At 39.0% G+C, this 144,179-nt stretch overlaps 3 protein-coding genes across 6 annotated transcripts; 1 reads left to right on the top strand and 2 right to left on the bottom strand.

Annotated features, from left to right (window-relative positions):
- Positions 1-9,705: 9,705 nt before the first annotated feature.
- On the bottom strand, positions 9,706-37,823 carry FGF7 (fibroblast growth factor 7). 2 transcript variants are annotated; one of them, XM_071568456.1, is made up of 4 exons: positions 37,600-37,823; positions 36,503-36,697; positions 11,090-11,193; positions 9,706-10,784 (listed from the first exon to the last, which is right to left on the bottom strand). In XM_071568456.1, exons 1-4 carry the CDS (start codon positions 37,637-37,639, stop codon positions 10,590-10,592), a joined length of 534 nt encoding a protein of 177 aa, XP_071424557.1. In that variant the 5' UTR covers positions 37,640-37,823; the 3' UTR covers positions 9,706-10,589. The 2 variants fall into 2 exon arrangements, with proteins under 2 accessions (XP_071424557.1, XP_071424556.1); XM_071568455.1 differs by lacking the exon at positions 37,600-37,823 and having other exon boundaries at positions 36,503-37,037.
- Positions 37,824-71,375: 33,552 nt separating this feature from the next.
- Positions 71,376-119,254, bottom strand: GALK2 (galactokinase 2). 2 transcript variants are annotated; one of them, XM_071568634.1, is made up of 10 exons: positions 119,154-119,254; positions 116,501-116,589; positions 115,176-115,299; positions 110,131-110,221; positions 107,159-107,305; positions 94,470-94,568; positions 91,637-91,789; positions 86,518-86,728; positions 78,679-78,880; positions 71,376-71,853 (listed from the first exon to the last, which is right to left on the bottom strand). In XM_071568634.1, the coding sequence occupies exons 2-10, from the start codon at positions 116,568-116,570 to the stop codon at positions 71,646-71,648; spliced, it is 1,305 nt and encodes a 434-aa protein (XP_071424735.1). In that variant the 5' UTR covers positions 116,571-116,589; positions 119,154-119,254; the 3' UTR covers positions 71,376-71,645. The 2 variants fall into 2 exon arrangements, with proteins under 2 accessions (XP_071424735.1, XP_071424734.1); XM_071568633.1 differs by lacking the exon at positions 119,154-119,254 and adding an exon at positions 118,631-118,838.
- A 1,205-nt stretch (positions 119,255-120,459) lies between these two features.
- Positions 120,460-143,626, top strand: COPS2 (COP9 signalosome subunit 2). Of its 2 annotated transcripts, none has more exons than XM_071568402.1 (13): positions 120,460-120,557; positions 129,128-129,241; positions 130,292-130,369; positions 130,970-131,095; positions 132,373-132,483; positions 132,591-132,668; positions 133,498-133,672; positions 134,675-134,853; positions 134,995-135,047; positions 137,147-137,244; positions 138,965-139,047; positions 140,126-140,184; positions 140,962-143,626. In XM_071568402.1, exons 1-13 carry the CDS (start codon positions 120,504-120,506, stop codon positions 141,104-141,106), a joined length of 1,353 nt encoding a protein of 450 aa, XP_071424503.1. In that variant the 5' UTR covers positions 120,460-120,503; the 3' UTR covers positions 141,107-143,626. The 2 variants fall into 2 exon arrangements, with proteins under 2 accessions (XP_071424503.1, XP_071424504.1); XM_071568403.1 differs by having other exon boundaries at positions 132,394-132,483; positions 140,962-143,625.
- The last annotated feature ends 553 nt before the right edge of the window (positions 143,627-144,179 follow it).

Here is a 144,179-nt window from a genome sequence, read left to right as displayed (position 1 = left end):
TGAATAGTAAATAAAATTATCATATTAAATTAGGTTATTTTTAAAAAATTACTTGCTTTTCATTAAATGTAATAATTAGCTAAATATTAACAAATATTACTTATTCTGCATCCTAATTTTAACTCTAAGGACTTGTTAAAACTATGTAATTTGTTGAAATCAGTATCTTCCTGTTCAGGCTTATGTGGAAACTCTGCCTTATACATTAAGTAAGTTTTCAAGAAGTGAATTCCCCTGTTGTTCATACAGTTGGCCAATGTTTCACACAAATAACAAAAGATTACACCTTTTTTCTTTAACAGAATGTCTTTGTAACTGCTACAAGTCACCTGAATATTTTTACATTAAGTAAAAAATTGTAATATGAAATCTCTTTTGTAGACTTTTTATATACAGTGTTATTATTGTCAGGTATATCTCCTGATTGTTGGTCACAAGTCATTTATATTGCTTTCTGTGAAGTATTTCCTTAATCTATTAAATATTTTGATGATGATTTTAAGAGGATTTTAGTTTTTCAGTGGATATCAAGGACTGGTAGATTTTTTTCCTTCTACTCCTTCTACCAGGTCTTCATTTCAGTGGGAATCTATTGCTTTTCCCCCTAGTAATTATGTGTGTGTGTATATATATATATATGTATATATATATATACAGGGAAAATCGGTACTAGCCATACTATTGTCAAAGCTGGCTTTCTCTGCTCAGTAATAATAATGTCCTAGTAACTGGTGTTAGGATAAAAATATGGATAAGTATTTTAAAACAGTACTGTGAGAAGGTGTCTGAGCTGATTATCCACAGCATTATCAACCATCTCAAAATGTTTGTGGCGAAAGCAGCAGGGTGCAGGTGGCCCTGAAGGTTCCTCTCTGTAAAAAATGGCCACTGTTTATAAATATCCTTCCAGGATTCAGACTGTACCTGTCCTAGAAATGTCTATTGGAAGTATATTATATTACTCTTAAAGGAAGTAGTATTATATTACCATTAAATATCTGCATGTTTTGACAGTAAAAGTTTATGATTTTTAGAATGCATATGTCATTTGATATCCATTCCAAAACTTAGATTTGGAGCAGATTTCTATCTTTACTGCTAATTTATTTAGATTGCATGACAATGTGGATTTCATTATCTTGTATGTTGAAGCTGATTGACAAATGCAAGAGAAATATGTTTTTGAAGTAGATATAAAATACAGAAATATTCTTCTCAAAACCTTTCTCTCTGTCAGTCACTGTTTGTTGGGCAGACTTTTCCTTTTGGTTGCAGACAGAGAAGATTGTATGTAGAAAAAGATCACCCTGAAAATTGAATTTAGAGAAGGTTTACATACATCAGAGTTATATATGCTCCAAGCTCTAATGGGTCTTTAATTTGGAAGAGCTGGGTAAGCCCACAGTATTCTCTGTACTGTAACCACTATAAATAGATAATGGGTAGATTTAACTGAAATTTAGTCAGACCAGGAAAAATCCCAAGACTCTGGGAGGCCACTGCTGTGGCACAGATTCTGTGTCTGCATGAAAGCTCCGGTGTGGGAGCTGAGTAAAATTCTAGTGGAATAAATACTGAAAACCACAGAATAAAGTAAATTAAGTATTGCTGTGAGAATAACTCACAACCTCAACAAAACATATGCAAATGTATTAAATTACCAGAATTGGAACAACCGCAAAGTAAGGATATTCACCCATGTGCAAAACCAAGCAGAAGCAGAAGGGAGATAGCAAAACTGTTCTGGTTCACTTTAAGTATATAACAGGCTTGGATCCCATGCCTAAAGTTGACCATGGGCATAAAAATTTGCCCATTGGAGACAGGAAAGAAAGCAATTTTAATTTCATTTGGGAATATTCACAGGGTGATTTTCAAAATCAACATAATCGTTTTTCTAAATTAGGTTTTTTATTTTCAGGTCTAAAACCAAGGAAATGTGTGTGGAAGAAATGGAATCTCAAAAGCTTTAAGGCTGTCACAGTAAATCTTACTACCAAAGATGCTACTGCTGACATAAAAGCTGCTGCATCTGCCAGTTCTGCAGCAGCCAGTAAGTCTCATAAATATTTTCAAACACATAATGCACGTGAGTATAGATTTTGGAATAAAACTTACAGTACATTGCAAAATTGTAATTGTCAACACAAATTATTAGACATATTTTCAGTTTGTTTTGCACAAAATCAAAATGTTAAAGCAATTAAAAGTGCATAGTGAATTTTGATCAAGTCTAAACTTATATCCTGCCAATATACTGATACTTGCATTTGATTAGGCTATAAACAATATTATGAAGTATTTAAAGAAGCTGCCCATATTCCACCTAGTAAAATCTGTTTTGATTTGTCAGTTTTCTAATACTAATGACAACTACTCTTCTTTCTACTCCTTTCTCTGCTATCTGGCTCCCATTTTCAGTATGTCTTGCATTCCAGCTTCCAACATTTACTCTTTTGTCTTCACTGTGCTGATGAATCAGACCTTGACTTTTATTGTTTCATACTAGCCTGCTGTTCTTTCTCATGGCCACTATTTTAAATTCTTTTTTCAAGCTTCTTGTGCTGATTTTGCTTCTAACTTACTCCCTTTTTGAATGTTATCCAGCATTTTGTTTCTTCAGGATAGCCAGTTTCTTCTCTCTTCCTCCTGCCTGAAATTACTGTTTTCCTTTAATCATCTACAGTCATAATTTTATGCTACCAATCTTCTCTTCCTCTTTTTTGTCCTTCTGCGCTAACCCAAATAATAACTTTTCCCATCCTTGTCTCCCCCCTTAACCCCCCCATTTTTTTTCATGTGTTATGTGCTTTTTCTAGATTTAGATAATTCCCCAGTTGTCACAGTAGGGAAACCTTATTTTTGTTGCAAAATAATTTAGAGGAGAACATCTGAGTGAAAACTCATAAAGTTGCATTCCCTCTCCCCAGCCCCTGCCATTTTCAGTGATATCACTCAGACTTTCTCTACTATTCTGTTAAATGTTTAGGAAAAGATAGAGGGTTGTCTCTTGAGTCTGTTACTGTTAAGGAGAGAAGCTGTGGAACAATTTCCTGTACTCAGGAAATCCTGAATTAATGAAGTACTGCAGACATGTCAGAGGAAGGGAAGTGTTCTGTCACGTGCCATGGTTCCTACAAAGCTTTCCCTTATCATATGGAAGTAAGAGAACTGTGGGGCTATCTGAGCAAAGAGGAGAGTTCCCTTTGAGACCAGGCTGAAGGATTCAGTCTCTACAAATCCATTTGGCTTTGTAGAACCTTTGTATGGGTTGGCTGTGCACAGCTGTGCCTTAATGAAGTGAACTATCTTATTGTCATTATGTATTGCCTGTTAGCTTTCCAGGGTAATTTTCCTTTTTACTTTAGTGTTTCTTTACAAGTCCAATTAATGTGGTTTCTTTAATTCAAAGTCAGTGTTGCTCTCATCAAGTTACAGTCTTGAAAGGAAATTCCTGTTTACAGAATCCATTTTATGTATGTTGCTCAGTTTGCAGTAGAGTTTTTTAGAAATAAATCTATCTGGTTTTGAACAGGGGAACATTTGGGTATCTTTTTAAACCCCCAAACCTAAACCCAGTGGAAACATTTTCGTGATTTTTACAAATTCCAATGGTTTTGTTCTGGTATAATCATATTTGCATTTAGATCTTTATCAAGATATTACTTTACTAGTATATGAAAACAAGAATATGAAACTGAGTACAAAGTGATATTTGTGAAGCAGGTTCAACAAATGGCCTCAGCTGTTGATTACAGTAACACTTCTGACTTTAGGGAGTCTCTATAATGACAGTAATTTTGAAGTCACTGAAGCTGTTGTTATCTTGATATTTTTTGCCAAGATATAATGACTTGTTTTTTTCCTGTGAAAATAAAGTAAAAGGGAGAAGCCTCACTATTTCCCCCCTTCCTGTTAATATCCTGTTCAGTGATCTGCCTTATTGCTTTAGGCTTTCACAGCACTCACAGTTTTGTTCAATAATCACTTGTTCTCTTTTATGACCACTGAGAAGTTATTTACTTGTCCAGATCCACTTTGATGTCTAGTTTTTTGTGAAATCAATAGGAATAGGGTGTATAGGCACGTTGGCTGTCATATGAATGTGTCTTACAGAAGAGTTGAGTGTCCATGGTTTCAAATGTTCCCTTTCTTCTAAAGGTTCTCATCTGGTTTTCCTGTGCTGTGCAGTAATATCACAGCAGTTCATGCAGACATAAAGAAGCTCCCAACCCTGTTGACTAGAGAGAACAACCTAACTGGGACAGTGTGGTATCCTGTGTAACAACAGAAGACACGGTGAGTGTGGGAAGAAACAGCTACAGCTCCTTTGCTGCCCTGGTGGGATCAGTCAGGTAATTTAAAGCCAGTGAGGGTGTCTGTTTGATGTTTTAGCAGCATCTAAGCATCTAAGACTGAAACTTGTTCTTCTTACTTACCAAATAGGACATTGAAAATGACTTGTTTAGAGTTATATAAGAAATCTGTAGCAGAGCCAGGTTTCAAAGGCCATGAGATGAGCCCTGAAAACTCAGCAGTGAGTAGTCAATGACGATTCTTGTCCATCCAAACTGGTGCTGTCCAAGGTGACAGAGGATTATATTTATGCTTACACAGCCAGTTGTAATTGTAAAGAGAGTCAGTCCTGAATTATCCAACACAACTTAATGAGAAATGTTTCTAGTTGTATTAAAGATATTAGTTGGAAGAACAGGGAAGTGATTCTTCTGCTCTGCTCAGTACTGGTGACACCACACCTGCTGTGCTGTGTTCAGTTCTGGGCTCCTTAGCACAGGAGAGACATGTAAATACTGGAGAGAGTCCAGTGAAGGGCCACAAAGATGACTGAGGGACTGGTGCATCTCCCCATGAGGAAAGTCTGGGAGTGCTGGGACTGTTTAGTCTGGAGAAGAAAAGGCTTGAGGGGTAACTTATCAATGTAATAAATACCTGAAGGAGGGTGCAAAGGAGAACTGACCCAGGATCTTCCCAGTGTTTCCCAGTGACAGGACAAGAGGCAATGGGCACCAACTGAAAGACGAGTGGTTCCATTTGAAAGTCTTTTTTCCTGTGAGGGTGACTGAGCACTGGCACAGGTTTTGCAAAGAGTTTGTAGGGTATCTCTCTTTGGGCATACTAAAGAAATGTCTGGATGTGGCCCTGCTTGAGCAGAGGGGTTGGACCAGGTCCCTTCTAGCATCTACCAGTCTGTGATTGTATGAATAAAATGAGACAGAGATTCCTTCAAATAAAGGTGGGACAAAGAAACAGCTGTGGTTGGGGTTCTTCCCTTCAGGAAGAGGGTTATAGGCTGGAAGTAAAGCCTTTGCTTCTGTATAAAAACAACAACATGTAAATCAGACCTTACATAAGGACTTGCACGAGTTGTTCATGTTCGCTCCATACCTGTGCAGTCTGTAGATGGCACATGGTCAGAGAAAAGGGTTGCAAACCAATGGAGACTGCTCGGAGCTGCTTTCAGTGTTTGCTTTGCAAAGCTAGCAAAATGTATTTTTGTGGTTTAGTCTTACAAAATTCTGAACATCCATGTGACACAAATATTTCCTAATTTCACAGACTTTGTTAGCTCCAGCAAGCTTACTCTGCAGAGGACTGAGCCCTTAAAATTGACCAAATTAACAACTCAAAGATGGGGAAGCTGTTGATACATGTAAAGTGACCTCATAATGAGTTTCACAAAGCTATCTGGGTATCAGGAAAAGCAGATACTACTTTCCTCCTATAGCTGAGTGCATTAGACATTTACTTGCTATTGAAATATATTGAATTTTGGTAGCCTTCTTAACGTGACACCTTCAAATTCTCCCTGGGTACCAACAGCCAAGCCTGAGATCTGGACTGCACTGAAGAATGCTCAGTGTTCAGGTCTTTACCCATCTTCACTAAAACACTGTTTGAGAAAGGCTCTTAAAAGTGAAGATTCTTATTTGATATTGGACTTCAGCTTGAATATACTGTAACCGTCATGTGACAAGTTTATGCATCCTCATTCTAATTCCTCTGCTTTTCTGCTTAGCACTGAAGGTAAACATTTATTCTCATGAGGAAGTAATTTCAGCTGAAGTGAGTGGGTTTTTTTCTCCTCTGTGTCAAAAGTCAATCTTTTCAAGTGCCAGGCCTCTAAATAAAAGAGTTTTCTTAATGAAACAACCTATCTTGGTAAGCAAGGATCTGCCTTCCAAACAGAATTGAAGGAAATCTCCCTTTTTAAGTCTGGAATGTAAGCAGTTATGGCATTTCAGTGTCTGGAATGCTTGAGATTTACAAGCCAGCTTTCCTCAGCCAGGTATTTATTGTGGTTATTTACAGACCTCAGGGCTTAACACTTTGTAGCTTTAATACTGTGTTAGCCCCCCACTCCTCAAATATTTATAATTAAATCCTGCAGTTTTATTTTATGTAAGACTATGAATTTCAGTGTATGGTGTTAAAAAGCTTTTTTTTTAGAAATTTTGCTGTGGGAATATTATTAAATTTAATATAAATGTCATGTTAAAAACCTCGTGCAACTCCTTGAATATTTTCCCCATCTGAGTGTCTGCTTTAAATGCAATCCTAATCTTCAGAATTATTCTACTAACAGCAGAGAGAATTCACCTTTTTTTCTGCTAATACATTCACCTTCTCCACTGTTAAGGTAACCATATGATTTAAATTACTATTACCTTTTAAAACTCATCTGTTACCTTTTAAAAATCATTCAGTGATGTAACGAATTGAATTTCTGCTTTTTAAAAAATAAATATTAGTTTTAAAATAGTATATTATTATTTCTAAATATAGATCTCAACTCTGATGATGACTGTTTTCCTAATGTGGGGAAAATAATCAAACCTGTCATTCTTATTTTCTACATGTTGTATGTCTTGAAATTATGGTGGTTTTTGCAAAGTTAGCAGTCATGAGGTAGATCTCATAGGCTTGTGAATTGTTTAGAGTACTCAGATACTGGTCATTGAGTGCAATGAAATACTGCAGGTCTCATTACTTTATTGATTTAATGTTGACTTACATTTTGCTTCAGCTTATTCAAAGAGAATATACATGTTTTCTTCAAAAAGTGATTTAAAACACAGACAAGTGTATTTTAATAATTAATGGATCAATCATGTAGCAGTCTGATTATTACAGGTGCTATGCAGAGCAGTGTTTTAAAGTACTTGCAACAGAACTAAAAGTGAGACCATATTGTACCGTATCAAGTGGTTTAAAGGTCATGGAAATTGTCCAATTGTCATTTTTATTGGGTCACTCAATATAATTACACCATTTTGTATACCTTTATTGACACACAAGTTGTGAGACAAATGTGTAATCACCCTCTTGACATGGAAAATGTGTTTTGTGTATTTGTTCAGAAAGCAGTTGTTTCAAGCACAGTAACTTTCACATACAATTTAGACCCATTTGCAGAGTGCTGCAGGTCTCTTGTCCAACCCCCTGCTCAGGGCAGGGCCCAGGCTGCTTGTACAGAGCTTGGTCCAGTCAGGTCTTGAAAACCTCCAAGGATGGATATTCTGCAGTTTCCTGTGAGATTCCCCAGGTGAGATTGGCTCCCTTCTGTGTCCCAGAGTGTGTATCAGCACTAATACAAGAGTTAAGTGATTAAGTTGAACCTTGCTAATTAAATTTGAAGAGCCTGTGTAGTGGAGCAGTGTCTGTGAATGGCTATTGCAGGTGCTACTGAACCCCCAGAGCTTGTGTTTCACTTCTGAACCCTGTCTGTGCACACTGTGTACAACTATGGGTAAACAAAAATAAAAGCTACATGATAAAAGCCAATGCCCTTGAAGGAGAAGCAGAGAAATGACAATTGAGATTGGCCTTTATAACCATTTTGTTTGGGTTTTCTTGAACCTTTAGGTTTATAAAGGTTAGTAATGAGCCATATCCAGACAGGTGTATCTGTTTCTTTTCATACAAACATGTTTTCTTCCCACATGGTATATTGTTATTGTATGTTGGTCTTGACACAGGATTGTGATGTAATTGATGTAATATGCTTTTGTGAGGATGCCTGGCATCTATTTCAATACTGTTAAATCCTAATAGATTCTTTTTATTATACTTGTCTTTTAATAGTGTGCTACTGTAGATCATCCCTTTAAATTTTCTGAATATTATTCTCTGATTTTTTTGAGTTAAAAAGAAGAGATTTTCTAGGATTAAGCTATGTCGAAAATTGTTTAATTGTGAGGCCATATGAGTGTGGGACTGAAGAACTGCAGCCCTGGCAGTCAGGTGTCTTTCTGTGAACAGTTCCCTCACAGGCCACAGTTCAGTTATGACAGCTGTGAAACATAAAGCAGCCTTGGCTTACCTGATAATGACAGTGATTCATTACAGAAAGCACACAGCAGTGAGGGCTAATTACAGCTGGAGCTCAGGAATTGTATGACCGTATTTCTGTATTCTTGAATTACATAATCAAAAGATCTTTTAAAAGAGCTTGCCTGCACCTGGTTTTGATTTTAAGATTTTTTACATATATATTCATATATATTAACGTAAATACTTATATTTTAATTCAAACTTCAGTAGAGATTTTAAGCACAGTGTCAATGAGATGTTATTTTCATTTTTATTTCAAAGCATCAACTAACCTAGTTTAGATGTAGAAACTTCTGTTAGTGTGTTAATGTTGCTCATGGATGTGAACTTGGTTTCACTGTTTATATTCACAGAAGGCAGTGCAGACAGGTACCAGCAAAAGCTTCTTTCAGAGTACAGACTGTTGTGTTCATGGAACACGTAACAGATAAACCAGCAAGGGCACAGGGAAAGTTTACTGGTACAGCTCTATTGACACCTTTTCCTGCCTGGGTCTGTGTGTAACTTCTTTGCTTTTTGACTTGCTAATATCATAATTGATTTTCAAATTACGCCATTTGGTAAACAAGTATTTTTTTAGAAAAAGGAATACTTGTTAAAGAGAATTTTTGCCATTTTCTGTGAGTGCTTTTAAAAAGAAAGTGTTTCCCATAGGAAAAAATGGTTGACTCCAGACACTTGTAATGCAGTGTAGAACATTTAAGGCCATTATTAATTAAGACGACTCTATCCCAGTCATCTGGCAGCTGCTTTAGCTAATTTTTTAGTAATCTTTATCTAAGTGCAATTATCACACTCCCAAGAAAACGTGTAGGGGAAACTGAACAGAATGAAATTATATAATGCATTAGTATGGAGGGCTTAGTTGAACACTTTAATAGCTGGAAAATTAAGATGCCTTTTCTTCAGCAGGTCACACTGATTTTAGCTGAAGTTTCAGACTACCATAGAGGCTCGTACTTATTTCTGTGTCTGGGGGTGTTGGTTCTCCATCTGAGGGTAATTTCCATCACCTGTTGGGGCCGGAACCTTTTTTACCTGCCATAACTCTGACTGTGCCAGTAATTCAATCAGCAGGATATGTGGCAAGGATTGTTAAGAGTTTTGCATTGTTCCTTTTGAGATGGCCATTGTGCGATTTGCTGCAGGCTGTCATTTTTGTCTGCCATCCAATGTATGTTGGCAGGAGGGTTGTGTACTGGTCTTTGTGTCTGGTCACAGAAAAAAATTCATGCATCTCAGCCAGACCTTTTCGTTATTCCTTTAGAATTAAAAGCATATGAAACAGATGAAGCTTAATAAGTATCATTTTTATAAATAACATTTAAATAACTTAAAACAATAAAGTTCAAATACAACTTAAAATAAAGTTTAATGCTGTAACAACAGAAAAAGCATGTATAAGGATGGAAAAATAATATTGAAAGCTGTATGCCCTAACAGGAATTATACAAAAGATAGGATATGTTACATAAAAAACCTTAATATGTCTGAATTTTTGCTTCATCGTTATATAAAATGTTAATTTGTGAAAAGTGAGATGAAGTACATTATTTATTCCTATTTTTATTTTACATACACTATTTGAAACATCTTTTAGAGCAGCATTAGGTATTTGTTTCATTAATAGATAGGAACATTTTGTGTTAGAGTAAACTTAATTTTTCCAAACTAACTCTTTTATCTGAATACAACAATAAACATTTACAAGATTATATTTTTTTTCTGATCATATAGTTTATGTATAGGATACCAGCTTCTTGGGGGAAGTATTTAAAATACTGCTCAGCCTCCACATTTTCTATTGACTTGATAATCTGACAACTCATTCCAGCAGCCTTAAAGTCTGACATATTTTACACAACATTATCATCTGCTTATTATTATTATAGCAGCCATATTTAAGAAGCAGATAGTTTTTTTAAATAAAATATTATCAGATAATCAAGTAATGACTTATTCTTCAGGGTAAATTAATTTAAGAAACTACCCAGTTACAAAGACTAAGGTAATGATTGTACAACTCTTTAGAATTTTTTACAACTTTTAGTTACTAAATCTGGTTTTGTGTATATTTTCAAATCTTTTTCATGTAGTCTCTTAAAAATAAACATAAATGCGCAAGTCCAGCTTGTTCAGTTTCTCAGTAGTATTCCAGCCTCTCTTGATACCTTGTCAAATAGTCTTCTTAAAATTAAGCTTCCTGCTGGAACTAGTTCCTTATAGATCATTTGGGATTAGGATATTGCCAGAGGAAGAAAGTGGGATGCTCTGTGTTCTTTCTTTGTTTTTTTACCTTTCATTGGAACCCCTTTGTGGTTTAGGGTAACAAACATCTCCTTTCCTTTGTGTGTCCATTTTGCAGAAGCGTAAGTGTTGTAGTGGTTTTCTTCAATCAGTTCTATGAAGTTGCAGTCCTCGTTGCAGACTTTCTGTTGAGAGTAAATAATAACACGGAGTAAGAGAAGTACAAGTGTCTTTTTAAATACTTAAATTAGGGAAGATGAGAGAAAAATATGCATTGTAAACCCTGCATATTATCAATGCTTTAATAAATAAATGTGACTTCTGACGGCTGAGTGTTGAATATTTTGAGGGAGTATATAAGCTCTAATAATTGAATTTATTAAATGGACATAAGTCTGGTATGGGATGTATGGGATAAGTACAGGATACATTTTACTTTGTTAGAAATGTCGTTTTTAAAAACCAGCATAAGAGAAGTTTGCACCCATACCTTTCCATAGAGTCTTCCTGACTTGTTCATTGCCAGAAAATATTCACTTTCCACACCTTTGATTGCCACTATTCCAACTGCCACTGTTCGGATTTCTAGAATACCTGCAAAGGCACATAGGAAGGTCTGTAAAATGCTTGGTCATTCTGCAGCCAACTCAGAAGGTTTAGCTGAACTAATATTCTGTAATATTTCCATGTTTATTGAAAATCTGCAGCAATTCTTCTTGAAAAACCAAATAATTATGTGTATTCATGTGAAATGCTAGACTTTAAAAAATCCCTGTATGTGACTGTGTCTGCAGAAAACCACTTCAAAATTTGCATAGTGATAATTTTTAAGTGTATTCTGAGGTTGTGATGTCAGTATAAAGTTTTTCTAGTTTCAGAGAATCAGTGTATCTTAGAATTTATCAGGCTCATGGTTTTATTTGGAATATATGCTCAGCTGTCAAGGTTCACAGAATTTGTGTAAAGCCTTTATTTTGAAGTCTTGTGGAGCAGCATCATCTCCTTGAGAGAGTGTAAACCTTAGAACTTGTGGGTGATAGAAAACAGACCACAGTGTCTTAAATAAGATAAAGTATTTGCTTGACCTTTGTATGTTTTTATGACTGATTGGAGCTGTAAAGATACGTGTATTTGAAAATCATTAAAGGCTGCTCTGAGAACTTGTTTATTCAAAACCAGAAAACATTTAGTGTTGTTTTCTGTAAACTTCTTTATTTTCATCTCACTGATATATGTCTGCAATACTTTCTGTGGTTGTTATGATAAATTTAACTTGCCTGCAACATAAAAAATATTCTTATGTTAGTAAAAAAGAAAAGATTTAGCAAAGGCAGGAGGATGGTGCAAGTTATTAAGGAACACCAGGTTGTTTTCAGGCTTAGATATTATTGATGTTGTCTTAAGCAATAGTTTAGAGTTATAAATCTGAGTTTGAGCTGTTTCCTTCCATACTGAGTCACTGACAGAACTCTGGGCTGTAGCAGCTGCCTGGGACTCGTTCTCCAACGTGGGGACTTCCAAAGGCAGCCAACTCCAGGCAGATTCCACCAGCTCAGTGTGGGGAGACCAGGGAGCGACAGGGAGGCAGAGCCGTGTGTTAGACTGTCACCGGAAAGGTGACTTTCCTCCTTAACAAAACAGTCCATTTTTTTTCCTTCCAAGTTTGCATTGACTTTTCACAGCCACCACACGTGATAATAATTTTTCAATAATTAGGGATTTTTTGAAAGGCACTGAGTATCTGTGATATTTCTGCTTCTCTATACGTTTTTATCCTAGCCTGTATTGTGGGTTTTCCCCTCCTATTTTCCCTGCCAGATCAGTTACCTCTCCTCATGGTGTGTGCACTGCTGGGCGTTCTTCCTGGAGCACTCACACTGCTGTACTTCTCTAGAGTGCTAAGCCAGCTTTAAGTAAAGCTTTTAGAATTCTCTGACAAGCTCACTCTGCTGCAGGCCCAGTAACAGTTCCTACAAAGGGCAATTTGTAACTGAAACTAACAAAAATTATATTAACTTTAATTTACATTTCATTTTAGAAAACCACAGTGAGGCTGAAAAGCAGCTGAACATCTGCATTTAGCCAAACAAAGAGCATAATAGTGGAAGGGATCTCTGGGTCATCAAGTCCAGTGTTCTGCTAGCCTGGGAATTGCATCAGATAATTCTCTTTTCATAAACTTTGCCAATACTAAATTGGAGTTGTTATTTCTTTGCCCCCAGTGTTTCTGCCGACGGTTGTTCCAGAGCTTGATTTATTTTAATGGCTACAGACTTCGTAGTAATTTGCAATCTGCATTTTTTCAGTAACAGTTTATATCCATGTGCTCTCTTGCCTGTGCTGACCATTAACTTAAGGAGAGTTTTTAAAAAAATCTATGTTTGAGTTTTCTATTTATGCAGAATTTTTAAAAAATGAAAGATTCAAAATGACTTTTTAAAACAAATCATGGCCATAGAATGGAGATTTCCTTGAGGAAGTGGATGTTGACTGAAGTTACAATAGTAAGAAATCCTACTACTTCTAAAAAGAAAATGCCAAAAGGTTTTGTCCAAGGCAATTGTTACAATTTTTACTTTTTTTTTTAGATTTTTTTTTCTGAAGTAGATGATGAGATTCGTACTCACGTGTTGGATTTATTTTGGTTTGGTTTGGGATACTTGGTTTTCTACTTTATTCGCATTTCTTCCTTTATGTGCATAAACTATGGAAAGAGACTAGTAAGGTTGAGAAGTCATACACTGCAAGTTTATTAATTTGTCAGTGCCATCATTGCAGTTGTATCACATGCTTAAATTTAGTATCCATTATCAGAGATCTCTCAGAGACAAGAATGAATAATTTTTGAGTAATAGTCAATATAATATGGACAGAGCTTTGAGTACTTTAACAGTTTCACAAGCTGCTTCTCAATATACAAGATTTATAAGATATCCAGCTTTTCCCTGCATGCCTGTTATTCTCAGCACAATTCTCAAGCTCAGGCTCTTTGATGAACTACCTAGTGGAATATTTAACACTTAGAAACAACATAATCTCTCTATGAAAACAGTTAAATTACTTTTCTATTTTTTCAATTCTCAGCTTGATATATAAATACTTAACACAAACTTTGATGTTAAAGAGATGTGGATAATGGAAATCACTGTCTCTTCCAATTATAATTTTATCAATTATATTTAAATATGAAAATGCTCTTTTGTATTATATTCTAATTACAGCACCAAAGCAGGAAATTACCAAAGAATATACCAAAGAATAAATCCACAAAATAGAGAAGGCAAGTTGTATTTTTTTAATCTTTGTTTCATTTCCTTTCAGTATTTCTATTAACTCAAGATTTCACATTATATTCACTATATGACACTGTCATCATATTGGCCTGTGTTTACTTTGTATGTTCTTGGTACTCAGTCACTGTAATAGAAATTGAATAACTCTTGGATAGGTGGTTGCAGGTAGGAACCTAATCCATCAGTAGCTGTCAAGGGGATAAAACTGTTCAACCACAGTTTTGGCCAACTGCAGATATTTCCTTTTCTTCTGTACTTTCTGCAGTCTTCTGCTACTGGTGGTTCTTGCCAACAGGATGTTGGGCTGAATTAAATTTGGACCTGAGCAGATATGGGTATCCTTATGCTCCTTGTGTATATGGTTATGTAGTCGAGCCTGTAAGATCTGCCAAGTCTGTGAATGTGATCTCTTTAGTTAGTTTTATTTTTTTGAAAAAAACTCTTCTTTTGTTCTTCTCTTTTATTATGAAATTATACATCACTGAATGTCTTTGAGACTGGGCAGGAACAGCCTCTGTGTACTGGAAACTAATCCAATAATGTCATTTTTCTTGCAGGGAGCCCCAGTGTAGCTGACCTGCAGTGTTCATGCTGGTTCTTGTGGGATGATTCATTGGAAGGCGGTAAACACCTTAATCAGTACAAAAATGGTGATGGAAGTAAACCCTCTATGCTATGTTATGTTTGTAGCCATTTAATACATAAAGAATAACATTTATACAAGAGATTTGTAAGATTTCAGCTGACTCAGTGGAGCCAGGGTTTTATCCCTGAGGTAGTTGCTTCAGAGCATCAAGAGAGGTATAGTAAGTTGAAATCTTTTCAGAAAAAAACCTCACACAAAAATGGAAAAAATGAACCAGGCACTTGTGTGAGATTTGTCTGTGCCAATTTCTAAGTGTTTATGTACATATATACACATATATACTATTATTTCTCTGAAGCCCCAGATGCTTCAGAGAAATGATAAAGAGCTACAATCTACAGTCAGAAATTGTACTAGGGAAAGCCTCTCTCCTCAATCTTTATACCATTCCTTGTCCTACATTAGCAAGTCCATTCTTATGTGTTTCCTTTTAAACTAAAGACTTTTAATCCTTCCAGTCTCTATTCATGAAAAGGAAAAAGTCACCAAGCTAGGATGGGAAAGAGAAAATTCTTATATGTAGATTGTTTAGTTGAAATACTGTTGAAATACTCTTTTCATACTCTAATAACCAAAATTAATTTAAAGGCATACTTAAATTGATAAGAAGTTCATGAGAAATTCAGAGGGCCTAACTTGAACAAGGTCTTAAATATCCCTGATTTAAAAATTAAAATGTAAACTGTGTTTTTCGGTAACTTTATCTAAAGCCTCCCCATAGAAGCTCGGAAGAGGTTTAAGAGAAGACTTGAATATACCACAAAGTAACTGGGAAAGAATCAGATTAAAGCCAGAAAGAAAAAAAACCAACCTAGAGATGGGCATACAAAATTGAAAACAACTGTAATTTCTGTAAAATCAGCATGAAATTCCAAACAATTTTATATGGTTGCATGGTCAGTGTATCAAATGTAGCTCAAAATGCCTGTAGTGAATGAAGTTTCCTGTGGAGCTGAAATTCTGTCTGGTGTACGTAAAACACACTCAGCTGGGATGGGCCATGGTTTGTCTTTAGAAGAGATGACTGTGGATGATGGCAGCATTCTTTGTAACCACTTGTGCAAATGAAATAACAGACAACTGATATACAGTAGGGATAAAAAAAGACACAAACCAACCCTTTAGGCTGAGACAACAGTTTTAGTGGGTGAAAAATATCTCAGGTTTTGAAGGAAATTTGCATCACAAATGAGATGAGTTTCCTGGCATTCTGGTCCAGAATTGCAGTTGCTCAGTACTTTACAAGCAGACACTTTTATGTTTGGACTTATTCCATAACCATGGCCTGAAAGACAGGAGAGCACCTCAGGGTGGAAATTTATGTGATACAAAACTGAGCATTCTCATATGAGGTAATTATTTCTTGGTATTTGATAATTTTGTTTTTAATCACCTGATATTAAGTGTTTTTTCTGATTTAGTTAATATATTCACACTAACATTTTCCTCTTCCTTCTATTTGTTAAACTTTTTTTTTATTTTATAACACACCATGCCTTTTTTGTGTTTTAACAATCTTTGCTTTTATTATGACACAATCCATTTACAGATTATATTAATTTTTATCAGCCATAGCTGAATAGGCAGAGTCTCTCTGTGTTTACCCATAATATCCTCAAATAACAGCATCTTATCTATAACAAAGTAGTGAGCGCCTTGTGATTTAACAACATCAGGGCATTTGTCTTTAATCATTTTGCAGCCAAGAGGCTGAAAGAACAATTGCAATTCTTGCTTCTGAGAGCTGTGAGGAAACCACAAAGTGCTGCTCATGCCTGAGGATCCAGCAGGCAGCTCCAACCTGTCTGCAGGGGTTTGGGAAGAGGGGAGGGAGCAGAACCACTGAGCCAGGTATCTTTTCTTGTGCTGGGGAACTGCCCCAGTGGGCCAGGTGGGAACATTGCTCAGGAAGATCTGAAGTGCACACTATGCTCAGTCCTTCAGCAGAAGGCTCTTTCTCCAGACATTTCATATGTTGCAGGTTTGCCCTCAGTGTCTCTCACAGGAGGTTTCTGGTCACTGCTCCTCCATTTGTTAGACCTTCATACAAAGGGAAATTCTGGCATCCATTACGTTTTTTGGCAAGGCCAACAGCAGCTCATCCCAGTGCTTTTGTGTTCTGTCAGGCACAAGTGTTATGAGAGAATGTTTGAGGGTAAGATGGAAACTGCTAAGAAGACTTCTGCAGTCTTCTAAATGCTGGAAAGAAGGAAAAAGAAGGAAAGGAAAAGTATGTTTTTTAAGGACAGAAAAGCAAAAGCTAGCCCAGAAACTAGTTGTTATTTTAAATTCTTATTATTTCCTTTTAAAAAATAGGTAACATATCTAATGCTCACTTTCAGTATATTCTAAATTCTTTACAGTACCAATTTTTGTGTCATAGGTACAACACTTTATTTCTTGTGGCCTCTGTCTGCAGTGAAGTTGAAAAAAACAGCCTGTTGCTGATTTTTAGGAGCAGAGAGGCTGACATTAGTTTGGGCACTGACAGTTCAGCACTCGTGAGGAATGTGTTTGTGAAACACCCTTTGCTAGGCAGGATTGTCTTAAGATAAAGCATGTGGTATTTCCAATAGTGAAAGAGGGGGCAGAAAAGACTTGGATGGAGAATAAGTCAAAACAAAATGAAACTTCTAAATTTCACTGACTTGTGTTTCTAATTAATTGAATTTAGTGCACATATTTATGAATTCAAGTGACCTTTGCATATGATTCAAGGCCAAGAAAAACGATCTCGTCATTGCTGACACTGTTTAATGGTATTTAATGTAATTTGTTCTTTTGCTCTGGGATTTAATAAGTTAATGTCTGTGCCTCTTACAGCAAGAAAATGCAAATCCTGATGGTCAATCATAAAGTACCTTGGAAAACTTCCACGGTGTTGGTGTGTGTGTTGTGTGCGTTTGGTGGCCCAGCACGGTAAATGCATTCATTAGCTGGCTTATGACACCTCAGTGGTCTCCCAGAAGAGTCTATCAGTGAAGTGAATGCTTTCATTGGATAATTTTCTAAGTCACTGGTTGCAGAAACATTACCCCTTTCTATCTCTTTTTTTAAAAATAGTGAAGTATTTGTATGTGTTTAAGTTATTTTGATTCTTAATAATATTTTTCAATGGATGCATCTTTAGGTACAACAGTTTGTGTGCTCATTCTCTCTCAAATATAAAATCTAATGGTTAAAAATTTACTGCAAATAAAGGTATTCATTTAAGATATTTTGTAATACAACTTGATTTTTACCCTTCCCTTTTATTAAATTGCACTTAATAGAAAGTAGAATTTGCATTTTTGTTGTGTACTTTCCTTAGTAAGAGAGTGAATGAGTTTCCGAGATGGTACCTTACAGAACTTATGTTCACAAGCTTTATAAGTAGAAATAGATATAAAAGTATATGTTATAATCATTTTCTAAGCAGACATGAGATTTTCTCTACCTCAGGAACTTTCTGTCTATGGATATGATTTTAATCAACTGTTAATTATGGTCACAGAGAACAAATTGGTACATATATTCACTGTCACTTTCTGCTTTTAACTTCTCATTGTGATACTCAGAATTTTGATTTGTGATTCAAACACATCTAGGTTGTTATTTACAGCACAGACCAACATGGAAGGCTCAGAAAGCTTTTATTTTGTGTGTCTGTGCTGTGTCCATGTGTGCATCTGCCATGCGTGTGGAGCCTCTCTGAGGCGCTCCTGATATGAGTGTGGCTGGAAAACAACCCGCACATAAACAATGGGGCTGTCAAGGATTGTCAGGAGAACTGAAGCTACTGCTTCAGGGAAGAGCCAGACATCTGGATATCATGGACAAATATTCAAAGCACTCAAAACTCCTGGGTTTGTCCCGTGTGTAATTTCCAAGCAGGCGAAATTGTAGTTGTCTGAGGAAAGATGATTAACGATAGAGAGAAATTCCTGCAGGACTCAGTGCAGTGAATTGTTCAACATCCTCCAGTAGCAGAATTTCCTTATAAGATTTAGTCTGTGTGCAAAAAATGTTTGATTAGGCACAATTAGCTGATGTTGAGTTACCTTTTTGCAATTCCCTGGGCACAAAAGCAGTGGGCATACTGTATTAAAAAGAAAATGAACTAATTGCTAAACAGAAATCCATCAAAGTACTTTTTGTACTCCACTGGATTCTCTTCTATTGATCATTTTAAACATTCCCTATTTGATGTTACATTATCCATAAATATCTGTGTCCCAATCCTGCAAACTGATTAATACATGCATTGCTAGATAGAACAACTTTATGGCAAACTTTATGGAATTTGAGCCATGTCAAGGTTTCTGAAAGGAACTGCTAACTTGATATCTCTGTGGAGATAGTATAAAAAATGCAACAGAAGAACCAAACATAAGAGGGAAGACACAACAGGGAACTGAAATGACTGTTCAGAAATGCTGTTATTTTACTTACAAGATCTGTTCTTTGCATGTGTACTTGGACTTGTGCGTGTTTACCTTTATGACAGAAAAGGAGGGGGTAAGCCAAGTTCCACTCTTATGTCTGCATTGCCCGAAGTATTTACAGTTGCTCATGTATCATCAAATGTATAATCTGCCCTTCCAACCACATGTTGCTGCCACCACAGAGACAAGTGAAGAGTCTGATTTGAACTTCCAGGCTGATGTCTGGAAATACACCTTCCTTTTCACTTAAAACTTAATTTGATCTGCAGTGGGCAATATTAAGAGCCTTTGTATCTTTTTTTTCTAGTTATTTTTCAAATTGAATAAATGGAAAGCAGTGCTCATCAGGATTACCTCCCCTAATTACTGTAGTGAGGATTTCAGTGACTGTATTGTAATTAATAATTGCTGAAGGTAAATGGCTTCGAACTTCCAAGTATTTTTCCTTATTGGACAACCTGTTTGGCCTCAGTTTTCTGTAAACTCTCTGCTAATGTCTGTGGGTTAGGTGGGTTTATGAATCAAATGCTTCATTCCTCTTTGGAAGAACTGGTCTAGGACATTCTGACTCTGACTTGCCTTCTCCTGGATGTGTCTCACTCAAACATTAGCAGATTAGACCTCTGTCTTTCTATATTCCTCTTGATTTAATCTTCAAAACCAAAGGCTGTGACATTTTTCACTACCGTAAATTGCAAAACTATGGAACTTTTCAGTTTAGAGGTGTGACTTGTGAATAGCACAGTGTATAGCAACAACTGAATAACATGCTGCCCCAGGCATTCATTCTCTCTCATTAAACTTATTAGAACCCTTCACTTTACTGATCTCCACTGTGCTTTATATAAATATTTTCTTGATCACCCTCTTATACAGCATGTAGTCATTTCTCATTTTTGCAGGAAACTACATTTCCCTCCAATAAAAACTGCCTTGAAGCTAAACATATGGTTATAATGGAGAATAATATTATTTTTAAGAATTAATACTGTCATGTAAAATCCAAGTCTTAATCCTCAGTCTGAAGAAGTGCTCTCTTATTACAGCATTAATAATTTACTGATATGAAAAATGGGGGAAAAAAGAGTTGAATGACTGTTTACAAAATGTAATTTTTTCCAAGCAGTAAGAAAATTAATGATTTAATAGTTTAGAGCTGAACTTGTACAACAAATACTTTCCCTACAGCTCAGAGGAAGGATATTTCTAGTATTTAAATCTTTTGTGCCAATTTCTCTGAATTACGCGATCTTTTCAAGCTTTGCAAACTTTCAGAATGTAGCTTCAAAATAGCAAAAGTAAATGTAAAATGTTGCTTCTTAACCCTTCCACAGCAAAATACAGTGCATCCATTTAGAGGTGCAAAACTTGCCATATTCAGTTTCGGTGCCTACAGCTACTTTGATGTCTGACCTTGGAAAATTCCACACAGGACCACAGCCTCCTGTCTCTTCAAATTCTTCCATTAATGCAAAAGTTTTTAAACAGAGTAATTTGTCTTTTTTGGTTTGTGTGGGTTTTTTTGTTTTGTTTTGGTTGTTTGGGTTTTTTTTGTTATTTTGTTTTGTTTTGTTATTATAGCATTTTGTGTTTTCATCTAGTAAAGGGCTGGTGTTTTCCTTTTCCCTTTCCTGGATAGAATTAGTGATGTTTAGTCAAGCCATTTCCGTGGAAGACCTTTTCTAACAAAAACAGGACTGGGTATTCACATACCTTATCTGTGTGTAAGAAAACAAATTATTAATTATCTGAATTGTCTTCAGAAAAACTTTAATTCCAGGTGCATTTCTCGTGTTGTTATTGCTTATTATCACATGTATAAAGTGGCTGCAGCAGTCACAAAAATGTCCTAAATATAACATGGCCCTGGGTGCTGGACTTATTCAGTTAAAGGGGGCAAAAATAAATCCAGACAGAATCTGCTCTTTTTTATATGAAATATTCCCTGACCTCAAAGTTTAGCTGTTTTGTTTGCATATTGTGCTGTCTCCAGCTGTTCCTGTGGCAGGTTTTCTGGTTCCTGAAACACTGAAAAAGGCTTGACAGGAGGAATAGGAGAGCCATATTTTGGGGACAAACTGGACCTGAAAACTGCCTTCCTGTGTTCTTTAGGGATAATTTAAAATTATACATTTTTCAGGGAAATGACCGAAAGTGATTATTAAATGCTTGTAGAATGATCATATTGACATTCTACAATGTGTTATCAATTTAAATATGCAGTACAATGCATTTTTATTAGTCAAAATGCTCCCAGATGTAGCTAATAACTGATATAATTTAAAATAAGTAAAATTCAGAAAGTGGATGCTTAAGAACAAAAGTGGCTGCATTATTGCAGAGCTCAGTGTATATTTAGGGGCACAGGGCATAAAAGCAAATAGTTTTTAATGGTTTGAAGTTTTGGACAGTAAACCTTTGTTTCACATAGTTAAGAGATCGTTCCACTCATAAACCCTGCAATCCCCATTGCAAGAGATGGACATCTTTTCCCACTCTGAGCAGTTCTGTGACATGCAGGGCAAGCACTGCCCCAGTGAGGACATTTCAGTTCCATTTCCCACCGGATCTGCCGCTCGGGGCAGGCACAGCTGAAGCTGGATGTATAAATGGATCAGTTACAGCACCCAGGACACAAACAGGCACCACCCCATTCCTGTCAAGGTGCAAAATGCAAGAAGCTGCTGAGAAAATCTCACTAACCCCTTTGTGCATCCCAGAGTGGGACTGATAGAAACCACCTGGCTCACTCCTGCCTTCAAAACACCACTGGACATACATTTACGTGGTATGTCTCTCAAATTGTTCTGGTTTGCTGCTGACCAATTATTTAGATTTAGATGAATTTCAAAATGTGTATTAGACCAAAGGCTAAAATATATAGAAGGCAAAAACTGAAAACCTCTCAAAATCAAAACCAATCTAGTAATTTAATCCAATCCCGATAAATAAATTAGAGGGTTTGTACCAGATGTTTTTTATGTCTTGCTCCATATATGGATCAAAATGTGTGTCAAATATCCAACAATATTTTTTCAAATAGCTTAAGATTCCTGGTCCTAATTTTGCATAGTTTAATAATTTCCTTGTAATTACACACTGTTTTGCTAGTCTAAAATTTTAAGCCTGACTGGAAGCCTGACTTTAGGGAAATCAGGAGAATATTTGCCATTACACACAGGCAGCACTTTGAAAATTCTCTCTTTGTTTACATGACCAGATATTTATAAATGCGTTACTGTCATCCAGCTGTTATCTTTAGCTGTTATCGAGATTTACAATCCCATATCAAACCAGGAAAATAGCAGCATCAGCACCAGTGGAGACAATTGTTCCTGGCTACAGGACCAGTTGCCATTACCAGAGCAAAGATACTGTGGGAGCTACAGCCAAATTTCTCTTTTGTTCTGTATTTATTTGTGTGATTTTTAATCTGCCTTTTTAAATTTAGCTGAAATGACCAGCTCAAAAATCTAGGGATTTTTTCAGCATTGACTGCAAATGCCAGAGTAGAGGAGATCAAGTGTTAACCACCTTGGGTGTGTGATGGAAGTGTCAGTGCACACTCGCAGTTTGTCCATGTGCATAATATCAGGAAGTCAGTGAGAAAACTATTGCAACCAGAGTAATGTAAATATTTTCTAGAGTCCACAGCCTTTCTGTGCTTTGCTTTTTGTGAGTATTACATAGAAACAGTGACCCAATTTTTCTGTGAAAGTTACTTCTACCCTAAAGGTAGAAATCAGGGCTCTAGACCTAAGGGCTGCACAGATTCCAGTGTGCTGTAATAGAATAGTGTGATGTTATCTTATGAAAAGATGTTATCAGTCATAGCTAAAATGCAAAAAAGTCATGAAATAAGTAATCAGTACTGAACAGTTAATACAGCATAGAATTAGCCAAATTATATGATATTTCTTTAATCTTTTTTAATCAACTTTATAATATTTTACTATTGGTTTGGTTGTACACAAACCAGTTTCCCATTGCTTTTGTTCTAATTATTATTGCTTATCTCAAACCAAGACAGTTAATCTCAAACCAAGACATATTCCTATTTGTGAATTGGTGCAGTTACATTTATTTCAGTTTATATTAAGATATATGTTTCAATTTATATTAAATTATTAGTTTATATCAGGTATAAGATACATAAAGGGGACATATAAAAGGGCAACTATGAAGTCAGAATTGTGTTGTTATCCACTGTTTCTCTGCATTGTCACCAAGAACCCCCACTACAGCATTCTCTCAGCTAGCCAGAGGAAAGTACATAAAATGTGATAGAAACCAGTTCACTTTCTTTCCCGACTGAGGGAAGTTTCTCCTGGCCCTGAACTGCCTCGGGAGGGTGAGAGCTCTGCTGTGCTGCAAACTGCAGTGCTGACATTGCCTGGCTCTCAGAGCACGCAGGTGCTGCTGTATCACCATAGGGTGACTGTTTGTAATAACAGTATCTGTGACCAGTCTGGTAAAGGATCTAATACCTGAACTTCAGATCCATCCCAGCAGCCATATTATTGTACTTGTAGAGTTCCAGATTTCCATCTCTGACAATAATCAAACAACCCGTTTGATAGACGGCAGTGCAGTGCATTGGCATAAGCCTAAAGACATACTTTTGATCTTGAGACAAATGGGAGATTTCATACCACTCAATCATTTGATAACAGCTTCAGTCTTTTAGCCTTTGGGAATGTTCCACTTTTCAATTTTTCTGCTACACTTTGCTTTTATATGTATTGCTGTCATGAAATTTTGATGAGTTCCACAGAAGTAATACATAAGCAATCTGTAGCAGAGTATATGGACCCCTTTAAAATCTGGAAAACAGCTGCTCTATGAATTGTAGATGTTTGAAAACATGCATTTCAGCTTAAACAAGGACCTTGTTCAAGCAGAGGAGAGTAAAATGTTCTCCTTAAGGAACATTTAGAGATTTCTTTCATAGGTTTATAGGGACAGAGGACTCAGGTGAGGATTAGTGGGTTTTGAATGTTAGACTCTGTACTAGGTAGCAGAAGCTGTGTGTGCAAGTAAAAGATTTGCAGCTCTGCTGTTTTTTTCTTTTTTCTTTTTTTTTTTTGTGGAGGATTTGCATTACACTTGTATAATTTTGTGATTGGCAGACTCAGTTTGACAGCCTGTTTTGATTCTGCACTGTATTTATGATCATTTCTGCTCTTTATGGTGCTGTTCTCTCCTAGTGTTTGTAACATAAAAGTGACTATGTCACACTGAACTTAGCAGGAGATTCTTAAACTGCCTTGAAGATCGTGTGGTTAAAGCAGGACAGGGCCTGGCTGTACCCAGAGTGGTAGGATCTAAAATGCACACAGAAAACCTGTTCTTGCTGAAGGATTTGCTATGCTTTTTGCTCTGATTGAAACAGTTACGGCTACTCCAAGCACTCAGGGTGGTGAAGAAACCTTTTCTTTCTTTGCATAAAATATCTGTGACTTCAGCTTTTCTGCAGCGAGGAGCTGGAGAAACATACCTGTTAACTGAGGATGATTTTTTTACCACAAAAAAGGAAACAAAGTGATTCTGCTACTGTTAATTAGGTCTTTGTGGGACACCTTAATTCTCCGATGACTATCAAGATATTCTTGTAAGTGCAAATGTTATATTGTAGGAAAAAATTACAAAATGAGATTATACTTTCCTTATTAAGTAGATATTCCCTGTAAATGATGCTGTCAGTTTTCAGTCAGTATACAAATGTGGGTCTGTGTGTTTAATATAGGTCAGAAAAACTTAGAATAAACTTCTGTTTTTGTCTTTCAGACAGAACTATAAATTTGTACATATATTTAAAAAGTGATAACCAACTTTATTTCTAGTTGAATATCCTAAATTTGGTAGTTTCTGGTGTATGCACTCTCCAGCCCATATCTTGAGTAGAATCAATAGGAATAGAGACCTTATTCGTACATAGATATTGTTCAGATAAGTAAGTCATTCTGACTTGAAAGTCAGGAAGAGATTAATAGTGGAAAAGGAATTTCATTTTTCTTTATGTCCAGTATTTATTACCAATGTTATGAAATTGTATCTAAAATTGAAAGCACATGGATTTGCAGAAGCAGTAGTTATTTGGCATTTTTTAAAATAAACTCCTCAAGCCATGGGTAGGCATCAGTAACAAAACTTTTACTGATTTCGGTAGAGCCAGACGTTTACAAATGGCATGTATTTGTTTCTTTCCTAATATGGGTCTTTCAACTCTTGAGCAAACTTTTCCTAATGAATCACAGGGTTAGATAGCTTTTCCACTAGTCAGTAACTTAACTCCTCCACAGCTGTGTGGTGTTTTTTACTTTCAACAGCAACTATTTAGACTATTGATGGCAGTTGTCTGTAGTCCACCCCGGAGTCAGTATCAATAGAAATGCCGTATATTGACTGTATGTTGAAAAGAGCTAATGCTGTACTTCTCAATGATTACTTTCTCATGCTGATTACATGTCTGTGTTTGTGAGGATGTATTGCAATCAAATACCATGCACACAGAGAGGGCATTACTTTTTTCATGTAGAAGTCTATGTTAATGAAACAAACATGGCACAGTCTGAGAGGGCTCACATCGGACTTTTTTGTGCAATACCACCTGTAGATCACAGCATATGTGATTCCATTAGATGATGTATATATAATTATTTGGTAATCTAATAGGATGCTTTGGGGTGCCAGGTGGCTCTTAAGAAGAAAACAAACAAAGAAACCATCCAAAAGAGTAACGTGTGCTATAACTGGCAGTTCTACTTGCTAAGCTCAGTTCAGCTCAAAACACCCATTGCTGATTTGTTGAACTGTGGACAAGAAGACAATATAATAAATTGTGATCCAAAATCTTCAATATTTACCATGCTGTATAGAGACAGAAATACTCTGCATTTCCCTGCATCACCTGAAAAGTGGTGATCACTTACATTTTAATTTTGGAATCTAAGTACCTTATTGGGGACATTATTTATTCAAAACTCATGTTTGTAAAATATTGTCATATGTGGATAAGGATGCCCCAAGCAAAATTGTATCACAGAAAGAAGTGAACAGCTGATGTGAAGAGGAAGAAAGGGGGAAAGTATTTTTGTAATGACAGTCCTACATTTTAACTGGGCCCTAGCAGGAGAAAAATGTCAGTATCTTATGCATACAAGACCATCAGAGTGATGAGGACAAAGGCAGGACATGGGTTCTGTTATTTTTGTCTCACAGTTGCCTGACAATGGCTACGTGCACATTTTTGCATCCCCTGTAGTTATGTAGAAGTGTAAGTACCAAACATATGCTGTGAGGCTTAGGCTGAAGTATTGCCCTTTTTTAAGGTAACTTGAAACATCCCTTGAGCACTTGTCAACACTCTTAGAAAATTGTCTCTGGGAAGGACAATGTACAGATACCTACTTGTGTTTATGACATATTTTGTTATGTAAGAAGAAAAGTCTTCTTTTCACAAAGATAAGTATTTATCACATTTCAGATGTTGAACAGTTCTGAATAATTTCCCCAATAATTTCTGATGATAATTGTGATAGATGCATCTTCTATCACTTCTATCATTTTCTGCTACATGATACAGCCATTGGAACTCATCATGTTCTCTTAAATCATCTGCTTGGATCAGAGCTAGTACCAAACTACTGGTATTTGCCTTACATGTTATGAATTATCTGAAAAATTCTGCTTTTGGTCTACTTTGGTCTAATGATAGCTTTATGATTTTGGTATTCACAAGTTTTGCTTCTAGTGTTCCTTCTGGATTAAAGTGCCTTTTCATAAGTTCTCATCTGAGCATGTCCTTGAAGAATATTATTAAAATAGAGGAATTCAAGTTCAAAACACTGGATTACTTAGCTAAAAAATCAACAGAGCATGAATTCCGTGAAATATGTGGTAATAGTTTCCTAGAAAGATGTGGTAAATTTTTTTTTGCTTTAATTTAGTTGCATGACAGTTTTCTTCAGTAATATAGACTGAAATTCCCAAGTCACGTAAATATCCAGTCAGAAATGAAGGCACATGAAATAATTTTAGTTTGCTATTTATATCAAGTAGCCTGAGCACCAGTTTGCTAATATGAACATTCTGATTGAAATTGGTCTATAATAATCTAAAAGTTTGTTTTTAATAATAGCTGTATTACATTTATTGCCCAACTTAAAAGGCATTTAAAGGGACAAGTATAAGTGGCCTAGGACTTTTGCCATTTACTTTTCAATTTGAGCAGACTCTCCTAAGGCTACTCTCAAAATCAGTGCAACATTTGGTTTCCTTTGAACTAATCAATATTTACTACAAAGTCCAATACCAGTTCCCCTAAATATATGGCTGTTACACTTAGTAAGGTAGGAGAACATGCCAGACTGTCTGTCTTTTATATCCTTAATAAGAAAGCTTCCTTCCTGGCTGCTGAAACAGATGCTCAGACAGAGCACTCAGCCCTCTGAAACACAGTCCTGGAGGGGGGTGGCAGGATGGAAAATAGAGCAGGAGACACAAAACACCTGTGTACCTGATTACATTATTGACTGAGAGGAGGAAGGGCACAGTCAGTCCCTTGTAGCTGATCAGCAGTGTGAAAGGAGGATCCCTTATGTGGAAGAGCCTTTCCATGTGTTTGCTGTTGTGGCTTTCTCCACAGTTCTTATGTTGTCCTTTACCTCATGAGGTAGGTGGTAGTATTTTTTTTCTGAGTGCAAGAGTGATCTTTTTGGAATAATAATTTGGACATAAGAAAGTTTCTTTTTTTTTTCTGACTTGTATGCAGTGTTTTGGAGTGGTCTAGAGAACTTTCTTGCCCTGGAAATTATATACCCTTTTGTTTGGATTGGTTTCTCAGTCTTTGTTGGAAATACTGACCAGAATCTCCCTGCTCAGTGAAAGCTGTAAAAGGTTTGGTTAGAAGAGCAGAGCTTACTTAAATTGGATGAATGGCTTTTTGTCACCAGTTAGTCTGAAAGTACTTGTAGTTGTATGCAGTTTATGTTTTGATGAGGAGCAGTGTTTGTAGGCAGAGCACTGCTTGAATTTTGTCACACTTGCGGTTTGTGTGTAGTCAGTGATGTGCTTAGTATGTGGCCGAGGTTTCTCTTTGTGCTGTGCTATAGCAAGGGGTGGGTAGGATGATGCTAAACTAATGCAGGCAATGGTGCTGAATGGGAAGTTCAGCTGGGGTGAGTCTCACTTTGAGCTCAGGTGTTTGTGACTGTTCTTCTGGAAAGGAGTATCACAATGTTCTGTGATGGCATTGCAAAGTGACTTGGCTGTGATGACTTCAAGGCCTCGCAGGTGCAGCTTCTCCCCAAGCAAACATCAAGGAATGCTGTTGAGGAAGATCTGCTGGCCTTTCCCACAGTGTAAATCTGTTCCCCTCTGCAAGGCAGCCCTAACCAGCAAGCCTTGTTGTTTGAATCATTATGAGCTGTATTTACAGAGCTGGTTCCCTAAATCCTTGTAAAATTTCACCAATAAGCACTCAAGGACTGCTTGGATTTCTGTCTATCATCTTGCACATTATGTGCAGTCCCCAAGCTGCCCAGGCTATTCCAAAGGAAATAAATTAGCATGGTGGAGTTAAAGCTGCTTTTGAAAGCTGGTGAAAGTTGCACTCTCCAGTCGTGTCAGTACTGGCTGAGCTCTCAGGATTGAGTTATCCTTTCTATTTTACTTCAGAATTTCTGTCAGGGAGAAGAACTCTTGTTTTCACACAAAGCTACACAAGCACTGGATGGAATCGGCCTGTTCTCCCCTCTGTGCTGCCTTCTTCCCTTGGCTAGATCTCCATTTTCTCCCAAATCCATCTGCTTGGTGGGCAGCTGGAGAGCCTGAGCATTACCACCCTTAGCTTTGCCCTCTGAGTGGTGTCCCCATCTATCCTCACAATGCAGTGTTGTGAACTGTGATAAAAGAAACCAGAAAGCTCTTGTGAGTGTTTCCACACACCTGGCATGTGTAACTCCCTGCTGGCCACTCCACTGCTGACAGCTGTGCACACAAACAGCTCCCCAAGGAGGGCACTGGTTTCCCTGAGCCACTCTGGGGCTGCAGCACAGGGTCACCAATGACCTTTTCCAAACTGGATGTTGGTTGTGATTATTTTTTCCCACTAATAATTTTCAACTGTAAATAATATACAAGTTCATTTATAATTTCTCTGTTTAAGAGTCATAAAGTTCTCTGTTTACTTTTCTTTGCTGTGAACATTTACTTTTGATTGAAACATCAAATTCCACATGAAATTTAAAGGTTGTAATAAAAGACATAAAATTAGCACAGGTTATTAATGAAAATACGCTTCTTGTTACAGGTGGGGGTATTTTTTCTGTTTTGAAACACATGACCTCCTAGTAAGATAAATATCAAAATTCCAAGGTATCAAAATTGCCAAGAACAGGTCTGATCACCACCTTTTTATAGCCTGCAGCACCTCCTGGTGCCTTTTGGCACGTTCTGAAAGAAGCAAACTGGTGCTAAAGGTGATAGTCCTGATGCTGGGAGACTCCTTCAAGGAAATCCCACAGGTAATGGGGCGATTCAGGAAGTGTTATTATTGGAGTGATGGAGACAACTGGTGTTTATTGATCCCTGTTGATGTTATTGTGGTTAAAAATGCCATGAAATGGTCATTTTTGCTGTTTCTGTGTTTGGTCTCGAGTTGATCGATCAGTGTCCCAACTGGGCTTGGTTTTGGGAGTCTAGATGCTGAAGGAAGATTTTAGTGTTTTTAACAGAATATCTTTCCTTTTAATAGAAAAAGACATTTTAATAACTTCGTCCTGGTTTTGTTCTTTGTTTTAAAAGCGTAAGAGTCAAGAGAGCATATTGATTGCCTTGGTGTTTTTATTGCTTTTTTGGTGTGTTTTCATGAAGTTATGGGCCATATCTGTGAATATCCACTTCTAACTTTTCGACACGACTTGTTGCAAAGAACTTTTTCCATTTGTATAAATGATGTCATGTGTTATGAAAGTTTTAGTCTGACAATTCAGTGCTACGATTCTTAACCTCTATAATGTTACTGCTATAAGAATTTTCGCTATTAACATTTTATTAATAATGTTTCTAAATTACATACACCAGAAGGCTAACTTGACCTTTCTGTAAGCTCATATCCAGAATTAAAAATTAAAAATAAAGTCAAAGGTCAAAAAAGACAATTGAAATACAGTTGCCAAATATAGTCATAGACAGTCAATTATGCAATGACAGCATTGTGCCACCCACGAAGAGCAACAGCCTTCATTTGCCTAAAGCTGTTCTGTTTTGGTGAGAAAAGTGTTCCAAAATATACTACTAGTTGATAGATCATGTAGTGTGGAACAGTATAATTATGTGCTTTAGGATGTCTTGGTCTTCCTGAGCTTTAAGGAAGATGGGAGGGAAACCAGCCTTGTTCTGTACTGCAGGATCCTAGAAATCTGAAACAATCACTTTCAGATACTCAAACAATGCAGAAAGCTGGAAGCTGGGAATGGGGATTGTCTGGATTTAGGCTTTGTCTTGTGAGATTGACAGTATAAGGAATTAAATTTCCTACCAAATTCTATTTGCCTGTTTAGAAATCGCTTCTTTAAGATTCATCTGAGCTCAGTGTTTTCCTGTCTAGTTACTGCCTTCAGTTATTTTAGTTCATTTTCTATTAGTCAATTAGTATTCTATAACAAAATTATTTAGTATTATAACAGCAACACATAATTCTTTGGAGGTTTGGATGTTTTTTCACTAATACTTTTTAAAGCTCTTTACAGAGAGCTGAATAATTGTTTTCATAGAGGCACAGAGAGTTTGAAGAATTTTCCCAAAGTTTGTAGGCAAATTGCTTAAAAGTTTGGATTAGCCTCAAGTCTCTTGGGTCTCAGGTCAGGGCCACTTCAGCACATTTTCTTCAGGATGGAGCAATAACATGCTTGATGATACAACACTGAAATTTGTGAACATTCAGAAATTGTAAACAACTGGGGGGGCGGAACTGAGGGGAAGGGGCTGCAATTCATCTTTTAAATGTATCCTGTAACTGCTTCCACAGTTGGCTGCTACATTTGAGTGATGGTTCCATAAAAATGCACCATTTCTCATTTCTGATAAGTCTCAGTATTGAGAGATTCAGTAAAGCTTCCAAGCCACGCCTGAGTTACGGGGCTGTATCAAGGTCGAATGGATCAGTTTAAGGACAATGTGTTTGGACTCAGGTTAGATGTTTTTCCCTGGTCGTGGTGGTTTCAGCCCAGTTTTCGAGCTGTGCAGCAGACATTGCCCTGGTGCAGTATCTCAGCTGCTGCCTGGGCCTGAGCCCAGAGGTTTGATTCTGCCCCCACAGAGCTTGTGCAATCATTCTTGTTCAGAGAGAGAGGAAAGTGAGTGTAAACTGCTACTGTCTGGCTTTCCACATACTTTTCTGTGGTAAATGCCTCAGAATGAACAAGGTGAGAAGATTCAGGAGGTAAATTCAGAAGTAATAAACAGTTTTAATTGTGTTTTGTGGCACCCCTGTCACCCTGTGTCAGGTGAGCACCTATCTGGGCATGGACACGTGGGGTCTGAAGAATCTTGCTGTGATGGTTCAAGACTATTCCCTGCTTTTTTCTCCTCACTTTCCCTAAGGGTATACTTACTGAAAAAGCCAATGGAATCTGAAAGACAGTTGTAATTCAGGTGCTTTCGATATCTGCACCTTTGCTAAAACCCATCTTCATCCCCAGCTGAGGAGGGAAACCTGATTTGTGATAAGGTACAGACTGAGGAATAGGCAAAGAGTGTCTCTGCTGGTTGAAACCTGGGGGGTGGTTTGTGCCACCAATGCTGGACAAAGAACTGGAGAGGGAGCAGGGAAATCTGTGATATTTAGATCTGATTAGTCACTGTTGGAGAGAAAGTTATCCTTGGCACTGTGGGCTAAGTTTTAAGAGGATACACATATATTTTATTGGAATTAAATCTCTTTCTGTTCTAATTGAAAAGATTAGCAGGGTACTAATATGAGGCAAAAGCATTTTCATGTTAGTGAAGGTTTGCCTTCTCCTGACACCAAAGTATTGGTTGAACAAGCAACTTGAAAAATGAAGAATGCAGTTGCGAAGCAGACTTTGTTTGTTTAAACACACATAACCCTGAACTTAATCTGCTACATCAACACCTGCCTTGAAATATGTGATTTTCAGAAACAGAAATAAAACTTATACAGTGGCATGGCATACATAGTCCAGCATTTGTGTTACATTAAGAAGTGTATATAAAATGCTATTGAATTTATAAGGGGGTTTGAGGATTTAACCATGAAGATGCATATAAAGTGTATTTTGTCATCAGTTAGGATTTAGGTTTGAACAAAACTGAGTTGAGTTCATTTAATATTGCTGAAAACTGTGACTTGCTGGATTTGGGTCAAAATAGAAGTAGTTTTCCAAGACAAGAACTTTAATCTAGATTTCAGCTATTTCATGTCAAGATCTCACTAGACTATTTTTTCTACCTTTTATTGTTGTTGTTGTTGTTGGTTTTAACACTCAAAAGAAGAGGAAATTGGCACTTTCTGAGTTTATAGCCCACATGGAATATGATAGGATCAGATGTCTTGGGATTCAAGTTTTGGGAAGGCTTTTCTAGTAACTAAGGGACCCTTTGAAGTCTTTAAAATGAGATTCCAAAGGCAACAGAGCATGGAAAGACCTAAAGCATCATCCAGTTGTAGTTGTAAATCCTTTTGGATAGAGTCAAACTGATTTTTTTTCCTTTTTTTTCCTGAACAAAATCAACTAAAATATAGCAAAATGAATAAACACAAACTGAAGTAGGGAGTAAACAGTGATAAGGAGAGACTTCTTTTTTTCTACCGAAAATGAAGAGTTAACAAATTGCCATGTTATCTTTAAGATTTGTTCAATCTAACATTTTGCAATCAAGAAGTCAAAAAGTCCATTTCGTGTGCCCACTTAGATTCTTTTCCATGAACAAGATACCAAATTTATTTTTTAATAAAAACCATATGGTTTAGGCTTGGACAAGGTATGATAAGTGTTTGTCAAAGTGAAATTTTTTATGAGTAATGACAGATTTTTCTGGGTGACCTAATCTCTTGGCTGCCTCCTAATTCTTGCTTTAGTTTTTCAGTATGTGACTCTCAGTCCTCACTCTGCCTTTTAGTTTTCAGATTAAAAGCAAAGCTGTCAGGTGCAAAGTGATTTCCTCTGCTTAGTGGAGATCACTGTCCTCTGATGGGATTAGTTCACTCTTGAGTTATCACCGTTGTGTCCACCAGAAGGCTCTGCAGCTCTCTGGGATGTGCTCAGGGCCGTGTGTGGGTCCCGCACAGGGCAGCGCTGCTGGGGCAGAACTCGCCTCCCTGGGGCAGAGCACTCGCATTGCTGAGCTGAGCACTTCACTTCTCACGTGTTTCCAAGCAAGTGAGTGAGAAATGCAGATTATTACAGCTGGGGAATGAGAATTTGGTTCAGCATTTAGTTATGTCATGAAATTTGCATCCACATACATTTGATACAGAGGCTGTTAACTTCAAACCTTAGGAAATTTTAACACTTTCATCATTTTTGCTATTGATTTCGTAGTATTTGTGTATATATGTTTTTATTCTGCTACTAGAGAAGTGTGAAGTGCAAGGACCCCAATTCCTCACCATCTTGGCATTCTGATATTTATAGTCCCAATTGGTGAGGGAACCTCTGTGATTTTTGGTACTTGCCAAAGTGGTGATGAAGTTATAATTCTACAGACATTTCTCAATGTGAAGATTGTTCTTCACAGTATTCCTGCTTCACAGTTCATGGACTGAAAACAAATATTGGTTCTCTCTATAAAACTGTCAGGGCAGCTTCCTTTATGAAGCTAAGTTATGATAGGTAAATATGTGATTTTGATTTTTTTTATTATTTTTATTTTAGTGGCACGTGTTAGTGAATTCAAAAGGGAAAATTATTTATTTTGTTTATTATGTAAGTGGAAAATGAGGATAAAATAAGAAGAAACCTCTCAGAGCAACACTTTTCATATGCATTGATTAGTTTGACTGCAGCTGTTCTGGGATTGCATCCTAAGCAACAGGTTGGATTTACCTTTTACTAACTTTCAGAACTGGAAATCATGAAACAAAAGTATTGAACACACATTAATACGTCTTGGTCATGAGTACGATATGAAAACTGCTTTCCAGAGGCCCTGGATAAAAATAGCCCATTTAGTCTTCTAATGTTAAAAATTTTGCTGAGGGAATGTGTAATAGTTCAGGTGGGGACTTCTTTTTCCTGTTTTTTTTTCCTTTAAATTTGATTGGTTTTGGTTTATTTGTTTGTTTCCCCCTCATATAATATTTTTTTCTGGGTATTTTAGTAGAGAGCCATAAGCACATCTCCAAAAAGACTGATTGCATCTTTTGTTGAACAGAGGGTATGAAAAAGTGTTTCTTTAATAATACTACAATACTAATTTTTTTTAGTTTCTCAGAAAGTCCAAGTTATCAGTGTTCACATTTTTTCAGTCCTCTTTGTCAGTATGGGCCTATTCTACTTTCCAACAAAAGCATTTGGATGTTATTCCCTGGGATACAAGAGATAAATTACAGCAAGAGACCTAAACTTAAGATGGTGGGAGGCTTCCTACACACTTCAGTCCAGTGTGGTGGAGGCAGTTCATCAAAGCACACAGTTACCAGGTAACCATTCAATTATTGGTTGGGCTTTCTCCTGATACTTGTTTCATTTACCAGGAAAAAGGATTCAGTTTTTTTCCACTAGAATACAAATTTAAGGGTTTAGTGACAGTTTGCCTTTCATTAATGCGCAATAATTAGTTGCCATCACTAAATAATAATGACGTGTTCAGAGAACTGCAAGAGACATCATTAGCACAGCATGGCCTGATATTCTCTGCTGGTCTCCCTGCAGGATGTTTCAAGGTGTCACTAATGTGCTTCAGCAGCTTGGGATCCTGCAGTGAACTGACAGCCTCGACTTGAATTTGAAATAATGCTTAATTGCTCATGCAACTAAAAAAAGAGGCAATTGTATATAAATATTCAGCTCTATATGCTGTCATTTCCTTAAGGTGTTTGTAAATAGTAACAGACAAAACTGGGGACTGTGGATATTCACTTATGTGCATTAATTTAGAAAAATCTGTTTCAATGCTCAGTAACGCTTTTTCCACTGATTTTTTTGGGAACAACTTTTCACTTCAGAACTATCCCTATGGACCCCTATTGTGGCAATGTCCTCCTGGAACTCAAAGGGAGTCTTCTTGAACATGGCCCAAATAACTCAGTTGGCTGCGGGCCACGTGTTGCCGTTCAGAGCAATATGATTATTCACTATGTAACAGTGCAGAAAGAAAGGAGACATATGGAAACAAATTTTAAAAGAAACAGTCACATTAGTCAATGTACTTTTAGCCACACAAGTTGCCAAGCGTTTAATATAGTCATGAAGTAAAGAAATAAATGGTGCAGCCCTCGAGGCAGCACTGAGCATGGAAAGTGCTGTTCCTACAGATCACAGGCAGGCTCAGCTGAAAGCTGAATCACACTAACAGCTCTGGAGGGTTGATTTACTGATTTCTTCTGCTGCTGCTGTTATAAACAGCACAATAATACACACAACCTACATTAAAGCTGTTTTTAACAGCATTCTTAGAAATGTATTTGTCATTTTACTTGTCTCTGGCCCCTTCTCCTTATAATTTTGGTTTGAAATATGCAATATAATCCTATGCATTTCCCGTTGTATCTTAATAATGTCCTTGCAAGTAGATGTCATGTTTCTCTAAATAAACAATATATTTGTAACAACACGAAATAAAAAGTGGCAAAAATGGTGACGAAAAATTTGATGCCTTCAAGTGCAAATCAAAGATATATAGATACTTATGTGAAACACACAGATTAGTATAGCAATTCTTTTTCCAGTTCAGAAATTGTATTTTGTAGAGCTTTGTAAAATATTGTATGTCCATTCTCTCTAGATGAGTCATAGTTTTGGAAGAAGGGGGGGAGAATATTTTTTCAGCATCATGATCATTGTAATAATGAACTGCAGAAACTATAATAGATTTTGTTCCTGGCTTGGCAAACTATCTGAAAGATTTTGCAAGAGAGTTTACATAATTCTTTCCATTGAACTTTCTAGTATTGCATATATTTTAATTGTTAACTCAAACACACCAAACTTTTAGGTAGTTGTGGACTATAGAAATGTGCCTTAATGTTTCAGAAGTATTTTATGAGCAAAGTTGGTGGGTCTATATTTTCATACTTCCAACCTTAGTTCACTTGTTAAAATAGGCTCTCTGTTTGCTAATAGTTCCCAGCTGTAACTAATACATTAGCAGATCTACAATGTAGTATTTAAAATGACGCATTTCAAAATCAATAACAAATGTCCTGCTCTATTATTAATTGGCAAACTTGTTTTACACAATGGTCAGTCCACTATACAAAATTCTTTTGAAATTACGATAAATCAAGGAGTAGGAAACAATGAAGTGTAGATTTCAAAAAACTTAGAAATAGGAAAAGCCAAAACGTTACTTACTGTAGTTGTTGTTTGCTTCTCTTGTCCCTTTTACTTTGCCTCGCTTATCAATCCTCATATACCACTGAGTTCGACAGAAAAGTCTTCTCACTCTCACATCCCCCCCTTCCATATAATCATAGCTCCTGGTATGTCGCTCAGGGCTGGAACAGTTCACATTTGTAGCCATTTGCTCTGGAGTCATGTCATTGCAAGCTAAAGATACAGTGCCCATTAGAAAGATAATGTAAAAGTATGATCTGTAGAGCAAAATTGGCAGGATCCATGTCAGTATCCATTTGTGCATTATAGTGCAGTGTTCTGGGTGTTCATGAACAACATAATGAAAATTAAATCTCAAGTAGACTGTTGCTGTTAGGTCACCGACCTGCCTTCTGTCTTTATGAGTTACAGATTCATTTAAATGAGAGAGCTCCCTCTTCTAGAATTCTGATCGTTATTCCTTAATAGTTAATGGCGAAATAGAAGAGCTTCTGAAATATCTCTTCAGTCAGAATATCCTTTAAAGACACAAGTTATAAAAACCTTTGTTGTTGTGACCTTCTTTACTACTTGAATTTGCTGCTTGCACTGAAAATAAAAGATCTGTGAGAAAAGGTGCATGTGTAAGTCTTTATGCTCAGTTGTTACAAATGTGCAAGGTACAATATGCTACCCGAAAGTGCTACACATAAACATATGACATGCTGAGCTGAGTTTTAAAAATATGCAAATGTATATACAAAAGTTATCTCTCATACGAATTTTTTCACAAACACACATTTCCACTGATTGTAAACAGAGCTGTCTTCAATTTTAAGTCCTTCCAAAAATCTCCTATTGATTCAATTCAAGTACTTTCTTATGCATGATAAAATTCTCCTTATTACTTCATACCTATATAGTCACTATTAGCACAGTCTATCATATAACTTTTTTCTAGTTCAAGTTTCAAAACAGACCTCATAGCTTTAGCCCTCTGTTTTCATTCCTACCCTTTTCAGATTATTAGTAGAAATAGTTTTAATTTTTTTTAGCATCTAGCATATACAAATGAAGATAAAAGTTAATAGCTGTTAGACACTGCTGAATATTCTCGTAAAGGACAGATAACTTACTTGTTGCTGTTGATAAGAGCTGGACGCCCAAGTACTCCATTTCTGTTGTCTGCTTTTTGCAACATGAGACACTCTACTGTAGCTACAAACTTTCTCAGCTCAGAAAGACTCCACCAGAATTATAATTGTTTCCATAAATCAGCACACTAGAGCGATGGTGTGTATGTGCTTATGCTGCGCGTGCATGTGTGTGTTGAGCCTGTTGTTCAGTCCTTTTCGATAAATACCTTTGCTGACCTCACTTGGAAGCAATTAGAATTTAACCAGTCAGCTGTCAGTTGAGTGCACGAACAAAAGTAAAAGGAGACTTGCATTGTATCGTGTCCAATGGTCATCAGAGGGAGCTATGTACATAGTTTATGCTTTAAATCTCCAAGAATCTACTTTCTAAAAACATATATTTTGTGGTGTGTGGATACAATTGCTTCACATGCTAGCTAGTGTTTCTGTGCCTTGGTTTGGGTTGGTACTTTTCTGTCCTTAAGAAATTCCTCCTCTCTTTCATACTCACATGCTTATATCGGTTTGCTTTTAAATCTCATGTGTAGTTTGGTGGATTCATACTGTGCTTAGTGCCTTTCTAAAGGGTGTATGAAACATGGATCTGTTATGTGCTGTGACCATTATCAATCATAGAGTGTATTTTCATACAATGAATCTGAAAAGAGGGACTGCTACACTGAGACTTCTATTTCATCAGCCTCTAGGTGAAAATGAGAATGTATATTTGGGTGTTTCAAAGTGTGACTTTCAAACATTCAAACACAGCCTGTATCAGCATGAAGGAAGAATTGCTAGTAGGGAACAGCCTTCCTTAGCAAATGTAGCTGATTCTTGGAATTCACAATGCGGGAACAAAAAGTGGCAGCAAAGTAAGAAAACCCCTAATGCTGCAAACCAGCCAACAGCGACGAGCAGGCTTAAAATCTGGTGAATCAGAAGAATGGGTAGATGCACCTGGATTTCTGCTCCTGTGTGCCTGTTCCCATCTCTGGCACCAGTCTGTCCAGCTTCCATTTCATCCATAAATTCTGTGGAGTTTCTGGTGAATGTTTCTGCAAAACATACTGAAGCAAAGCTTTCAATAGCTCCTGTTCTGTTTAGTTTCCACAGTGTTGATGTGAGAACAGGTCAGTCCCTTTGGTAAATAGTAGTAACAAGGAAAATTTGGAATTAATCCACTTATTAAGAATAGTTTACTTGCGTTCAGTTGTTTATTCTTGATAATATATCATGGTTTATCATTCCCTGCTTTTATGCCACCCTTTCCCCTCTGTAGAGTCGGATAACAGGTACTTCTTAAAAACAATGGACCTGTAGAGGCAGTTAAAAATCCCAGGGAGTGCATCTGTGCCACCTTGTGGTGAGTGGGGGCGTAAGTAAATTGGGGTGTTTCCCTGGAGGGACCCAAAAGGAGCATACAAAGGTGTATGGCACGGGGCAACCTTGCAGGACTCAGCCTTTCCTGTACACAAAGAGTGAGCAATTTCCTTCCTTGGCATTGTCAGCTTCCTTCTCAGTGCTCACGTGGATTAATTCCATTTGTCACTCGCTTTACCTTATTTTTTTAACCATTTTCACTTTAAGTCCAAACTTGATAAATTTTTCTTGTCGTTATTTCAACGTGTTGGGCTGTTTCCCACATTCTGTAGCTCAGCCTGATTTTCCTGGTTCAGCAAAGGTTTCAGTATATGCACCTTTCGTGTATGAAAGGTTTGGTGCTGAGGGCTTTCCAAGGCTGGATATCTGCACTGACACACAAAGCCATGGCTTTCATTAGGTTAGCTCTTGTAAACTGTGATTACAGCTATTTCCAGTGTGACTTGTGTCTTGCCAACCCATGACCACCGTTCTGACAAGAAGTGGGGACTGAAGTGATTTATCCCAGTTGTGGTTTTTGCCCGTACATTTGCTGGATTTATATCAGTATGTTCCCTGATCCATTCCAGTCTGAATTCAGAATGATAGCAATGAAAACAATTTGTGGTATTCAAAAGGCTTATCTGTTGTGTATTATAAAGAAATCAGTCAAGGATAAAAGGTAATCTGTGTTTTACTCAGCAAAATAGAATGCTTGTAGAAATGTTTTTGTAAATATTCTGGGTCTTTTATGTGCAATAACAACTTGCACTTTCAGATCCATACTGGTTTTAATTTTTCTTTGTCCTTGTTAACTCATCATTTCTGACAGTGAGTAACAGGAGAAAAAATACATACCTGAGGTTTCAGTTCCAGAAAGCTGGAGCTATTCATGGTCCAGGCATAGGCATGTATTTCTCTTGGCTCTGAAAAAATAAATCACTTACTCTAAGTGTGTTTTTTAAGTGGTGCCTCAGTTCAGATCTCCATAAAGTTTTGTATTTATGAATAAATGCAAAGCGGCTTAAATAAGGCACGAGCTCTGAGTTCAGTTGGTGAACAATGCAGTTATTCTTTATTCTTGGTTACATTCATATCCTTGCATTCTATAATTACAGAATAATGTCTTTCCACCATGGCTTAACTGCAGTTTTCCTTAATCACACAGGTTTCCATCTTGCTATAGAACACGTACAACTGCCCCTTTCTGAGGCAGGGGCCAAACTGGTGTGTGTGTGCACAAGCACCTGAGGCTTCTCTGCACAAGTCTGATCCTTTGAATGACCCACCGTGCACCTGTTTAAGCCCAGCAAAGCTGTGCCTCTCTCAAATTGAACTGGTTTAGTTTGTAGAAGATGTAGCTTGATTGGCACTTGATCCTCTATCTGCTTACATGTGTGACCAGGGCTTTGCAAATAGCGTCCCAAGAAAATCCTTAATGATGTGTAGAAATTGTCCACTTAAAATGCTTGTGATTTTCTGTTTCTTTGGCAATACTGTATTTGAATAAATGTGTTGAGGTATCAGAACCCCAGGAGACATGAAAATGTGCAAAAGACATCTGCTGTAAGCGACCTTCTAACACTTAAAGCTGCACCCTTTACCTTAGCTCATGCACTGGTTCCTGCTTCCTGATTGATAAGACAGTTTTCCATAGCATTGCTCCAGTGCACATGAAAAGAAAGGTGGAAATGAATTGCAAGCACTTTGTTTGCAATTATGAAGATTGTGCATGGGCCTCCTGTTCAAATAGAAACAGCTCAATAAAGTTTATTCCCTTTTTCCTTATATAGGAAATGGCTTTTTGTCCTTTCAGATGAAAACATGGCAAGGCATCCCTGCTTTCCTCATCTGCAGGCTGGCCCAGTTCAGCATGTCCTGCCTGGGTTTGGCAACACTTACCTGCTGAGAAACTATTACACTGTTCCTCCTTGTTCTCTGATCCATTTACAATTTACTTTAGAACATCTTCCAGAACTTTCAGAGTTTAAGACAGTGGAAAGATAAAAATCTCTGTATCAGACTTTCAACTCAACATGTTGGGCTTTGATGCCCCACGGCAAGAGCTAAAACAGGATTGGAAGGGCCTGTGGAAAAAGCTCTGTAGATGTGAAGGTGCTAAATCTTCTTCTGGTTAAATCCTTATCCGTAGTTTCCAGATCTCAGAAATCAAGATTAGTTCAAGGCTGACTTTTGCTACATGCAAAAGATACAAGAAAAGTGCAAATCTTTGGTCAGAATTTCAGTGTCTAAAAACCACTGCAGTGTGCATGGAGAGTAAATGTGTAACAAGGCAGTGAAAACAAGGGAGATGAGGAATATCTCACCTCAGTTTGGATTTATCTTTTCAGGTTGTAAACCTAAGATTAAAAACCCTAATTATGAAACCTTTATCTCCCTGACTTTAAGAATGTCAGTTTGCTAACTGGTATAGGTTATTAACATCATATTGAAAAGACAATTATAATTTTTCCCTAGCAATTTTCAAAACAGATCTCTTCAACAGCATTCATTTCTTTCTTTGCTCCTATTCATTGAGATCATATTGAGCTGATATAGATCCACAGCAAAATTTGAATGGGATGCAGTAGAAACGTTAAAAAAATGCCTAAAACTATCAAATAGTTGACACCTGCGTAACTACTTCCTTTTTTTTTTTTTTAATTAACTACAGCAGATGTGTTTTATGTAGCTTATTTTAGAAGAAACAAAAGCTGGGAATCCCTTAGTTCAGTCAGTAGTAAACATAAAAGATAAACCCATCCAGGCTTTTTTCACTAGGACAGTGGAGTATCATGATATTGACTTCTGAAGGAGATAGAATCAAAAAATAATGCAGGGGCCATCAGCTGAATCCTCCCTTTCTGAATGGAGTTTGCACTGCATATGCTTAGATAGATTTCCTTGTTTTAAATAATACATAGCTCGATACCTGTCAGGTTCAGGGGCCCCTCCTGTGATGAGATCAGGGTGCTCAGGCTGTGTTGTCATAATCTCAGATGGTGCAGAGCTGTAACAGCACCTTTTTGGTGGAGATATGAAAAATGGAGAACTGATATGAGAAAATACTGAGGAGAGACATTTGATTTATCTCATTTATTACCAGCTATGATGTTCAGAGGTCTCTCTGAAGTGATCCATATGTTAGTAGTCAAATTTTTATTTTACTAAAATATTTACCATGCAGCAATTTCTTCTGCCTGATTTTAAATGTATTCTTTTTACAAAATAAAAAAAATGCATAGCATCTTTTTATATACACAGATGGTTGGAAGAGAATCAGATTTAAGACCTGGATTTATGGAATATGTGGGCTACATCCAATATTTGCTGCCCTTATTGCATATTGTAGGTGTCAAAATGCTCCTGTGATTGACTTCTAAAAGCCAAGACTCACATATATACACACTATACCTTGAAACATTATTAATGCTGTGAAGTAGAACACTGAAAAGGCACAAATTCTTGTTATTCATCTTGTGCATTCAGTTAGAGAGGGAAATTGTGAAGAAAATGATGATGATAAAACTTACAGTATCCTAGTGCAGACTGACCCACCCCAGTGTTTGCCAAAGTAAGCTCTTGGCATCTCAGTGTAATTCAGCAAGTCCAGGATTTCACCCGAGGTTTGATGCAGGTTCCTGGTGCTCTGTTATTTATGAACACCTTAAGGCTTGGGATTTAACTAGACATGTTTTCAGTGGCTTTCTCTTTTCTGTACAAAGCAGGCAATAAAGCAGGTTGGTATAATCAGTGCAAACAAATGCAAAATAACAAAGTGTGGGGCTGTGTCTGGCAGAAATGCTACTGGATTACTACTGTGTATTTAATATTTGATTTTGGGAAACAGCTGGAGTAAGACTTTTCCTAACCTTCATCTAATTATATGGGCTGTTGTTACATGTGTTCTGAAAGCAAAATAATGTGGGGGAAAATCATCCTATTCCCCTGTAAAGCTGTGCTCCTTGTGGACTTCAGAACTCAGCAGTAGATTCAGAAAAAGAGCAATTCCCTGTAATGATTGTGTTATTTATTACTCATCTGTCAGAGACAGGGACACCACTTAGTCACAAAAATGTAAGGTTTTCCAGCTGTTTGCCATTTGAAGGGTAGATAAGCATTTGCTGAACTGAGGCAATCTAACAAAAGGGTGTCGTTACTGGAGAATCCATGTTAGTAACTGGCTTTCAGAGAGAGCTCCACCACATTTCCTCACTTTTTCCATTCCCTCACTTACTGATAATGAAGTCCATTATATTCTACTAAATCATATATAGGTTCAGGCCAGAATAGTCATTTGATAATCTAGGAAGGGTGTGAAAAAAAGGATGTAAAGTGCTGGGGATCAGAGTGCAGTTCACCATATCAAGTGCAGGGTTAGAATGAGCATGTCAACATCATTACTGAGGCATCTGATGTGGGCATGGACTGGTGAGCCAGTTTTTCTACTTATCAAAAGAGGGAAAGTGCCAACATACCTTTGCTTTCAAAGGTGCAGGGCAAATTGAGACTGTGTCCAAACTCCAGTTTCTTTCAGAGCTGCTGTAAGAGTTAGGTGAGATGGGACACTATTGATTTCAAACTGGTGTAATTTAAGGATGCCTGGACTGAGGATTGCCAGACTGTGCTGTTTGTTTGCAGTATAAACTCTCCTGCTCCTCTGTATGTATAGTTCTGTAGATTGAAGGAGTGATCCCTTCTCTCTGGGAACAGCTGTGCTTCCAAGAGTTTAAATGTCTTTCTCTGCAGCTGTTGCTCTGTTGGATGGTTATTTGCCACTTGTGGCATCAGCAAGGACTGAATTTTGTCAGCGACTGATGGGGGTCAGGCTTTGAAAGAGATTCTTATCAGACTCGATGTTGTTCTGATCTGCCTCCTCACTCCTGCCTTACTTTGCTTATCATAACTATCACATTACTCAAATAATTTCTACCCTTTTAACAGTAATTCCAGTTGCTAGTTTTTCACACCTTTGACATAAACCTAAGTGCTACCATTCCTCGAATCTGGAATGCAGAACATTTGGGAGGTGGTAGAGCGAAAGAGGAGGGGAAAAACCTGGGACTAAAGGATGTGTGTGTTCCTTTCTCCCCCACAGAAGAGGAGGGAAAATTTGATTCCTGGATAGGAATTTGTCTAGTGTAGTGGTAAATCCTCCTTATCAGCCTTTTATGATATTGGGCTGAGTGCATCTGTAGCATCTGTCTGGTTGGTGCACCTCTTGCATCTTTGTTATATCTGAGGTACTTGACAGTGTGTTACTGCAACAGAGACATTTTCTGTTGGAGAAAACTTTTATTGATGTGACTTTTTTCACCCTGAGCGTGTGTGTTGGCTCCAGTGCTGAGGCTCCTGCGCTAAACTGCACCACGCTGAGGCACAGAACGTGGCAGCCCCTTCACACAGCACTCAGCTGAGCTACTTCTTGGAGTTTTGTTTTTTATGCAGTTGGCTGAAAGCCCCAGAATAAGAAGATATAAATATTTAGGGGAAGTTACTGAAAAGCAATTTTTTAAAGAATTTTGACAGGCAGCTTTTTGCCAGTTAACCACATTTCAGTAAAATTCCTCTCTGAAGATCATGCCATTGTTTGTTTGTTTCATAGCATTGTTAGACAGGAACAATGCGTTGGCAGTGCCTGGTATGAATTCTTGGTCACTAAAACATCTCTGGTGAATAGTTTATCAAATTGAACATGTATTCTATAATCTTAAATTATAGAGTATGGGGGGTTTTTCTCATTAACCTGCTGTCCCCTTTCTGATTGTTTCTGATGGTGACTAAACCTTTTTCTATCTTTTCTTGGTTGAGTAGCCTATGAAAGAAAAGACAGCTCTCTTAAAGTATCCTGAAATGTGGGGGCCTGTTACAATTCTGAAACTATTCTGTGAGATACTATCAGTAATTCCCAATAGCAGCGTGATTTTGAAAGTCGTTACTTCAACAGCAATAAGAAAACATTTTTATAGCAGTTTGAAGTTGTACAGTTGTGGATAAAACAATGTGACAATGCAAAGAAAGGTCACCTGTGTACATACACAAATTGAAGTGATGTTTCATGAACAGCGTTGATTCTGCTGTTTCCAAAATTCAGAGCGCTTAACCTCATGATCTTAATTTTCTTCAATTGATAGATATACTTGTTAATTTACAACAGTTGGCACCAGTGTCTCAAATGTAGCAGAGGATGTCTCAAAGAATGGAACTTTGATCCAGTACCATTCTCTCAACATCCACAAATGCAGTTCTCAGGCAGGTCATTGTCTGAGTACACTCAGTAAACTTTTGCATGAAGTTTCCTGAAGTATCCCAAGGTGCCTGTTGATTCACAACCAGGTGCTGGCAGTGGAAGAGAATGGAGAACCAGCTATGGGAAGGGGAAAATTAGGAGCATTATAAACTGTAGGAGAGAAGAAATAATGGGAAAAATTTGGCTAACACCTAGAAAGAGGGAGAGGGATATGAGACAGAACAAAGTCATGAGGTTCCCAGTGTGAGCAGGTTGTCAGAAGAAATAGAAGCTAGAAAATAGGGGACCCCTGGAAGTAATTCTAAGAAGATACAGGAAGAGATTGAAGAATTTCTCATATCAGTCTCCTCTTCTTCTGTCTGAGGCATTTTCAAGACTTATCTAAGAGAAATAGCATCAGGTGGCAACTCCAATGTCTATTGAGCTGTACTGCATGAAGTCTCTCATTTCTAAGTTTGTATTTTGGCTTTGGTAGTCTGCAGGGAAGGACTTCAAGGGATGGAGTGATCATTGCACCATGTGGTGACAAAGCTTTGTTCACCCAGAAAATAAGATGCTGGTATCTAAAAGTGCTAGTTTGTGAAAACTGGAAATAAGTTATCTCTTCCTTCCTGTGCTGTTTCAAATTTTGCAGGCCTGATTTTGTGGCTTGTGCTTTTCTCATTGTGACTCGCAGCTGCAGCAAAAGGACCTGGTGCAGCTGGCACAGCAGTCACTGGGGCTGGTGCTGAGCAGGGCCAGCCCAGTCTCTCCTCCAGCTCTTCTGAAATTAAGGTAGATATGTGAGACTTTCTTTTTTCTATTCTTTAAATTATTATTTTATTTACCTAGTGAAGAAATCCATTCTCTGTGCCTGCCAAAGGGGACAGCCACCCTCTCCAGTGGTCTCCAGTTCCTGGATTTAAAAGAGCAAGGCATAAAGTATGTCTTCAGTAGGGCCACGCCGATATCTGCAGTAGCAGCTGTGGTGTGGGGGACTGGTCCTGTAATTTCCTTTGTGGTTTGTGATCCCTGTTCCTCTGTGACCAGAAATTTTGCTCTTTTCTATTCCATGTAAAGAAACAGATGATCTGCTCTGCAGAATGGGGCCATTCAGTCGTACTCCATGTTCAGGATTGCCAATACTGGCTGGTTTTTAGCACCAAAACAGCTCCCATCAGGACTGGCATAAAGATAAGACTTGCATTTAGTGGATCTCTGGAGTTGAAGATAATTTTTTGGGAACTTTCATATCATATTTACAGGCCTGTAAACCAAAGTGATGTCCTGTAAAACACTGAGGTCTAAACATAGGTTAGTCTTTTCCTTATGAGCTTTGTTTCTTGTGGATTTATGAGCAAAACTGAAAATACTAATTTTTCTTTGTTTTAGTATTGGCTGGTACACCCAGTTTTAAGGTAATGGTGCACTGGAATATAATCAAAGTAGGTGTCTGAAAAACTAGATTGTTTCATGTTTTTTAGGAATTTTTTGTGATACAGCAGATTTCTGGGTTTGAGTGTTTTTAAGTTCCTACCCCACCCTCCTAAAAGATACATACACCCTCCTCAGTTTTGAGAAACACCCCCAGGGCATCCTTTTTATTTGAATTGATTTTCTGGTTGTTTATCCTTTCAATCTGGTCATGAAAAGCACATCTGGTTCCTATTTTAATCAGTATTCCAGTGGGAGCAACATCATATTATAGGAGGCTAACAATGCTAAAATAATAATCCATAATGATGCAACTTCTGGTAATTTAAAACTGTTTTATCCACTGTTTGTAGAAGTGTGTTAATGATGTCGGCCAACTGATCTCTTTGTAGATTAAACTCACCCTGAATCCTTGTAACAGGAATATCTGACATTCACGCAGGCAAACCCTTCGAACTGTCAGGAATGCCTGGGTTTTCTGAAGTGGCTGGACACTTCAGTACTTGTACAAAGTGCAACACTCACAGTTGAGCAAACTGAGGCAATCAGTAGACAGAGATCTGGTAAAACAACCCCAGTGCGAGTTCACAAGTGAACTTGTGCTGCCTTTTATCGGGTGCAGTTGTGTGGCCGGAGGTGGCAGGGCTGAGGTCTCTGCCGTGTCTCGCTGGGCTCCCCCAGTGGCTCAGGACGTGTCCCGGGCGGTGAGAGTCAGAAAGCGACAGTGGTGATTTCCCAGAGCCGAGTGGAGCAGCTGCACTGAGGGGCTGCCCACCAATCTCCCTCCGAGTGGCAGGGCTTGTGTTCTGTACTTCTGGTCCTGGTCTGAGCCAGCAACACGGAGCCTGCTGTTGTATCTGTAATTCACACACATTGCGCAGTTCTGGAAAAGAGAAACTTTGTGTCTCGCAGAGATTTGCAATGACCCAGCAAAGCAGCCTCCCACCCATCCCTTCGGGAGGCCTTTGGTAGTGTGGACCTGTCTCAGTCACGTTCATATCTGCATTGCCACTCACGTTAAAGCATGTCATCCCAATACCATCTCCACTGAGCTTCCACACTCCTGCAGAATAACCCGAAGAAACTTTCCTTCAGAAATAACCTTGAGAGGTGAGGACAAGACATTCCTATTATTGAGGCAGCTCTGATAACAAATTATCTAAACTTCCAAAATACTCAAAACCCTTCAAAATATTTCTTGGGACAGTCTCTTCAATATGTACCTGCTTCTCCCTTGACTCTGGTTCAGCAAAGTTTCTCTCTGAAGTAGGTTGTAGCCTATTTTAAATTGGAAGGTCAAATTTGATATTGGTATGGTCAGATTAGGAGCAACATTTTTGGTAGGATGACAATGTTAATTAAAATTTTGCAAATTGAATTTTCAGACAGGAATGGATATGTTTTGGAGCACAGTAACTGCAGTCCCTGTTAGTGGAGTTCTCCTGAAGGTCTGTGTTCTTGGAGGAGAGTATGGAGGAGGTGTGCAAATTAACCTCAGCAACAGGTTTCTCTAGTTTTCTAAGAAGCTCTGTTCTTGATTTCTTTTGTCTCACTTTTCTATCCTAAGACAACCAATTAATGGATTAATATCTTAACACTTCCATGATTTCATCCACTGAGATAAAATAAGCTATTTTTCTCACAGTTCTAAAAGAGTGAATTATATCCAACATCAGAGAAAAGCCATGCAAATTTCAGAGGAGCTAAGCTTTTGAAATGCTGTGTCTGACTTCTATAAATATCTGTGCTCAAGGTCAGAATATCAGGTTGGGGTATCCAATGACTATACATTAAAGCAGGGGAGCTACAATATCTTTCATCACTAAAGTTTTTGGTTTGCATTTTTAAATAAACCAGGAGCAAGTGCACGGTATATATAGTATCACAGCCTTGTGCTGGCAGAGGGAATGTCTTGAATAACTTTATTCCAGCATCTTGAAACATGGGTTAGTTAGACTGGTGAAATGGTGTATTTTCAGCTACCCATTTATAAGAGACTCTCCATGACATTGTCAGATGCCATTCCTTGGTCTCACTCAAACTGATGCTCCATTCCTGGTAGATGTGGACTCATTTCAGGGGTAGATAAATGGAAATACCACTATCCCCAGGGTGCAAAAGTAGTTTGGAACCTGTGGCATACTGTGGAGCAATCACAATTCTCGGCTAGATGTTATACAAACATTTAATGAATATTTTGCTTATGGGTATATTATAGAATTGAAAAGAATTGAAAAATGGAAGATTCTCTTGTGAACTGGATTTTATTATTTGACTTTTTTCCTATTTTGACACTATATAATTTCTGAATTTTGTTTGTGTGTTAGAAACCATTCTTATATTATGAATGTTTCATTTTGAAAGCACTTTCACGAGTCAAAAAATATTTTTGTTTCTACTGGAAAGGGGGTGGAGCATCACTGTACTGTGCCTTTGGCACTTTTAGATTTCTCTAGCATCCAGTTTCAAGCTGTGGTACTGAACAAAGTTTCCAGTCTGGGTTGCTCTTCAAGTCATAGATGGTGTGCATTGGCTGTCATTCTACTGTTGAAATTATACCCTGCATACAAACCAAATTTGTCTTTCCAGATACTTGGTTTCATTTCTATATCTTTGTAGTCTAACATCAGGTGCTTCCTCTAGTGTTTTTCTCATATGTATCACAATTTAACTTCTACATAAATGCTTTCCTTTGGGGATAACTCTGTAAATAATGAAAAGGAAATAAAGCTTCCCATATGCAAATGTATGTTTTCTGAAACGGAAGAGTTTTCTTCAGAAAAGGAGTTTGCTGACTCCCAGGGCACTCGCAGGCAGCAGTCATTCTGAAGAAATAGCACAGAAAGTCCTTGTAATTTGATATCACAGCTGGGGAAAGTGAGGTACAGAGGAGAGATGCACATTTCCCATGGCTCTGAAATGATGGAGCCACAGATCTTGGGGTTAAGTACAGGTGGCGTCACTGCAGGAGCTTTCAGAATGAGAGCAACTGCTGAGGCTGCCCTGGGATGTGCATTTCGCTTCCTAGTTTTCCCCTCTTGTCATTGTAATTTCCTTTTTTTTGGTACTATTTACAAAGGAACACACCTGTCCAATTTTCTGTGTATTTGTACTTAGGAACAGTACAGATGTTGTTAAATAAAAAATATTCCTAGAATGGGGTAAAGGCTCAGCAAATGATGAAGTCATGGAACTTCCGTGGCATTTAGGAACTATTTTTATGTCCCTCCTCATCCCCAATATTTTGCCCAGATACTTGCAGCTCGAGTGTGTGTGTTTTCACAGCTCTCTCCTTGACCTCAATATCAGAGCAGATACTCTTTTTGCCAAATTTTATAAGAATATTTCCCCTCCTCTTCTTCCCAGTAAACTCATTGGCTCCACCTTCTATTTTGGAACATGCTACTGTCTTGTTTATGGAAGCAAGTTCAGTTTATCCTTTGGCTCAGGAAATGCCAGGTTTTTAAAGTTGTTCTTTCTTTGTGCATAATGCCAGTTTGGAATTTTGCTGAATAAATGAGCACAGAAGTTGCGTGGTGGGTAGGAGAGACTGAAAGAAATACTCGGTGTGAACTCACTTTCTCATTGTGAGATACAACGGAAAATAAATTTAGGTATAGTTTATAATGTAAAATTTCTCATTTTCTCAGTGGGCAAACTGTTAATAACCCAGTGGCATAATGCAGCCCTTTTGTGTTTCATTGAGTTTCTTTCACTTTCTCACTACAAGTAAGATGATAGTGAATCACATCATTCCTCTGTTCTGGGACAGAAAACCCACCTGCCTTCAATGATTTTGCTTAAAAACTGATGGCATGATAAAGTCACTCTATTTAACATCCAGTATTATAAGATAAGAATATTAAGAGCAGCTTTATGGTGCAAAATGAAAGCAGATAAATTATCTCTGCTTTATCAAAGCTTTACACATTCTAGAAACAGATGCCTTTTCAAACCAATGCAAAATTCCTAGATATTAACTTTTCAAACAGTAACAGCTGTCAGAAATCAATCCCTTTTGATTAACTACTCTTGGAGTAGGCCAGAGTTGTTTTAAAATTAAACCCTATCACAGAGTGAGTTTCTAAAATCAATGTATTGTTTTCTTACTCAGTCCAAGGAAATTCCAGTTAATTCAGAATTCATAGTATATTTAGGCCATATTTTTATAACAAGGGAAGTAATTAATACGTTTAAATGTTACTTTTGTCTTTGCTCATAATTTAAATACTCTGTAATGCAGACTTTCTATTCAACTTTTTCTGTTTGTTTTAATCTATTCACAAGAGTGACAAAGGAATTAAGGCTGGTATGGATTCAGTCACTCGTATTCCTTGACAGATTCAATTTTTCTGCATCTTCTTGAAGAGTTGAGATCAACGTGTACATTAAACATTTGGAGACAGAGTTTCAAATTGTAGGAGAGTGCCTGATGTGGGGCTGGACTCTTGCTGGCTCCTCTACCACATGACTGTGCCCATTCCCTGTCTGGCTGCACCTGTTCAGGCTTCCTGCTATTCTGAGAATACATCTGTGTGTGGGACGGGGCTGTCTTTTAAATGGACATGGACTTGTGTTGCCCCTGGGCAGTAGCAACCAGGGGACTCAGAGATGGGGATGATGCTTTCCCAAACATGATTAAATTAACACAACAAAAATCAATCATTCTTTCCTTCTCTGCTGTTACTGCAATTTTGTACTAAAAGGTTTTGGGAATTTGGATGTTCTAATCTATCAATTGATGGCACAGTTCAGTAAGAAGTACTAGAAATAAGGAGTAAAGCTCAGATGATATTCCATCCATAACCCTCATTCAAGACAGTCATTTCTATTAACCAAAAGCAGCTTTCTGTATTTCAGGTGATCAAAAGCAAGATGCAGTTTATTGTGGTTTATTGTCTGTCTCTGGCAGTATTGCAGTTCTAACTTTCCACTCCACTCAGAAGCAGCAATAACTGCACAACTAATAAAACCACCCATCGTCACTGCCAGAGGCACTGTCAGGGCAGGAATGGAAATCTTTGCTGACTGACTTTATTACAATACTTTCCCTTTATTTTGTCACTGAAGACAAGTACAATCCATGTTTTATTTGACACCTAGTGATGGATTCAAGCATGAGAGCCAGTAATGGACTCACAGAAGTGCATGTTAGCTCTGCTCTGTGTTGAGTCTGTTCAAAAGGAATTGTGTAGGAACCAAAGTGTCAGACCCTCAAAATAATGTGACCAGATCTGTGTTCAACTTGGATGCATCCTATTTTTTAATGACCTTTTCCTCTGATGGTGATCTTGTAAAGCATTCAGTTGCTGTATTAGTGGCAATAAATAATTAATGAAGGATTAGGAATTATAAACTATCTCCTGGAATTGAAGCAGACAGGGATTAAAAAAAAAAAAAGGGCAGGCTTTCCATTACCATGAAAGAAGAAATTATATAGTGTTTGAAAAATATATAGTCAAGTATCAACATTTTCTGGAAATAAACAATTTTAAGTAGTTTTAGGTATTTACACTAACTAAGAAAAATATACCTTAGAAAGATTTGACTTCCAGCTACTGTACCAGTTCTTTTCTGCTTCCATCTTCAAAAATCAGGGAATGTATTAAAGTGCTACCAAGTTCTCATCACCTGATAGTTTTTCATTCAAAATTACTGTAATAATTAGAACCAGAATCTCAGCTTCTTCCTCCTTCTAAGCCTCAAACAGCCTCAGAGAATAGAAATGCCTTGGAGTGTTTCATCATTTATTGAAAAAATGGAAGCAAGCTGAATTCCTAAAGCCTCTTGGAAGTTGCTCTTTCACTCAAAAGCCTCTTGAGATCCGAGTGGCAGTAATGGGGAACAGAATTTCTGTGCCCGTGTTTAGGGGTGTGGGGGTTTGCAGGGATGCATATTGGAATGCCCAAGATACTGCTCACCTCTTTCCAAGACTCCCATATAAAAAAGTTTGCCACCATGTCAGAAACACATCGGTATGTTCCTGCTGTTAGTCACAGGGTTACATGCAGCATTTAATCAGAAAGAAAGAATACACAGAACGTCTGCTCCTTTTATTCTTCCCTCATGCAGAACTATGCAAAGCACTTCTTATAGATTATTTCATAGCCAATTAAAAAAAAAAGAGGAATTTATTTATTTGGACTGAGCCCATTTCTATACCCTAAAATCTGCTGCTCTAAATGCCTGAAATATTTTGTTAGTACCTCCCTAGCTGAAAATAAGGAGAGTTTTCCCAAGTGCTGCTCGGGGAGGCTCCAGCAGCGTTTCCCGCCCCATGGGATCTCTGAGCGCTCTCGCTGCGGGCAGGATCCCCAAAGATGTGCAGGCAACACTCACTGGCCTCATCTCATCAAAGGACTGGGGGGACTTGACCCATCAGAATCGTGTCATACTTTTTTGACTAGGTCATTATAAATAAAGCCTCGCTTTCAGTTGTTAGTAATTCTTCATTTCTTACTTTCATTTGTGGTTATTTCATGGCGTGCTACAATAACTAATGACAGCCTAGGTACTCTGGGGTTTAAATCAAAAACATTTTTAAGAGTTAAATGCTTTCACTTAAGTTGGAAAAATCCCAGCAGAGTAAAAGCTTATACAGTCCAATTTGTGCATGATACCAGAGCAGACTCAGAGTTCATTCTAAGTTTCTGCATACTAAGCATCTACTGAAATCAATGACAGCTGCACATGAAGAGATATTGCAGAACCCATCCACAGCTTAATAAATAGTAAGTATGAGATAAACTGACTCTGCTTAATTTTAATTAGAAAACTTGGATTCAATACTTGGGATGAAATTGTCCTTAGACTTCCCTGTTAGTTCCTAAGGTGTGAATTTACTTCTGAGTATGTCCTGTATAACATGCTCACGTACTCACCTCAAGCAGTTTGCTCAGGTGGCTTTTCTTCTACACACCTTCAATTTATGTCTATTTTCAAAACCAGCTCTTTGTAGGTATGAGATATTTTCAACAAATTCCTCTGAAAATTTATTGTGGCAAAAGTGATATTGTTTCCAGCTGTCTCTATCCAGAACTGATATTAAATATTGGAAGATAACACAACCAGATCACTTTCTCTATCAGACTTTGACACTAGGTCATGGGAATTAATAATGTTTAAAATGTATCTCAGATTGAAGCTGGAAAGACCATCAGAGCTCTCAACCAGCAGCAGATGCTGAAGCCAAACTCTGACCCAATTATTACCTTGCACTGCAAAGAGGGAAAGTATTCTGGAGGGCAGTGCTGATGTTTGGTCTGTCTGGGTGGCCTGCACATCTTCTGCTCAACTGATCTAGTCCAAATATTGCTCACAACACCTTCAGGTCACTCAGCTGGCAACACGTTTAGTTCCTTCCCCCACACATCAAGATACTGATGAGATAGGATGGGGGTGAGATATGGAGAAAGACATTACCAGAGTTAATGCAATCAGATGAGTTTTAAGCTTTTGCTCTCACTGCCTTATTTTGTTAGTGGATAATACAGCTGTTTGTCAGGTTTCCAAACTGTTTCCTAATTGTGTGTGGGAGAGAGCACCAAGGGCAATGTAATTACTGTTGACAGCACCTGAACTCCCAATTGCTCACTCACTGCAAGCAGCTGATTCAAAGTACTGGGTGCCAGCTATAAACTTCATATGCACTTCTAGTTAGTTATTGCTGACACTTCTGCTGTGCTGAAAATACCAACAGCCACTACGTAGACACTGGTTCATGAGGCAGGGAGTACACACTGCTCGTGGGATACCTTTGGCTCATATGCAGCTAATTTGGGGTGGCCTCTGAAGGTTTCAGCCCTAAAGAACCCTGTTTCTGAAGCCACCTGGGAATGAGGAGCAGTGCAGTAACTGTGCCACTCAGACCTGATGGGAAAGGTTTCCTGTGCTTCCTGGGAGGCAGAGGTTTTTTCCAAGGATCAAGGTGATCACCCAACTCCAGGTGCTTTATTTATTCATTATGTGTTGTACCGTAAAATTCGGCTTCTAAGAAACAAATGAATCAAGTGGGGAATAAATCCTTCTGCTGACAGCAGCAATGTTGGTTCTGTGGAAGCAGAGCCCTGGGCAGCAGTGGGAGCAGCTGGAAGATGCTGTATGGTGGTGGTTGGCTTGCACCAGAGCATTGTAACGGCATTTGATGCCAAGCTGACAGAACCTCCCTGCCTGCCAGGTAACTCACAGCCCCTGACTGTCCTCCTCAGGCAGCAGAACACTTTGTCACTCAATTAAATGACCTTTGTTTTCAGGAGGATTCATTTCTATAGAATTTATGTTCTAATTTTCCTAGGCAGAATTGTGAACGTCCAACTTTTTTTGAGAGAGAACATATGTGTAAATCCAACAATCCATGCCCATGAAGAAAGGAATAGTTCTGCTAGGAAGGGTCTAGGTGAATCCTGAGAAGTGGCTGTGGATCAGAGCAGCTCTGCTCCTCTCTGCTGCAGTTTGTTTGACCTTTCTGCCCAGTTTGCTTGAACCTCTGAGCTCTCTGTTTTGCTTAAGGACTGACATTGTGAGGTGTGATGGATTTGCTTAATGACTGAGTGAGGTGCACTTGAAATACTGTGCACCTCTCTGTCCTGGTCTGCAGGCAAAGCTTGTTCATAGAGTGATTTATAAAGAGGTAGGTGGGCCAGGTGATCTTTGGCTAAACGGTGCTGGAAAATCATCTCTGAGCAAAGTATAGTCTGACATCAAAATACTTGACAAATTGCTATTAAAAGTGTTGGTTATAGTATGAGAACTTGCAAATATTGAATACAGAAAATGGAAATTCTTCTCCATTAGTTTGAGAATAGTAAATGAGCAGAATCAGGAAAAGGAACCTGTATTGAGAGAAGAGCTTTCTGTTTGCAAGACACGTTAATATACAAACTCTCCAGCTGTCTACAGCAAGATTTTATATGTTACAGGAAATTCTGTGATTATTCCCTAATTTTCAAGCAAGCAAGACTAGCAGAATATCAGATCAAACTTAAAAAAAATTAAAATTACTCTTCAGACATTATTAAGTACCAAAGGACACTGTAGATACTAAATTTTGACAACTCTTAAAAATTACTGAAGAAGTTTAGAGAAACTTGTACAGAGCTGTTAAATAGAGTCACTACCTCTGGTTCCTGAGCCACAAAATGTTTGTGGGCAAGAGAGATTTCTGTGGAAGTATCACTATGTGGTTGTCATGTTCTTGGTCTTCCTTTGGCATCTGATGTTGGTCAGAGCTGGAAATTGGGCATTGCTCTCTGTGTCCCTTTGGTCTGACCGAGTACAGCTATTCTTGTGTTCTTCGCTTAGAACAGGAAACAATCCACTTATGTCTTATTTTTTCTACTGAGACAAGTCAGATTTTCAAGTATAGCAGAGCAGATGCAGCATTAAAATGCCTGGTGACAGTCATACAAGCTCTCCATTTGTTAATTTTCAACATCTTTTTATCTACTGATGAGCAGACTTACTAATCTACAGATTCTATATTTAAATAAGAAGGAACTGTAGTGAATTTCCTTGTTTTTTTAATTATCTGGTTCCACTCTTACTCAGAGTCTGCCTGCCTTATCTCCACAGGCTTGTTTAGAAAGCCTCTTTTTCTCTGCTTTTGGTTTGTTTTTTGCTTTTTAGTTTTCTGTGGGGATTTTGGTGGCTTTGTGTTGTTTGTTTTGTTGTTATTGTTTAATTGGGGTTTTTTGAGGTGTGGGGTTTTTTGTTTCTTTGTTTGTTTCCCAATAAGATTGTGAGAAGACTCCAAGGAACTGAGTGGTGTCTGGTGATTGGCTGAGCTGTCCTTTTACATTGGTGTTAGAATGATGTGTTGTCACATTTTGAAATAGCCTTGTCTTGGTCTCTTCTTAAACATTGGATTTTGAATGTCCAGGCTATGCCTGATGTTTTGGGGTTTACCTATACTGTTCTTAGTCCTTTCAGTACTGAATATCTTTCCTTTAGTATTCCTTGGGTCTCTAATTCTTACTTCTTTTAACAAATCAATTTTTCTCATAGGGCCTGTGATGTAAATAATTTCAAACAGGAGGAGGTGACAGGATGTTTGCACAAAGGCTGATTTTGTGACCCTCACACAGGGAGGATAAAGCTCTTCATCTTTCTTCCATGACACAATAAAAGATGGTGGATCTTAATGAGGTGAAACAGGTTCTCCTCTATAGAACCCTTAGCTCATGTCCCTGGACCAGGATGGCAAGAGCACCACACCCAAAAAGATCTCCTCTTTATTTCTTTTAAATTTGAGGTCATATTATGAAAAGCATTTTCATAATTCCTGTATATCTGGAAAAGAAACTTGCCAAAGTTAGAAGTCAAGCACTTGCAGCAATGCTGTTCTCTGGTCAGAGTCAGACAGTGTTTCTCGTTTTAATGGCAAAGGTGGGCAGGGTTTTCCCACGTTGTTGTGGCTGCAAAGAACTTGCACAAATCTGAGACACTGAACTAGATTTCTTACAACACTTAACAGAATAACTATTTGAAATTATTTTTTATTTTAATTTTATTTATGTAAGGTATTTAATTAGTCCATCACTACTTGTTTCCAAATAACCTATTTTTTCATTGGGAAAGCAAAGAGCTAAAAAAGGTGCATCTCCCAGCCTGGTCTGGCAGCAGACTGTGGTCAGTCCTGATGCAGAGGAACAGATTACAGCTTAGCCTTACAAGGCTCTTGCAAAATAAACCAGTTGGTTTTGAGCACCAAAGGGGTGCAGATACTTCATGTGACAAGAATAGTTTAAAATCTCCAAAGCTATTTCTACAGGTTTGTTTGTTTGTTTATTTAAGAAAAGGCCTTGTGAGAAGTCCTGTCTGGTGCCTTTGTTATTGCTGAGTCTGATAAGGGGGAGATCCCTCAGGTATCCGAGGCAGATTGTGCAGCACAGTCTAAGGCTGACCTGCTGTCATTTATTGCTTTCTTTTCAGAATGTTTTTTGTCTTTCTAAAGAGAATTTTGTAACCTTTTCACTGAGCAAACCAAATTTTTCTTCTTTCATTCCACTTCTTTCTCCTTGTTAGGAAGTGAATTCTGTTGAGAAGAAGGCACTAATTCCTTAGCAGGAAGGGAGAAATCAGATGAAATGGAAGCCTATGAGGCTTTTCTCTGTAGGATGACAAGTTGTAAAAATACGACTGTATGCTGAAAAGTGACTGTAGAGATGGCATCTTGGGAGAGAGTGGGGGAAGGTTATGTTTATTATCTGTTAATGACTTCCAGATTGAGTTTGCTCAGCTTGTGAGTAAAAAAAAAATAACCCGCTCTTTTTTAACTGCCTTCTCTACAGACTCAATTTGGGATTTAAAAATCACGCTGTGCTAATTTTAATCCAAATATTACTGTTCAGCAATAAAACGGTTTTTCAGGGTATATTGTGCCTTTAGTTAAATTGTCCATCACTGCCCTTCAAATGAATGTTAATGCTGTTGATGAGAAGCTTATCAAAATCAGGATTTGTCTAGTCCTGATTAGTCTTAATTAAGTCTTCCTTAATTAAGTCTTATTAACCCCTTTAAACACTTATAAGGCAGTTAAATGCCTCCCTGACATCCGATCCCGTCAGATCTCGGAAGCTAAGCAGGGTCAGCCCTGGATTAGTACTTGGATGGGAGACCTCCTGGGAAATGCCGGGTGCTGTAGACAGTCCTGAGGACTTCACTGGCACTGTCCAAGCTCGCTCGGCCGTGGCAGATGAACCTCAGGACTGAAACGGTGGGGCCAGTTCTGCGCACGCTGAGCCTCACCTAAAATCCACTGCGCAGGCTGGAAGGGCACACCCATGTGGGGAGAGCCCTTCCCAAATCTTTGTTCGCGAAGCCGAGCCACACACAAACACTTATATCTGTTGAAATGGTGTCTGGACTTACCTACTATAGAGTAATGGAACAGGCAGAGAATAAAACTCAGAGCTGTTATTCTTTCATTGTGCATAAGGATTGTTGGGTCAGGTCAGAGGGGTCACAAAAGAAGCCCCATTGACACACTGACCATCTTGGGAAGTTTAAATTTCTCAAGGATTTGAATCTCTAGTGTTCATATGTCACACAAATGAGAAAAGTTTGTGGAAGAAGCAGTATTTTAATTAAATCAAATGATGTAATCTGATAAACGTCAGCTTTCAGACATGCAGATCCTTCTTTGGATCCAATTGGAATCAGAACGTTATCAGAGACGGAGCCAGAGAGTGGGGAGAGGTTGGGGTGTGTTTGTGTGGCCTCTAAGGGTGCTTTTGTGGCAGTGCCACTGAGTGGGGTTACAGGAAAGGACAAAGGGCTATCAGTGACAGTCAGTGGTAATCTTGCACTCCTTCCTGTCTGTCAGATATTCAGTGATCCAAATTGTACTCAAATCTTGTCAACAAAGACCTTGGCACTGACTTGTCAGACTGCAGGGCTCAGGCATGGTCTGGGAGGTGACCTCTCTGCTGCTGCTCTCACTGGCTGCAGGCAGGGCTGCAGCTGCCTCTCCCTGCCCCTCTCAGCCTGGGACACTGGGATTCTTTGGGGATCAAGGGAGAAGGAGGAAGTTTTCATCTTTGTCATGCTTTTCTCATGTTATTTTGCCTCTCAGATCGCATGGCACTGTCCTTGATGACAACAGCTTTTCTTGAGCCTCATCTTTTTGGCCAAGGATGCTGTTCCCCTCAGTCCACTTTGTTCTTCCTAGGAAGAACGCTGCTGCACAGCAGGAGAGCCCTGCAGGGCTTTGGAATCACTCCTGGTTTAACAGGCAATAAAACTCTGCCCTCAGTCTCCCATCAGAGGGGCTCTCCCTCCATCTCCTCTGTTTCTGGTGTGAGGGTGTTTCCTCCTCAGCAGAGCCCTGCACCTCTGGCACCTGAATTTGTTACTCCTCTTGATCAGCCCTTCAGGCCCTGGTGTGCCCAGTTGATGCTGCTCCTTCCCATGGAATGAGAGTTTGTGTGCCTGTCCCTGCTGCTGCAGTGGGAGGTTTTCCTGCAGCACACAGAGGTTATTCCCAGAGAGCAGTGTCTCTGGACACCACCTTGTGAACAAGGTCAGATTATAATTCCCTTTGAGTCAGGACATTATTAATTTTCCTTCCTAAATTCTCTTCCTGGGGCTGAAGGGTTTCTATGACTATTGGTTTCAAAAAGTCCTGGGCCATTTCTGAAAACCCAAACCCTTTCTGTGATGTCTTCATTTGGTTTTGATGCTGAGACTTGCAACTACACTTGTGCCTGCAGAGGGACTGTTTGCCCCTGGACCAGCAGATCTCATATGTACAAAGTGACCTTGGCTCCCATTTGTATTTGAAGATCTTTCTAAGAACTCTCATGCACTGATTTGGAAGTGGTTGGTACCTCCTTCCCCCTTTAGTAGTTTGCAGCAATGTGGAACATTGTTCTCACACGTATTCTTCTTTTGAGTATATAAATTGTTTTGAAGCCCTATGGGATAATTGTCATTGCTGGAAAACTTTTATTGAATGGTGTTTGTCTGCCAGAATCAGAACTTGAGAGGGTTATTTCATCTTGGCTTTCATTTCAGTTCTATTTTAGCAGTTCTTTGTCTTCAACTCCATCATCTTTTCTGTGCACTGAGCTGCTGTGTTCAAAGACATTTTTTGAAATAAAATTCTTCATTTTGTGGTTCTTATTCAATGATGTTATTTCTCATTTTAGGAGCTTTTGTATTTCTTTAAGGCAAATGAGACATGTTAGTGGTTATTTGTAATTCTTTTTTGTTCAGTGGATTTCCTGTTATGCAAAAATGTAAAGCTTTTCTCACTGTTCTTCCAAACTTTTGTTTTCCTGTCTTGATAGTTTTGTACATCTGTGTCTGCTTTATAACCTGTGGCTAAGATGTACTTGCCCAGTTAAGATCTGGCTTTCCCTCCATGGATGCCTGACAACTTACTGTAAAACTGCAACTTAGAACTGCTGCTTATTTGCTTCAAGACCTTCAGGAAGTGAACAACTTTCTTTTTCTTTTCTGAACGGACATGAGGGCACTGAACATCTGTCTAAAACTATCAACACGTTGTGCTCATGTGTTCCATTGATCCAGTTTGATTTGTTACTGTAACAAACAGTCAGGGGAAGCTTTGGAGAGCAGATTCGTGCTTGAACACCATGAGTGCATCCCTGGCACTGCAGTGTCGTGTTCCAAATGGTGCTCTGGCAAAATCACAGAATCACACCATGGTTTGGGTTACAAAGGACCTTAAAGATCATCCAGTTCCAACCCCATCACAGGCAGGGACATGTTCCTCTAGACCAGGGTGCTCCAACTCCCTCCAGCCTGGCCTTGGCACACCCACAGCCTGTCCCAGGGTCTCACCACCCTCACAGAGAAGAAATTCTTCCCATTATCTAATGCAAACTTGCCCTCTCTCAGTTTAAAGCCATTGCCCCTTGTCCCATCACTGCATGCCCTTCTGAAAGGTCCCTCTGCAGCCCCCTTGGAGCCCCTTCAGGTACTGGAAGGTCTTACACCCACCCGTGCTCCACAGCTGGTCTGTTCTGCAGGAGCAGGGAGTGGGGAAGGGCAGGAAGAGTCTGGTCACACTGGGTAATTCCTGCCATAGAAATCTGGGATTATTAATGCCAGTCTTTTAAAAACAGCTGAGGCAGAGCTAAGGAGCTGTCTTTTATTGCTATTGTTAGTAGTATTTTGTATAGTTTCCAATCTTTAAGATACAGAGAGTTGATTAAATAACCTTCTTAGTGCCATTTTTCATTAATTGATTCATTATCTGTAGAGAAATCTTTTCATATAGCATGGAAAACTCACTAAGGGCAGATTTGGTTTGTTACCATTTCACTGCAATTGTGAAGTGTATCCTAAAGTACAAGAAAATGCTATATGATGAAAAGGGATAGGAAGACAGCAATATTTCTGTATTGCCAGTAAGAGAAACTGTATGACTTTTATACTTTTGTTAATAGAGGATGAAATTTGCAAAAATGTACCTGAAGATAGGAAATGTATGGCAGAGGAACTATAAAGGGAAGATTGTGGACATATAAGTGATATGCCAAAGAACTCCAGGACCAGAACAGAGGTTTGCTTTACATACTTGTGGTGTCAAAAGGGTCATGCCGTGGGTCACTCCCCAACATAAGGTGTGCTTCTGCCAGTGGGTATGAACTGTGCTACTAAAATTCTCCACAGAATACAGAGGATTATGGAGAGAAAAGGACAATACATGTAATGGAAGAAAAACTGGAAAACAAAGTGCTTTTATTCCTCTACTGACCTGCAATTGCAATAATATTTAGTGGGATTTTTTAAAAACTAGACAGAAAAGTCAGGGGCAAATGTAATCTTTAATAACTGGTGGTTATACCATCAGTGGTTTTGAATAGTGCTGGATTTATGTTGACTTTTCCTTTTGTTACCTGTATTTGTGGTGGGTTGTTTTTACATGTTTTACATTTTTTTTTAGTTCTCCTTTCTACCACATGTTAATGCTTTCAATGTTCACAAAAGGCAAATGCTTTGGGTTAGATAAGAATCAATTAGTCAGATCAAGGTAAGAGCATGATTGTAGTAACCTGCAGTTTAAAACATGATACACGAGGCTAACTCGTGATAAAACTTTATTTTTTCACAAATCTTGATTCTCTTTCATTTGCTGCACATAAAATACTGCATTGATTTTTAAAGTAACTCAGGCTTACTTGCAGGTGTTTATATCCCATGCCAAGGACTTGGTGTTATGCCTGTTGTAGCCTGCAGTTTTCCCGCTTGACTTGGGGGATGGTCTCTCACAGCATTAGATCACTGCCTTTAATCCTTGTCAGAAATTCTGATCCCTCCTTATCCTGGTGTCACCACTATGGAGTACAGTACTTTGGTTTTGGGGAAAAAAGGTCTTAGCTAAAACCAAACTATTTTGTAGTGTGTATGTAGAAGTTCTTCATCTCTTAACTTTTTCAGAGTTAGTTTGGTAATTTCCTTTATTGAGTTTTCTCCTGCTTTTATAGTCCTCTTGGATCAGTTCAGATCCAGAATGGAAGTGTTTGCTCCTCAGACTTTGGGGGCCAAAGACCTTTGCTCTCCTGCTTTCCTAAGTCACACAAGATAATGCTGTGTCATATTCCTTGACTTGAAGAGTAACTGGACTGAAGTTTACAAACAACAATACCCTTTTTGACTCCCTGACCAACCTGTACTGTGTATAAAAACCTTTCTTCAGAAGTTTCTGCCAGGAGGGTTGAAACCAGCTGGGGCAGGGAAGAGAAGAATGCATTACTCAAGTCTCACCCATTTATTTTGTTTCCTTTTTCTGCTATGATCCACAATAGCTGGGACAGTTTTCTCTTTTCTAGACTGAGACAGACCACAGTAATGCAGACAATCTCAGCAAGTGGTTTGCCTAAAAGACAGAAACTTAAAAATACAGAAAAAAGGTTTGATTGGTTCTTCATCTTGTTATCCTTTAGCCTAACATATGATTTAGTCTGAAGCAAGACTGCACTTCAGCTTGGTTACTTTATTTCTGTTAGATTTTGGGGAATAAGGCTGAATGAGAAACATAAATCAAACCTCACCAAATGTAATGAAATCCTCTTGTATCTGGATTCTAACTTTATATATTGACTTGGTTCTATCATGGCCCTGAACTATACTCTTTGGATCCAAACATCCATAAATCTCGAGGAAGTTTAGGGTATTTTCTGAATTTAGACATGTTTCTTTCTGGCCTGTATCTTTCTGTTGTGTAGTGCAGCTATTCAGAGCCCTTGGTCCTTAGATCGTAAACAAACAGGTTTCAGAAGCAAAGACTTGCAAACTAATTCTTTTATTTTCCTGACATATACAGAACAACTTTAACTAGAATGTGTTTGGAGGATTTAATGAAGACTTACTTCATTAGAGTTCCCCTCAAACCTTTTCTCACAGGAGTCTTAGAATTCTCATCTTCGGTATATGGAAGAGTTTGCACACAACACATTGAAGGGAGACTTGTTTGCCTCTAATTTTCTGCCTGTTCAGCACAGGGGCCCCACAGCCTATAAAGAACTGTCACATCTCAGCAGCTTTGTCCCACCAGGGCAGCCCTTGGTTGGGGAGTTTGGGGGTCACATGATGTGTTATGGCAGTTCAACTTCACCGACTTCAACAAGTTTCGCAACATCATATAGAAGAGTGGAAAACTTTTTTTTTCCAGCTTTCAGTGTGGCATTTTTATATTTGCCATTGTTTTTATGAACTTTACAAACTTGTTATTAGGCTGACTAATGGGATAAAAAGAAAATTTTAGACTTCTTGTGAAACTGATTATGTTTTTCTCAGCAGATTTTAGGTGACTATTCACATTATGAGCACAATTCTGTCTAAAAATAAGTCATGTCCACTTCTTTATGGGTTTATTGAGAACAGAAATTTCCACACCATTCTCCCTTTAATGTGACCACAATGGGCAGTCATAATTTGTCCATTTATATAAAAAGAATAAAGTAGCAAATTGGCCACCATAAACTGTTAGTATATCCACTTTTGCTGACATGTTTATTGTAGCTTGCAATATGCATGATGTTGATTTTCAAAAATGTTCCATTTTCTTTTTTGAGAGTATGAATTATAAATTCATGAATCACAGAAATCAAGACTGTAATATGACTTGGAAGTTGGAAACACTACATAGCACTCATCTGTGTCGTCCTCAAAAAACTGGGATGTTGAAATTTTTCCTAGTTTGATTAAGAGCCTAAAACCTTCTATTCATTGTCAGCTAAAAGTGAACAAGTGGGATAGTTTGCCATGTGTTTATGTAAAAAGGCAGCTAATGGACATGGCAGGAAATGTCTAGAGAAAACCTAAAAAGGACAAACGTGTCATCTCAGTGCTCCACTCAGAACATTCTATAGCACAGAATCTCATAAATTAAACACATAACTTTGCCTAAAGACTGAAAGTTTTTTTACTGCTTTGCTTTCATGGTATGTTTCAAAGGAAGGGAACTTGTCTCCAAAAAAACACATCTAGGAATTAAAGATGGCCCCTAATGAACAGACAAAGGAATGAAAAAGCCTTTGCAGCCTTAAAAGTAGAGTTCAAAATATCATCCCTCTTACAAAATATTTCCTGAAAATAGGCTTGTGGAGCACAAAAGTCAATTCTGGAAATGTGAGAACTATGAAAGCAAGTCCAGTAGTCGGCACTTTCAAAAGTAAATAAAACCATCAGGCAACAACTGTATGCTAATTGCATTTAAGAAATAAAAGACCACCTACATAGAAATAAAATAAATCTCATTAGAGGAGCTGAAGCAGATAGTTGAGATGCAGACTCTGCTAACTCAGCCCCTAAGGCTCTCCTGAAGGAGCTCTCAGAGTCACTGCCGTTCCCTTTGGGTGGCACAGAAGTGCAAAGGCCACCCCTGTGCCCTCCCTGGGCAGCTGTGGGGGCTGGTGGGCATCTTCTGGCTGGGCTGCACCTTCAGGGGGGCAACCAGCCTGTCCCTGCTGAGGGAGCACAGCCAGGGCCTGCAGAAAGGAGGGCACCACGAGCAGGTGTGTGCCGGGGGCTGAGGGCACAAGAAACCACACAAATCACAACTTCTTTTTTTCTGTCAAAAAATTTATTCATTTAACCATTTAATTTGCTTTATGAAAAATCAACTTTATGAATGCAAAACGCTGCAGGCTTATAATCATGGAAGTTAAATATTCTATGAATTTTAGGCAGGGCAATACATTTTGAAGATTTCCAATAACAAGAGTGGGGGGCCTGTAGGTCCATCTCCTGAAGCAGCTCACAGGAACCAGCCTGTTCCCTGCAGAGAAAGTATTGAAAATCATTTGCAAGCAGTGACCCCTCTCTCCCTGCTGGCCATCAGCAGGTTATAGATCTTCAGAAACAAAAGCTGCCCAGCCTTCCACTCACTGCCTCAAATGGTCTTCTGAAGAGAAATTTAAAAAAAAAATCAAGTCTATTGAAAGCTCATCATCTGTTCTGCTGCTGATATAGTTGGATTGACTGTTGAAAGATTGAACAGGAACTTACTGGATATATTTGTAGGGCCAAGGCCTGACCATAACTAACTGGAAGAAAAGCTCAATAGGTATTTTTTCCTTGACCATTAACTTTGTCCCCAAATCTTTCCATTCATAGTTAGTATTTGTCTCTGATTAGGTTTATGATTCAACTGTGGAGCTTTAACTTGATCTGACAGAAGTTCTGTAAATCCTTGCTATAGATGATTTTGGTTCTGATTTTAGTTCTTGTGTTCTGTTAGACTTTTTTATTCTATTATGAAGGTTAGAGCTTTATGCTCCTAAAATAAAATTAGGTTCAGACCTTCATACAAAACTTTATGCATCTGCTATTGCTGCTTAAAAGCGTCTCAGTGTTTTTTCCTCAAGTAGAGGTCCTTGTCTGAATTCTTTTCTACATAGAAGCCTGTAACAGGAGACAGCAATGAGAATGGATGTTCATTGGGAGAAAGTCAGTAGAAAACTCCTCAACATTTAGACAGAAAGATTTAATTCTGTTGATAATTGGTCCAGAGTAACGCAGCTTAAAAATCCCACGTCAGAACAGCTAAGCCAACAAAAATAAATACATGTATTTGTCACACGAGGGACAGATAAGAAATCAGACCATGTAGAACAACATGATTAAAACCTTCCATTATATGAAATTTGGCAGCAAGTGAGGCCTTTAAAAATATTCCTCGGGAATTGCTGTAAGAGTTTCACACAAACCTGTGTCCTTTGAAAAATTAATTTGGATTTTAAAAAAAGAACCCCACACATCTGGCTTGATCACTGGCTGATAGAACATATTTCTATTCCCACCCCAAATCACACACAGCTTGGCTGGAAGGAAGACAGCTGCTTGGGCACTGCTGTGCTTCAGTTTGAAGTACATCTAATCTTTATTGAGTTATTTGAGCCTTGTGTGCCAAGTGCAGGAAGACATGCTTTGGTGGGGAGAGGATTTCTTTTTTCCCTTTTAATATTAATGTGTAATTTTGGCCAACAAAATAAGGCTTAGGAGAAAATAGCAAGTCTCAAAATGCATTAGACTTAAAATCCAATCAGTATACCAAATGCTTTGGTATAAATCCTCATCCAGTTTGTTGCTTCTGCAGGAAGCACTGCTGTTGGAAATCAGTCTCAAACACTTTATTGATCAATTAATTCTGAAAGCTCTTTAGTGCCTTCCCATCTGATTTGCTTAAACATTTTTTACTCTCTGTGCTTTTTCCACTACTAAGTCTTGCTCCTATGATGGATAAGGTGTGTGTGCCTTAAATTACATGTGAGATTTGGGCAGGTCGGTTTTACGTGCAAACTCTCCCTCTGTTATTGTACTGATTGCAGTGTTTGTAGGGAGGATGGGCTGGTTATGAGATCAGCGACCGAACCTGTAGCCCTCAGCGGCTCCAGAAAATGTTAGTCTGCAGGTGTTACTGGTGAACAGCTGTAGCTGAGCTGCGGGGGAAGGTCTGGGCAGGCAGCAGCAGTCCCAGAGTCACAGCCGCGGCTCTGCTCGCTCGCTCTCGGGGATCGCGGGTGTTGCGGTCCCAGCGCCTCGGGAGGAGGCGGGGGAGGCTGTTGGGCACCGTCCCCTCAGCTCGGGGGCAGCGGGGTCTCGCAGCGTCCCAGCTACTTGTGACTCACGTCCAAAAGCAGAGGGCAGAGTGGAAGATATGAGACCAATAACAGAATTAATGTTTTGTCTCTGTTTTATGGATCCTGAATCTCAGAGGAGTGTTTGATGCAGGCGCTGCGGAGCCGAGGGAGGTCAGAGGTGTCGGTGATGTTGCTCGACTGCGCTTTCTGTGTCAGTCCTCTGTCAGCTGGGGAGGTCTGTTAAACCAGGCTGGATCACAGGAAGCGATTTTCTGTTAGTTTTATGCTCCCCATTTTAGTCCTTTCTGCACCATTAATGCCTAGCCTTCCATCTCAAAATTAGCATTTACGTTATAATTTAATATGCTGCATGATTCCCAGGTTTCATGACATTAAGCCTTACCAGTCTGGTTTTCATGCTGCTGTTACTTTGTAGTGCAAGTTCTTTTATAGAGTTCATTTTTTCTTGATGAACTGCACAATGCCAAGATTCAGGGAGCACTTTCAGTCCTGCCCATAACAGTTATGATTTGTGAGGTGTCTTTTTTAGAATAGTTCTTGTGAATATTGTTGTGGGTGTATCTTTGACTAGATCTGATTGAGATTTAGCACGCAAACGAACTTCCTAGTTAGCTGAAAATACAAATCTTTCACTTGACTGAAACTTTAGCACAGCAGTTGCTCCAACATATCAAGATGTTATTAAAGAGACACATGGACTCAGAGAGGAATTTCAGAAGGATTATACTGACTAAGTACACAGCAGTTACTAAAATAAGAGTTGGCATTCAGATCATATTAACTAGAAACCAATATTCCCGAAAATGTTATGTAAGTAATTACTGTATATTAGGTTGCCATATGTACGTGTGTGTGTGCTGTGTCCAAGGCAGCAAACACCAAATCTGCTGCCACGATCCCCTCCCGGCGAGTGAGGGGGAAAATTGCTCTTGTTCTATTTCAGAAGATGAGCAAGTTCCTGTGCACAGCACACACAGTCAGCAAATAAGACATACATGTCAATGGGATTATGGTAAGACAAGGTATTAAAAATGGCACCAGGCAATGATGCTGCACTCAGATGTCTAACAGTGTCTCCATTCCAGATCCTTTTTGGAAAGGTTTAGAACCCATTTACTGCATACTAAGATTAAACTCATGATTGAATGAATTACAATCAGGCATTAAAATAAGATCAAGTTACACTCCATGGATAACCACAGCTCGTGCTAACCTACCTTTATTGGATGCAGGGGGAAACACAGTGACAAGGGACGAGGAAACGGCTGAGGCCCTTAAAGACTGAGGCAAGGAAGGCATTAATAGCAAGGCATTTGTCCCCTGGGTACCAGCACCCTGAGCAGGACAGGGACAGGGAGCAGAATGGAGCCCCCCAAATCCAAGGAAATGGTCAGTGAGTGCCCTGCTACATGCCTTAAACACACTCAAGTCTTTGGCTCCACCCAAGGGGCCTGAGGGAGCCGTGAGAAGTCCTCACCAAGCCACTTCCGTCATGTATCAGTGGTTCCAGCAGGGGAGGTTTACATTGGATATAAGGAAAAATTTCTTCATGGAAAGGGTTGCTAAGCATTGTAACAGGCTGCCCAGGGAAGGGGTGGACTCACCAGTCCTAAAGGGATTTAAAAGATGTGTAGATGAGACACCTGGGGACAGGGTTTGTGGTGGATTTGGCAGTGCTGGGAAATGGTTGGACCCGATGATCTTAAAAGTCTTTCCCAACTTAAGTCTATGATTTGACATCCCAATTAGTATTATTTTAGCTATAGATGAGATTTTTTAAAAGGAAGTCAAAAAAAGCTACTAAAAATGCAGATCTGGCAAGACTTGCTTAGGAAATGTTTATGAGCTGCTATTTTATACTCTGAAATTGTCATCAAAACAAAAATCTTCTTGTTTTATTGTTAGAGATATTAGTAATATCCTTGCTGCTTATCACTCTCATGCTCTATTCATTGGTTTTACCATTATGTAGAAACATGTCTTCAAAGGTCTAAAAAGCAAACAAAATCCACCCAAAACAGGGATTCATTATTTTTAAAGAAACATTTACTTCTTATATATAGTCAGTAAGTAAAATCATCTCAGAGCCTTCCTTATGTATATAGTTTGAACACTGTAGGTCTTTCAATGGAAGTTATGTCCAAATTTTATTGGGAAAGACATTGAAGCAATAAAAAAGAAGGAAATTTATCAGAAGTTTAGAACATTTTGTTTTATTATTTTATACTATGCCAGATTTCTGTTTTCCTTTTCTTTGTTTATGAGAATATAATTTATCAGATTCATTGACAGAAAAATTTTGAAATGTACTGCATCCTCTGTGTTTTGGGAAGATTCCATCACTTTGTGTGTCATGCTGAATTTAGGAAGAAAAAAACCCCAGTATATTTTTATTCTGCTCATACACTGATTAGTGCTTCCATGAATCCAGCTGAACTACAGTTCAGTGCAAATATCCCAAAGAAAGGACTGCTATATCCTGTGTTCCACTCTGTTTTTATGACAGAATAATAAACAGGAACTCCTTGGATTAATCTGAGGATTATAATTCATAAGGCAGATGGTAACAAAGCAATGGCATTACTTTCTTTAAAATCTCTGTGGTTATCCTAGACAGTCTTGAAGGCACTTACCTGCTGGTTACTTTTTGGAGTCCTTTGTTGACAGGTTATTTGAATGTACAGTGTATCTACTGTACATTTCAAATGGATTTTCATTGATTGTAATAGGGGATGTTTTAGATTAACCCATTCTATAATTCTGCCTGTTGTTCTGATCTGTCTCCCTTATCCCTTGCTTTCCCCTTCTCAAATGCATCCTTTTTACCGTCCTCCCTCCAAATCCAGTCTTTTCATCTGGCCCATCGTGCCCAACCCTATCCTTTTTCTCTCTCAAGTGCTTCATTTACCTGACCTAAGAACTCTGTTCCATTTTTCCTGGTTGTCAGAAAATAGGAATCTTCTCTAGTGATAGTATTACCACGATATGTCTCCTCTGAGGTTCCTCAAAAGGTTTGGTAGTTTGCATTGGCTGTTGTTCATCTGCTGTGTTCAGATTTGGCAGAGTCATCTCAGAGAATCAGGAGCCTCTGAGAATTTGGGTTTGGCCTGAATTAGCAAGGGTAATGTACAGATAATCTCTGCAAGATCTCTAATTTGATGCAGACTCCTGGACATCAGCTCGTGCTCAGCATCCCACAAACGTGCACAGGGCCAGCTCCTGCTGTGGCTTTTGTGGATGCCGGGGCTGTGACAGGAGCAAACCTTCCCTTGCTTTTCTTTGTCAGGAGCAGAGAGGTGCAGGTTTGTGCAAGAGAGAGGGCACAGGAGCCCCTTGGAAGCAGGGTCAGAACATCTCTGGGGATCCTGATGTGCAGGACCTTTCTGCAATCACAGTCCCTTCTCCTGTGGGTTATGGATTGTGGGTCTGTCCTGCCAGAGCAGTCACAGCCTGAGATGGTTGGGAGTGCAAAGTTGGGAGCAAGGTCAGAATTTATCAGTAATGTCCATGACATTTGCCCTTGCTCCTACCTGTTTACTTTTGTTTAGTACAACGGAGTGAATTATCTCATTAATTATTCCTTATATACTTTTATTGCTTTTTTACATAGTCAGTGGATTATATTAGTCCTTTTAATTAGTTTTGCTAATGTTCTACCATGCAGAAGAACAGCTGGGGATTCAGCCACTAAAGTATGATATTTGGATACCTCAAAATCCAACCTTGCTTCATTGTTTGTTCATTCTCTTAGGGGAGCAGGTTGTCATATTTTACAGCTCACAGACAACATTAATTTTTGTTGAAACTTTCTAACAAGTCATCTTGCACAAATATACCTAAGAAATGTCACTGAAAGAAGTTTTCCTGCTTAACATAATGTACTCCTAATGTCTTACTTGCCCTGCAGGTGCTCCTCCATATGAGCATTAATTACAACAGTAATTATCCTGTTTCTGGAGAGTATAAAAATTTCAGTGCTTAACAGGGTCCTTCCAATTTTTTGAATGTTTCAGTTTAATCTTCCTTTTTCACAGAACACGCTAAACAAAACAATGCCCAGCACCTGCAAAGAGCAAGCCGTGAACGGCCCTGCAAACACTGCAAGGTCCCCCCTGCACTGAGACAGCTCTTTGCTCCACGGCCTCTTTAATGACAGTAAAAGGGACAAGAAGAGAGAGCACTGTAACAAAGTATCATCTTTATTTCAATTTCGGTTTTCCCTCTCAATAGATTTTAGTAAATCAATGCTTATACTGAAATAGGTATTTAGTATGGAAAAAAAAGACTTTTATAATCAAAGATTTTTCTTTTAATTGCTTCTTCAGAAATACATTTTGATAGTAGCAACTGCTCGTTACAATACAAACAGAAAAGGCATTCATTTACTGTGGCATGGGAAGTACTGCCAGTTCTAAATGCTCCACATAGTTTCTTTAAAATTTTTACGTTCTTTAGGCCTCAACAAAAACCAAAGCTCCTCTTCCAGGTTTGGTAGCAAACAGACTATTATTCTCCACTGCTAACCTCTGGCCATCCGTTTGGTAATAAGCTTTTTTTACATTTTGGAGGAACGTGTTCAGCTTGTCAGAAGGCACCATTGACACAGTGCAGCCACCCCAGCCAGCTCCAGTCAGACGTGACCCGATGGCCCCAGACTGCCTGAAACAAAGTAACAGAAGTAAAATCATATAAAATAAACCAAAAATAGGTACTTTGTCATATATAAAATTCATATAGAAAAGTGAGATGTGCTTTGACTATTCCCATGTGATCTCATTTTTCTGAAGTTCACTTGGTTGTGTGCAACACTACAGCAATCTGCAGTTCCAGTTTTGGACCAAAAAATAGTGCTGATGCTTTAAACTTCACTATAGTCATTTCTGTCAGTTCCAAGAGTGACCCTGTTTTGTAATGCTTCGGCATCAGCTGTTTTAAGGATCACAGTGCAGCTGAGATGAAGAAAGCTGCAGAAGAAAGGAATTGTGTTAGCAACACTCATAAGACATCAGAAGTGAAAACAGAAATACATGACAAAAATAACAAAAGAGGGTTCATAAACTAATTGCACAGGATGTAGGCATGCAAGCCATTTTCTAATGTGGCAAAGACAAATAGCTCTATTCTTCCAGGACAGATCTAAAACATGCTGAGGATTCACAGGCTTCTGCAGGGCTGCTGAGCTTGCCAGGCAAGAAAAGGAGAGTTCAGAAACACTCAAAAAAGTCATACAGAGTCACTGCACTCTGTGTAAATAAACTCACACAAACATCTGTTTATGCTGAATGGACAGAGTTGGGTATCCCTCTTTATGGGGACCTCATGAACTTCAGAGACTGACAGCAGTAGAGGTAAAGTAAGAATTTAGTCCCAAAAGAAAAAAAATGTTCTAAATGAGGAGGGTAAATAGAAAGAACAATGACAAATAAATGACATCCAAAATATAAACCATTCCCAGCCTCAAGGTACTGGCCTGTCAGAAATGTCCTACAGCAAATCCCATGCCATTACACTGCAAGACTCAGATGCCATCTCATTAGAATTTAGTAGAATTACTTTCATTGGTTTGCTTACCTGTGTTTCTGATCTTTACTTGAATTCAGAAAAAGTAATGTAATAAATGTCTTTGGGGCTTTTCTAACCTAGTCAGGACAGAACCAGCCAGACTTAGAAAACCCATCTGAAATCTTATTCTCATGGGAGATCTAATCTGATTTGCAAATAAATACTTTTGATGTGCTTCCAATAGCCATGCACGGAGAGATTTATCAGCCCCAGAGTATGTTAGAGGGAGAGGCAGCATCATGTGAGTAGTGTTGGAAAAGGACAGCCCATTCAGAGGGGGGCTGTTGGGATTTTTCATGTGTGCATTTTATGTTAAATGAATCTGGTGTAGTGCTGGGTTAGCAAAGGTTTAGGTCATATTTCAAGCAAGTACTTACATATGTGTTTGATTCCAAACACACATCTCTTCTTGAACAAAAACACTTTCTTCACTGTGTCTGTGTGGTGCCACCCTTCATATTGACTCGATTTTATGTTCATTCTGCATTTCCTGTTGGTGTTTTATTTTATTTATTGTTATTCCTGTAAGCCACTCATTCTCTGATGCAATTCTGTAGTTTCTAGTCCATGGAGCAACCTCCTAAAAAGAGCACGATCCAATCCAGTCTCAGTTGCCATCTCAATTCCCATTGACTTCATAAGGCCCCATCCACTTTTCAGTGTCTGTTAAATCAACTGTCTCTATTCATTTGGTCTGTTACCTCAGTCAGAACTTCATGTTTCAGATAGTGTCTGGCTTTTATTTTGGTAGGCAACTGAATTCCCTTCAGAATTGTTCTGAACCTTTTATTGATTTCGTAATTCTCTGTGGTCATGCTCATGCCTCATTTTTACTGAGACATTTTAAAATACTTAGTTGAAATAAAGCATAATGTAGACAGCAAATATGCCTGTTGCAGAGCTGAAGTCACTGTGTTTCAAAATACTGCGGCATAACAGTGTCAAATGTGGTGATATGATCAGACACTTGGGGATTCCTGCTGAGGAACCTGATGGGCAGTGCTGAACGATGTGAAAACTGGGTACCTGGTACTCCAGGAGTTCTGCAGTGAGCACCTCATTCTGCTCTGCAGCAGATGTGGTGTCTGGAGGGTATTTAACCAAACATGAGGTGGTTGTCTTTGGGACAGGTCTGAAAACATCCCGTTCGAGTCCTAATCAGTTCAGTTCTCAGCCAGACCCCTCTGGTACAGTGGGATTCCTGGCCAGACACTCTTCTGGTGCACTGGGATCCAAATCATGCCTTTTGGAAGAGGAGTCTGAGCAGACAATCCTGTGGATGGGGCACTCACCCAGGCAGTGGGCACTGTGGATTCCAAGGGTGGGACATACCCTGTGTGCTGCCTGGGCTCTGCCGCAGCACCCGGATACAAAACACACGGAGAGAAAACTCAGTATCCAGAGCCCTGTGCTGGGGACACTCAGCTCCCAGCCTCTGGTTCTGGCCTTTGCTTCCTGAAGAGTTCATATATCTTGTTCCAGTATTCACTGGATAAAAAGAGAATTATCTTATAGGGGTGCAAGTGAGAGTAAAAACATAAGTAGTGCAGGCAAGAAAGAAGAATAAAAGAAAAAGAGTAAAAATGGAAGCCTCAAAGTTTGGTATATGGAAATACTAAGACATTGGAGTAGCTCATTTAAAAATAATTATGCTTTTAAGAGGCAAAAAACCCCACAGCAATATTGTTAATTTGAAATACTCAAAGTTATGAGTCTTTCAGAAAGCATGGAGTTAACATGATGAGACTTAACTATATAAATGGGGAGGACTATACTTATTCTGCTTTTTAGCCTAGGTTGCATTTGAATAGCATCTTTAAGCCTTTCTGGCTCTGTAAAAGGGCTGCAAACTTCTTTCTGTACAGTGACTTCTTGGTTTTGTTGCATTTCCAAATTGTGCCCTGACTGCAGGCTTTGCAGCTGTAAGAAAATCATCACTGGTGATGGTAAGAAGTCTCGACAAAATGCAGAATTGTCTTGGCCACCATAATGCACCTGGTTGTAATGTACAAACTGTATCCTTGAAAGGTGATCAGAGAGGATTCAGCTCTTGTCATGTAATGGGCATGGCTGGGAACACAAAAATTGTCAGGATTTATAGCAACAAAAGATGGAGAACAAGAGAATGAGAGAAAGTTATGGGCATGACTAAGGACTCAGAGATTTTCAAGAGGACCTAACGTATTCAGGAGCTCACATCCAATCTTTTATCCTTTAATTGTTTCGTACATTTGCTTTGTTACCTATTTTAACAGACTAACAGGAAAACCAGCTATTAACAGCTATTACCTGCTTTAAAAGACTAACAGGTAAAACAGCATGAGGTAGGTTAGAGAAAAGTACAAATCCTCTGTCTTTGCAAAAAGAAAAAAAAACCCTGACCAACTAGTGGTTACAGTTTTCAGCACTAAAAACCACAGATAGTATGGATCCTTTTCTTTCTTGGCAGAGGTTGTACAGTAAAACATAAAGATCTAGGCAAAACAGAAAACATCTGGATATGCAGATTATTCTTCACAGTTTAAACCTTGTAAGGAGAGAGCAGCAGTAGACTCAGGCAATTCTGTGGAATGTGTTTTTGGAAACACTTTTTAAAGCTACAGGGCAGCTGTATATCATCGTAAGTAAAGAATGTAATTTATGCAGTTCCTGGCCATTTCTATAATCACATCAGCCAAATTGTCCTAGAGTGACTAGTGATTTTATGTCCCTTAGCTTTTTTAATGTTCAACTTGAGAAAAGTTAAGACTTTTTTCCAAAAATTAGATGCTGGTTTAAGCTGCATTCATCTGGAATAACTATACACTTTCAAAAATCTAATTACTGAATCAGAAAAGGATTTAACATTAAACTTCTAGAGAAGAAAGATACATTTCTTAGGAAATACTTTTGATAGGACAAGATTGTAAAGAATAATGATCAATTTACTTGTTTCTGTGCAAAGAATGTAATAAAAAAACCCAGATTAAATAATTGTAATACACCAATTAGAATTCATTTCACATGAATGGCACTCCACTGTGGGGTTTAGCTCTGCCCATCACACCACTGTGGGCTCTTCTGCTGGTAAATAAGAAATCTGATGTAACATGGGCACACACATCCCTTTTTTCCTTTACTATTTTGCGCCCTGGAACTGAAATTTCAACTTAATTTAGAAAAATCCTAACTGCTCCTTTCCTCTGGGTTCTGTGGCTGTGCTACTGCCTGCAGGGCAGTGTCCCCATGCCCAAACTGGCTGGAGCAGCAGCTGACTTGCCAGGAAAGCACAGAGCTCAGCAGAAATGGGAAACAATTTCCATGCCCATGCTGAGCTGTGCACTGGCACAGGCTGCCCCTGCCAGCCCTGCTGCTTTACTGGAAGGGAGCACAGGTACCTCTGGGCAGTGCAGGGCTGGCCAGTTCACACCTGCCTGCTTTCCCCTGTGTGGGACAGGACAGTTTTCTGCCAGCGTTTCAAGAACAGCCTCAGTCAGAATGAGTCAAGGCGGGCATTCAAGTGAGGACCCTTAAAATGGCTCATCAGGCCTGCAAAGTGCAGTCATCAGATGCTCCTGACTGAGGCACCAGCACTGGGCAGTTACTGCACCCAGGAACAGTGCAGGTGTTTTAAGGCTCTTCCCCTGTCAGAGGTGTCTCAGAACAGGCAGTGCTGATGCCTTGCAGAGGATCAAGACTCTGTTGCCCAAGATTTTTGAGCATGGCTTGTGTCTTTAGCTGACTCTGGAGATGGTCCTCCCTTCTCGCACGGGGATCAGGGGTTCCCTTTGAGCCATGGGATAACTCTGGTGGAATTGTTCTGCTGAGTGACTGTCACAGCTTTCTGCATTATGTGATCACTGTGATACAATAAACTGATCAGCCTGTGAGTGATACACTGGATTGGCTCCCAAGAGAAGGAACAAGAATTGTTCTGCTCAACCACTGTCAGTCTCTCCAAGGGCTATCAGGCTTCTCTGTGTTTTATCACAAAACAGAACGTGTATCCCATATGCAAAATAATCTGTCAATATCCAAAAGTCTTCTGTTCAGTTTTTAAGTTTGTAGCTTTCTGCCTCAGAGGCCGTTCCATCTTGTCTGCAAAAGAAATCAGACTAACCCAAATAATCACCTGTATTTGACTGTTTTGACTTGCAAACCTGGTAAATGGGTATTGCAACTTAAAAAGTGAGAAACCATATGGTAAACTGATGTTTGTAGAATTCTATTTTCATTCTAAGCCAGACTAATTTCTTAGTTAATTTCAAAAAAAAGGCCATTGCTGGTAAAGACACATTTTTGTTATCTTCAGTTTTAGATGGTGATAATTTATTTTTTAACTTCAAATTAAAACAGTTTATTTTCTTCATGGCTGGAATATATAGAGAAGGGATGGGATATTTGCTTCTAAAAGCCAGCGAAATAACATTTCTTGACATGAGGCCTGCAAACACTTATGTCACCCTGCATTTCCCCTGTGGCAGGACAGTAACAGTCCGGCTTAGGCCAGAGTTTCCCAAACTACGTACAACCTTCTCCAAGGAGAAGCTGGAACAATACCAGAGGAGCAGAAGTATGAAGGTGATATCACCAGGAGCCATGATAGGAATGCAGGAAGCAGCTGGGACAGGGTGGCTGGGGCAGAGGCAGGGATGGAGCAGTGATGGGAGCATCAGGTGGGGGCAGCTGTTTATTCCCCCAAGTCACCGTTGAAATGATCATTAACCACTGAATTCCTTCTATAGGCAATGAAGTTAGATCAAAGCTGGCATGTCTGTCCTGTGATTAAATGTACCAGGAAAAAATGGAAATTAGGAGGGACTGAAATGGGTACTTTGTTTCATGCTGACCCTGTGGCAGGGATGAAATACTGTGTAGAATGTGAGCACTAAGTATTTGTTTTTATTATCTATATTAAAACATGGTTATACAGATCTGATCCTCCCCTGTAGCAGAGTCATGAAAACAACATGCAACCTGCAGGTGGGAGAAGGGACAAAATGACACTCAGGGAATCTGCTTTGCAGTTGAGAGGGCTTGTTTCATCATGGCCAAAGTGAATCCCAGCTAAAAAAATGATGCTGAGGCAGAGATGGAGGCTGAATAATATGGGGAAAGCTCAGACAGTGCAGAGAGAAGCACTGTCAGCCCTTGTAACAGTTAACACACTTATCTTTTAAATAGTGAAATGCTGTCCAACCTGATACCCTTGACAATGTATTTTTAATTGAAAAAAAGCAAATAGCATTTCACTATGTATTGTTATGATTTCAAGGTGACATGAGATTGTAGAAGAGCTTATGCCCTGCAGCTGACCTGGCAGCAGTACTGAAATGGTTAAGAAACAAAGGGGGCAGATTTAGATCAGATATTGCAAAGAAATTCTTCCCTATGAGGGTGGTGAGACACTGGGACAGGTGGCCCAGAGAAGCTGTGGATGCCCCATCCCTGGAAGTGTTCAAGGCCAGGATGGATGGGCCAAGTGAAAGGTGTCCCTGCCCATGGCTGGGGGTTGGAACTAGAGGATCTATAAATCCCTTCCAGCCTAAATCATTCTATAACGCTGTAACTCTAAGAAATACAGAAGAAGTAAAAGAGTTCAAATAGAACAAGTAAAATAATGTTTTAAGAAAACCAGTTATGACTTCTGCTACAACTTAAAAAGGAACAGCCAACAGTCTAACGTAACACTTGTGATGATGAGTCAGTCCAAAAGCAAAATCTGTAATAAAGCCATAAACTGAAGCTTTCATCTGAAAGTATTACACAGATGTCAGCAGGGAAACAATTGACCATGTAATGTCCCTGCGGGAGATTAATTTTGTAATAAGAGACAAGAATACTTTCATTTTAAGATTGCAATAGCCAAGGATGTCATATTTTCTCATCAATTCAAACACTATTCTCCACAGACGATTGCTCTTCCTTGTGGTCAGAACTTACAGGCAGATGTCGACCAGCCGATCCAGTTCGGGACAGCTGCACTCGAACATGTCCCTGCAGCTGATGTGGCTCTGGCTCATTAATTCCCCCAGCAGCTGGAGTGCATTGGCAGGTGCTGCGCTGCAGATCTGCTGGAATTCCACCACTCTGGCAGCCTCACTGTACACGTGCTTTGCACGCTGGTATGGCTTAAAGGTGCAAACTAAACAGAAGGAAAACTGCATTAATATTCACTAGAAAAGGAACACACAAAACCACAGAAGAATTATTTTTTTTAGTAATTCATATTTTATATTAGAACTCTCCAGGCTAAAAGTCTTCTTCAAAAGCTCACCTATATCTTCTTTAAAAGCCCTAATAAAAAATACTGTTTAGAGTTTATCAGAATGCAATGCCCACATTTTTTTCATGTTAGTAACCTCATGCACACACTCTGGTTATTTGCTGTATCACTGAACAGGCCCAGTCTCTCCTCTTACTTTGCAAAGGCAAGGCACGACTTCAAGAGTTGGCAGCAACAGCATTAGGGCACTAATCTAAAACTTTCAGTTTTCAAATAGCTTCAGAACAGAGGCAGGAGAACACCTGGAGGGTCCCCCATACCCTGCAGGCAGCCATCAGGCAGCACCTGCTGGTCCAGGGCCTGGTGTGTGGCTGTGACTGCTCCAGGCCAAATCTGCAGCAATTATGGAACTGTGCAGACAGACCTTTGCTGGAGGAAAAAAACCCCAACAAACCACAAAACCACCACCTAATTTTTTTTTAATACAGTAACAAAACTCTTATCCCTATTTCATGATGCACAGGTAACAAAACCCTCTCAAACATTTTCTCAAAGATACAGGCTCACCCTGACTGTAAATAATACCAGATTAAAGGTACAGTGAAGAGCACAGGTGCTTTCATTTTGGTTTTCAGGGTTTATTTCTGGGATATGTTACTTGCCAGAGCGTTAGTGCTGCCTGTGTGGATGTGAAGAGATGTCAAGCCCAGACAGGTACTGCTTAGTACTGACCCACTATAATCAAAAACTAGTGCAAGAATTTTGCCTAAATTTTTCTATTGTCCATGAAAAAGCAATTCCTCTGGGAAGGGTTGGGGGGGCACCCAAACCTGTGTGGCCATCAGGATCAGAGACCTCAATCAAGCCTGCATAACGGAGCCTAAAAAGGAAGGAGATGGCTGTGGCTAAGGGCTCTGCAAGCCACTCGGATTTACAGGAGGGTTTGGTTTGTGACTAATATCTGAGAATTGATCTGCCTTTTCCAAGCTCATGTTGTAGTTCATTGTTTCCCTCTCCCAATATAGTTCTTGTTTGCTTTAATACCATGGCTACTATTAAGGAAGTATTGTTCACCAAAAGCATGCATGACATGATTTAATTTATGATTAAATTGGTTTGCTTGAGCTATTTGGGTGGTAAATATTAGATGAGTGGACTTTACCCTCTATGGAGTACTGTGTTTCCTTATTCATCTCAGCACACCCTTGTTAGAGCACCTCAGAACATCCCTCATTTTCTTTCTACATGTAAACTGCCCTTTAGAGCAAGGTATCTCTCCTCATTTCATCTCCTCTCTTACTTTCAAAAATGGCTGAAAATAGAGGTAAAAGGAGAAGAGAGATGAGGCCTGTATTTAAAATAGAACTTGCTGTCTGACCCAGACACATGGAGTTCCTACTTGGCTGTTCTGTGGAGAAGACCAACTTCTGGAACCACTTTTGATACTTTCAGCAATCCACATTTGCAAGTATATGTAGAAATCTTCCTTGAAAGACTGGAAATAAAATTATGTCCAGTATGAATCTCTCATATGTACACTCCAGACTGCAACCCCTACAGACTAAAACTTCATCAGCACCTCTGTAATTCCTTTTTATTTCTCCAGAGGATTTCACAACTGTAAATGCTAAAAATACAATGCTGAGAGAGACACAAGTAGTCTAAAATGAGAGAGAAACATTAAACATAGCAATGTTCTGCTACCGCTGATATTGCTTCTGCTCCTATTTATTTTGTAATTCAATACAGCCTGCTACTGAGAAACCTTGTGTGCTTGTCTTTCGAACAAGCCTTCTGAATGCATTTCAAACTAGGACAGAAATGAGAAAATTTTAGTGCCCCCCAGAAACATGGACTTGAGAGTATCACACAGGAAGAGCATCTTTGGTTTCTGATTTTATTGCTGCTGGAGTTGGTTGCGCTGTGTTCTGCAGAGTGGTGCCTCAGTATTTTTGAATGTTGAAGAAAGGCAGCTTGGCCTATTTTTAAGGATGGTTTCTCTTTAAATATTCTTTTCTTATAAGCCATTGTTTTAGAGCAAGGAGATTTCTAAATGTGCATTCGTTTAGGGAATATCTAAAGTTGCGTGAGAGATTGCCATAGCTCACACTCTCTTGTAAATCACCATTGAACAGTAGTAACCAAAGAATGAACTGAAAACATGTCTGGTTTCAATTGTCGGGCAACACACTTGCCAAAGGCTGTGATTGATTCAGAGACCACCCTTTGGTAGAGCAACGCTCTCCTGGCCAGATTACCTTAAACATCCCTGGGGTTGTGCTGTGCTCGGCACATTGGGAGTTGGCAGCGGGATGGGCACGGGGCTCCAGCCAGGAGGGCTGAGCTGTGCCCGCGGCAGTGCCGGCTCCCAGAGAGCCTCCCAGCACAGGGCACAACGAGCTACCTTCACACTGGCATCCTCTCCTTGGGAACACACCCTTCCAGGCAGCTCGGGGCTGAGGAAGAGGGCTGGCTGTTTGCAGACTCCCTTGGGGACACTTACCAAGTCAGCATCGCTTAAAGGCTGATCTGTATGTTGGCTATTGGTTGGTTACAGGCAGCATTTTATTTCAAAATTATGTTTGTGTTTAAAAAATTTTTTTTATAGCTTGATTTCTTCTCTGGCAGTGTACTGTTCAGGCAAAACTATCTTCAGGGCAAACACCTCTGTACTAAGTCTTAAATAATGAAATGATTCACGTATTTAGAGCTTTCAACACTAAATACCTCTGATAATACAGAAACTCTCTTCTATCTCTTCTGTTTGGATGGGTAGTCCAACCAACTGTCTCTATATAATAGAGGGTAGCAGAGCACACATGATATTTCCAAAATTGCATCTATATTGGAATCTCCTTGCTACATCACAGCCAGTGTATTAGCTCCTCATAAAGTCTGAATTAATGGGACTTGTCAGAGCGCTGTGGAGGCTGTGATTTTAGAAGAAACTTATCAGAATCTCTGTGCTTCATAAGGTCACATTTTTTGACAATTAAAAAGGACTGATTTCCTAAGCCATACTCTGTCACTGTTAAAAGTAACAAAACCAGAAGGCCCGCTCCTGATTGGTTTATATTTGAGCTCGGGCTGGAGTGCTCTGAAAGAGGAAACGCTGAAGCCCTCAAAGAATCCCTTGCAGTGTTGCACAGGACTAGGTTGGATGGTCTCACCCTCTGTGGTGCTCCATAGGAGAGCAAAAAAGCAGATTCTTAAAAGCATGTGATAATGTCTCAAAATTGGTAATTAATTAAACTGAAAATGTAAATATACTTTTCTAATTCAGTAAACTGTACGAAGGGCCAGGTTACTTCCACTTCAACATATTTCAAAGTTTTCTGAAACCCCAGCTTTGTTCCTCTGCAGGATTTCTGTTATGTCACCCATAAACAGGTAGATTCAATTCACTTACAAACAACCAAATGCCCTTGAAAGAACAGTGCCATTTTCCAGGGCACCAACAGCTCACACTGGAGCAAGAACCTTCCAAGTTGATAAGACCCAGCAGAAAAACATTAATGAAAGCTTGTCCAAAATCCGTATAAAATTTCTAAATAAACAAAAATCTGGGCTATTAGTTCCAAATAGCTGTGGCTTAACTAAATATAACAGAAATGTTTACCATGGATTTTCAGCTGTATGGTCATATTTTTAATTTTAGCTTTACAAAGATTGTGCAAACCTGTCTACTCCATCAACAGGGATTTTTGTCTTTCTAAGTAAACCTTGTGGCTTCTTAGCAATTCATATTATTTGTTACAACTTCAACTTCAGCAGATTCCTTTCTTTAGAGGCTTCCTGCACAATTCTATCTGACCTTTAGCTAAAGACCAACTTCTTCAGGCTATATATTTTTTCTAGCTGCTTTGGCAGCTTGCTAAGATACGTTTCCCTGTAGATTAATGAGCCACACATGGCTGATGGGACTGTTACAGATTTACAACCGGAAAAACTCACCGATGTGAAATCATGTAGGGGACAGTTTCCACCACCATTCCTCATGTGGAATAGTACCCTTCTCTGTTAGGCATCCTGCTGATTGAACATGATGAGGGTGAAGGGTTCTGGCTCATGATGTATATAAGAAAATGCTGCCAGATGGCTTTAATTTGAGCCAGATTGTGAACCCCCTACTTGAAGTGGGGAGCAGTTACTCTGCTGGGACTGCTCAAGTAACTGTTTGCAATCTGACTTTCTGAAAATAACCAGGGGACGAGTCATCTCTGGGTTCGGTGACCCATTTAGCAAACACCTGTTTCAAGATTATGACAACTAGGGGTTTAAAGTGATTTTTTATCCAGAGGAATGCTGGCTTAACAAGGCTTTTCCAACTAACCCCGATACTCAGTGCCTGTGGCACGTCCCACAGACCTGCATCCTCCAGCTATGGGGTCTGCCTGGAGGAGCCACCTCTTGGCTTTAGTGGAAGGGAATGGTAAGTTCCCAAATTCCTCCATAACATGGATCAGGGCAAGGCTGAAATAGGCACCTGGTCCTTAAGCTGTGAAGTGGTCTTAGGTCTACCAGTTTGGAGGTAACTTCTGTTCCTGCAGGACATGTACTGGTGCAGAAGAGCTTTATGTGTCCCAGAGCCACTGACAGGACACTCGAGACCCCTCCCCCTTCCCCTGTGTGTGCAGGGAACGTGGAAACTGTTCCTGCATTGAGATCACCATCAACACCCACAAAAGGCTATTCAAGCACCACTCACTGAAGCTGCAGCACAGAGTTATGAGTCTCTTTCCAGGGGACAAATAGGAGCTAAACAGTCAAACCCACACAGCTAACGGATGCCTGCTCTTCCCATGGCAATTTCATTCCCAGGTTTAGATGTCAAAATTAGATTACAATTTTATACATGGAAAGGAAAAACGAGTTTGCAAATACCTCATTTAAGAAGAAAAAACATTTCATGGTTAAAGAAATACAGTGTTTTACAGGAGAATATCCTTTTGTGGTGAAGCTTATAAATACTTAATGTCCCACAATCACCACACACTACATGTTCTGTGAAGCACTCAAGTCCAAGCCAAAATTATGGCACAGTGCACCTTAAAAAGTAATAAATATTATTTTTCTAGAAATGTTCAGAAGCCACAAGTGCAATCCATGTGTAAACATTTGCAAGGGAGCTTTAAACTCAGGATTTTCAGTTGGCCAAGGAACAAGTGCAAGAAGTTTAGAGAGGCTTTATATTCCATCTGTACTTCTGCAAATGTGGGGAACAAGTGGGCTGTGCAGTGGGAACTGCAGACATCCTGGACTACTTGCCTATAAAAAGGGATGCAAAGCTGCTGTGCTTCCAGACCTGGCCTGGGACTTGCCCAAAGCCTGTCCATACCATTTTTCTTTGAAATACAGTTTTTATCTGATCATCCTTAAATACTGATAAAACTTTATGTTAGTGTCACTGAAGGAGTAGAAGAGGGGAAACAAGACTTAAGGCAAAAATAATATTTACAGAGCATTTTCAGATCCTTAAACAGATACAATGCCAGTACAAAACAGTATTTGTAATGTTCACTGGGCTTTGAATGAAACAAAAAATTAAAACTCCTGACAATATATATTCAGCCACAGAAAAAAATCAGAATCCAGTATATTATATCAATATTAATTTGTATGTAATTAATCTACCATTAACATTATGAAAAAAGTTGATAACATGTACAAAAGAAGAAAGATACCCTGAATGTTATGGTTTGCTCTTCATGCTGAACAAAGAAGTTCAACAACACTGAAATTCTCTGCAGAGGTTACTTATTTGACGGTATGCTTTCTCTCACATGAAGAAGCCAGACATAGTCATTAAAATAAGAAGGGGAAATAAGAGAAGTATTTTCCTCAAACAGCTTCTGCTTTTCCAAAGTCAATGTAACACATAATATGTGTAGTGTGCAAAAAAACCAAATTATGGATTGATATTCTTTTTTCCTGTGTCTGTCTTGTTTCTTCTTTGCATATGTTTTAGAGAAATCTGTTATTTAATTTTATACTGTACATGCAAAGAGGCTTTCAGCATAACCCTTTTTAATTGGTCTTATCAAATGAAATCATGGTCATGCAAGTTTAAGAGGTTCTGTTCAGCAAACATCTGCAAATGGTATTCGGAGCTACAGTATAAAATTTCCTTTGAGTTTCTTCTATAGCTTTTATGTCTGAATTTTCATCCAGACTTTGCTTTTTAAAAAAAATCAAGATAACCTGTATAAACAACTCAATTCTACAGAACTGTAGAATTTTGTTTTATAAACCAGGTATAAGGAGTATAAACATCTGTAAGTTAATAGTCTCATGTTGCTTCGCGAAGGGGAGAGTGCAGGGACGGTGTAAGAGATTTACAGCCTTGTAGTTTCCCATGAAAATGTTGCAGAGTGGAGGTACATGGTTCAGTGTATTCCTCATGTACAGACAGCACAGACTTACCAAAACCCTTTTCTATGGAGATAAAAAGCTGGATTAAGATATCCTAGTCCATCCTGGTCCCCTCTGGCAGTGGAATTGGACAGTAAGTTTCATACTGTCTGGTAAAACTGGAGTGCAAAACAGGTTACAGATTCAGGACCTGGTCCTTGGTCAATGTATAAAATTTACAATCGCTTCAGAGAGATGGATTTTATAAATATAAGTGTCAGTATAGATAGATGTATTACAGATTTATGTGCATCAAATGTATATATTCCTGAAGGCAGTCTTGGGAAGGACTTGCACGGATATAAGTCAGCTGCAAAAGAATAGAGGTATTAAGGCTACAGAATGGAAACAAGCAAGAAGGACTCTGTGTAGTTCTTAAAGAAATATTCTGATCTCAACTGGAAACCTGTTATAAATGCAAATTGATTTATTTCATGAATTCTCAACTATTCAGTATTATTAGCAACCCTACTATATGCATCCAGGATCCACTCCATGTGTGACAATGCCCATGATTGTATGGTATAATCATAAACAATAATACACGGGAAATACTTTAAACAGCAAATTATTCACCTCCACCAACATTTTCCTAAAAAAAAGGAAATATTTGTAGTGACAGAAACTTCTTTCTTTGGAGAGACTTAGATGACTTGCTGTTTCAAGAGTGATCAGGTATTTATCAGTTGAAAAACAGAAACACAAGCCCACTATGCTGGTCTTTAACACCATTTAAGTGAGAGCAAACAGGGTTCATTTCAATGACTCTGTAACCATCCAAAATGTTCATTTTTTTACACTTACTGCCTAACAAGGGCATCTAGTTTTGGCTTTTTCCCTAGAATAAAACCTGGGTTATTTAGAAATGATTCAAACAGCACAGGCTAATCTAAAACACTAAGTGATCTGCTTATTCCCATCACTTTAGAAATAGTTCAATCAAAATCAAAGTTTTCCTGTATTTCTTTTAAGTTAAAAGTTAGACTGAAAACACCATTTGATGATGACAGCAATTCTTTCCCTTGCTAACCAAAGTTCGGGTGAGTATTCTGGCAAGACTTCCACTTGCACTACTTATTAATGCATAAAGATTTTATATAATCCAAACATTGTACAGTAACCCCCACCATTTCATATATGCTCACCATCTTGCATGTTTGGGCTAAGGATCTGAGAGCGCAGCTCCTCCAGGCTAATTCCCAGGCATTTACAAATTTCCTCTGTGCTGTAAGGCTCAGGATGTAATACCTCCTCGACAATGGTCAGCATTTCCTCTAGGCTAACTCCTAGCTTGGTTTGCACATCATTGAGTCTTGACATTTTTTTCCAGTCCAAGCCTTTTGACTTTGAGAGAAGCTGAAATTAAAAAGAAAACCAATCAAACAACAAACAGAAAATACTGTACTTTCCTGTTTAGAACGTTAAGGTGCATTTTCTTTTAATTCTTAACTGGGACCCATCAGAAACTAGTTTCTATCAGTATGCAGCAGACAGTCATTTTATTTATTTACAAAAGGTCTCTGAATGACAGCTATTCTTCCCTCAAATCAGATACTGTCTGTAAAATCCTACTGGCATTATCTGTGTGATATCAAATAACTGACTTATCCTCTTCCATGGGCTTTGTTACTTCAAGCACTTACTAACCTTTTACAATCCCATTTGCTTATACAAATGCGATGATATTGTAACACAAAAAGTCCTTAAAAAGTCTATTTCTGTACTATTAGTATTTGCTCTAACATTTAAAACTCAGCTTGACCTTTCCAATACGCTCTTGGAATCTCTGAAGAACATCTGAGGTTGTCTTTGAAACCCTTGCTCATAATAGCCTTAAAAATATGAAAGTGGTTGATAAGATTTGTTTGGAGAATATCTGTAAGTCTTTCTCAATCTCTAGAATTTAAAGTAAATTTTAAGTACATTCTTTTAATATCCAATTTGAAGGAACTTTTGAGCCTTTACAGGAATGTTATGATGTGCTGGTCAGAATCTGTTCTATTCCTACATGGTTGCTGGGATTTTAGTTATGGATGTATCTGTTTTCCTCATTGCTGGCAATGATATCATGCTTTGTGTATCTTTGTGATGTTTTGGCAATTGACAGTAGTTACTTCAGCACTAGAATCCTGAAAGGCAATCTGTCAAACAGGCTTTTCCCTGGAAGGTTGCTGTGTGCGTTAATGCTCCCATGTGCCTAATGAAAATGCTTGAGTAAAGCAGCTTTCCTCACTAGGTGAAATATTTTTGATGTTACGAATTATGGAATAATAGTAAGTGGTCACTGTGGGATCCTACTGTCATATCACCTTTAATTGCAACAGATTGCCTATAAAGCAAGACACAGATTAGCAAGAACACACCAGCATCATTTTACCATGTTCATAAGCACATGGCACATCTCCAGTTCTGCACCACTTAAACTGAGACTACAATTTCCAAGTCTGCCAGATCAGGCTGTAAGTTTGCAAAGAGCTTAAACCAGTGCAGGAAGATCAGGAAGTGAAAACCTTTTTCTAGACAAATTGGGGTTCAAACCTCTCATCAACAAGGCCAAGATTTCACCCAGTGTGTTTGGCTGCTCTTTCCGATAAGCGCTGGTTTTGAGCGAGATTGGTTTGAAAGCATTCAGCAAAGTCATTCAACTTCCTGGTTAAAAAAGTCATGGGATTTACTTACATGTCTGGAAAGTATTTGCTTTGCTTTGTGCAAAGTTAAAGCATGAAATGTAGGCAGAAGACCCACTGCCCAGCTATCACGGGTAGATCCTCACTCTCCTCCAACAAAGCTTTTGCAGGGGCTCTTCCAGTTCTGTTTTATTACAGTATCTAAAAATTAACTACTTTTGGTGCCATCTAGTGACTCGTTGAAATTTATGTGATGCTCATCAGAGCAGACCAAAAATAATTCAATCAAAATCCTAATCATGTAATTCTGTCACCATTTAAAACATAATTTTGTATGTTCAGTAGTAGGGGAAGAAGCAGCACTGTTTAGTACCTAATGCAGAAATCAGGGTGAGAAAATTTTCTTGTAAAAGACTGAGTCACTTCTGGTCTCCTTTTCAAAGGCTCTGAGTACCTAGAACTCCACAGCCTTTCTGTCACTGTATTTTAGCTTACTTACTGGTAAGTTAGAGTAACAATTATTTCTGCATTTTACTTAAATATCTCACATGTTGGTGAACGTTTGTGACCTTTTTAGATCTGCTTCAAGGTGCTAAACGAATGGAAATGTTTTTCCTTCTGCTTTAATCCTAATAGTCAGCAACCCCTAGACTTTATTACCAGGAGTTAAACAGAACTAGGAATTTATAAACAGTAATGTTCTATAAGGCAACGAACATTTTTCTACTTCCTTTTTGAATAAATAATCCCCTGCAGAAATATGCCACAGGCATTGTCACATCTGTTCCCATTTCTGTATTTCAGGTGAGCTAACAAGGCTGGGGTTTTACAGGTCAAATGTTCCCAATGGACACTGACCCTGTTGGGCCAGCGGGCGTGGCTTTGCTGGGAAGGTCTGCCCTGATACCAGCAAACCTTCCATTCTAACAGCCCTGAGGAAAATGTCATGAACCAACAGAAATGGTTTGTGAAAACAGCCTAGCTGCAGCAGCTCACGTTGTAATGGATGCAGAATAGAAATGGGGAAAATAATCCCATCTCTTTAATGTACAAAAGTAATCCCAAAAGTGCTTCCACAGTTGGATATTTTCTTGATGATCTCTGACTATATGGATTAAAGATGTGGACATTATGCAGCTGGCTCTTAACTGCCAGGATACAGCATCTGTGAGCTTTATTGTCCTTTATTGTTCAACACAGGCACACTGGAGCACTGTAAGTAACTGAGAGAAAAACATACTTGGTAAACGATGGGACGAATATAAATAAAACAAAGTCTGACTAGGAATAAGTCCAGGAATGCTTCTGTAGCAACATCTTACTCATTACATTTCTGCAATGCCTTCTGAGCATCTTTCTACATTTAACAAACATGAGTTGATGAACTCCATGGCATTCCAGTTGCAGACATTCCTGGCACAGGCTCAGCTGACAGAGGAGGGACCCACACGTGGCGCGGGGCAGAGCACGGCACTCACAGCGCTCCCGCAGCCCCCGCCGGAGGGAGCAGGTACGAGTGCATTCCCTTTGGAACCGCGAGTGCTCTGCAGAAAATGAGTGTCTTTAAACACACTAACAGAGTGCAGGGAAGTACTCAGAGGCTGCTACAGGAATAGAGAAAGGGGAAAAAGAACAGAGCAAAAGAATGACTCTCCAGAAGGGAAGGGATAGGAACAGAATCTAAGAAAGAAAATTTCGTGAGGATGACCAAGAGCTCGCTTGCTGTAGGACAGACTGATACCAAAATGTTCTATACTAATGCCAGTAGGGATATGTTGTGTTGGCAACTTTGCATACATAGAGCTTTCTGCAAGCAGTATGAAATTCCAGAATTACCTAAAGCAGAAAGGGGGAGGAAAAAGCCCATCCTAAGGCACTTACAATGAGAATTTCTTTTAAGGCATTATTGTAAGGCCCAGCATGTTATTTCATAGTTCCATTAGCTTAATGGTGCTTAAAAGACTCCCTGTTTCCACTTACATACCTGCCCTCCTTCACCCCACTGTGACCTCTTCCTAAAGACAGTCTTTTCCTGGCTCAATGTATTTTTATAGTGTGTGCAACTTTCCATCTGGGTAGCACATGTTTAAAAACAGACAGGTGTACATTGTTAGTCTCCTTACAATCAAGCATCTGCTAAAAGTACCTTTTTAGAGATTGCATCATAGCTAACAGGAATGTAAAAAACCTATCTTTCCTTACTACCTTCATAGTTTATTGCACAGAACTAATAATTTAAAGCAATTTATAAAACTGTGAATCAATTCACAAAAGCTGGTATATAGAACAATACTTCAAAAACTCTTACAGCTTAATGTACTCGTTGTTCTTTGCCTTTTACAATAGATCATCTGTGAAGGCTCTCTAATTCTTATGCAAAAAAAAGAATTTCCAAAAGAAGCTCTTCCTAAAAAATATAAATTAGTCAATTAGCCACCCTAAGTTAGAGGTTTATCAGTTATACACATACACAGGTCCTTATCTTCATTTACTCAGTGGCACAGGAATATTTTTATTAACTTCAGTGACAACAGCTTTAACTATGGCCGTTGGTTTTACTGCATATTACACACAACCAAAATGCAGGATGTTTTTTTATACTTGAGTTTATAGCCCATTTAAAAAGTCATCTGAAGTTTAGCTTCCCTCCTCAAAAAATATCTCAACACATTATTTTAGAATACATTTTGTCAGTATCTGTCATCTCTCCAACTATTTTTTTTAGCAGTAACTAAGACTTAAAAAAACCCAAAACCACTGTTTTATGGAATCATGATGCCAATAGACGTTCAAAGTACTTCTGAATATTGATCAGATATTGGCCAAATATTTTGTGGCAAGGATTTCCACACTGGTTTTCAAAACTTTCTTCTAGACTTTGTGACACAAATTCTGTTCTTTCACACAGGACACTACGTTGGGAATAACTGCAGTGAGTCTTTACGCTTACTCATTTACTCTCATCAAAGAAAAATGCACTGTCTTCTCTTAAAAAGCTCAAATCATCTATATATTCCTAAATGTACAAAATCCCCATGTAAAGCAGAATTTAGATTTTTCCTGTTAATTTCCATATATTTTAGAGCTGATTTCAAGATGTAAACTGGCAGTACAACATAAATGTTGGGGTTTGATTCAAGCCTGGGTTTTAATGTTACACTGACATACATGCTGCTACTCAGCATTTCCAGTATTACTTCCAAGTCTCCAACTAGTAGCTTTGATGTTCTCTAAATCCTAGAAAATACACATCTACTGCCATATATACATATAAACAAGTGACTGTACTGGTTGCTTTCCATTATTTGTCATTATTCAACTTTAATTAGAAACAGTCTATCTTCTTAACTGAGAATATTTTTTTAAAAAATAGACTTATTTCCTCCACTGAAATATAATATAAAATAAATTTAATACAACTAAAGCTTTAATTTTCTATACAAGGGCACAATCCTTGCACTTCCATTCAGCTCAGCAGGAGTTCGGCTCCTGCAGATGGAGGTGTCTGGTTCTGGAAAGAAAAATTATACTTAAAGCAGCACCTATCCAGGTGTTAAAGACACACTTGGTCAGCAGCGGAAAAAAGCACATATTTAGCTGAAGGTTTCATTAGGGTTTGACATAAGCCATGCCTTACCTTTGCAGCCAGCCGACACTCCATTACCCGAATATTGTAATGAGAAGTTGCTGCTTTATTCATTTCAACACAACTGTTTGCAATAACAAACGCTGCTCCACTTGGAAGTCTAACATCAGTTGCCCTCAGTGGATTGAACTCTATCAACTTGGCCTATTGAAAGAAAAATGAATGGTTAGTTTTAATTTACTACTAGCTAACAGTGCACTTAGTTCTATAAATCAAATGCAAATTTGCATGTTTTTTCTCTTGAAAATCCAGAGACAGTTAAGGAAAGAAAGCTGACAGGAAACAGTGAGAAAAGAGGTTTAACCTCATTGGTCAAGCTACACATACATTTCAGACCTTTCCCTGTAGCTGGATTTTAAAATGTTTCCATTAAGTCTTTGGGTTTTTTCAACATTTCACAGAACCCCACCCAACCTATTTTTCTTGCCTGTTCAAGACAACAGTTTTTCTTTGATCTACAGAAAAGTCCCAGGCCTGGCTGAAGCTGATGTGCGTGCCACTGAAACAAGGGGCTTCACATTCCCTGTCCCTTCATCAATGTCCATCTACCCCTCAGGCTTCTGATTTTCCACTACAGCAAGATTAGTTCACTGAGGTACAGGATAGTACCACATTTTAGGACTCACTGGAGACAGTGATCATGGCACATATGGACAATCAGAGAAATTAAATAAAACTACATATAAAAATGTAGTTACTGTCTCTTTCTGACATAAGAGACTGTCTTGCCTCACAGATGCTTACACAGGCTAGTAAGATGTTCTCAGCATTTGTGACCTTTTCATGGAATAAGCTAGGCATCCATTAATTAAATAATTCAGGATGTAATGTAATCAAGAGATTAAATTCACATCTGGTTTTTCATTGGGATAAGTTGTAAATCATGTGCCCTGCTCTGGCTTCTTAGAATAGGCTGCAACTCTGCAAGCAGGGACATCTTACTGGTTTTGGCATTGCTCATCCCCAGAGAGTTTCCTTGAGCAGCTCAAGTGCTAAATAAACAATGACAAATCTGCTTGTACATTATGTACAGCATGTGTGTTGCTCCCTGCCATTGAGATTCTGGACCACGTCACAGAATTACTATCAAGACAGACAGACTTGCTTACATTTCAATATACCCTTTAAGAACTGCTACATTAGGTCAGAATGCACCACTGAGCTGGTCCAGTGTCCTGATTCCAACAGTAGCCATAAATGGCTATTTAAGGGGAATATAAAAATAGGACATACACAAAGTAATCTTTATTTGGGGTATAATTTTCTAGCTTTCCATAAGCAAAGATTACAATGGTTATACTTACACTAGAAGAAACATCCAACTATTAAGTTTAATAGCTACAAATAGGCTAATACTCTCATAGTCCATCCAAGAAGGTCTTTTTTGAATCCTTTTAAAACTTCTGCCTTCCACAATGTACGGTATTTCTCAATTTAACAATGAATGTTTTGGAAAAAAAAACCAAACCAAACTTCCTTGTTTGTTTTTAACAAGCTGCTTGCTAATGTCATTGTGTTTCTATTAGTTCTTCAGTTATGAAAAACATGGAATTCTCCATTTACCTTCTCGTTACTCATTTAGGGGTTTTACAAAGCTTCAAAGTATCACCCTCGAAGCTTCTTGTTTTCCAAGCTGGAAAGTTTTAAATTATTCAGTCAATGCTCATATAAAAAAATAGCTTTGACCAACCTCAATGCCCTTTTCTGTACTTTTCTTATTCTAGTATATTTTTTGAGAGAGGCCAGACCTGCATTCAGTTGCAAGTACACTGAAGCAAGGATATTTTCTGGTTTGTTCACAATTTCTTTCCTAATCTTTTCTAATATTGTCTTTTTGATCACCACCTCTATTACATGACCATCTGTGTGCATGCCAGAAAAATATCATTATTCATGTAGCTGTATGTTTACTACTAACAGTATAAATATGAAGGGAAGGTGTAGAGTAGGTGCAGGTGATGTGAAACTGAAAATACATGTGTCTCATGATCGCATTAAATGTTTGATGTAATTCTACAAAATAGGTTTTTTCTGTGTAAGCTCTTCCAAGATATGGCATTCAGGAACAAAAGCTGTAGAGATATAATACCATAACCATAAGGAAAGTCAAGGTTTTTGTGAAATGCTACATTAATTTCAATAGAAGTCTTTAGAGAGGTTTGAGGTTTGAACAGTCACAGTCCTGCACATTTTCTGGGACAGGGATGAACTCCTGTAAATCCCACTGTGAGCACTCATGCATAACTTGGCAGGTCCTGTTTATCAGAGCTAGTCCACCTTCTGTCACCACGTTTAAGACAGCTAAATGCCTTCTACATCAGAATCCAGCCACAGAACTGTCTGGAATTAGCAAAACTAGTGTAAAAAAGTCTCCATTGTCTTTGTAACTGAACCTGGCAAAACTTCCTAGAACTGTTTGGTTATAAGAATTTTCAAGAAAGCATTTTTGTAATAATTATCCCATTTTCACTGAATACAAAGCATGCCGACCATTCAGATTTCATTATATGGGAAACATTCTAAGTTCAGCAATGAAATTAGCCAAATGGTGTGGAACCTGGTGCTCTTCTGGAGCACACCTTTTCCTTCCCCCTTCTTGCCATTTGTCATTTTCCTCATCTTATTTACTCAAACTTGACAGACTTGATTTTACACAAGTTTATACATTTAATTCAGCTTTCATTTGTACACCAGTGGTGTTTATACTTCTTCCTAAGGTATTCCAGTTTCTCATCTCGTCTTTCTGCTAGATACCTATGAAGGTATTTTTTGTTTGCATAAATTAATATTCCATTGTTAGTTTAGATTACAGAGATCCGCATACAGTTCCTTCTTCTGCCAAAAAAGAGATCGACTGGTCCATTCCTCCACCTTCTGTGCCAATGTAACGTTCGCTCTTTGTGCAAATTTCTGCAAGTTCCACCTGAAAAAATATCAACACGTGAACCTTCAGCCAGGGTACAGGATGATGCTTTTATTCTGTTTACATATGAACTGGTGAGAAAACAAAGGAAACAAGGACAGAGTTCTCAAACCATTGTCTCTCACACATCAAGCAGTGTAAGCTGGTATCAACCAGGATGCCACAGGGCCCCTTTTCCCTTTTGTTCTGTAAAAAAAAAAAATCAACTATTTAGTCTCCACAAGACCCGCCATAGGCAGATGCTTTTAAGAGTATCCTTGTTTAGATGCTCAGCTCTCGTAGCTGTCTTCCTCCCACCCTCCTTGTTCACTTCAAACCCTTCCATCCCAATAACCAACATTTTGTTGATGTCATTAGTTGAATCCACCTACTATGCATCTCAGTAGCTTACAGAAAAACGGCAACTTGTTACTCTGTACTATTTTAATGCACTGGCTCCATAATCAGAAATATTCAGAAATCCTTTCTCCTTGTAAATATTCTAATCAGTGGTGCTTGCCATTTCTCCTTGAGATACTGTATTCTTACTGTACTCTGTGTACATTGTTTATCTGAACTAATTCACAGATACATGTGATGTGCATTCTTTTGTGACACTTTAGGCACATCTCTGTGCATTCTGATACTTGCAGGTCAGAGGATACTATGGGAGGGTGGAATATCACTGTCATAACTGTCAAAAATAATAATTTACAGTGAAGCTTTCAGCCATCAGGTCAGGTCAAAACAAAACTCAAGAGAAGCCTTGGAGAATGGTCAAAGAACACAGACTAGTCAAAAAGAAAAGGGTCAAAAGGCAAGTATCCCTGTCCACCTGTGTTTTTCTAAGCACACGGTGACCATGGGGAAGATGGGAAAAGAACTTTAGAAAAACCATAGGCCATTTTACAGTCTGGTGGCAAAATCAGAGGCAGATTCCACACTGAGGATGTAGCATTACAGGACTGAAACAAGCTAACCAGCCAGGAAGGGACATTAGCCAGCACACAGCTGTAAAAGGCAGCAGAGGCAGTAAATCACCATGCTGAGAGAGAGGTATGTGCAGGGTGCCTGCCTGCTTGCTCCCTCAAGGTCTGTAATGCCACCACAGACAAAGCTGTAAAATTGGTACTTAGATGAATGTAATTAGGCTGAACTGTTTGCAAATGCAGTAACAACCTATGTATTCAGCTCACAATGTAGTTATGGCCAATAAGCCTTGAGATGATAAGCAGAAGTTATCCAAAGAACATTAACAAAGTTACTCTAAAACTATGCAGAGTGGATCTCTTTCAATCCAACATGGCAAACGACCTCTTACTATAAAGACCATTAATGAGAGAACATTGAAAATGTAATCGCAAAAAATACTCTCCTTTTCTGCACTGCCTTTCCTTCGTGTGTTTTAAAGATGAGTTGAAATAAAGATCATGTTTTTCTTTCTAAAGATATTTTTTTTCTTGAGAAGTATAGAAACATCACACATTTTGTTGCTCCTTCTTTTCAACAAAAGCCATCTCCCAGGTTCATCAAAATTCATTTTTGTTCCCTTGACCCATGTCCACTCCAAGAAGTCTCATTTTCAGTTTGAACTTCAGACCTCTTCATCCCATTGATGAAGTTTAACACCCAGTCACCTTATGTCCTCGCTCCACTGTAAGCTGGAAATCATTCTTAATGAAATACTAATCGATGTAATGGTGCTTCTTCTTCGTTTAATATTAAAATACTCGACAACAGCTCCACAGAACAGAACAAACCTCCAGACAGGGCCCAGATGCTCACTCCTTTCTACCTGTGAAGGCATGCCTGTTTACAAACATGGTGCTGGATGTGGGAATGGCTGCATGTTTCAGCCAGTTCTGCTCAACCTGCCTTTCCTCCCTCTGACAACACAGCAATACCACATCCCCCATTTTTGTTGCCACTGGCAAGAGATCCCAGACTGGAGTTCAGTATTACTTACTGGCCCAGAGGAGCACAGCAGCTGTCAGGTGATGTACACCTGAACAGTAGCATGGCTGTGCAAACCTGGCCTGAAGTGCTGCTCCTGGGGCACTCACAATGTACATTCCACTCCTGGGCACAACTGCCTGAGGTATTACTTCATCTGCAACTGCCACATAAAGCTTTGCACAGGCAGAAATTAAGCATTTCACCCTTCACTTAGTCTGGCTTCCACTCTATCTCCACATACACATCAGCTACCACTTGATTGCTTAAATTGTTTAGACTTTATGAGGCTAGGCTTATTAAATAAATATCAGAAGTCTTGCAGAGGAGGAATGTTAACAATTAGGCCAGTGCCGCTCCCCTGTCCCTGTCCTAGTGCACTGTGCCTGGCTAAGCCGGGCCTCGCTCCGTCCAGCTGCATTTGCCGAGCTCACAGCGCTGCTCCAGCTTGAGCAACTTCTGTTTTGAAACTTAGCAAGGATTGGCAGGACCACCAAGTAGTAACTGGCAAGAGTTGCGAAGAACCCTCTCCACAAGAAAGCCTGAGGCATCCCTGAAATACTATTTGGTTTCTAATTTAAACAGGCCCTTGCTGACACAGGCTGGCCTTCTAATACTAGGATGAGGAGCCTGTGAATGGAGAGGAAATCATCTGTATGGAGGGCAGTTTCTACTTACTATTGAGACAAATGGGCAAATGTTTGCCTTTTTGCTAAAATGAGTGAAAGGGCAAAGTTTCATTGGAAACTAATGTGAAGACTAAACTGGAGAGCCTTGTGTACATATTTGATACTTGGAAAAGGATGGTCATATGACTGAAGCAGCGAACCGCATGTCAGGAGATCTGGGCTCAATTTCTAGCTCCACATTCTTGTGATTCAGAGAAAGTCTCTTTAATTATCATGGCTTCATTTCCTCAGTAAAATTAAGAGTATCTTCCCCCTCTTTGTAATTAGCAATTGCTACTTTGGATTCTTAGATGATAATGTTATAAATATGTGTGACTTCATTACTAGAAACTGGAAAACCCCCACATTTTACTACACAAGTTCTTAGAGTTTAGGCTTCTCTAAGAAAATAAATCTGTGAGAACCATGTAATAAAAGGAAACAACTTTTGCCTATCTCAGAACAGTGCCTTGTTTCCATTCAACTTTAGACCCTCAGAAGCTCTTTAGGGCAAGGACTGTTTGAACCATCTGTTATTTATATCTCTGCAGTGTATGTCTGACCTGTAAAAATACAGAGCCTCTCAGATCCCAGACTTCACTGCACAATTTGGCAACATCTCAGATGTCTGTCTGAACAACACCTAGGCATGCAATGCCCTCCTTCTGCACTGCAGTTCCTGCAGAGAAGTAGCTCAGGGCACTCTCACAGCCATATTTTGGGATACTGCACCCCTGGCTACACCACAGCATCACCTCTCAGGCAGATTGGTCAGAGGGGGCCAGGCACTCCTTGGGGGCTTCAAAGTGCAACTGTTATGCATGTAAAATAAAAAATGTTGTCCCTGTTGAGCTCTGCAGGAGTCCTAGGACAGGCTTTCTCACTGAACTAGGTCAAAGCAGGTATTTGCTCCTCATGAAGCGCCATGAGAAAGACACAGAAAGAATAAATCCATCTGCACGTAGACACCACTTGCATCCCACATATTCTGATTCATATGAGAGATCACTTTGAGCCAACCACAAAACATAACTAGTCCTACTCACCCAAGACTCATTAGCATGCTTTTCCATCCCTAAAGCAGTATTTCAAAAACACTAATAAATCTTAATTTAAGTCTTCACAGAATTTCACAGAGTTTACTTTAAAAGCATTCCTATAAGGCTGCTGTTATCTTCCACTCAGAGACAGCACAGATATCTACATGATTTGTTCAAAGTCATGGGAATCAGTCACAAAGCTGAAATAAGAATTCAAAACTCTCCCTATTTCCAGTATTGTGGCTTGTTTCTCTAAAGAATATGGTCTCAGGGAAACCATGGGAGGATGGATTTACAATCTCATTAATAATATGATGGTAATGAAAAGTGAAACAAAAAGATTCTAAAATCTAAGTTAAAATGGGTCTGAATAGTAGCATTATTATGACTCAAGAGAAAAAAACCCAGTTAATCAGATGAATTAAAAATTTCCTTATGTCAACTATTATGAGATCCACATATGCTACTGCCCTCTGAATTTCTGTATTATTGTTCCAGGAAGTTGTTCCAAAAGGATTAACTAGACCAGGTCATCATTTGTGAGCAATAACTATCATGCAGATAGTAAGTCCTAATCTGTCATCTACATTACTAAACAAGCAAAGTGACATATTTAACACAGTATTTCAAAAAGCTCAAACATCAGGAGATGCTTCCTTTGATCTCACCCCCCTGTGAAAAAGACAAGCCAGCAAGGTAGTGCATATAACCACAGAATCACAGAGTATCTTGAGTTGGAAGGGACCCCCAAGGATCCTAAAGTCCTGCTCCAGGCCCTGCCCAGGACAACCCCCTGAATCCCACATGTGCCTGAGAGCATGCCCAAGAGTAAGGGGATGTCAGCTAGATAAAATTCATTAAAAGACTTGAGTTGGAATAAAAATATAAAATACAATAAGATAAAAGCAGCCTTCATGGGTCAATCCAATGCCACATTTAGTCCTGTATCTTGTACCTGGAAACAGTCTCTTAGTATGGACCAGAGGCCAAGTATACAGGATATTTCTCCAGGACTTCATTTTTTGATAAACAGTTTCCTAGGCTGAATGTGAATTCTGCACCCTTAGCTACTAATTCAGTGGATTTCTTATATATGGATTTGTTCAGGCACTCTTTTAACTCACTGATAATTTTAACATGTAGGTCTTCCAGTAACAAGGACTTCTACAACTTGTCAAGTGCAGAACCGTCTCCTTTTGTTGACTATTAACATAGTCAAGCTTCATTTCATACCTTCTGGCTCTTACCATTTGAGGGCAATGAACAACTGATTCCTATCCACTCCATCAATTACCATCTTCGCTTTATGGATCTCACTCACTTTCTCCTTTAAATTACTTTTTCCAAAGAGTCCTAACATACTTTTATGGAGGTCATTCTGTACCTTCAATTGTTCATGTGGCTTCTTCCTGAATCTTTCTCAGTTTAACTATCTTGTTTGGTAAGGGAGGAGAAAAGCAGACTTACAGCTTGTCTTAGCCTACCTTAGAGAAGAGGTCACTGTATTATTTGCTATTTTAATGTGACAAATGAGTCACATAAAATGTGTGTTAATTAGTGTTGGCGTAAACATATGGTAATGCAACCTCAGCCAGTTCAGCACCACTACACCTCTGCCACTGAGGTTACAGGAGAGATGACGTGACCACGTCTGCCCCTGCTGTGCCAAGTCCCTTTGTTCAAACCTGCTCTGGCAGTGGCATGGCTGAAGCGAACTGTTCCCTTGTGCTGCCTGTAGGGAGGGCTGTGAAAAAGAGCAACAGTGAGCAGGGTAGCTGGGATGGAAACTGAAAATACCTCCAGTTAGTTTAGCAATCCCTGAGCTGTTTCTGCACTTGGTCTGTTCAGCCTCGGGGCAGGGAGAGCAGGAGCGTAACATGACAGCAGGAGTAGCTGGTAGGTGAGTTAAACCTTGGAGTCTCCCTGGTGATCTGTCAAGAAACACTAAATATTGCAGCTTTTCAATGCCAGACCCAGCATTATCCACGCAAACAGCACTTTTATAGCTGTTGGCAAGTCCACAGGGCAGGTTGGCTGTGCTTCCATGGGAGATGTTTAGTATCAATGAGTTTCATGATATAATAATGGGGTTTTTTTTTGTTGTTTATCCAACAAAAAAATGATACAACACTTTAAATGAGAATATTCATAATTAAAACAATACAAAGCTACATCACTAGGAGTAGAATGTCAGGGCACACAATTCACTAACAAACAGTTAAGCATTAAGAAATTTATGTGAATTAATTACTTAAGGAAGCTGCTCTCAGGTTTCAGACAACTTCAGCTGGAGCATTTGGAAAAATCCAAAACTAACCACGTTCAAAATGTAATTTTTTTAGGCTGTTCCTTTTCAGTAGTTTAATTCTAAAGTCTGTTCAGAATGTATCCTATTGCAGAAGGCAGTACTTACCAGTTTGTCTAGCAGGCAACTGGCCCCCACGTGCAGACCTGGGCTAGCTTTTGATCTAAGAGCTCTACTAACTACCTCTGCTTTTTGTTTGAAACAATTTAAGGTTCTCCCTGATAAGGAGCAAGTCAATCTTGGGTTACAAAGAAAGAAATTACTACCACTTAAATCTGTTTTATCTTTGAGCCACGAGATTTCCTATCCAGCTTGCAGAAAGTCTAATCTGGGAAATCATATTAGTGGAGATATAATTTAGTCTGACAAAGAAGGACTGTGATTTTTTATTATTAGTTGCCTTACGTGTGGTTACTCTAGATGAAGAGATTTCTTGTAATAACTCATCAGTAACTATGCATCATGTTACCTTGTTTTGGATTTTAATGGAAAAAGTGGGTTTTCAGTAAAGTGATACTTTTCATTACTACTTATTTTTCTCTGCTGGTTTATGTTTAAATATGAAACACCTCAAATTCAGGTTTTGATTTACAGCTGAGTGCTTCTGGTCTTTCAAGTCAAAGAACTGATAAATTATGAACCACCAGTACAGCTCAATTGATTCTCTGTTGCCTCATCATTTATTTACTTCCAGTTTTATATTATTGATAATGAACATGAAGGCCTTAATGTACAAAACTATTTAGGTATCTGAGGAATAATGAAAGTGAATAGATGATCACTTACTTACAAAAAGGTCCTAAAAATAGACAGCTAAAGAATTATCTGATTGAGAACAGATAAGGAAGTTTCACCTTTAATAGTTCCCTTGCTCACAAAGAGGCCAAGGGTCAACTGCTCTGATTTTCACTCACACAATAATGGGTCTGGACAGTGTGTAAACTGTGACAGAATTTGTCCCTATATAACTGTCACTGTCAATATGTTCCAAACCAGGGATCAATCCCTTGAAATCTCACATAGCCCTTAAAAGAAGTAAACTTATGTAAGATTAAACCCCTTAAAAGAGTAAGACAATTAGTGAGTAGGAGACAGGCAAATATTTGTTAGTAAAACAGAATTAGTGTTGCTTAGTATTTTTTTGGAACAGCTCACCCTACATTACACAGAAACTTGATATATACAAATCCAGAATGACAGCAGCCAAAATAAAGCAATCTTCTCCATAGAATGATAGTATTAAATTACATCTGCCTCAGTGGTTTAATGTAAGTTCATTTTGGCCAAAGTTCAGTGTGCTAGATTTCCTATATATTACAATAGAGTAGTAATGATAACTAATCTTTAAAATAATAATTTTAAAAAATTAAATTTTATTGTTCCTGAAGGGAAGCTCTATGAAGAAAATGAAATTGTCAATATAAATTATTTTTAGCACTGTCATTTCCAGGGCTCCAAAAGTCTCTCTGGCATGCAAATTTAAGTAACTGGAATATTTAAACACCTAGTCAGCCAAAAGTCCTGTGCTTGCATTTAGTCTCTCTGCGGAAATACGGTAATGGTTTCCTGATGAACATTCCTTAACATTTTGGTCAATTTAATCTAAAAAGTCAGACTCAGTCTGCTGCTTTCCTTTACAACAAATAATGTTGGTAATTTAGTGGCAGATGTAGTGTAGATTTTCTATGAAATTCCACACAGTTTGGTTCACAATATAGAATACTGAAAATGAGGGAGAAACATTTATAGATAAAGACGAGTATTTTACATTAAGAAGAAAACATTCTCCATTATGTAGGGTGTAGTTAAACTCTAGTTACATAGTGATAGTTTCCAAACTGTGTACATTTTATGGATGTATGAAAATAACTCCTGAAATATTAGGCATTATGTTTCATTTATCAAGGTATAAAATAATGCCTAAATTTTGAGGGTATTTTTATCACCAGGAATGTCTTAATTTTTAATCTCTGCTCCAGACTAGGAACAGATTGCTGAAAGTCACCATCTGCTTCCAGTTTGCACATAGAATCCCAATTAGCTAAACCTCATATATGTTTTGCAAGGTAATTATGGTTACTTTTTTCCAAAATGGGAAAATATTTGTCAGATAGTATCTGGATGTCCTCATAAGCACAGCAATCTTAGCTTGACTTCACCTGCCCTCGAACACGCTCATATAGAAGGTTATCAATTTGGTTGATGAGAGATTATGGCCTTTGATTACCACTGCTCCAAAGAACTCTGTTTCCCCTTGATTACAAACACACACGGTCAAACCTAACAAGCTAAAGAGCCCTCCTTTTTTCAGTTTCACAGGGAGAAAGGAACTTTAGCATTTCTCAGTGTTAACAGAAATTTAAATTACAATATTTGTGCCATTTTGTGTGCAAACAATCTGAGTTTCTCATAGAAATAACCCGAGCATGCATTTATCAAACATATTTGATGTATCAGTAAAATAAATTATAAAAATAAATAACTTTGAAACCAATCCTAAGCAGTACTATCAGCACAAGTTATTACTTTCAAAGTCACACTATCAATTTGTGTACTCACAGGTCTTCTCACCAGATAGGCAAGGGTAGGTATTAGACAGGTGTTAAAGCCCTAGTGCACATCAGAAAAATTATTAGGAAATGGTAAAAGGTTCAACTTAAGCCCTTCCACTATTATATACATGAATACACGGCTCCAGAAACAAGGCAGAAAGGATTTCAGTTGGCATATCTATTCTCCCACTGAAATCAGTGACATGGCAGGTATAGTAACAGTTGAAATGCCACTTAAAAATGTTTAAAACCCACACTCAAATTCATCTGAGCCACAGCTTAGGAAAATGGAAGCCAATGGACACTGTGCCATTACAGATTACATTCAGGTCCTTTATTTATCATTCTGCCTGACAGATTTTTCTCAGTCTAGATGAAGTCAAGTATAATTCAACTTCCTGTGCTCAATGTTTCACATTCAATGAAATAAACCCAATTCACTTCTGATCTCTTCTTCCCAATAAGTGCATGCACAGCTGCCCAGCATGGCGGAACAGAAAAAATATTAAGGTGGCTGAACAGACCTTAGTTGCAGAAGACTTTACAATTGGACAGCAACGTTATCATCACATCTTTCACGTAAATCTAGTTGCTCAAAGTACTAAGTGATTTTCTGTACTCATTAATGCCTACCACGAAACACAAAGCTGGGACAATTTAAAGCGTTATTCTATTTCCTTTACAAAAAGTATCTTCTGCTGATGAAAAGTTATAGAAAAGATTGATTTTGTAACAGTGAAATAAAAATCGCTCTAAAATCAAAAACTACTGAGCATTGCTGCTGTTTGAGTGGTGCCAACACAGCCTCAGACTGGTATCCTGGTTGGGAGGAGAAAAATGGATTCTTTTTAAAGATCTCATTCTACATTTTCCATCTTGTTATTTGAATGCTATTGCACTGCTGCAACTGGTTAGCACTTCACATCTGGCTGAATTGTCTTGAACTGGTATTTCCCCTAAACTATTGTGTATGTGTGCGATGGGTTTTTAAAAAAAAATAAATTTGTATGCACACTGAAACAATGCCCTGTTGCAGACTGCTACACACAATTACTGAGAGCAGATTTTTTCTGATTTAGCTTTCAACGTCAAAAAAGTGCTATTTTTAAAGTAAGCCACCATGAAATTCTAGCCATGCTTTTACAATGTTTTTTTTAATTCTGAGGTTTTTTTGGCTCTTAATCTCATAGGCCCAAACTTCACACTGGAAGTGTTATCTCATAAAAGCTCTAAATTTCAGTGACTCTTACTCTGCAGTTACTATTTTAAACTTACATTTATCAGGAAAAAGAGTGTATAACTAAAATATTCTCATAAAAATAGTTTCACAGAAGCAAGACAGATAAATGTTCCATTCAGTATAAGGTCGATTTTTCATAACTTTGGCTACAGAAGCCCCAGGATTCAGCCAAATTTTATTCCAAAGCCAAAAATTTCCTGTACTGCTGCTACAAACCATCATACTAAGATTTTGCAAAGTCCATCAGACTAATGAGGGGCAAAAAGTCAATCTTTTCTCATAAAATTACTGCCATGACCAAATATTGTTACTCATAAATATTACAATTTACAACTTTCGCAACTACAAAGTATTTGAAAAAAAATATGGAGGGGATGGGTACAATGATATTTCTTCTTTAAAATAAACAAACACATAAATATCCAAAGCCTTAAAAATGTAAGGTCCTGCTTTGCTTTCTCATAGAAATGATCTGGAAAGCCCCTGTTCCTGCTCAGCTGAGAACTCCCCCGCCATGGGGGAGCTCCCTGCTGATGCACAGCCAGCACTGCTGGATCCCACACAGACACCACTGACACAAGCACAGGGTGCATCAGGAGCTGGGGAGAAGTGGCCAGAGCACATTTTATGCATCTGAGGGCTCCCATGCCTAGATTGCTCTAATTTATACTCAGACCAGCTCTGCCTTCTACGAGGCAGCTCTGCAAGGCTAAGCATAAATTCAGTGCAACAGAGAATCTGGATTTAGCCAGACACAAGAAGTCTCCAATGCTAAATCATAAATTAGCAAAGAACACTGAAGTTGTTTTTACTGTCCTGTAAGATTTGGGAAAATTTAAAGCCTGGGCAAAAGTAATCAGTCTTCAGAGCTGTCATCCTCTCTCTTCACCACCACAACCAGGTGCCTTGGTCTATGCAAGCACACAAAACCTTGGAGATGTTCTTAACTGCGCCTATGTTGGCTATTGAGAATTCTCATCTGTACATTAATTGCTCATTTTTCTTCACAAGTGCAAAATATCTGGCTGCAGACAGCAGGATTTCCTGACAAAAATGTGTAATTGTGTCTCTTGTGTTTGTCCAACTGTATTTCAGACACAAGCTTAACTTTCAACACATTTTTCAACCAGCAAGAAAAGACTTTGGGTTGATTAAACAGGACATGAGGAGAAGGAAAGCCATTCAGTGGAGTCTCTGTCTTCCTTCTGTTTCTCTGAAATTTTCTATTAAAATGCCAGAAGGAGTTTTGCACCTTTCTTTACAACAAGTCTGGCATAATGCCAGCCAGTACTCCCCAGCCACGTGTAAATTCAGCTCAAGAACACACTGTATCATTTATTCCCTGAAGAAGGCTGTGCAGTATTTCATGGAATAATGAAAACCCGGCTTCTGGTTCTGGATACAGCTTTCTTCTCCCTAGTAAAATTTGGGCTTTCTGACCTCTGTCAGTTTTATGGCTTTTGCAGATACCCAGTTTCTGAACACGTGCACTCCAGTGATTTCTGATCAGTAGTTCCCAAGCTCAGCTCCTTTAGTGACCACCATCAGAGATGGTGCTGACCTGTGGTAAGACCATCTATGCAAAACACCTGCAACATTTTACCTGCCACATCGCATTCATCTGAGTGGGATCCTCAGTTCCATGTTTTTTTCTACCACTGCTCTGCAAGTCTCATCTCAAAACCAGAGACTCTGTCAGGGTGTCCAGTCCCTTACTTACCTTCTGACCACACCTTGCACCAGCACAAATCAGGGTGACAGTGCCTGTAGCCACATCCTCCTACATAAAAAAGCTGCCCTGCCTCACCCACCTGCTTCCTCCTGCCTCAGCCCTGCCTGGCACTGAGCTGAGCCGCTGAGCTGCGCAGGGTGGATGGTGCACTCACTGCTGAGCAACTGCTGCAACCACAGCTACAGATAGAAGTAAATCACAAGAGATCAGCAAATGCCTTCTGTGGGAATCTGTTGACCTCATGGCTCAGAGAAGGGCTTGTTACCAGCAGAGTTAACAGCTGCCATCATGTGCCACTTTCAGCTGGCTTTGTACCACAATTTGGGAGTATCTGCCTTAGACAATAGGCACAAAGACGTAACAGTCACATTTAGATCTGTTCTTCCCTCTTCCTTACAAGGTTCTAATTTATGATCCTAGTTTCACTTAACCAGACATTTTTACTGGAGAGAAGTTCATTCCCATATGGCACCTTCAAGGACCATGACTCCTCCAGAAAGTTGTATTACATGAGCCGAATTCTACTGACAGTTGTACTGCTAAGAGGTCACATACTTGGGGTTTGTTTTTAGACTAATGTTTGTTTAAAAGTGAGGAATACATTTAGGACTGTAAATATGTTCATTCTGAAAAAACTATGAAGAGAATAAGGAGAGTCAGATGGAAGAATTTTACCTCTACTTTGTGCTGATTATATAATTTATCAAGAAATTGTTCCACAGGCCTCCAACAGATGCTCTGCAGTTACAGCCATGAAAAGTCATTCAGGGAGAGGGTAAAGGCCTCGGGGGTGTGGTCCACATGCTTCAGCACATATATCCTCAGTCCTGGCCTGCAGATAGCACATCTGGTCCAGGCATGGACCTGATGGTTGGCCAAAATACAGGCTTACAATAATGCTCCTTTTTTCAGCTTTAATGTAAGCCTGTTTTCTTGCCAAATTCAAATCCTGCCAAAATTTGGCCAAAGATGTTTGCTCAATTGTGCAATATCTTAAGTTTATATCCAACAACTCTTTGCAAAAACAATTGTATCGTGTTTTTAATGTTTACAGGCATTAACAATATTTAATTTTAAGTAGAATTTTACTGCTGACACTCTCGTGTTTTACAGTAAATTACCTTAGAGAGGGTTTTTCCATTAGCTCTGAGTGTCACGAGTCCTGCACAGCACACCAAAGCACTGGAGCTAGAGAGACCAGAACTTGGAGGGATGGTTCCATCTAGCAGACAATTCATTCCAGTTGGGTTGTTAAGACCAAAATGTTCCTAACAATGAAAAATAAACAATCTCAGTTTCAAGTACAGACAGGCTCAGGCTTGCAATTATCTGATACTTAGAAAGAGAATCCTTCTGCTGAGTTGCTGGAACCAAGGACCTGCTTCTGGTATCTCTAAAATAAAGCAAAAGCAAAATTTCCTTCTATTCCTTAAGAACAAAGCCAATTGTAGGGCTTCAGCCAAAGGTATGTCTGCAATTCCTGTACACAAACATATAACTGTACCCCAAGCAGAACTCAGCATGGGCTGAATGCCCAAGAATTTACCAAGCTTCGTGGGTGGGTTTTGCAGCAACAGGCTCTGCTCTGAGCTGCCGTGGTGACAGTTACCAATCACTTCATACCCTACTTTGGTCCTTTCCTCAACAGCTCTTCACTTAAGGCATCCTGAAGAGCTTAAGGTCCACTTAATGCTTCACTTCTAATGCTGGCCCATGGTATTAGGGAGCCACATGATGCTGATGGGGAATAGCAGCCATGCAGCTGTACTCAAAGGCAGATACTCATCTCCTGAAGCACTCACAGGACCGATCCTGGGAAAAGCAAACGGTACTTAAGGGACTCTGTGCTTTAGGAGGCACAAAGACACACCTACCAGCAGGGATGGTCTCTGTCATGCTATTTTAGAATAAAGTTTAAAATACTTTTACATGCACGAGAGATATCACAGACAATACATTTCATCCAGAAGTCATAAATCCTTGTGTACATACTCTTTTAATTATTCTTTAGTTGCTTTGTCTTTTTATTAAAATTGCTTTAATATACATTTCTCTCTGCTGTCAGTTGGAAACATTCCCAAAGCACTTATTTAAAAATCATTGAATGTATATGGGAGGTATATGGATAGCTGAATTCTGATGCAATTTATACATCAGTAAACCACATTACAGTGTCAATAATCAGAAAAAAACAGCAGTGTTTTCATAAAGAAATGTCCACCTTCAAATGATTTCTACTACTTTTCCTGAAACAACTTCAATCCAAAGTACCAGTGGTAGAGATCAGCAAACACAAAGAGACTCCTTTAAAGTCTTCTACCATCAGTTCAAATTATTTTGAATTTCCCTTTCTACAAATATAGGAAATTCATACCTAAAATACTATTGCTGCCCATGCCCCTTCACAGAGAACACTAGACAGGCTTGTTCAAAAACAGAAAATGCTTGAGTAACCAGAAACTGATCCCCAGTTTCTGGATTGTCTTGAATGTGAATCAGGCTTGCAGACTTATCACGCGATGTTTAAATAGAAAACGTACTTCAGTTTCAAAAATGAAAATGGACTTTGCCAAGTTCTGCAATAGTTCTGTCCCAAAAGGATAGCATGTTCAACTCAATATAAACAGATTATCCTGCTGGACCCTCTGAGTACTTGTATTTCACTATTTCTTAAGTCTGTAACATTTATGCTTATTTTCTGCCAGTACTAGAGTCTGCAAACCTGCTTTGTAAATTAACCTTCAAGTATGAAAGTTTGTCCTTAGGAAACAAATCTCAGTAGCAGACTGCAAAATAAATAAAGTCAATTGGTCATGCTAGCCTTAATATAAGAAAGGATATATTGTAAAGAAACCTAATCTATATCTCTACAGTCAATGCAATTTAAATGCCCGTGTTACAGAGCAATACAAAATTGAAAATACTCATGTTACTGCACACATAAGTCATTTATTGGGGTCTGTACATAGAGACAGGGGTCTGTTTAGGGACTGTGGATTGTAATAAAGTTATTTGTGGCACTGATTGTTCCAAATACTGTATTTTGAAGCCTCTAGTGGCAGGTTTGAGGCAGGCTTTGTTGGCTGTTTGCCCACTGGACCATCCCATGGGGTGACCTACATGGCCTATCCTGAGGCAAACTTCATGTGCTTCAAAAACCATATCTACCCATAATTTGGGATGGCTGTGGCAACCTGTTCCTGACTGAGCCATCACTGCTTATCCCATCTGCCCTTCCAGAAATACCACTGCACTGAGATTTTTACCTCCAAGGGCCATGAATCACCAGCAAGCAGCTGGTGAGCTTTGCAGGAGCCCCTCTGGTGAGCTTAGGCCGCCTCCCAGGACAGAGAGATGATCTGCACTCGGGTTCTCAAGCAGCTTGGTCTTCACGCCAGTGTGGAGACAGGAGAGCTCCCAATGCAGAAGATAAAGCTCAAATGAGCAGACAGGAAAGTGTCTGTCTGTCTGTCTGTTCAGTGTTCCTGCCTTTCCCGTAAGAGTGTAATTTCCTGCATAGCTGCACTTTTAACTTAGGAAATTTTGAAAATCCCATTCAAACACTGAAAACCAGGATAAGTAATGGTTCTTAATGGAGTATTTCTTCTGTATGCTGTTTACTCAGTTTTCACATTTTTCTGTTGCCTACTTCATAACTCAACTTCATTCAGTTGTTGTGCACAAATTATAGGTTTCCAATATCAGTGGAAGTTCATGGATTTTAGAAGTGTTTCCACAGGAAGAAAAGGACCAAAGTATGATCTTTGTGTCCTGACAGACAAGCCTCCAAACCTTTTTTAAAGCAAATTTTAATTAGATTATTCCACTGGAAAGCATTCTTTTTCACTTCAAAATACAGAAATGTCATCATGACAATGAGTTTGATCAAGACTTTACTAATAATTATGTTATTGTAATTTGTTTAATAAACAAAAATATTTTAAAGCAAACCCACCGATACCTCCTCCTCAAATTTTAACATAAAAATGTCCAAAAAAGCTATAGAAGCAGGGAAGTCTTTTGAGGGTGAATAGCTATGCTCGTTGTATTTTACCCCTACATTAATTTAACAAGTTAAATGTATTTGGCTTACCTGAATGCCCTTCAGTCCACACAGGAAGTAGTTATGCCACTGGGGTTTGGTTTTGTTAATCTGAATATTATTAACACCAGTACTGAAATCCCTGCAAAACCAGAAAAACCTTGAGGCTTTAATTTGTATTGAATTTAGTTTGAAAAAACATGGCTTGTTACTGCCACCTGCTGATGGACAAAAACAGTTCGATGTTTTTCAGTGCAACATGTTTGTTTTGGGGGGTTTTAACAGACATTCATTATTATTCAATTCTATATGGTTATTTTAGATGAAAGCATAAGAATTCTTGATTAAATAGAGAATTTACCAGATAAATCCCCAAATTAAGCTGCCATTGACATCCTTTATTGCGGCAGCATTGCCTTTCACCATGTATGTCTATGCCATCTTGATCTCTTAGAGAAGTAAAAATCTAAATAATCATACCTGTCAAATTTTGAATAGACACAGATAAACTTCAGGCTCTCTAGTAATTCCTGCTAAGACATTCATCTCCATTACCCTTGCTCTGAGTGGCACTTCACTAAAACAGGCCTCGTGCTGCAGAATTATATTATGTATGTTAGAAGATATAATTAAAACTGCTTCATTTAAATAGTTTATCTGTCTCCTCCAGAATAATTCCTACTTCATCGTCCTTTCCATAAAATAAAAACAGTAAGCTTGAATGTTCCTAAAGAAACTAATGCTACAGAGGTGCTGTCCAAACAGGCATGGGGTGACACAGAAGCCTCAGAGGGCAGGCAGGTTGTTCAGGAGTCTGTGCTGTGACCACCCAGGAGCTGCACCCACCTGATGCCACCACAGCAGGGGCCCAACACTGACACGGGAAAGGCACCGAGAATGTCAAGAAATCTAACAAAAAATATTCAAAAGTTGCAGGCTAAGCTTTACAAGGCAAGGTCTGCCAAACAATGTGAACAGAGGCAGCTGAATTTTCTGGAAATATTTAGGTTTTATGGGAAGAAAACCAGTTTCAAGAAATTATACCGTGGGGGACCATTGGCAACTCCTAACAAGATGGAAATTTTTATTCTTACACTAGTCCCAGTCTGTATCTGTAAACTACATAGGTTAGTGATTTGCTGGGTTTATTTTTGTCCAAAATGACATCACTAATTAATACCTGTAATGGCACCAATGCAAAGATGTTTTTGATGGTTCATTTTTCTGCTACTTGTGGAGAAAAGTTATACTAATATAAAGCACCTTTACTATGATACAATTCTCTTCAAATGCTGAAAAGCTCACTTTATTCTGGTGCACTCAAAGGCTGCAATTTTTGTGTTATGCAAACCCCCAAAACTAACAACCAGTGTGACAATGGCCCCACAATTCATGTCTGTTGCCTGCCATGATCTGCTGAGCTACTCCACTTGCAGTACCCATCCACAGCCCACTCCCAGCTCAGCAGGACAAGACAGATTTTGCACTTGGAGGATCAGCTCAGAATGACCATTTTGGCAGTTGTACAGTCAATTTCAACATGAAATACTGTGCAGAACCATCAGACTGGTGCACAGTTTGACATGTAAGCTGCCATCCTTCCATCCGAACTGTTCAAATTGGGGCAGGATTTTATCAACAATGTTGCACCAAAGAACTGTATAAAGACAGTGTCAGAAATCACTATGTTTTGTAGAGTAACACAAAAGGCATGAAAGGGAGGATTGAGATTACAGTACCAGGAAAGTTTGAGAACAGCTGTAAACTCTTCAAGATTCATATGTATTTAGAACAATCTCCCAGAGAATAAAACACCACCTTGCTTACTGCTTTTGAATATAAGAACCCCCCCCCAAAGTATTTGTAAAATAGAAAATATTTTTAAAAGTAATGAAGATTAATAAAATTCTGAGCTTCCTTATGGTTGTTTTCTACAATAATCCTAAATTATTGTTGTAAGAATCCAAGGTTGCTGGAAATCAATGTGTAAAAGTGATCAGCAAAAAGCAAATCTGAAGTCCTCTTGGCCTCAAAAAAGATTTATAAAATATTCTATCTTCATACTTCTCTTTATACTCTCAGACACAGTAAAACTTCAATGAATACAAAGACATATACTATGATTATATGTGCTGGTTCTCAAGATAAATTAGAATAATGACTTCTTAAAATGCATTTTGCTCACTTTTGCAATCTTCTCACATAGAAAATGAAAGAAAAACATGGCTTTGATTTTGGCAGGTTTCATATGGACATAATTCTCACAAAATATGTGTGACTGTCAAGATCCCCAGAATCCTTAAGTCTATTTTTTTATCACATTCATTTTTCATAAAAACCAGTTCCTATATACCCTGGCTTTATCTAAGCCAGTAAATCTTCAGGCTTGCCACTGAACGCCCTACTGGAAAGCAGGCAGTTCAATATGACAACTTTATAATAAAATAAAATAAAAAATTTGGAAAAACATACCCATGAAACAAAAATGTTCTGATATTGCCTGTTCCAGCCTTTCTGTTTTAACAAATGCCTGGGAAAAAATGCCACTTCTCCAGGACCAGACATAAGCATTCCAATTTTTCAATATAATTAGAAGAAGTGAGATTTTTGAGTAGTGTGACTGAGGCATTTTTGCTGCATGAATAGTAAATAATCTTTATTTTTGGAAGACCAATTTAACCCTTTCTCACAGAACCTCATTGAGTTTGCCTGAGTCCTCTGTACAAATACTCTAATTTAAAAAAACCCTAAACAAAAAAACAACAAAGCAACAAAACTTTCAAGCCATGAGATGGAAAATGATTGGTAATTACCATCTTCTGGTACATCTGAAGGCGTTTTCAGAAGTGCAATGTGAGATGTTCTCTGTACACAAACTTCTCAATTACAAAGATAATATGTGAAGGGAAGGTATCGGGAACTTCAGAAGACTGTAAGTTTTGGATACTGTTTCAGCCCCAATAACATAAAAGGTGTCAGATCAGTTGAGATGATTTATGATGAAAAACAAATAGGTGTTTTTTCTAGCAAGCTGTTCTCTGTCCTATTTTTCCTAAAAGTTAACATGAACCAGCAGGGTGGAAGCTACACAACCGTTACACATTTTACCAGTTCACAAAACAAGAATTAAATAGGAAATAGTGATTGTATGGAGGGTTATGGTTAGTCCTTGTCCACCAAGGCCTATATATGTGCATTCACCACAGGCATAAATCTACCAGTGTAACAGGCTGGGACAAAAAGACACACTGTCGTCAGCTTTGTTTGTGGTGTAACATTCAAAGTGTTGAAAAATATTTCTTTGTTATGAAATTATGGGCATGTTTCAGCTTTGTTTTTAAGCAACAGTGCCTCAACAAAACCAAGATGTTAATGCTGTGTTCTGAGACCTCTTCTTGGTTCATGGTTTACAGCAAATGATTTCCAACTGAAACTAGGGCAGATGTAAAAATATAGTGATGGCGTGTGCAAATTTAATCCAAAGGCTGTAACTCTAGATTTGGTAGGAAATCCTTAGGAGGAGGCCATTTCAATTGCAATACAATATGGTAAAGTTTGAAGACCAACTAAAAACGTTTACCTTTTGATTACTGCTTTATTTATTGTCCATTTTAACAACTTTCCCTAATCAAAGCTACTATAATTCGGAAACTATTGCTCCTGCAGAATGGTTTTGCAATGCAGCTTAAACCCTGTTGGGAGGTTGCTACTGAAGAAAAGGAAAGGTCCCATGCACATCTTTCGCTCCTTTCCCCCCTGCTCAGTGCTGCTTGTTCCCACTGTTTACCCCAAGTCAGCTTCAGTGCTGAGTGCATGGCAATTCACAGGAATGGCAGAAAATTCATCAAGACAAATCCAGGGCAATGGTGTCCTTTACCTTAAGAACAAACAAGTACCACACGTGGTAAAAGGCAGAGGATGGATTGATGTTAGAAGCAGGGACAGGGAGACTTGGGGTAAAAGAATCAAGCCATTGCCTTTTGGCAGTGGCAAACTTAATTCAGCCCAGCTATAATGTGAAAACATACTCCAGAGTGAGTGAAAAATCTGTGAGTATTTATATTTACCATGGAAGCACAAATTTCCTTTAATGTCTCTGTCACAGGCAGAAGCTCAGAACATGTTTTTGTAACAAACTGAGCTTTAGACTGGAATATGTGCTCAAATAGTTCCCACTTTTGGCAGTCTGTTCCTGACCCTGTGCTGCCACACACTGTGCTTTCAGGGAGTAATTTACCATTGGCTTAAATAACAAAAATGGCTTCAACTGAGCTTGTGCTGATTCTGGTTTGTGCAAAATGTCCACAAAAGCTCATGTGGATGAGTGACCTGACTTGAACTGCCACACAACTACACAAGTATCAGTCTATTAGAAGGAGGCAGAACAACATGGCTGAAGTTGGAAAGAATGGCAGGATTATTTCCCTGTGTTCAGCACTTGTGAGACCATAGCTGGAATACTGCATCCAGTTTTGGTGTTTCCCAATACATGAAAGCCAGTGGCACACTGCAGGGAGTCCAGCAGAAGGCCATCAGGATGTTTACAAGGATTTCCAAAGGTCCCTTCCAACCTAAACTGGTCTATAATTCTGCAAACAAGCAGCTGAGGAGGAAGTAGAAGAGAGAGAATACAGATTTTTTGAGCCAGGATTGTTGCTAAAGCTGTTGTGAAAACACAGCCCCAGGTTCTCCAGAGCAGGGGAGTGTTACCTTACCTATGCAGTAATCAATTACAAAACATGTCACTCCTTTCTCCAGAAGAAACAGAACTGTTGCCAGTTATGGGGATTATATCATGAAAGATGAGCTACAAGAAGGGAAAACAGAACTGCACTTCCAGAAAGATTGAAAAATCAGAGGCCTTACAAGAGTGGTATGAACAAACAGGTGGGAGACAGCAGCTGCAAACCCACTGCTCTGAACTCATACACAGCATGGAGTCAGTGGGTGGGATTCCATCTGCTGATGGAATTTGTTTTACACAACAGAACTCTGTATTGCAATGGAAGTTTGTCAGATCTCTGAAAAGGTAACCTGTATTGCAATTGCATGAAGAGCTTAATAAAAATTAGTGAATAAACAAGGTAATTACTTACAAGTATGAAGAATTGGTATTTGCCAGTTGCACAACTTGAGTTTGTACAGGTTCTACTGCAATCAGTATATCTTGTTCTATGGCCATTGGGAGCACAGCATAACCACAGTAGTCGATATGTTCTCCTATCAAAGAAACAGACAAAATAGTTTGGAATAGTTCTCTCTAGCATAGCAGTACCAGGGCTTCTCCACAGGTTCAGTGTTGTTTACTGTATGACACAATTTCTTAGTCCCCTTTCAATTCTTATTACTAAAAGTTTGGGGTGTATTTCCTCCATTTCATATTACTTCACAAAAAATTTCTTCTTTAGTGATTTTATCTATTGCACCTGTTTATAAATATTCACATTTATGGCTTACAAAAATTAAAACAAACACCCACATAGATTATTGTCCAGCAATGAGAACACCCACATTATTTGTACCCTGTCATGTACATACAATTTCTGGACTTTTTTTCCAAGAAGATAAGAATTATATTTAAATAATCATTAATACAAGTGTGTACAACACATAAGATGTAAACATCCTCTCTCTTGAGAATAATTCCCAGTTACCATATGCTGTCTATTTAATCATGTTCTCACAACACTGAGATACAAATTAACACTAACTGCACAATAGACTAACTGAATTTTAAAGCTCTGTTTTGCAGGATCCTTTTACTTAACAAATCTTCAAATGTGTAGTTACTTCATCAGTATACACGAAACTGAGCTCCAGGGAGAGCACAATCCTAATGTGGATAGAGAGATTTCAAAAATAACACTGCTACAGGAATACAAGTCCTAAATACAAAATAATTCTGTCTCTCCAGTCTGCCAGTGAATCACATCAACTATTCTAAGTTCTGTGGACACATCTCTATGGAAGATGAAGTAAGAGGAGATGATGGTAGAATCATTTCATGCTTTATCATATGGATTGCTGTGTGACTGGTTATATTTGGTGACTTAAATTATAATGAAAGAGAAAATACATGCCAATTTATTTTGTGGATGCACTGTTCATAAACTACTTCAGATTTCCAAAGCCTTTCAAAACCATGGTATTCAGCCATAAGCTGGAGGGTTACTCCAGTTTTCAAAACCATCACCACTGTCTATAAATAATGTTTTTTGCAAAGCTGATATGCATGTGCAGCTGTTTGTAACAAGGTGTAGTAAAAGCTACTAAAACATGTATGATTTTCCATTTGTCACAAGAAACTTCTCTGAAAAAAATTTAATTAAGACCATCATTATTTTCATACCATGTTTTAAACTACGAGACTTCCATGATGGCAGATACAGTAAAATAACAGAAGATTAATTTTTTCTTTTACCTATCAGGTTCACTCGTCCTGGTGCACGAGCATAAAACTTGGGAGCTGATCCAAATTTTGATATAAACATTTCCTTCAGCTTCTGCAATCTGAAAGGCAGGTTAGAAATACTATAATTAGAAAGGTTAGAACGACTGTGTTTGCATAAAAAGCAGGAAGTTTCAATGTTTCTTGAAGTAAATTCAATTCAACTTTCTGAAGTATGTGTTTTTTCTGATACATCAGGAGCTAAATTAAACTGCTGTTTCTGCTCTTCATGTAACATTGTTACAAAGACTAGAATATTCAAATTTACAAGAAATGTGTATATTCACTTGAAAAGGATTAGCACGTCATTATTTAAGTTCTCTGTCTAGGCTGGGTCTAGACAGAAGCAGGGAAGGCAGTTTCCTGGGATAACAAAATACCATGGCCTCCACCCACCTCTTCTATGCCACAGCTCTGCAAAACTGTTTGCCATTGAGGAAGAATCTGGCAGTGTGGACCAACAGCCTGTTTGTGGCACTGGGAATTGTCACACGCACACAGACACTCCCTGCAAAGTTAAATCTGACCACCTGAGTTTTGATTTTTATCAGTTTCCACACTAGGCACCACCCCAACTCTGTACAAATGCATATTTAGAGAACTAAAATTCCAAACCAAAGATTATCCCTGCAATTTAGACAGTATTTAGTCCACAGGATTGCAGCAACAGTTCCCAGGAAGTTCTTCAGGTTTTCCATTTGGAGGTGCTACATGTGCCACTGGAAGTTCAATGCAAAGAAACTCTGGCGTATTGCTTTATTTCCAAAGACTGTAAAGGTACTGAGTCTCTCCTCAGTGTTTGCAAAGGTGGGATACTTTAGCATGTCATGCAAACAGTGGGTAAACAAAGGCTGAGAACAGATCAAGCCATTATCTTAGTGCAGCACAGGAAATCTGAGAGCAATTCACTTCAAAACTACCTTAAAGCAAAATTTTAGTCTACTAACAAAAATCCAGTAACAGGAACCCTGATATGGTATCTAAATTTAGTCTAAAACTAGACCTGGAAGCCTAGATAATGTAAAGTGGAAGTAAGAAGACAGCAATGAGAAACAGGAAATGTCACAATTATTTAGTTTGTACTTATTTAAATGGAAAGCTACAAAATATTATTTGTTGTGATTTTCTTTAACAGATCATTTAGTACTTTTCCATCTTGGTGCCAGTAACAAACCTGTATTAGGTCCCCCTATAATTTCTATTCTCCCCTGGTATTGACTGGTATATCCCTCTTCCAATTAGCAGACACAAATTCTGCCATTTTGTTGTACAATCCCTTCTCTAGATCACATTAATAAATATTATAGTCCATGGGGAAATCTGTTGGCAGAATTCTAGGTGTTAACTTTATTCCTTTTTGTGTGTTTAGAATGCTGCTTTGTTTCACAGATATTTTTACAGCAGTGTTGGTACCAAGAGAGTAACAACAAAACAAAGCAGTCATGGGGGCATGTTCATCTAAATGCTGGCTGATCTCTCTTTCTAATGTGGGTTTTACAAGCAGGCCTGATGAAAGGCTATTTACAGGCTCTGGCCTTGATGTTGCAGCACACACACTGCATTTTAGGCACCTACATCAAAGAGAAGATAGAGGCGTTAAGCAAAGGCATCCCTCTCAACTTCACACATCCAATCTGGGAAGGCTGGACTTGTCCTTTCCATGTGACTTACAGTGCAAATATATGCAAGTAACTTAAGTTTTAAAAAGTAACCCTTCTGCGGGGCTAAGGCAGGTGGAAAGCTTGTTGGTTCTGCTTCCACACACCAAATCGAGGAGCACGTGCTGGCACGGCCACAGCAATGCCAGGCGTGCGCTGTGCCAGGGATTTTACAGCAAAATGGACGAGAGGCTCATCAGTAACCCCAAAATCCTGGGGGGCGGGAAGCAAAATGTAGGAGGAAAAATGAATGAATAAATGAAATAACGAATGATTCCGCCTGGTTGCACAGCACCACCGCGCTCCGGGGACACCAAAGGAACCAAAGCACCACCCGGTGGCACCTCAGACCGGCACAACAGGGCGGTCCGGCGCCCCTGCCCTCCCCGCAGCCCGCCCACAGGCCCCCCGGGCTCCGCGGCGGGGCCGGGAGCGACCCACCCACCTGGGCTGCTCCACCAGCTGCACCGGGAGGGCTGCGGGGCCCTGTCCCGCCATGGCGGCTGTGGCGGCAGCGGACACGGGGCGGCCCCGCCGCTGTGTCCTTCCCTTCCGGGCGGCAGCGCCCGCGGCCCGGCTCGGCTCGGCCCGCCCCGCCGGCGGCGCTCGGCCCCGGCTCCCCGGCCCGGCCCTGCCCCGGGCACCCAGGCGGGGCAGAAAAGCTGCTGCCACGTGAGAAGGAAGTGCTGGTTTATGGCGGTTTTTTCCCCCTGCATTCTTGCCGGTTCTCCAGCAGAATGCACTTGCAGTGAAAACAATGAATTGGCAGTGCCATCCCCTACGGCGTCGTACTTTCCCCGTGTTTTTCGGGTGTGTGGGGTGCCAACTCCCCTCCAAGCCGCTGCTCACGGCTCCTGACACGCCTCGGATTAATGGCCGCAGATACTCTGGGGAACTGAGTCTCTGAAGTGTTTGCAGCCTCACTGGCTCAGTTTTGGTGCACATATACTGCCAGTTTTGGTGTATACCTTTGTCCATTTTTGCATAATCTTTGTCCATTTTGGTCTGTGTCTTCTGGCCCTTCGTATCCCACTCATGGAGCATTTTGGGACTGAAGGAAGCACAGTAACATTTCATTGTGGGTTTTCAGAGGAAAAACTTTCCGTGTTGGTTGCAGAATACAAAACACAGTTTTTAAAGACTTAGCAGTAGCTGTAGGGGGAAAAAAGCAACTGTGAGAAACCATAACAACATACAATGACCAGCAAGAGGGAAATCTGGAGACCCAGGAAACACTGAAAGATGCATCTTGGAGCCCGTGAGAACCCCAAACATTGTGGTGATGATGGGGAGGCAGAGCTGGCCTGTCAGGGGGTTTGCCTCACTTAGCTGAAGGTGGAAGCAGAAATTAACGTGTGAAAATCTTTCTAAAGCCATTGCTTTGCAAGGCCTGTGAATTTCAACAATTCAAGCCTTTCAAACTGCTGTGCCGGTATTTGCTTATGGCAAACATGGCCCATGCAAAGCATTCGGCAGCACCGAGGGCTGAGCGGCATCGCCTGTGCCAGTGCCTGGGCTGGCAGGCACAGGATCACAGACTGTGGGGCTGGAAGGGACCACAGAGGGTCATCTGGCCCAATCTCCCTGCTCAGGCAGGGCCATCCTGGAGCACATGGACTGTGTCCAGATGGCTCTGGAGTCTCTGCAATGAGGGCGACTCCACAGTCTCTCTGGGCCACCTGTTCCAGTGCTCGGTCATTTGCACAGTAAAGACATTTTCCCTCATGTTCAGGTGGAACACCCTGTGCTCCAGCTTCTGCCCATTGCCTCGTCCTATTGCTTGGCACACCAAGAACCTGGCTCCATCCTCTTGGCACCCTCCCTTTAGATAATTATGCACATTTAGCAGGGGCCCTCCTCAGTTGCCTCTTCTTGATGCTGAACAGGCCCCGCTCCCTCAGCCTTTCCTCTCAAGATTCTCCAAGACCCTGACTAACTTAGTAGCTCTCTGCTGGGCCTGCTCCAGGAGATCTATGTCACACTGAGGAGCCCACAACTGCACACCTGCTCCAAGTGTGGCCTCCTCAGGGCAGAGTAGGGGGCCAGAACCACCTCCCTGAGCCGCACAGCCGGCACAGGCCCCGCCCGGCCGCGGCTGCCTGGGCCCGGTGGTGGCTCCCTGGGCCCGGCGGTGGCTTCCAGGGGCCGGTGGTTCTCAGGGCCCGGTGGCAGCTCTCGGGAGCCGCTGGCGCTGGTTCTCAGGGGCGGGCGGGCGGCGCGGGCCGGGGGCGGAGCGGCGCCACATTGGGCAGCGCCGCGCGGGGTTGTGGGAGAAGGGGCCGTCCCCGCCGCCGCCCCCCGCCCGTCCTCCGGCCAAGATGTCTGACATGGAGGATGATTTCATGTGCGATGATGAGGAGGACTACGACCTGGTACGGCGCGGGGGGCGGCGGGGGCTCAGTGGCGCGGCCGGGGGTGCTGCCGGCGCTGCCGCTCCGGGCCGGGGCTGGCGCGGCCGCCGCAGCTGCCGCCCCGCCGGGGGCTGCCCCGGGAGGGAGCGCGGACATCCAGGAGGAGTTTCCCTGCCGGGGAGGAGGGCGCGGGCGTCGGGCAGGGGATGCGGGGCGCGGGTGCTGCTGTCGGAGCAGCCCCGGCCGCCTCCCCGCGGAGGAGCAGGCCGGCCCCGGGCCGGGCCGCTCGGTAGGCCCGGGGTGGCCGCGGTGTCCCCCGCGGGGCTCGGGGCGAGCGCTCGGCTCCGGCGCGCTGCCTCCATCCCTCCATCCATCCCTCCCGCCATCCCCCTCTCCATCCCTCCCCCCTCCTGCCCCGGGCCCCAGTGTCGGGCACGAAGTGAAGTGACAAAGTTGCCCTCCCTTCTCCCCACCCGCGGCCCCGAGAGGCCCTTGGGGTGGATGCGGTTCAGGTGCTTGTGCGGGCGACAAACTGAGAGAAAGTGGGGGGAAGAGAAAGGGGAGTGAGGGGAATGGGCACTCGGCCGGTTTCTGATGCAAAACACTGACGGGTGCGCTTGTTTTTAACTTTCTGTCTTTGTAGCCTTGGTGAGCTTTTTACCACCCCCGTTTTGTTTCTAATTGCGATGCTTGGGGGTTTTCTTGTTACGTTTAGCTAAATGTTGACATCAGGTTTCGTCCTAACCTTTCACAGTTAAAGAAAAAGCTGCTTCTCTCATTGGTTATAGTTATATTGACCTTTTTCAGTGTTTTGCTTTTATGAACTTTGTATGGGGTTTTTAGATCTAGAGACACTTTTTAGAAAAACCTGTGTATGGTTGAGGCTTGAGTGCTGCAGTTGCACTGCAAAACTCCTGACACTTGTTTCTGAAAGACTTGCTTTCTAACAACTTACTTGGTAAGCATTGCTACTTACGGATTCGCTTAAAACACTTACCTGCTTTTATTTGAAATAGTTTCTGGGCAGTTTTTGTTAGGAGCTGCTCAGGATGGTTGAGTGACATTAGTTGCAGAATAAAAGCACCTGGTTTTGGTTTTGAGGGATTTTTTTCATCCATGTAAGAGTGCTTGTTTGTCATCCTAACCCTGTGAGCTGCTTGTGTCAGTATTCCAAGAACTGTTAGTGTTCCCCTTAAGTCCATGAATGAATTCACTGACTTTCAGAGACGAGGTTACTGAAGGGAATACACAGAGACTGTTAAAAACACTCTGTTCCAAAAAGAGTTTCCATTCATTTTCATTACCAGTGAAATTGGTGTCTTGATACAAAATACTTTGTTTTTCTTCCACATGATACAACCAATGGAGAATTCATGTTGAATATCCATCCATACTATGAGAACTGGACAAGCAGAAAAACCATTGGAGTTGTGTTTTTCAGTCTTTAAAGATACAGGTTTGAGTCAGAGTGCAGCTTAAACTCGTGCTGCATTTTGTCACTTTTCACCAAGAATAATTGCCGAGTTAATGCTTTTTCCCGTGTTTCTTTCTTCTGAAGTACTTTCTTTCTCATTGGAAAAACCTTCCTGAAACATCTTGCTTGTGGCAGGTTTCAGCCTCTGAGTGTAGTTACTTTTACTGGAATATTTTCATTGTCATTAATTACTCCTAGCCCAGACCTTTCCAAAATTCAAAGACACTGCTTGTAATAATTAGAACCAAGTTAATTTTTTCTTTTCAGTATGTAACTCCCATGTAAAGCATCAACTAAAGCTACAGATTTTAAAAATTTAATTTCAATTCATAATTGATGGAGGGGGAAAAAAACCAGAACTGAAGAGTAAAAATATCCCAGCCAGACAACTTTGCAGGACTAGCAAAGCGTAATTGGCTGCTGTTTTCCAATGTGCTTGAGACTGGAATTGTAGTGTTCCACAGAATTGTTTCAGAAAAAAGTTAAGGGCCCTGAAGATAGGGCCTGATTTCTGCTTTTCATGTTGGTAAAAATCTAGTTAAATTAAGAGAAGACTGTAAGAGGATGCACGATTCTCAATTTCAGTGTAAGGGCTGCTGCAGAAGGCTTTGCAGAAAAAGAATCAGTACAAGACAAAATACTGAGATCAGTGCAGAGCTGAAAATAGAAGAGCACATCTGAGTGCTGGTGAATACTTTTTTTAAGGAATAGGAGGAGAAGCAGTAATTAGAGAAACAGTTAATGCAAGTAGAAATGGCTATTTGTCAAAATACAGCATAGTGAAACTAAGTTCTGGTCTCCCAGGGTAGCTACTAGTGAAACAGTAGTACTGAAGATTCCCCCAAAAATTCATTTTGTCAGCTTTTATTAGAAGTGATTATGGCTGTTCCTCTTTAAATGTGCACTTGACCTGCTGATTATGTGGAACCCGTCAGTTAAATTTCCTTAAGTATGCAAATGTTTCACACTTGAACTGAAATGTGAACAGATACTCTGAAGGCCCAGCTCTTTTCCAGCTTCAGCATGGAATTCTGTATAATTAGAGTAATTACTACACTGTTAAACAATTGAAGACTACACACTTTACAGTTTGTACTTGACTGTTTCCATTTAGCTTTTCATTGGATAAAAAGTCAGGGGTTTGCTTGTAAATGACCTTGGCCACTCCTATAGGAGTTTACTTTATTTACTGAAGGTCTTGATATCAGGAAAAAATTCCATTTATATTTGTATGTGGATGGACCTAAATTCACAGTTTGCTGCTAATGTGCGGTGACAGCCTTGATTATAACATGGATTATTCCACTTTATGCTTCAGTGAACAGAATAATGTTTACTGGTCATTTTGAAAACCACTCAATTTTCATTTCTAGTTTAATTTCTAAATTCTAGTTTCTAGCTGTTAGGTGCCTTACATGATTTCAGTCCAAATTCTTTTTACTGGATCCAGCTTGAGGGTGGAGAAGAACAAAGAGGGAAGGACCATTGTAAATTCCATTTTTGTTTTCATTCTGGGACAAAAGACTTATGTTTAGAATTGACTTTGAGGCCAAACTCAGCCTTCATCCAGCAATTGATTCTTCCAGCCACAACGACAAACACGTTGACAGTTGTTGTAGTACATCTATTGGATTTTTTTATTTTGTTTTAAATAAATAACAAACCTGTTTGTGGTGTTCTTAACTATTGTGTTCTGAAATACAGCTTCAGTCTGAGGGAAGGTTTGACAAACCTGTTCACTGAGCGACTGGTGTTTTTTGTGAGTTGTGTTATTTCAGTCACTTGAGTTGAAGGGCCGTGCTCAGCTCCCAGAACAGCCATCAGTGACCCTGCTGGGAGGGCTCAAACACAGGGAGCATCCCTTCAGGTTACTGAGGATTTCCTGGTTCAGGCTGGGATGACATTAGGAAATAAACAGTCATATTATTTATTTCATGCCACATGAATTGGTTCATTCTTTCTTTCCAACAGAGAGCATTATGCTCCATTTCAAAAGGAATTTCTGTATGTTACCAAACTTGATAAGCAATCTCATCAGTAGGCAGAGACATTATCTTATATTGATGCATTAGTAGGTAAAGTTGAAATTTCATGGAGATGTTGTCACCTCTTCCCAACTGGTCACGTTTCACTGTTTTTAAGACATACACAGATACAAAGGAGAAAGTGATAATGCTGCAAAAACAGGCTTTCAGAAGGAGGGAAATATGAAATGAAGCAGATCCACTTTACCCTATTCTCTTTCTTTTGTTATGTTTAATTAGATTGGTATGTGATTTTAAAAAAAAATGAGCTTCACAGAGGACATGGGATGTACTGTTCTCTGACTTAATTGCTGTTTCATATTTTATAGGGATTCAGCATATGTCTTGATATTTTATTTGATGTGTTCTCTCCAGACTCATCTTTAAACACAGAATTAATATATTTGGGGCTTAGTTTGCTCATTATGATGTCTCAGAGGGAAGTATTGAGGCAAAAAGCCTGAGAATAATTAGTCAGTAAGTTCTTTCTGTCTCACCATTGACAAGTGTCAGTAAGTTCTGGGTTTCGTTGGCTTTTTTTGACAGTTACTCAGTGCTGTGTTCAGATCAGAGCTCTCCAGGATCTGATATGCAGCTGGGTGTTTAACAGAAGTAAATTAGATCTAAGCTATGCTAAAAACTGGACTTTCAGAACAGGATGCACGTGACTGTAGGAGAGCTGTGTGACAGGTAGAAAGAAAAAGCACTTTTTCCCCCATGTTCTTTACATGTCATAATACCAGGTTTTTCTTTCTGCAGTCTCCTGACTCATTTCTGTGCATCTTCCAACTGGAAAATAAAACAAACGAAAGGCAGAGCACTGTGTTACATGGAACCCCTCTGAGGGCACTGCAAAGTGCTGGTTTCCCAGACTGTTCCTGGTGGGAGCCCAGGTGGGAGGCAGCAGGCAGGGGGTGACTTGCAGAGTTGGCAGTAGGAGCAGAAGAGCAGAGACCTGGAATGTGGAAAAGAAACCAGGCCTCCCAATGCATGGCCGAGTGGTTCCAGACTTCTCACACAAATCACACTTGTTTTACTCTCAGGGATTGCCTTTGTTCTTTTCCTCCTTGCTCTTTTGCATTCCAGTCTGATTGCTTTCTTTATATTCGTGTGCCTGGATACCAGCAGCAAATGCACTCAGAAACTGGTGCTGGCTGTTTGTCCTGGTGCCTGCAGGCCCAGGAAGAGCAAATGCAAAGGTTGTGCTTAGCAGACCTCCCAAACGCCCTGGTTATGAAACAAAGTCAGCTGAAGTAACCATCAAATTCGTACCAGACATTCTCAGAAACAATTGCACTTCATGAAAAGAAATAAATGGTTTGAGTCAGCCAAATGGTTGAAATCGGTAAAATTACCAGCAGTTGAAAACTGACAGTCATAAGCATTTCAACAATGTCCTTGAAGGATTCATTTTTACAGAAACAGAACTCCTTATAGTGTGTATTTTTTTCTGGAAAGTTATCTTCTCTACAGCTATTCCCCTACCCCTTTCTTTTCTAAAAAGCTTTGGTTTGTGTAGAGCTGGTGAATGATAAACAGTGAGCACTGAGGGGCTGCTCTCCCAACCCAAGAGGATCAGCCAGGACCCTACAGCAAAACCCCCTGAACTGCTGCAGGGGAGGGCAAAGGGGCTGCTGAGACCACAGAGGGACAGGGAGGGTGTGGGGGCACGGGGTGCTCTTAACCTGCCTTTGCACTGGAGGAACTGCAAATGGCTCCATGCACTAAAAAGGATGATTAAAACTGACTGGGGTGAGTTGATTTCTGCATGTGCCCATTTTAGAAGCTGAGGCTTAATGTTTTATAGTTGTTTACTGGATCAAATGAATTTTATGAAAACTCAGGACATAATGTAATAAAGACTTGATAATTAAATTGGTTCCTCAGTACTAAATTAACTTTTAATATAAGTATTTGAAAGAACTGTGTTCCAGGCAGAGTAAGCTACGTCAGAGGTTTTATCTGCTACAGTTGAGCTAGTGTGGTAATTTCTATTCCCCCAAAAAGTGATGTGATGGGATTGGATTGTTTATAACTGACTACATCTAGAACATGCAGATTTTCAATGGAGCAATGCTTAAATCATGTCTTCACTTCTTTAAGGATGGGGGTTTTTTAACTCTTATCAGGGCTTTCTGATTTCTTGAGTAATAATAAAATAAACCCACTTGTTTGGTTTGATCCTTAGAGGAAGGAAGAGCTCAAAGGGTTTCAAAGATCAGTTGTGCATAGTCCAACTGTTCTGTTTTTCACTTGAACTTACAATATTGATGTCCATTTGAAAGTATCATCAGGATCTTCATTTTAAAAATTCTTAGGCCTGTGACTTCTTTTCCATCAGGAGGAGATAAAGTGCTGGTGCTTTTAGATTTCACAGTTCTAATTAAGAGTATTGGTCACTATGCACATTGTTAGGTCTCGATGCTATATTGGACATTTTTGGAGTTATGTAGAAATCTTTTTTGCAAACTGTGTTTTTCTACCTAATTTGCAACAAACTTCCTACTTGAAAGGGTTGAGCTGGGAAAGTTGTTCAGGTAGGAAGCATGGGCATTAAAATGAGGGTCAGGAAAGGGTAGGCTTTTGCTATCTGAGTTTATTGTTAAAAGAACTTTTCTGTTTTCAGAACTGAGAAGGAAATGCTGCTTTTTCTTAGTTTGAGCTGCGAGGATGCAACTTCGTACTTTCCTCTTTTGCTTTTGGTAGAAGCTGAATGTTCTTACATTTGTATCCTACTAAGCCAACAAAAGAAGGCAGAATTTCCTTCTCAGTTCACAAACACTGATATAATTAGCATCAATGCTTGAACTAAGATGCAGTATCTGCATGGCTGGTTTTATTTTAATGTTGTCTACAGATTAATGGCATCATCTCATACTTAGTTTGAGGTATGAAAGTTTTCTTCACAGCCATTAAGTCTAAATAGGTCTTTTAAAGTAACCACCTTGCATTTTCCTGGAAGACAAACCGTTTTCTACCTTAGAGCTTTGAGTCTGTATCAACATTCTGAATCTGATGTGAGGCAAATAGGCATCAAGTGAAGAAAAAATACAGCTGTGAGAACATAAACCATTACCTTTGATGCATTTCAAAGCATTTCCATTGGGGAAAAAATCATCTCTAGCCTTAACACTTCTTTATTATGTATTAATATTATGAAAATAGCTTTATGGGATATTTAAGTAGCATTGAGAAAAATTATCTGAGCAGAGGCTTCCTGCATGAATTCACATCCAGAATCCCTGCCAGAACTAAGACGAAAATTCTGATGTTCGTGGCTTTAGGCTACCAAAGCATTTTGCCTCCTAAAAGAAATTAATTTAGTTTGCTTTCCTTTTATCTTTACAAATAGGCACTTCTGCCAAAAATATTCCCCATTGTGTAAGTTAAGCCTAAACAAGACATCAGCTGATTATACATATCTTAAGTGGCATGTTATTTAATTTTTGGCAGCCTGTGCTTCCATAGGGTGCCGGTGCAGCTGTTGACATCACACCCACGTACCCAGAGCTGCTCCACCAGGGCTGGATCAATAGAGCAAGGAGTTCAGGAAAACAGCTCACCAAAATGAAAGCCTGCCCAGTGAAATAAGACACTGCTGTTTTCTTTGCTGTTTTCAGTGTTAAGTTTTTATAGCTCTGTGGGAATTCAGAAAACAGGTTTGTGGAATTCTTGAGGTTTCTGAGTCCATTCCTTTTCAGTAATGCTAATACTTTGTGGAGTGAAAATAAATACATAGGTGGGCAACTTGCCCACATGTTACAAATAGAAACTTTAACAGGTAGAAGGACAAATGTCTCAAGTACCATGTGTAATAAAATTTGAGTTGACTGTGAGCTCCCATAATTAACTTTTCCATTAGAAAACTGAAACTTTGAAAGATTTGCTTTCAGTGCAGTGAGGAAAGAGCTGATTTAAAACTTCTCTTTTGTCTCATCTTTTTTTCATTCCTTCCCATGGTTTCAAAGGAGTCCATTAATAGTAGGAATATATGAATGAACTGAAGAGTAACTGTGCTTGATGAAATACAGTAAAGGAAAAAAATCCAACTTAAAGAAGCGTACCCGACTATGCATTGTTTATGTTGTTGCAAGGAAGAGTTACTGACAACAGTAACTTTCAGATTTAAACAGTTTGTGTTAAGCAGTTCATCTCCTAAGACCAGGACTCTGTTCAGAGGAGTTGCCTTGAAAATGCAGGGGAGTGACGTGGTTTCGAGTCGTGCAAACCTCAAATGAAATTCTTATTTGAGCTTTGTTAGTGTTTTGTAATTCAGACATGCAGAACTGTCCATCAGCAAAAGAAGATAAAATATGTAGGACTTTTATCAGAAAAAGTCTCAGAGTACTTTTTTTTTAAAGTGATAATTGGTAGAAGTAAATACTTCAATTTGTTTAGCAATAGTCTACATGATGGATAATTATTTGATTAAATTATTGTGCCTGTGCCCCACCCCACCGTCTTTGGCAGCATCTTTAGCATTTTCTCAATCATCTCCTGCTTCTCAGCACAGAAGCAGCTGGTGTTCTCATCATTATTCTTTTTTTTTTTAATTTCCTTAGACAAGTATGAATCGTTATGGCATAAAAAGGCAGATTAGAGTGAGATTCATTTGATATCCTCCGTAGCTGCATCCCTCCCGGTGTGGCAGCTCAGCCCGGTGTTTGCTGGGAGCAGCAGAGCTTGTCTAACGGTGCCCTCTGGCAGAGCCCGTGCGGTCCCTGCCCCACAGAGGTGCCAGGAGCTGTGGGCTCTGTCCCTGCACTCTGGCAGAGCTCCAGGGACACAGCCTGTACTTGTCAGAAAGGTGAAGCTGGTACAGCTGAGGGTTCATTAATGCAGAAAGAAATCTGCTGACAGGCAAATGTTGGTGGATGGTGAGACTGAGCTGGTAATGGAGAGGGATGAAACCATCCCAAGGCTCTGTTGCTGTTCCATGCTCTGACACTGAATGTGTCCTGTGCATTCCCAGGCATTCCATGTCAGTTGGAGCAATATGTCCTACTGTATTTTATCAATTTTCAGCAGGTTATTAAATGTTCTGAACCTTTCTTTTTTTCCTCTGACTTTTGTTTTTTCCCTTTAAAATGTAGGAATATTCTGAGGACAGCAATTCTGAACCAAATGTGGATCTGGAAAATCAATACTACAATTCCAAAGCTTTGAAGGAAGATGATCCCAAAGCAGCATTAAGCAGTTTTCAGAAGGTTTTCTGTCTTTATGTTCTCCCTCTTCTTGTTATATTCACATTTCAAAACATTTGCTTACCATTTATTTTCTGCCATTTTAAGATTAATGGTTATCTTTTAAATTACTAATGTGCAAAGTTTACCATTGAACAACTTCAGACTCCTGGCTGACTGCCTTTCAGGATCATAAATAGGACATGAAATAGTCTTTATTTTACCACAGATCTGAGTTTTTAATCTTCAGGATTTACTGAGTTAATTAAATAGTTCTAAATGTGTTTTCATGTGTCAACAATAGATGCCAGCTCCATTTGGGTTTTTTTAAATGAAATGGTGTTTTCCTCAGTGGTTTATGTAATATTATATTTGGTTTGCTATCTGATTTCAAAGCTTTAAATGTATAAATACTCAGTGACACAGAGTTTCTTTTCTTCATCTCGGTTTTAAATTTTTTGTGTTTGTACACTGCTATCAGAAAGCAGTATGTCAGATCTAACTTTTTAAAGAAAATAGATACTTGCATTTCTGCTTATTTATAGTGTATAACAGAATTATGTACGTGACATAAAAAAAATGCTAAAATTTTTACTTACAAAATATTCCCTTAACTATGTTACATTAGAGCCTAGAAGCTTTTGTGCTGTGTAAATAAACTGTAGTAACTCAGAAGTTTTTATCTAATTTAGTCAATATTTAGTTGAGTCAGTTTTGTAGGGGGTGCTGCAACTTTTTTGTGCATGGATTATGCATTGGTGGTGAAGTTCAGTGTTTGGCACTAAAGTTTAATGTTTGCTGTTAGACAACAACAACAACAACAATCACATTCACCCTCCCTACATCAGTTTAGTTGTGAAAACTCGTAAGATACAAACCTCTCACTAACTTTTCCAGTAATACCAGGAAAGAGTAACATTGAAGAACAGGGCAGAGTTAAACTTTACTTGGAAAGGAACAAAGGGGCAAGGAGAAAGGCATGTATGGGATATGTACATTTTAAACAAGATAAAATATTTATTTCAGTTTGAATAAACTTTTTTAAATATTGTGTAAAAATTTTTTCTATTTCAGGTTTTGGAGCTCGAAGGCGAAAAAGGAGAATGGGGATTCAAAGCTCTGAAACAGATGATTAAAATAAACTTTAAATTGGTAGGAATTACAGCTATCACTTGGGAGTAAATAGCATAAATATGTATTTGATCCAGAGATCTTAAGTTATTATTCTAATTTATGGCTGTGACAACTAAATCTGCCAGAACTTGTCTTTTGAAGCCTTTAGTGGCTACTATAGACATGGCAGGAAAATGATGTGGTGTTTGCAAGTCAAAGTGGATGCCGAGTAGCTACTGTGGTCAGAGGCAGCTGCTGCTCGCTGGGAGTCTGAGGCTCAGTCCCTGCTGTGCTGGGGTATCACACCAGTGAAACTGGGAGTGTTCTGTGTGTGCTCTGCACCAGGGCAGGTCAGGGGAACACTGATGTGCTGCCTGGGCAGCCCTAACAAACAGTTGTGTGGCCAACTCTGTTTTCTTCTTTGAGGTAAATGTTTAAATGTTTATTCCATGCAGTCCTGATGAAGCTCTTTCTGATTCTGCTGCTTGGGAAAAAAGTGGTGGTGTGAAAGTTCTAATAGCAACCCCTACTGCATAGTTTTTCTGTCATGCTTCCTTTTCTGTATGTACACTTGCAAGATACAACTCAGTTTTTAATCCTTAAAACAAAAACTACAATGTAATTTTGTTTTTCTTTTAGACCAACTTCCCTGAAATGATGAATAGGTATAAACAGCTATTGACCTACATACGGAGTGCAGTTACAAGAAATTACTCTGAAAAATCCATCAATTCTATTCTTGATTATATCTCTACTTCCAAGCAGGTTGGATCATCAGTTCTTTCATCTTCATGGTTTTCTGTTTTGCACTTTTAACTGTGGACTTCTTTGTGTTTGGTTTGGGCTTTTTTGATCTTAATAGAGAGAATTTTCAATACTCATTTGCTGTGAAATGTGAAAATATGTTTCCCACATTTAGTGGATTCTGTTAAAACAGGTAACTTTTTATAAATCCGTTCTTTTTGGCAATATTTACCTAGGATTTCTATGCTAATAAATAAATAAATAAATAAATACTATTTTTAGCGTAGTAGCTACACAGTATTATGTGCCCTCTCAAAATAATTTTTAGTTAAACAATATTTTTTTTTACTTTGTTGGGAGAGGGAAACTTTAGTAGCAAAGTGTTGGGAAATACTGTCTGTCTGAGTGTGCTGTGCAAGTGAGGCCCATGTGCATAGTTAGAGCCCAGCTCCTGTACTTTTGTTTTCTTGCAGAAGGTTTACAGAGAGTAGAAAGTTCCCCCAGCCAACTCCCTGGAAGGATCTCTGGGTTTTAGTGATGACTTCTCAGTCATTATCACAATCCTTCCTGTCCTACTGCTCTTAGAAAGTTTCATAGCTGAGTGAGAGGTTACCCTGAGGGTGTAAAGGATTGTCAGACTGTCCCTTCTTGGCAGAGATCAGTGTCTTTGATCTAAATGCCGTTGAGCCAGACTTGGAGGGACAACCTGGAAATCTTAACTTGATGTGTAGTCCCAGATCTGTTACCCCCAAAAGAACAATGGCCATAAACATATCACCAAAGAACATTTTACACCACTTCCATTTTAGATGTTGTATTTTTGGGGTTTGTGCAGAGAGATGGTTTGATGCACTCAAGAGGTTTCTTTCACTCAACGGTGGTACTGCAGAAAGGAAAAGGGATCTTTTCCTTTGACCATTTTCCTTTCTTTATAAAGTATATTTTCTTTTTGATATGTAAATCATTTTTGGTTTTCTTCATTTAAGTAGGAGCAATGTTGCCTGTGTTTGTTACACTACATCAGAATTCTATTCTTTGGTTATATAAGATGGGCTTTTATAAGATGGCTTTAATTTTTCACAGATGGGTGGAAATCTTAGAATGTGAGTGCTTTTTAATTATATGTTTCATATAAGAAAAGCAAGTGTAGTTTTGTTACTTTAGAAGCTCTTTAAAGTTTAAATGCAGACATTCAGTAAGATACAAATACCTTTCTTATTTTGAAGTTCAAGCATGCACTTTTAGTTTGTTCAGATTGACTTTATTAACAGGTACAAATTTGCTGTTTACAATTATAGAATTCTGATTTTTTATGTCAGATGGATTTGCTTCAGGAATTCTATGAAACAACACTTGAAGCTCTGAAAGATGCTAAGAATGATAGATTGTGGTTTAAGACAAACACAAAGGTAAAATATATAACTTACTGGTTTTTGCTTTTGTTTGACACCTTCAGCTAACTTATAATTCTGAAATCTTAATAGACCTCAGTGCTTCAATTCTTTCTTCATTACAGCTTGGCAAATTATATTTAGAAAGAGAAGAATATGGAAAGTTACAAAAGATCCTGCGTCAGCTGCATCAGTCATGCCAGGTACCTTTATATTCCCTCACTGTGCCTTTGTAAACAGCATCGATTTGGGGTTTTTTTTACATCTGTTGTTGGCCTTTGGGGCATGTTGCTGAGCTTTAGTGCAGAGGGAAGAAATACTGTGCCTGATTTGTTTTGTTCTGTTTGATAACATGAACAATTCTGATGAGAATTTATTCCTTGCTTAAAGATGATTTTTTAAAAAAATTACAACTGCTGATTAGGTTGTCTTTAGTCAGGTGCACAGAGGAGAAGCACATACCAGTAATCTGTAATGCATAGACATTTATTTTGAAATAAAGCAAAGATTCCACATGAGCTTTATTCAAAACTGAAAGTACAGTTGTGACTTTCCCATCTGGAAGGGTTAAAAATAAATAAGCCATGCCCCCTGCTGTGTTTGTTTGTGAGACTTTTCTTCTTTCAGTATGAAAGCCAGGTTACAAATGTCGGGGACACGGTTCTGCTACAAGCAGCACAAGAGTCATATGTGTTATCTCTCCATATGCATTTGTGTCAGTCAATGCATTTATATACTGAGAGTTTGGATTAAGGAAAGTGGAAAAGAATAAAGGGTAAAGTTTTGAGCAAAACATTTAATTACACAGAAATACTGATGTTTTAAATAAAGGGCTTCGAAGCATGGCCTGTGATAAGTTGTTAGAGTATTATGTTTTCTGTTCGGAGTTGTATCAGAATTGCAGAGTTTTAGGAATATTCCTGTTTCTGACAGGAAATTACCGAGTATTTGGTAATCACTTTTTTACTAGTATAAAACTGAAATTGCTGTTCTCTTAAAATTTCACAGTATTTATTACTTAATCTGTCCTAGACTGATGATGGGGAAGATGATCTAAAAAAAGGTACTCAACTATTGGAAATCTATGCTTTGGAAATTCAGATGTATACAGCACAGAAAAATAACAAAAAACTTAAAGCACTATATGAACAGTCATTGCACATCAAGTCAGCCATTCCTCATCCACTGATCATGGGAGTTATCAGAGGCAAGTTCATCTTCAGTTTTTCATTTAACTTCTGTTTTATGCAAATCTGAGAACTAACTTTTTTCCCAGTTCCATCTATGAACACAGAGGATCGTGTAGATCCAGAGGCCACAGTCTCATCATGTGGGACTCTGCTCTGCTCTTTGGTGCCTCAGCACCAGGTGCTCTGGTCAGAAGGGCAGAACAGTTGGCTACTAAATGTTAGGAGAGAAGCAGTAGAAAGAAGAAAGGAAGACTTGAGCTGTTTGACCTCATGGCAGGCACCAAAAGATAAATGCAAAGGCATTTGCAGGGGATAAAAACAAAGGCTTGACAGGACTGCTGACAGAAGGGACTTGTGTTTCTGCAACCCCTTTAGTGAATTTGTGCTCCATGTTTCACCTCACTGAAATGCATCAGGAGCTGAAGGGCTTCAAGATGTACTTGAAAATATTACTTATTATCTGCACTGATGAATTGTAGTGGGAACATGCTGTGTGTCCTTGAAAAAAAAACTTTCTTCAGAATACTGTTGTGCCTTCCTCCTTCCCCTGGTGTGGGCACTTGCACAGACAATCAGGCAGGAGTGGTACTTCAGACATAAAAGGAGACAGAGAGTATTTCTTGTTTTTCCTGTGCAGTTTCGCTCAACAGATAGGGAAAATTCCATAAATATAGAAAGTCTGTTACCACTGAAAGGGAGATAAGTTCCATTTCAATTTTTACAGTATTTTAACATAAGGGTGAAGTAATTACTGGCTATGAAGATGAGTGTTCTTTTAGTCTTATGGTGTGGGTTGGGTTTTGTTTTTTTTTCTTCTTTGGAATGGGTTTATCCAAATGGCAGTGCTGTATGTGAAGGTCCTAATGCTTTTTTTTTTCCTGGTGATTTCAGAGAATGAAATGACTTCTGAAAATATTTCAGTAATCTATTTAGAAATAGCGTGGAACTTGGGTGCAATTACTGTAGTCAGCAACAGGCACACAGTGTTCCTTTTCTCTTCATCTGTGTTTTCTTTTCAGAATGTGGAGGCAAAATGCACTTAAGAGAAGGAGAGTTTGAAAAGGCACATACTGATTTTTTCGAAGCATTCAAGAATTATGATGAATCAGGGAGCCCCAGAAGAACCACTTGCTTAAAATACTTGGTGTTAGCGAACATGCTCATGAAGTCTGGAATAAATCCATTTGACTCTCAGGAGGTATTTTTTCTATTTTCCTCACACACACACACACCCTCCCCAACCCTTTTCTGAATTTATAGAGAAATTACCAAGAAGATGAAAATGGGAAAAAAATATTTAAAATCTAAGCTTACATATTGTGTTTTCTGTTCTGTGTAGGCTAAACCATACAAAAATGATCCAGAGATTCTGGCAATGACGAATTTAGTAAGGTAAGATTTTAATTTTTCTGGAGAAGAGAACAAGAAAAATAAAAAGTAGTCTCCAAAGCAGAAATGGAATGTTTTTAGAGATGGCTTTTCTCTGCACAGCTAACACAGTTTTTTCATCCATATTGAGCAAATACTTGTGCTGTTTGTCTTAAGACACTTACTATGAGATACCAAGGTATCTGTACTATACCAGGTAGGAGTACAGAAACATGTTGTTTTCTTCTGCTGTGCTCAATTTTTGATGCAGTGGCAAAACCCCATTTTCTTTCCTTAAATAAAGCTGTCCCACCCTGTACTACAACTGGTCTTCTGGGTTTGGCTGTGACATATGAGAAGCTGAGTTGACTGACATCTCCTGCCAAAGCCAGTGGAATAATGTGATGCATGGATATGTCATGATTACTAAAGGGACTTCGATTTAGGAATAGAAAACTGAACTCTCAGATGGTCTCCCCTATCCTTCAAACATATGGGAAAATCAAAAGAAGGCCAAATAACCTCTTAACAGGCAACTGTGATGTGAGAACTTTTAGTGTGTTAAGATCATTAGGCAAAATAAAGTGCACTGAGGCAGTTTTTGTGTGCTGTGCTTTGAAGCTGATCCATTCCATCCACTCCATCCTGCCTTTGCTTTATCAAGTTAAAAAAAATTTAGCAATACAGAGGAAAACCTTTTCCACCCTTTCATTATGTAAGAAGTAGTGTCTGCTCACATTTTGAGATACAGTTGATGTGTTGGAACAGACCTTGTTCTGATACCTTTGTGGTGCTGGACCATTGTGTGCCCACAGCTTGTTTCTGAAGGGAGGCTCTTCAGCCATTTTCAACAAAGTGATGAAATAAATTATTTGGCAGTTCATTAAGGGACTATTCCTAGCAATTCATTCCACTTCAGATGTGTTTTTTTCTGATTTACTGTCATAGTTCCTTGTGAATTTGAGGCAGAAGGAACTCCAGATGGCCTTACCCAATCTGATTTTATTCGTATTTCTAATTTAAATCTTTTATCTTGACATTTGAGTATAACTTCTTTAAAATTAATAATGCAATTAAAGCAGTGTAGATAAGAAATATGCAGAAGTTAAATTAATTTCAAAGATTACAATTATGTTTTTCATCCCTTCTGTGCAGTGGAAACTTAAATGTCTTACATATGATAAAAAGAGACTTATGAAATAAACAATAAAAGGTGCTGAACTGGAATTCTTTTAACTATGATGTGGAATTTACTGGTTTCATGTAATAACAGTCCATGCCACTCACATGATTCCATTTATAAACTACTCAAGTTCTACCTTTTTAATAGTTTTTTTGTGCCCATTTTAACACAGGATGAATCTTTTTTGACCAGTTTCAAAACAATTTTAAAATGCACAGCCTATAAAGGAAAAATAAACCCTGTTTTTAAAATGTTTGATGTCAGTATTAAACAGAAGTAGAAAGCACGTATTTCAAGAAAAAGGTCTTGTTTCAGTAGTTACAGCTCTTGGTCTTTAAATGCTGTGGTGCCACTACTGAACTCACCTTTTTAGAGTCTTTCTCAGATTGACTAGTTACAGGATATACACACAAATAATGTATGCATAAAAATCTAAGCAGTAATACTATGCCAGAATTACTCATGGTTAATCCTGGAAGTCAGGATTTTCTTCCATCTTCCAGTATTTTTAGAATTCAGCTTAAGATGGACTTTGTAGAGACAGCAACAGTTTTCTAGACTCTTTTAGCTCTTACTTGTTCCATGAATTACGAGTTATTGAAGCCAAAATCCATGTAATGGTACTTTTCAACACTGCTTATTTTTAGGATCTAGGCTTTTTTAAAGAAGTAACTACAAAAAGTACAGAAGTTTTGAAACTAGAGTTGTGGAACAACTAAATGTTCATGCTAAACGTCAGTAAATGCTCCTGAAATTGAAACAGGGGAAAGGTCATTTCTGTTGCATTTCATCTTGAAAGAGTTTTTGCCGATAAAGGTTCTGAGTATAATTATTTGCCTCCTACCCTTGATATGTGTTTGTTTAGAAGATGTAGAACATAATCTTACATGAGTTTGTTTAACTTTTAAAAAAATAATTCAGGCTCTTGTTTTTTCTGAAGTGCCTATCAGAATAATGACATCACTGAATTTGAGAAGATTCTGAAAACAAATCACAGCAACATCATGGACGATCCCTTCATAAGGGAACACATTGAAGGTATTTCTGAAGGCTATTTTAATCCTTTTTGTTTTCACTACTTGGTAAGATGCTTTTTTTGCTCTTTTTTTTCTTCCCCATGCTTTACTTTTCTTCTGGCAGACTGAGAGTTCTTTGTAATTACTTGTTGACAATCCCTTCACTGTTTACAAGTTCCGTAGGAGTTTGTCAAGGCCAACATGCATCCAGGCATGTGGCATGACTGGGAGGAATGGGAGGAATGATGGAGAAAGTTCTAGCAAGAGGGGATATTCTAAGATAACATCTATGTTGGTGTTAAGACACTGAGTATTTTTCGTGTTTTTTTTCACTTTTTTCCCCCCATTGGAATGGTGAAATGAGAGCAACCCTTAAACTGTAAAGGTGGTTTGTGTCAGTCTCAGCAGTTAAATGTTTGCTAGTTTATAAAGTTAATTTTCTGCTTCAGATTAAAACCAAAACACATAGACAATGTAATGAATACATAAATACATGAAATACATAAAATATGTTACAAGATGCGTACATTTAATTTATATGTTGTAAAAAATTTTTGAACTGACAGTACGTGTACTTAGTAAAACAGGAGAACACATTACCACGTGCCTTTCTGCTTCAGTAACATGATAAAATAAAGTTTACCTCCTGCATTTTTTATCTGAGAATTGAAAAGTCTGTTCACTTGAATATGATGCCCAGTTCTTCAGGTAACTGCTGTTGCCAGGAGATCTTACTGTGGCACTGCAAGATCATTTAGCTGGATAGTTACATGAAAAGAGTTAAATCCAGAGACCTGGTTTTCTTAAACTCCTTGTTTGTAAAAGAGAACATGGCAAACAGCAGGGGAAACTAAATATAACCCTCCTGCTGCTGCTGCTGGTGAGCTTCAAAGTCTTGTAGGGAGACTCTGTAGGATGAGTCCATGGTGCTCATGGCATGACAGACCTGGAAAGCAGGAGGACACTTGAATCAAACCATGGAAGACAATTATGTGCCAGTGATGTCTCCTGTTTTTCACTCTGTAGTGACACACGACAAGGTCATGGCTGTGATGTTTGCATGCATTGCCTCATTGTTTTAACCTCCACAGTTTTATTGAGACACATAATCTGGTCTTCAGTGTTTTGTTTATTATATGAAAAGTCCTTGTGTAACTAGTCGGGTGAAAATGGATCTACTTTTTTATGCTTTCATTTTATCCCAGGTTTCTTTAATAATGTAGAAAACTCTAAAGCAATGACTGCACTATTTTACCTAAGTAAAATCAGCTGCTCCACACAGACTGTTTTGTACTACTTCAGCTCCTCATCATAATTACACCATTAGGCCCTGATCCTTTAACTTGAGAAGTGAGTATTCCCCCCAAGTTAAATGCACTCAGACTTTTTAAGCTGCATATCCTTAAGAATACCTCTTTTCACTTTTGTACAACACAAGCATTTTAGCCATAAATTAGAGGGGCAGACATACCATGCAATAATGTCTATGATTTATCCACTTAGTTTGAATTAATTAAATTTTTCCAGATAATATGTTGCTCCATATTTAAACAGTTTTTATCTCTGTGTCAGCCTTCAGAGTTGCACATTGTTTGGATCCCTGGATTCTGCTGTGCTTTCCCACCCACTGAATCCCTACCTTAAAAGACCCTGGTGTTCAGGACATCTTTCTGTATGGAGTGGTGTTGCATCTTTATTTCAGTACTGTTGTTTTTACACTGTTTATTTTTTCTTCTCTGCAGAGCTTTTGCGAAACATCAGAACACAAGTGCTTATAAAATTAATTAAGCCTTACACAAGAATACATATTCCTTTTATTTCTAAGGTATGTGTCAGCAGGGCCTTGCATTTGCTTAAGTAAATGATTAATTGTGAATACAAGCTTTTAAATAAATACAGTGCTTCCAGAAATAGAACATCTAAAATACACTCCACACCATAAAGTAGCACACTGATGTGCTGCTGGCAGCTTTGCAGTGCAAAAATGTGAATTTAAAGTGGCATCAAAGTGATTTTTATAATATGTAATATGATATAGTTCTAAAATGCTCAATTACCATATTCTGCTTGGTGGGGAAAATCACATTTCTGAAGAGAAGTGTAAAAAGGGAAATTTTCATAATTAAAAATGTAATTATGAGTGTAAATTTTATTAACATAGAAATAAAAATTTTAATTCCTCTTTTTCAGAAGGTATCTTAAAATGTGTTGTGTGAGTTACAGAACTGTGGTAGTGGAACAACCCAACCATTATCACAGAATCACTGAATTCATTGCCTAATGAACAAGAGAACAAAATCAAACCCCTGTGATAAGAGATGACTGTTTCCATCTCCTGTGGGTCTGTGATTTTGCTTGCAAAAATTCACAGCGTTACAGAATATGTAATGAAATATTAGAGTTGCTTATTTTTTATCCTTAAGTTCTATTTAGAACTCTCTGTGCCTTTTTTTAAGTTAAACTTAGCATGTGTAGAACTTGCTTGAGCCAGAAGATGCAATTACATCTCTAAATGGTTCTGAGTGTAGATCCATTCTTTTCTGATTATTACTGTCTTAATTTATTTCCTGGGGTTTTGTGGTTGTGGTTTTTTTTGTTGTTGTTTGGTTTGGGATATTTTTTATCTGTTTGTTTTTTCAGTAAGTCAGTAAAGGAACTCATTTCTGGAGCTTCCAAAACTTTGCTCCACCCTCTTCAGCCTGTTTGAGAGCTTGTTGATCTCTTGATTCTTGGCCTTGTGCACTTTGATGGGAGTCTTTTGCTTGGTAGATCATTACTGAATTGATACTTTTGAACAGTAAGAAACAGAAATGAAACTAAATTCTGTATATGAAAATAAAGATTGGAGGGCTTTAATGTTGCAAAACATGGTGGCAGCATAATGAGTTTTCTTTTTCTTTTAGGAGTTAAACATAGATGTAGCTGATGTGGAAAGCTTACTTGTGCAGTGCATATTGGATAAGTATGTACTTTATTCTTGGTTACTGATCTTTGATAACTTTAAAATAATCAAACTATACAAGAAGCAACAAAACATTGTTTTGGTGCATTGTTGCCATACTGGTGGATTGTAGAAGTGAAGTAATGACGATGACTTTGGATGTGCTTGACTTGTGAGCAGTAAAGTACATTTGAAAGGTGGGAGCCAAGAAAATGACACAGAGATTGAGTGGCATGATTTTATTTTTTAATTACATAATAAATGTCTTGAGTTATTATGAAATTTTGAAAGTTACTATTCTAAATAATTACTGCTTATACCCATGTATATTTTTGAGTACATTTTCGAGTTGACAGATTAGTAGTCTGCCCTGCTTAACTGGAAAAACCTGACTATAATTTGTGAAACTTATTTTTCTGAAGGGTAACTTGTTACATTTATTGCAAAAATATAATCCATACATGGGTTTATATTTTTTAATTTCTTTTGACATAAATCTCCATTTTTCATGATTCTTTGACTTTCAATAATTGTTTGCCTCGTCTTGCTTCAGACTTTTTGTGGGTTGTAGCTAAGCAGGTAAAATATACATTGCCCAGTGAACTGGTTCATTTGATTTACAGTCATGATGACAGGTGAATAGGCAGTTCTGCCCAGGACAGAAACGATGGAAGTGCTGAATTCTGAAATGGACTATGTGTCCCTCTTGTGTCAGACCTTTTATTTACCTTTGATTTATTGTTAGTTCCTATTTCCATGTCCATCAGCAACTGATAGTTTCTATTTATTTGCCCCTAGCACTATACATGGCCGAATTGATCAAGTCAACCAGCTCCTGGAACTGGATCACCAGAAGAGAGGTGGTGCCCGGTATACTGCGTTAGATAAATGGACCAACCAGCTAAACTCTCTCAACCAGGCTGTAGTCAGCAAGCTGGCCTAACAGAAAACAAGCTTCTACAAACGTCCTTAAGGCAACAGTGCAGTGATGTAAACCTTAAAAGAACTGGGAATGGCAAAACTACTGTCGGTTGGTGTGCCCTGAAATTATTGGAGTTATGGCAGAAGTGCTTTTTTGATCAGCTGGTTTGTGTTTTGCTGCTGCATTTATCCCAAGAAAAAAACAGCTTTAATCTCCAGAAGAAAACCAAAATGCCACGGGATTTATGCTGTATTGACATCTTGCCCTAAACATACAACATCCTAGTAATTTGTCAAGGGGCAATTAATGACCAGAGAGAAGATTTTTGTCATGATTTTAAATACACTGACACGTTACTGTTGGTTAAATTTAAACATGTTTTACCTGCAGAAATTCTCTCACAGAAATAACCTGCAATAACTTGAAATGCATACCCTTTTGAACACTTCCTTTTCTCATGTATAAATTGAAATGTTTGCTGCATTTTGCAAAATGTCAATTCTCCAAAAATGTGTCCGTATATTTCTGTACCTGCAGTGTAGTAAAGGTTTAGAAGAAACCCCATAATTATAGTGGCATACTGTCACTTAGGTTTCAAGCAGCAAAATAAACAGTGCAGTTCAGAAATTGTAGAGTTTGTTTCTTGATGTGCTTTCATTATACTTGAATTTTACTTGTGTTATTTTTAAAAGAAAATTAGATACTACTTCAAAAATAGGTATTACTTGATCCTCACCTCATTTGTGAAGGATAATATGGAGATTTTAAGTCTGAACCCCTTGTTACATCTGCTGGTGATTCCCCCCCACCTTGAAACAGCGAAACATAAATACTAAAGAGCTGACATTTAGCAGTCCTGCTGACTGACTTGTAGCTTGCAAGATGCCAAACCATTATTAGTCCTGGCTGGTTATGTTGGTGGGTATTTGGCACCTCTCAGGGATATGCTTGTGTTTTATTTGGCTACTTCAAGAATACAGGCTTGCTAAGCAGTGCCCTGGGGAGAGAAGAGCAGGCCCTGATTGTTACCTCTCTTTGCCTGATCTGTGGTCTTTTTGACTGGATTCAGTGTACATAAAATGACACCGTGTGTATGGAGTGGGGCCCAAGTTCAGTGATGTTGCTCACAAAGGAATCTGGTCTGTCTGTTTGAAAGTGTCGTAGCCCCTTCAGAGCTGCTGTTCGAGTCCTGTAGTCCTACTACATAATGGGCACATGCAATTGTGGCCCAAGAGTTTGGGATCATCAGATCCATTTAAAATATAGAGCTGCAATGTTGACCACAGCAATTTTTATTTCTGTAGCAGGTTGTCTGGACCTGACAGAAAAATTCTCTTGGAGGTCTCGGAAATGTCGAAGGTATTTTGTAGGGTCACTTCTGTAACCACAAGTGTTCCATTTTAAAGCTGAAAGTGATGTGTCGTGGTACCCAGGGCAGTGACACACACAGACATTGGAATAGTAGAAGGAAAAATATGTATGTAGAGCAATTAATAACACCCCAAAATAGTGAAAAGCCTAATAAATTATGTATGTCCATCACATACATGCAAGGCACTGTGGTAGACTCAGTGTTCTAGGGCAGGATCTAAATTGGTAACAGGGTGTAATAGGATAAAATTAACTTTTATCTGAAGAATAATTACGTCCTTTAGAAAATATTTTGCTCTGCAGTTGTCAAAGCAGTTTATACAATAAAACTTAATGTGTACCATGAGTAGCCTGATGCTGAATCTTGGGTGAACATTTCTTCTTCACTGATGCTTTTTTTTTCTACCCATAGGTGGTTTTAATTTATTCACTTACTTAAAACAATGATAAAATATGGATATAAATGGAATTTAGTTTTTTTAAGCAGAGGCAAAGGTTTTTTTTCTTTGTAAAATCTGTAGATAACTGAGTAAAGCACATTGTATTTTGTTTCCTTACAATGCTGTGATGTGTATCATCATTTTCACTTTGAAAATTCCAATAATACCTGGTGATGTGAAGTTGAACTTAACAATACTGCACAGTAATTGGGACTACTACACAGTAATTAGCTACAGATCCAGAAACTTTAATTTGAATAGCAAGTCCTGCAAGGTTTTCCCTCCCTGGGGGACAGGGGACTGTCTCAGCTATTTCAAGGTTCTCCTTCCCATGGAGACAGGGACAGTGAGAGCTATTTGAGCATGTTTCCTTCCTCTGCCATTCCCCACCACCCTTGGTGCGGGAAGGAACAACTCTCTTTTCTAAAGGAGGGGAAAAACGAGGACTGTGTATAAACTTACACTCTGAAAATAAAGTCATCTTTTGTCTCTTGTACCTGATGTAACCTTCCCTATCCTAGCTATGTCTGTTGGGGAGGCACATTCGGATTTTTTTCAAGAAAATGGAAATACTGCAGTAAATCTTGTCCTTCCATCTAGTTCCTTTGTTTTATCTTTTTGTTCTAAAGATGTAATTTTCCAGCTAGTTATGGAATCTCAGTTTGAACAGTGAGAGCTAACGATGTTTTTAGACCGAAAAAGTGTCAGTCTACCTCTAATAAATTGTTGTGTGTTTTGGCATGCTTCACTTCTTACTCATGCACAGTGCCTGAGCATCTGTGCTCTAGGCACATGATGAAGATTTATATAATCCCTAAGGGATTCTGCTCCTTTTCTGGGTTCTCATAATTCTTAACCTGGAAGATGAGAATTTTGTGTGCAGAAATAGAGAGGAGCTCTGTTGTCGTACAAGTGCAGCAGAAATTGCCAGGAGTTGCCATAGCCCATCTAGTCCCTGGTAGATCTGGCTCTGCTGTCATTTCTGCCCCTTCAGGAAAGTGAACAAGCAGTTAAAGGAAGACAGTGAATTTTTTTTTCAAGAAACACTCTTGCACTGCACGTTGCCTCACTGCATTCCCTGGGCTCGGTTCTGATCATTAGATTTCTGCAATTGTCATTAATTGTCAGAGCCACACTTTTCACAGCTATTGGGGGCTTTTGATACACCTTGTGTTGCTGTTGGTACAAGACAAACTGGCATCTTGGTTAGTACCACTAACACTGTTTGCAAAAGAACATTTTAATGGCTGTTGTAAGCTTGTGTAAGATTACAACAGTGATTA

This window comes from Pithys albifrons, chromosome 13 (assembly GCF_047495875.1).
Source record: "Pithys albifrons albifrons isolate INPA30051 chromosome 13, PitAlb_v1, whole genome shotgun sequence".
Classification (NCBI taxonomy): Eukaryota; Metazoa; Chordata; class Aves; order Passeriformes; family Thamnophilidae; genus Pithys; species Pithys albifrons.
The sequence above is the reverse complement of the archived record's forward strand: the minus strand, read 5'-3'. Positions and strand labels throughout refer to the sequence as shown.

Excerpts from the sequence above, each read along its gene's own strand:
- FGF7 (XM_071568455.1), bottom strand. The coding sequence starts at position 36,788 with ATGCACAAATGGATACTGACATGGATCCTGCCAATTTTGCTCTACAGA. Across the intron at positions 11,194-36,502 it reads AGAAGCAAACAACAACTACA|GTATTCTAGAAATCCGAACA; the intron begins GTAAGTAACGTT and ends GTGCCTTTGCAG. Across the intron at positions 10,785-11,089 it reads CAGGAAGACTCTATGGAAAG|AAAGTCTGCAACGAGGACTG; the intron begins GTATGGGTGCAA and ends TACTCTCAACAG.
- GALK2 (XM_071568633.1), bottom strand. The coding sequence starts at position 118,683 with ATGGCGGGACAGGGCCCCGCAGCCCTCCCGGTGCAGCTGGTGGAGCAG. Across the intron at positions 116,590-118,630 it reads CAGCTGGTGGAGCAGCCCAG|ATTGCAGAAGCTGAAGGAAA; the intron begins GTGGGTGGGTCG and ends CCTGCCTTTCAG. Across the intron at positions 107,306-110,130 it reads GTGGACTGAAGGGCATTCAG|GAACATTTTGGTCTTAACAA; the intron begins GTAAGCCAAATA and ends TTTCATTGTTAG.
- COPS2 (XM_071568402.1), top strand. The coding sequence starts at position 120,504 with ATGTCTGACATGGAGGATGATTTCATGTGCGATGATGAGGAGGACTAC. Across the intron at positions 130,370-130,969 it reads TTAAAATAAACTTTAAATTG|ACCAACTTCCCTGAAATGAT; the intron begins GTAGGAATTACA and ends TTTTTCTTTTAG. Across the intron at positions 132,484-132,590 it reads GGTTTAAGACAAACACAAAG|CTTGGCAAATTATATTTAGA; the intron begins GTAAAATATATA and ends TCTTCATTACAG.